Below are 132,718 nucleotides of genomic sequence, written 5' to 3'. Positions count from 1 at the left end.
GCTTTCCATATTGCCTGCACCAATTTGCATCCCCACCAGCAATGTATCAAGGTGCCTATTCCCCCACATCCTTGCCGACACTTATTGTTTATATGCATAAAAGCTGCAATTCTGGCTGGAGATGAAGTCTTAGCTTTGATTTGCATTTCTCTAATTGCTGTGTTGAACTTTTCATATATATTTGTTGCTCAATTGTATATCATATTCTGAGAAATGCTTGTTGAGTTCCTTGGTCCATTTATCTATTGGGTTATATGGTTGTGTGTGTGTGTGTGTGTGTGTGTTTGTTGTTGTTGTTGTTTTGTTTTGTTTTGTTTTGGTGTCAAGATTGAGTTCTTCATATACCCTAGAGATGAGGGCTGTATCTGACATGTGAGTGGTAAGAATTTGCTCACAGGATGTAGGATGTCTCTTCACCTCACTGCTTGTATATTTTGCTGAGAAGCTATTTAGTTTTGATCTGTCCACTTATTGATTCCTGGTTTTAATTCTTATGCTATAATAGTCTTATTAAGGATGTTGGGGCCTATTCCAACATGATGAAGATTTGGACCTATATTTTCTTCTCTTAGGTGTACGGTCTCTGGTTTAATTCCTAGGTCCTTGATCCACTTTGATTTGAGTTTTGTGCATGATAAAAGAGAGGGTATTAAGTTCATTTTGCTGCATATGGATTTGCACTTTCCCTAGTACCATTTGTTGAAAAGGCTATTTTTCCTCCAATATGTTTTGGGTACCTTTGTCTAGTATGATATGTCTGTATTTATGTGGGTTATTCTCTGTGTTCTCTATACTATACCATTGGTTTACTTGTCTATTTTGGTGCCAGTACCACACTGTTTTGTTACTATTCCTCTGAAGTATAGTTTAAGGTCTGGTATAGTGATGCCACCTGCCTTCCTCTTCTAAGGATTGCTTTGCCTCTTATGGGTCTCTTTGTTTTTCCAGGATTAATTTTTATTTATTTTTCTATTTCCATGAGGAATGTCTTGGGATTTTTAATGGAATTGCATTAAATCTGTACAGTGCTTTTGGTAGCATGGTCATTTTGACAATATTACTTCTACCTATTTAAGAACAAGGTAGAACTTTCTATCTTCTAGGTCTTCTTTAATTCTTTTTCTTTAGCATGTTGTACTTTTCATTGTACAAGGCTTTCACCTCTTTTGTTAAATTAATTTAATCCCTTTCAATTCTCATTACCTTATTTTTTCCCTTCATTATTTTCCCCCAATATTCTCCTTCATCTATTTTATTAATCTATTTATTCATTTATGTTTTATGCTTTCTCCATATACAGGAATGTGGAATTCACAGTGCTATGTGTGTATTACATTTAATATTCTCCTTTCATGTCACTCCCACCCAATCTCCTTATACTCCACTAATCTTTCCTATATCTTTATGATATCCAACTCTCCTTTCCCTTTGTTTTGCTGTAGCTGCTGCATGTGAAAGAAAATATTTGACCCTTGATCAGTCTGATTTATTTCACATAGCATGATGTTGTTAATTTCTGTCCATTTAAATTGTGACATTTGTCAATAATATTATATATGGCTGACTAAAAACTCCATTGTGTGTATCACATTTCATTACTCAATTCACTTATTGGGAACTGCGTCCATAATGGGAAGTGGTTCCATAATTTGGCTATGGTGAATTGGGATGCTGGGAAAAAATATGGCTCTACCAAAATATTGTATTAATTACAATTACAGATAGCCAATATTCATGGCTACTCGGACATGCTTTTCTGATACAAATATGTCAGGCATAAGAAAACAATCCACTGTTGATCATTATATATAGGCAGTAGCATATTCAAATAAATGTTTCTCATTATGGAAATAGTGTTATTTATTGGGCAAATATCACTTGCATTTTTGTTTGCCTTTTGAAATCTTTTATTATTTCATAATTATTATTTTTGCTATGGTTTTGACATTTTTCTTGTTCCTCTTACAAAAACTTTTTTTTTTCTTCTGGCAAAATATAATTAAAATCTAATTTACAATTTCTAAGGTTACAATCCCATAGCTTATACAGTAGTCACAATGTTGTAAAACGATCACAAGTGTTTAGTTTCTGATATTTTTATACATAAAAAATCAGTTCATTCTAACACCTATTTACATTCTCCCAAAGAATTATTTTTAATTTTTGCATCCCTTGTGATTTATAAATCTGTTTTCTTACATTTTTAGAGTTGTGTAAATTTTAATTCTGTTTTGTTCACTAGGCAACAACCTTTAGAAAGATAAAAGGCATAACAATTTGTTCCTTATGGCTTTGACTTTTAAGAATGTACTGATACATGGGCTCATCCAGGGCAGGGCTATCAGTCTAGATTCCCTAAGGGGGCAGTTTGTACATTTCAGCTACAGTTCTTGGAACCATAGTGTTTGAACAGGAGGAATAATTTGGGGACTTTATGAATTCCAAAGTAAAAAAGGCTGGGCACTAAGTAGAAACAAAGAAAAGTAAAAAATGAAAGTTTAAATAAAAATTATGCTTAAGGTACATGAGGATCATGATTGATTGTTTTAACTTAATGACATTAGAAATTAATGGGGATTGGTAAAATATTTCAAGTAGAAGTTTTCAGACATTGAAGTTTCTACTACATATAGGAGACACAGAAACCCACTAAATTCTGTGGTTTTCCAAGAAAATGACTGAAATATCTGTCAAATGTCACTATGTGATCATGGCCTTAGTGGAAACTATTGCATTTGTTTTTGTACTGCTGTAATCAAACCCAAGGTCTTGCACAAGCTGTACGAATTCTGCACCACATAACTACAACCATAACTCCATAAAATATTATTGCATAAATATCTCTAAGTGAAAACCTTACAAGTTATTCTGTATTTATGCATAAATTATATACAATGCATCATTAATGAATGAATTATAATAAAGGTTTTTTTAAGATACATGCTTAAACTATGTAATTCTGTATTTTATATATCAATAATTATAAATCTAAGTATGTACATATACAGAAGTCTGTAGAAAAACAGATGTAGATAGATAAACAAATCTTATCTCCATGGATTTGTATATATTATAGTTTCTAATTATATTATTCTTACTATTGCTCCTTATGAGTTTCTAATATCATTATATGTGATAGTGTCATTTTGAAACTCATTGTTTCCTTGCTCAATGTTTTTTTTTAAATTATTATTTAGTTATCAATGGAGCTTTATTTGTTATTAGTTTATATGTGGTGCTAAAGATCAAACCCAGTGCCTCATATATATATATAAAATTCGGCAAATACTTCATCTAGTTTCTTCTCATTCAGTTTATAGCATACTTCAAGATACAGAATAGTTTTCAACAGAATAAAAATTCATTAAGTTTCTCATTTATAAATGCTGCTTCTGGCTTTGAATGTTCATGTCAAGGACAAAGCCATATAGAATTTCTGCTATGTTGTCTGACACAAGCTACAAATTTAACATTTTCTTTAATATGAATGATTTCATTTTTTAAAAGTTGTAAGTTCTGTGTCAAATTCATTTCTTTGCATACAGATGCCAAGCTATTCATAATTAATTAAAAATATTATATCATCTCCAGTGAAGTCCTTCCATTTCTTGTATTTTTTTGAGTTTCTTTCTAGACTTTGTTCTATTCCACTAATCTGTATATTCCTTGCCACATAGCTCACCTTTTGGGTTACTTTAAGTTCATAGTACATCTCAGCATCCAATATTTCAGTCCTATAAACTTATTCTACAGAATTGTTGACCACTCTATATGCCTGCCTTCTCCATATAGCCTTTAGAAGCCAATTTTTCAATATTTATGCAAAAACTTGTTAGGATTTTATCATGGTTGTGTTTAATCATTTATTAGAGTTGTAGAGAACTAACACTTAATATTGAATGCTCCTTTCTGTGTTTGGTAGTTGTAGGGTCCACCAACTTACAGGAAGTTGATCAGCAGTGTAGATGACATTCTGGGACTTATAAGTGACATCAGACTTATAAGTGACTTATAACTGACTGCAGCTATGTGTCTGTTAAATGGTGAGAATTGTGACTCTGGAAGACTAAGCATTTCCTTTCTTTGCCAAAGGTATCTGAGGTGTGTGGACTTTCTTTTCTTAGCTGACCAGAATTACCTCACTTACTTCTTAGGAATGAGCCACAGAAGACTACAGTGTTACAGTGAGGGTGCTCCACAGTTTGGAAAATATATTTATTCTAACATGTCAGGATTTTTATTTTTTGTGTTGTGTGAACAGTGACTCTAATCATCTACTAACCTGATTTGTCTTCTTGTTGTTGTTCTTTCATAAAATCTTGATACCATACAATTCCAATTTGTTCAGTTATTTAAACATTTTGCTATTGAAGATTTTTAATTAGTTATTTGTGTAGATGGGGTGACTATGCTCTGGTGTCAAGGTAATTGTTCCAATAAAGTAGCTATGTTTAAGTAATTAGGATCCATCCACGTGCAGAAAACCCGTGTAGACACTTCTGGTGTGTCTTACTGATCTCATCTTCCTTTTGCACACACAGATGTTGACAGTCCTGTGCCTCTTATGACTAATAATTTTATTATGTATTTCTCAAAACCATCGTTTTCCTTGGTTATATTTACTTGGTTGTATGAGTCTTAAGTAACTTATTGTTACTATTATTTTTCCATTACAATTATATCAAAAGGTAGTTTTTCTTTTATTAACCATTTCTTTGCCTCAGTCTTTTGAACACATATGTGCTGTTGTCTGGACCTCTATTGTTCCAATCTTATTCACTCATTGAACTGCTTATAGAACTTGACATATTTCAAGTTTGTCTTTTCACGAGGTGGAAGTGTCACTTTACATGTCTCCAAACGTTAATATTATATGAATATTTTACACATTGGGAATGTGTCATGGATGATACTTGAAACTAATTGTTTTGGGAGCTCAATCTATCTCATGGATATAAAGCAGAGAGAATAGGAACAAGACTGTTTTCAAAAGCTTTTTTTACCACTCTTTTGTCTCCCTTGGGCACAATGTCTTTATGAGAATATCTTTGAAGAGTCTGATTTGCATCTGTAATGTCCACCAAATTTCACATTCACTGATAGCAGAAAAGTTAGGAGTTGGGCTTTATTCATTGCTTGGATTATGGTATATATCCTTCACTTCACTCTGATATGGAATACACACAAACACACATACATACACATATACACACACACACACACACACACTGTTTTGGACTTATGTATTTTCCTCTGAATTAGATAATGGAACGATAATGGAAAGTATATTTTTATATAATTAAAGTCACTCTCCTACATGACAGTCAGTTCTACTAACTCTTAATTCAAACTAAAAACTAAATAATGGTTTGGTCCATGTGCTATTGATCTACCAATTTTTATTTTAGGAGCCATTGACATTCAGGGATGTGGAGATTAATTTTTCTGAGGAGGAATGGGAATGCCTAGATCCTGCTCAGCAGCATTTATATAGAGAAGTGATGTTGGAGACCTACAGCAACCTGCTCTTTGTGGGTGAGCAAAACTTTCCTTCAAAATTCCTAATTATCATTATTTAATTTTCTTCCCTTGAAGTATATATTTTGGGACCTTCTCCACAAGAATGAATTTCACATTTATGCTATCAATAAAGAAGATTGGGTAGTTCTTGGTGCTGACAAAAAAATGTTAATGTTGTTTATTTTCATCCTTAATGTTTTCCTTTGTTGGCATGATATATATCCTTCAGTTGACATATGGTTTCCTTAGAGGTATGCATGATGTCAAATCCTGTGGCCCACATATAGCAGAGAACATAGTTGAGGTAGAGGAGGAAGCCTAAATTCATTAAGGTTGATTGAGAAGTTACCCAACAGAAAAGATATTTGAGAAGCCTTGATTTTTTTTCTCTTGTTATCATAGAAAAACCTGTCCTGTGTTTTCTGCTTTAAAATTACCTAGTTTCCTGCTTTTCCTCCAGTAATGTATCAGAACATTCAAATTAACAACAAAACACTCCCCTTGCCTTGAGTGTCAATATTATCTGACAGCACTTCCATAACTTTTTAAAATATTTTTTAGTTGTTAATGAATTTCCCATTTTTTCATATATGGTGCTGAGGATCGAACCCAGGGCTTCATACATGCTAGGCAAGCACTCTACCACTAGTCTACAACTCCAACCCTTCTTGCATTATTTGCAGGAAATTTTTGCACATTTCTCAAGACCTCTAGGTCAACCCATTGTAATACATTACTATCATAAATCAGTTTCTCTAATCTTATTTGTGCATTTTCTTCACTAAAATTTCCTTATCAGAGTTCTTTCTGAATATGTGTAATGGATTTTCTGTGAAATTATCTGCCATGGAATGAATGTCAAGATGGACAAAGATTGCTCTTCTGAGAGATGGTGTAAGTTGTAGTTGAATAAGAGGATTCGTAAAATAATACATCTGTGGATAATTACAATTTGGTTGGTTAATTTTTTTCAATATGTTTTTATTGTGTACAGAGGGTTCCATGTTATAGACGGGGTTTCCTCATATCAGTGAATTGCTTTACAAATTAAGATATGCATGACTCTTGTTTGTATTGCCAATCATATTATATATGCTTTTGCTTGTATAAATATTAAGCCTCTTTTGTCTATGACTTTTGTATTTTATGTTGATTGGCATTTCATTCTGCCCATGTACTTAGAACTTGAAGTTTTCTATATGTAAATGTAATGGGATTAATGGCAGTTATACTTGAATGTTGAACTAGACCCCAAGCTCATTAATATTTGGAGAGAGGTACTCACTATGTTATTGAGGATGTCTTGAATTTGCAATTCTTCTGCCTCAGACTTCCTAATAGCTGAGATTACATGCATGGCCATCATTTGTATATTGATTGATTTGTTCTTTTTTATACGATATAGACATTAATAAATAATAAAGACATTATTTTAAATGTAGCTTTTTGAGAAATGTTGCAATTCTCTTTTATGAAATTTTGTAATTATTATTAAAATCAAAACTACAAAATAAAACTTACTGCCTCCAAAATTTTAAATATACAGTTCAGTAACATTAATTCAAATTGTTATGCAATATATCTCTAAAAAGTTTGCATCTCAAAAAAAAAATCAATGCCTAGGAAGCAAAGGCTGATTTCTGTCTCCCCATCACAAAACCATTCTATTTTGTTCAGAAAGCTGCTTCTTTAGTTTGGAGATGTCATGTTCTAGAATTCTGCAGTATTCTTTCTGTGACATTTCAGTTAACCTAGTGTACATACATTTTGTAAAATATATAATTAGAATAAATTCCTTGACTTTAAAGTTTTATTGTTTCTATATTTCAAATGGGCTCATCCATTCTTTTCAAGGGATATTTGGTTTGCATCCCCCATGATGGCTCTGTTGAATAACATTGTAACAACACTGATGTGTAATGTTTTTAATTTGCTATTGATGTGAGGGCTTATTGCCACACTCACTAAGAACTCCATTTACCTAACTCCAAGTCTGCATTTACAATTGAATGCTGTAACTTTTAGTATATTTTTTTAGCAGGAAGAAGTCTTATTTGTATTTGGGGGGATATTCATATAATTTAAAATATAGATTTCTCTGCAAAAAAACAAAAACTTTTTGACAATGTGAGTTTGATGAATATTACCTGGAGCTTCTGGTTAACTTTAAGTAGTATATACATCTTTTAATTTTTATCTTTCAATTCTTGAACAACAGCATGCCCAAGAGTGTTCAATCAACTGACACATATTGAGTGATTTTTGAAAATCCCTACCACTTTTGACTTCAAATATTTATTCCATGTTGGTTAAAAAATAACTATCACTTAAATATTTATTAACCTTTTTTTAATACATAAAATAGGTCTATCCAGCATAATATCCCATTTGTGATTAAGAACAGGGATTCTATAAGTCTGAAAATATTTTGAAACTATTGTAAAGTCTTATGCTTTGCAATTACTATTTTGCTTCACTGTATTTCCCTTTTCAGTAAGTGAGGATTGATGTCTTTTAGTATGACAGTGATTCTTGGTTTACATTCAACTCTCTCAATGTTTTCTTTGTGTGTTTGGAAAGTAGGATGTTTGTTGTAAATGTATTTACTCTTAATTAAGAACCTAGGGAAAGCTTCCTTTTCTCAATTTTGCCTCTTTTCAAAGGTTATTTTTAAATTTAAAACGTCTTCTATGTCCTATTACTGTCTTAAACCATGTTTTCTGTACAATAATTTTGACAGCCCAGATTGTGTTTGGTCACCTTTGTATGTGTCCTTCTTATATCCTCTTGCTTTCCGTGTATGTGTGTGTTTTTAGATTTAGAGTATCCTGCGGACTACCAACAGTTGTAATTTTTAGAGTTAAATCAGATAGCTAAGGTTGTTTTGATCAGAATTTTGTAATCTTGAATTTGGCAACAAAAAAAAAAATCTTAAAACTGAATTATCTCCTTCGCATACTTTGTATGAGTTTCAACTTCACTTTATTAAAAAATTGTTATATTTATGTGTCCTTTCAAAATTATATTATTGTTACAGATATATATGCCTATTTACACTTTTGTTTTTATGCTTTTTTCTTTCAAATTCTATTGCAAAATTACATATTTTGTGAACCATCATTACAGTACAATAGAATTGTTTGTGCCAAGACATGTATAAAATTTCATATGACTTGTGTTGCTGGGCACATTAGTATGAAGGATTACCTTTTGTACTTGCAGAGAACAGCTAGTGTTGATGAGTAATGTGTGCATTTTTATATCTTTAAAGTCATTATTTTCCTTCTCTTTTGAAATATAGTAGCTGTGAATATAATGTCTTGGTTGATAATTTTATTCTTTCATTTTTTGAAAATAGCCCTGAATTCCTTTCTGTGTTGTGAAGTTTCAACTAAGGATTTCACAATTATATAGTTACACATTTCTAGGTGACCCATCTTTTTCTCTTGGATGCTATCAATATTCTGAGTTTAAAAACTTAGTTTAATACCTGCTTTGAGTCTTTACAACTTGGTGATAATTAAGTGGCTTGGATGTTTTATTTTTCCTATTTTCTGAGATGTGTTTATTAGTACTAGAAAGAAAACTTAAGGATTATTTCCCACTTTTCTTTTTTTTTCATTTTACTTTGGCTGGCCTTGAAATTTTGATCCTTCTGGCTCAACCTCCTATGTTGCTGTGTTCTCCTTGACACTTTCAGACATTTTCTAAAGAAATTATTTCAACACACATTTTCTGCTTATTACTATTAACAATTATAGACTAATTTTTATTCTGTTTTTGTGTGTTGGTTTAGTTCAGTAAACTTCATTTAAATGATAATTTACTATTCCCTTGGATTAATTCATAACTTTTATTACAGTTGACTTAGCTGGATTTTTTTTTTCTGGTGGTAAGCAGGAACCCCTTTTTTGAACAGTCCCCAAATATTTGCATGTTTCATATTTTTAATGAAGCAGAAGAAAGTTGGTAAATTTTTAAAATATATTGTGAAGGAGGAAAGGTTTGTGTAACACAATGTATTTTCCTCTACTGTATTACTCTTCACAGTAATGTACTCATCTTGGATACTGTGAAGAGTAAGATGATTTGAAAATTTCTCAAAGTATTTTTCTGTGTAGATTTTTCTTTGATTCATATATATTTCTGCCATAACAATGGACTTGGATTTAATATCCACTCCCCTGCTGATGTTACTTAATTGCTGTAGTTTCCTATGTTTCCCAAATATACTCAGCCCGGTATAGTAAGTAAATATGATTGTTTTTTATTTATTTTTTATTTATTTCAGCCATGACTTCTCATCATTCTCGAGAAATTTTACCAGAGCAGGGAATAAAAGAGAGAGAGAGAAGATATGGAAAGTGTGACCTTGACTATTTACAACTAAGGAAACAATGGGAAAATATAGGTGAGAGTAAAGTTCAAAAATCATATTATAATGGACAAAACCAATTAGTAGTCTGTATTTGTAATAAAAATTTTATAGCCAAAATACACCATAAACAATTAATATCTGAAAAATTAATGTATTCCTATTAGTATTAAGGATGGATATATATATATATGTTTAAGAATATATCCACAGCCATTTTTGATGACTATATTTCCTCTGAAAGGAAATGTGGAAAATTTGAAAAGATATCTGGTCCATGCATAAGTTCTTAACTTAGCCAATTATAAATGTAGCACTGAGTTAAACTTCCCATCAAACATTTGCACAGAGACAATATTTAAGACAAATTTCTAAAAGTGATTCTTTTGAGAGTTTCTTTACAAAATGTCCATTTTTTTCTGCAACAAATCAAATGGACAATATTAAGAATTGTAGAAAGGTTTCTACTTCCCCACCATTGCTGAATGACAATTCTGATACAGATTTCTGGAAAGTGCACTATATAGATAATGCTATAAGGAACACCATTAGCCATGTCTCTACCCTGAGTAATTACCAGGATATTTACATTGGTGAAAAAAAATTATGAATATAGAGAAACTCCTAGTAATTTTGTAAAAATAATTTACCAAGATGAAAAATGTGGGAAAGTCTTGCTTCATGCTCAAAAACTATTACTCATCCAAATATTCGTAGTCAAGACAAAACTTTCAAGTGTAAGGTATGTGAAAGGGCTCTTACTCACAGTGCAGAGCTTGCTCAATACAAGAGAATTTATAGAGAATGAGAGCCCTATACTTTTAAAGCAAATATCAAAGCATCAGCTTGCTCAACATCTTCTAAACACAGTAGATACTATGACAGAGATAACCCCTATAAATTTAAAGAATGTGGAAAAACTTTTAGTGAAACGTTACAACTTGTTAAGCATCAGAGGATTTATACTGAAGAAAAGACCTGTAAATTTAAAAAGTGTGGCAAAGCTTTAAAAATTTTTCAACTCTTACTCAACACCAAAAATTTATTCTGCAGAGAAGACCTACAAATGTGAAGAATGCAACACACTCAAAAACATTACTCAACATCACAGTGTTCATACAGGAGATATTCCATGCAAATGCAAAGAATGTGACAAAACTTTTAATAAAAGCTCCAATCTTATTTGTCAGCAGTGGACACACACTGAAGAGATGCCCCACATATGTAAACAACTTTGCAAAACTTTTAGTCAAAAACCAAGCCTTAAAACTCACCAGAGAAATAATACTGGAGAGAAGCCCTACAAATGTAAAGTGTGTGGCAAAAGTTTTAATACAAAGTCGAATCTTGATCGCCACAACAGAATTCATACTGGAGAGAAGCCCTACAAATGTGACGTGTGTTGCAAGAGTTTTAATCAAAAATCATCACTTACTCAGCACCAGCGAATTCACACTGGAGAGAAGCCCTACAGCTGTAAAGTGTGTGGCAAGAGTTTTAATAAAAAATCATCACTTACTCAGCACCAGCGAATTCATACTGGAGAGAAGCCCTACAGCTGTAAAGAATGTGGCAAAGCTTTTAATAGCATCTCTCAGCGTAATTGGCACAAAAGTATTCATACTGGAGGGAAGCCCTACAAATGTGACGTGTGTGGCAAGAGTTTTAATAAAAAATCATCACTTACTCAGCACCAGCGAATCCACACTGGAGAGAAGCCCTACAAATGTGACGTGTGTGGCAAGAGTTTTAATAAAAAATCATCACTTACTCAGCACCAGCGAATTCACACTGGACAGAAGCCCTACATCTGTAAAGAATGTGGCAAAGCTTTTAATAGCATCTCACAGCATAATTGGCACAAAAGTATTCATACTGGAGAGAAGCCCTACAAATGTAAAGTGTGTGGCAAAAGTTTTAATACAAACTCACATCTCTATTGCCACAACAGGATTCATACTGGAGAGAAGCCTTACAAATGTAAATTGTGTGGCAAGAGTTTTACTCACATATCATCACTTACTCAGCACCAGCGAATTCACACTGGAGAGAAGCCCTACAAATGTAGAGAATGTGGCAAAGCTTTTAATCAAAAATCTATACTTAATCGACACCAGAGAACCCATACTAGAGAGAAGTCCTATAAATGTGAAGAATGGCAAACCTTTTCAAATTGAAGATCATATCTTACTAAACATTACAGATTTTATACTGGAGAGAAGCTTTACAAGTGAAAACATTGCATCAGGGTCTTTAAGGATGAATCAACCCTTATTTCACAGTAGTTCAACACTATTTAACACCAGAGTCATGATAGCACAGAAATCATACAAGTGTAAAATAGGTGTCAGAGTCTCCAACAGTTGTTCACACCCTACTCAGCACCTCAGAATTCATACAAGTGAGAGGACGTGTGGAAAAAATTTTGCAAAGCTTTTGGCCATTGAGCAAACATTTTTAAAACACTGGAGGATTTATAGCATATAGAAACCCAAAGAATGTGTCCAAGACTGTATTCAAATTTCCAACATTTTTAAATTTCTGACTTCATATCTGTAGCAAATGTGGAGTAGCATTTGTCCAAAGTGTGTACCTTAGATAACAGCAAAATATTTACAAAAACACCTTGACAAATAGAAATATTGTAGTAAATTTCTTATCTATAGCCCATCCCTTGAAGTATTTGGCACCTAGGTGGAAAAAATCATTTAAATGTAGAAAATGGGTAATTGCTTTTGACAATTGCTGAAAAAATTCTTAAAATCTTTAGCTGATATTGTAGAAATAAGGAAATACAAGTATAGAATTGTGAATCCCTAAAAGGAAATAATTTTAGTATAAATCAACAATTACTAAAGAGTCTCATTTTCCACAACTGGAGAAATACTAATAACACTCAGAGTTGATTATTTCAGAAGTCTCTTAAGATTTATATGAAATTTAAAATTTAAATTTTTAAGAGCCTCTTAATATTAGGGGCACTTAATCAGTAAACCACATCCTCAGATTTTTTCTTTTTTATTTAGAGATAGGCTTTACTAAGTTGTATAGGGCCTCACTAAGTTATGGAGCCTGGCTTTGAACTTGCAAAGCTTCTCACGTCCCTAGGGTCACGGCATGGCCCACCATTCCCATTTTACAGAGCATTTTTACTTATATTTCATTAAAGATGCAATTTGTTACTAAATAAAGTGTGAATTTCTTAATGTTAACCTTGTCATGCATTTAATGATATTAGGTCACACATCTCCCACTATTCACTTTGCCAATGGATCGATGCAATAGTAAAACATTCTATTGGGTAAATAATACTATAACGTCTCCATTATTTATTTTATATGTTTAGTCAAGTATTATTTGGAGAATATTATTTATGTAAATTATATACTCTCTTGTTTGTAATTATGGGAAAATTAAGAGAGTTATAGGAAGGACCTAGGGATACTAAGATAATGCCCAGATATCCGTAGTTTGAATTATGAGTTTAACATTTCACCTTATAGAGTAGCAGTACACCCTAAGGGATCTACAACTCCAGAGAGTTATACAAGCTCCCAATCAGGGAGAGGAGAAAGACCCAAGAGACTAGGAGCCAATGTGCGTATTCAGGCAATAAAGGAGGGTTGCTGAAGGGGGAAATAGTCTTAATGTTTCCTGGGGAATCCACATTGTCCATAGGCCCATCCTGACTCTTGGACTGAAGAAACCATGCAGTTCCTCATGAATTCTATGACGTTCATCACTGAGGTGACTATACTCACCTCTAGTGTAGGAAAAAATCACAATTTGGGACCACTTCTTTAGTTTTGGATACCCAGTAGAAAAGTGTAACTAGAAACATGTAAAATGATGAGTGTAAAAAGAAAAAGACATGCTATAGGAGCATTTACGTCCCCACATTTTTTTATTTGATTATATATTTTGATTTTGTAGACCCTTTGGTTCTACTTAATGATTTACAATATAATGTTTGTTATACTTATTGGATTATACGATAGATAGCATGTGTCATGGTCTCCCAGAACCCTCTGCAACCCAGTAATTATAAGTTACTATAAACTAACCATGTCCCTCCTCAGATCTTGTAGCTCCAAGAGCCCATGACACCACAGAGAGAGAAACACAATTTTGATTGAAATAAACCTCTAGTTTCTAATCTACAAGTCCTGTTCAAAAAGTAAAAACACAATATTCTCTTCATATGTGAGTCTTTTGAGTCAACAAAACACCACCCACCAACATTCCATTTAACTTTATTTGAGAAAATAAATACTGAAATATAATGATAAGTTCTAGGAGAATAATATTCACACCATTTTTTATTCCAAAGGGTAAATATCTAGGTTTCATGCTTATCTCCACATTATTCTATGCAGAAAACTGGCTTTATTTTACATATGAGAGTTTAAACTATTTATAAGGCCAGGAGGGAAGATTCAGTCCTAGAGGTCTAAGGAAAATACTAAAGATCTTCCCTTTTCTTGATTGAATGATGTCTGCAATCCTTGATGAAACAGATAAAGAATGCGGATTTTTCAATGCATCTGGCTCAGTGGCCCACTCATTGGAATCCCAATTTATTTAGTCATTTCAAGGCTATCACTCCGTCCTCTAGTATCTGACCTGTTCTTGGGAGGACTTGGTGTTCTTCAGGGGATCACCAGGTTATGCAAGATGTTAGAATGAAGTTTTCTTTGTTCTAACTTGTATTATTCGGCCTCACTTTCAATACAAGGTAGAACAAGACTTCAGACTCTCACCTGTGGAGAGGATGCTCTGTCCAGCACTTCCCAGTCAGGACCCTGAAAAGCTCTTTGGGACTCCCCAGTACATAGGTTCAGTGGTTGGGTTTTCCTAGTCTGGCAATACAGTTGCCTGTGTCTTTCACTTTTGCTTTCTCTCTTGCTTTCATAGTATTACTCAAGGAAACACTGTCTTGTGTGAAGAGAGAGTTTTCCTTATCTATTGGATCTGACCTGCCAAGTTGAGCAGCTGCCCACATACTGAATGTCACAAACACATGCATGTGTTATCTAATCAGTAACTAGTGTATCTTTCAACTGCATGATTTTTTTATTGCATGGGGGAGGAAATTGAGAATGCTTTCTTTGAGTGCTCACAGCACTAGTCATAGTATTCATAACACTGCTGTGTAATGTTTCCTCTCTGCTCAACTTGTTAGTATTGTTCTTGTGCTGCTTTGTAAAACAAATAGAAAAGAGGTGTAAACCAAAAATGTTGTGATTATAGCTAGTTGCGCAGACTGACTTGGGCAACTCTATTTACCATTGTTGTTTTGTATGGGCTCAAGGTACTCTTTTATACTTTTATTTAACCTTAATGTCGTTACCATTCATTGAAGAGTTTTTAACTCACAAACCTTCTCGGTATACAAATTTTCCCTTGTCATTTTTAAAATTTCTTACTCTCTTTAGGTATACATGACAGTAGAGCAAATTTTGACATATTATACATGGAGTAAAACTCATTTTAGTTAGCATTCCATTCTTGAGGTGTACATGGTGTGGACCTTCCCTGGTGGTGTATTTATATATAAACATTGAAAAGGTGTGTCTGATTCATTCTACTGTCATTTGTACTCCTATTTCTCTTTTCTTTTCTTCAGTCCAACTTTGTCTAATCCACTGAATTTCTACTCTCTCCCCTGTCTTTGTTGAGTGCTTTAGCATCTATATATATTATGTATTATATGTAATGTCTGTTTCATTCTACTATCATTTCTATCCCCATATTCCCTCCCCTCCCTGCAATCCTCTCTACTTAATCTAAATAACTATTCTTCCCAACCCCCATTGAGAATTAGCATACACTTATTGGAGGGAAAATTTGGCCTTTGTGTTTGTGTGTGTGGGAGGGCTTATTTCACTTAGCATAATATTCTTCAACTCTATCCTTTTAGCACCAAATGCATAGTTTCATTCATCTTTAAAGCTAAGTAATATTCCATTGGTGGGGGAAATTATATATATATATATACACACACACACACATATATCACATTTTATTTATCCATTCATCTGTTGAAGGAAACATAGGTTGGTTCTATGGTTTAACTGTTGTGAATTGTGCTGCTATAAACATAGGTGCAGCTGTTTCCCTGTAGTATGCTGTTTTTAAGTCCTTTGGGTATAGTCCAAAGAGAGGGATAGCTGGGTCAAATGATGTTTCCATTCTGGTTTTTCAAGGCGTCTCCATACTGCTTTCCATGGTGGTTGCACCAATTTGGAGTCAATCTCATGAGCAATGTGTGAGTGTTCCTTTTTCCCCACACCCTAACCAACATTTATTGTTGCCTGTATTCTTAATGATTGCCATTCTTACTGAAGTTAGATAAAATCTTAAAGTAATTTTGATTTACATTTTCCTAATTGCTAGATAGGTGGAATGTTTTTTCATGTATTTGTTAATGGATCATATTTCTTCTGTGAAGTTGTCTGTTCAGTTACTGAGTCCATTTGTTAATTGGTCTTTGTTGTTGTTTGTGTTAATTTTGAGTTCTTTATAAGCCCTAGACATTAGTGCTTTTTCTGAATTAAGTGTGGTAAAGATTTGTATAAAATCTGTAGGTTCTTTCTTCACATTATTGTTTCTTTTGCTGAGAAGCAGCTTTTTAGTTTGAATCTATCCCCTTTATTTATTCTTGATTTTTAATATTTGTGCTGTAAGGGTCTTGTTATGGAAGTCAGATTGTGAACCAACATTCACCTCAGATTTTAAATGATATCCCAAGTTCATGAATGTTTCAGTTTTATTGTTTCTCTCACTATCTTGCCTTATAGATCTACATGTTCTAAAGAATCATGAAATGATCTAGCTTCACATACATGATTTTCTGATGTCTATTATTTTTCAATATGTAGCTGCAGATTATATAAAATATATATCTACTATTTTAGACTTTAATTAAAGCAAATACATGCCTTGTGTAGGAAATATTCCATCAGTAGATCAACATCAAATCTATAATATATATAAACATATATAAAATCCTGGATTCAAATGCATGCACATCCAACCCAGAGCTTGGCCCATAACACTTATTCTATACTAGTTCTATACTTTAGAAGTCCATGAAAGTTGTTATAAATCCAAAGCCTGAGACTCACTCCCCAGACATTCTCTTTTGGGGGGGGTACGATGAGGAAGATTGAACTCAGGGGCACTCAACCCCTGAGCCACATCCCTATCCATATTTCATGAAGAGTTAGGATCTCACTGATCTGCTTAGTGAATTTTTTTCACTGAGGCTGGCTCTGAACTCATGACCCTCCTTACTCAGCCTTCCAAGCTGCTGAGATTAGAGGCAAATACCACCATGCCCAGCTCCACAGAAAGCCTTCTTTAACTGGTTGGAACCCACTTGTTCAGTATGTTTTGGCCTAATCCTCACAATTAGAGATGAAATTAGTTTCCTCTCTATGAAAAATCAGGGCTACAAAGAGATTGGAATCAACAACTAATTACACAGCATGTCCACATTACAACAAATGTGTGGTATGCAATTCTCCACCCCTCCAAAGAGATCTTCTTGGCTCCACAAAGTTGGGAGTACTTGCCAACTCTGTGCCATGGCTCATTCAGAAGCCTCCAAGGAAGTGAGTGTATATGAGGGACAGTATTCCAGGTGGCACATTGGTGATTAATGGGCTATGCCATGGAGTAAGGCAGAGCCCAAATCACCAAAGGCACAAAACTTTCATGTGGCTGGTACAGGATGGGAGCTGCATGAGGGGATTCTTTTCCTCCACCCTTGATATGTCTTTCCTAACTGTTCATATGCTGAAATACTTGTTCAATGACTTGCACTCTTTCCCTGATTTATGTTTCCCTCTCTTGTGGCTTTGGAGGTCTCATGCTTTGGTAATTATTGTGACTTTCTTCTACAGTTTTCCAACCTCCCTCATCCCATCCATGTGGAATTTCTGTCTGTGTATATGAGTTTTTATTTTATATATTTCCATTTAGTCCAGGTTTGAAATTACCTCTAGAAAAAACAAATGTTAAATTCATTATCATGCCTGTACTTACCCTGCACATGTTGATAATGGCAGTGTTCAAGAACTATCTTCTGATTTCTACAACTGGAACATAAATGAGTCTGCTTGAAATGACTGTCCTTTCTTTTGACTCCAGATAACAGGGATCCATTTTAATATAGTGCTTTAATGCTTTTATGTATATTTATATACAGTACCCAGGAGACTGAGCCTGCTTTTTACATGGTTTTCTCTCAGAGAAGGTGGAGTTGATCATGTAGGTTTCTTAGAATGGACTCCAGCTCAGACTCCGCCTCAGCTCTGACTACATTCCATCTGCCTGTGATTTCTACAACATGTGACCTATAGGTCTTCCTCTTCTTTTTTTTAATTTTAACATTTCACTTAGAGCTTGAGCCATAGAACTGTTACTTTGGAAAGGATGACTTACCAAACCATCACTAACCACAAGAAGGTGTGCTCCATGTTCAAACTAGGAAAGAGGGGCCCATCACACATTTCAGGGTTTCAGGGAAATTATGGGGGTGCCAGGAGTCCCTCACATCAAAGTAGAGGCATTGTAAGTTGTGGGACAGGTTTGGACTAATTTGATTTTAGGACCAGAATTAGAGTAATTTAAATTTCCTTATCAACATCAGAAAATGATCTCAATCAAGATCCTTTTCCAGATCTGTCCAGGAAACTTTAAGGGTTTGAAGCCCAGATCTCTTGGATTGCTGTTATCCATCAGAGAAGACAATAAAATTAAGAGAGATGACATGTCCCACTGAGGAAGCCACAGTTCTGTGTTCTCCAGTGGGAACTTCTTGCCTTTCTATAGACATTAAAATTACAAATCTGCAGAGACAGAACTTAAACACATTCTTTCCATAAAACTTACAAGTGTTTGTGCTCTGCTCAGCTTATTCAGGTGACAAAGCACTTCTGTGTCCTCAGATTCAGAGTTAGTGTGGATTCTAAAAAGAGCATTGGAGGAAGAAATTCAGTCTACTAGTGAGTTTTCCCAGTAGCTTCTTTGCTTCTCAAAGAAGCAAACATCTTTAGAATACAATATGCTCACTGCACCATACTGAACATGGTCCTCTGGGCTTATTAGAACAGTTGGAGCCCAGAGGACCATGTTCTGTATGGTGTAATGAGGATATTGTCTTCTAAAGATGTTTTCTTCTTTGAGATCCTGCTAAAATGAGTCAATTTTTCTTATAGGGAATGTCAGTTTTACTTCTTCATTTTTCAATTTAATAACTTCATGGGACATAACTTACATATGGTATGTCATGTAGAGATTTTAAACTCTACAGTTTGTATACTTATTACCAGGAAATTAATGTTTTAATATTTGGATTGATAATCTTGCTTTGGTCATCATCATAACTCATAGAACAATTATTGTTTGAGTAATTGTACATTTCAAAATCTTTAGAGGGAAATGAGGTTCTATGTTCAAAACCTCATATTATAGAATGGAATCTCACATGGTTAAGAACTTTCAGTTGGTAAATGTCAACAAGGGACCGTGATGAGAAGGAAGTACATTAAATATTTTAGAAAATCAAATAAATGTGCTGGTAAGTTCCAATTCATGGTGCCAAATTATAGGCTTATGAATATAATTCACAAGAATTTGGATGAATATTTTTATGTATTAGTCCATTCTGTTTTAATCACTAAAATCCTTTTGTAATATCTAATAATGGAAATGTGTAAATTCAATTTTGCTTAGAGGAACATTCAGGACACTTTAAATCCATCCTGTCGTGGTCACTTTCAAATTTTTTTCCAACATTCAATTTCTCATGTCATTAGCATGCACAGATAAATTCTGAGGGCCATTTCCAAGTAGGAATGACGCATCAAAATTTCCTTGCCAGTGTACCCCATGTTAAATGGACTTGCCTTGGAAATTCGCTGTGACATTGCATATTTGTTTGAGAAAGGTGACCCTGCTCAAGGACGAGGGTGGATCCAGGTTTAGGGTGTATCCTGCAGGTTTTAGGAAGTATCCCGGTTTAGGATAATTTGGGTTTAAGGCGTTCCCAGTTTAAGACAATCTGGGTTTAGGGAAGTTCCTGGTTTAAGGTGTACCCTGCAGGGGAATAGGGCGTAACCTGCTGCCTCAGGCACGCCGGATTTTTGAATTCCCGTTGAGTTTTCGTGAGATTGAAAAAGTATTGGAAAAGAAAGCCTCGTGGAGTAGGTGAATTGGGCGGCGGCAGAACAGGGATTTCCCTAGAACATGTGTGTAGAGGCCAGTGTGAGTTTGGGAATAAAGAATTGCTGTTTGAATCTACAAAGCTGTGAGTGGCTCATGATCTTGTGTCTAGCCAAGACTGCGGCAGATAAATGTAACCCTAAGACACACAGAACAAGATAAAGCAGAAAAGGTGAAAGGAGAACTTCACTCTTCCATCACAACATCAGTCAGGGAAAACAGACCCTCCTGCAGGAGCCTGTGGGTTTCCCAGTAATGAGAGATTGGGGTCTACAGAGAAGTGCATGGGCTCTCTCATCCCTGAGGAGCTCCACAGAACAGAGTAGAGGAGAGTGTGGCTGTGGAGTCTCTAATCAAGACCTCCAGAGACCAATCAGGAAGCTGGCCTGATTTTATTGTGCAGTTACCATGTATATGTACTCAGGCAGTGTCTAAGCAAAATATAGACAGCCACCAATGTAATGTCTGCTAGCTGTCCTCGCAGTGAACAATCAAAGAGTGGGACTGCAACACATGGCCTGGTGCCCAGAGCTGTGCCGATGGGTTAAGCAGTTTGCCACTCACATGCCTAGCATGGGGAGTGGCCTGCCATACAGACAGCCTTAACCTATGCCCTGTATTAAGTACTCCATGCACTTGTCCCCACAGAGCAGCACCTCTGGGGCTTCTTCTTTCTTGACTTTAAAGAACAATTTCTCTTCTAGTTGCTTTTCTCAGGACAAATTTAAAATAATAGTAATATAAATATCATAGCTGTAAGTGTTAACCCTGAGCTGTATTTTCAAATGCTGACAATTTACAAAAGCAAGCCATGGTTCTCATATCTACTTCTCAGAAAAAGCTGCCATTCATTCAGTCAAGTATTGCCCAGGGTTTCATCAAATGAAAAGAAGCCAAGGCATAAAAAAGCATATTCTTTAAGTTTGTTAATACAAAGTTAATATAAAGTTAATAAGCTCTCTCTTTGAATATTGAATATTGAATGCAATATTTGGGGAGCATTCACTAGGTTATATTACATGAAAAACTGCTCTTGTGCAAATAATGAAATAAAACCTTAGTCAGCTGTGGTGGTGCATGACTGTAATCCCAATGTCTCTGGAGGCTGATACAAAGCCAGCCTCAACAACTTAGGAAAGGACTAAGCAATTCATTGAAACCCTGTCTCTAACTAAATTACAAAAAAAAAAAAAAAAAGATCAGGAATGAGAGGTTGAGTGCCCCTGGGCTCAATCCACAGCATTAAAAAACAAAAACAAAGATAAAAAAAAGATATAAGACATTAGGCTGCTGAACATTTTTATTTTCAGTGTTCCAAATATTTGGCCCAATACCCCAAAGTTCACTTCATCTATCAATTTATATTTGAAATCTCTAGATATTTGTTTGTGAGAGAAAAGAGACAGAGATGTTCCTGAACTCTGCCATTCCTTTGCTAGTTTCTGCCATAAGCTAGGCAAAGATCTGCACATTGTGACCCCCAAGGTACTGTGGCTCAGTCCTTTCTCTTCATGCAAGGATGCACCTTGAGGAGTGGGTGTTGACTTGACTGCTAAAGAGGGGAAGAGGTAAAAGGGAAGTAATGTGTGTGGGCGTGTGGGTGGGGTGTGATAATGATGACTTCTGACCAAGTCCTACCAATGATCATCTTTTTAAAATGTACCCAGTAAATGGTTTATTTTCTTATATATCTTCTGTGATCCTACAGTTAAATGTGAGGGACCCCATTCTCCATACCCAGGTATCTTAGCATTGTATTTCTCAGTCTGATGCCTCACAATTTGAAATACCTAGTCCCTCTCCCTCAGAGCCTTGACCTCATGTCTCTTTTGCTTATATTTGTAATATCTGGGAAATCCTCAAATACTAAGTTGCAGGTGAATCAACAGTTAATGTTTCTCTTCCAAGGATAATGATAGACATTTTCTCTCATTGTGGCCTCTACCTTCTTGTCACAAAATGGGGACACTATTCACATTTGCAAACCGAGATATGATCCTGAGCCAACCTGTTATATGAATGTCAAGAATTTAATCCCTGGGGTTGGGGCTCAGGGTGAGAGCACCTGCCTAGCACATGTGAGGCATTGGGTTCAATCCTCAGCACTACATAAAAATCAATATATAAACTAAAGGTACTCTGTCCACTACAACTAAAGAAAACAAAAAAGACAAATCCATACCAGGGTGTGATGGCACATACATGTAACCCGAGCTGCCCTGGAAGTCGAGCCTTGAGGGTCACAACTTTGAGTCTAGCCTCACTAACTTGGCAAGGCCATATCTCAAAGAAAAAGAAAAATGGGATGATGCTAGAGCTCACTGGTAGACCATACCTAAGTCCTGTCCTCAGGATCACAGGGGGAAGTTTTTAATTCCTATCTTTTTTCTATGAGTTAAGGTCACCACAAAAAAAGACAGTGGCTTAGGGATAATGGTACATTTTCTAAAAACAAGCCATGTTAAATGTTCAAGTGTTCACATTTCTTGAAAAATTCCCAAGTATTTTGCTTTTGATATTATGGTCATTAGAACTTTCTTTAATTTTATGTTTGCTACTTATTTTCCTATGCACATAAATAACTGATGATATTAAATTGTATTACTGTTCTGAGCTCACCTGTTGCATCTAATAGTAATTAGTGAACTCCTACATTAAAAATATCCACTTAAAATCCACTTCTACCTCATACCTCATATTTGAAAACCACAAAAGTTAGACAGCAAGAAACAGAAGTAAGTTGCAATACCCCTTTGACAAAGGCTAAGATACTGGTGAGAATCTCAGAAAAACTGTATTCCCTACAAGTCAGAAACCAAGAGAACAAGACCATAATCTCCCACACACACATGATTTTATTCTTTTATTGCTGAATAAAATTCCATTGTGTATATATAATGCATATTTTTTTTATCCATTTATCCACTGAAGGGCGTCTAGGTTGGCTCCACAGGATAGCTGTGTAAAATGGTGGTTCTATTCTCAGATTTCCAAGGAATCTTCGTACTGCTTTCCATATTGGCTGCACCAATTTGTAGTCCCACCAGCAGTGTATGAGTGTACCATTTTCCCCACATCCTCGCCAACACTTGTTGTTGTTTGTCTTCAAAATAGCTGCCATAATAAAATTTTGATTATAGTAAAATTCACAAAGACACACACACACACACACACACACACACACACACACACACACACCCAGGTTTTGCTTTGGTGTCTCTGGACAAGACCATGTGGAGTAGGAACCTACAAACATGATGTCATCCTACTGCCAGTTAAGAGTAGGAATTGGTCCATGGGCAGGCCTCTGGAATCACCCACAGCATCTCCCATAAACCTGAGGATCGAAGGGGTGTGAGGCCTAGAGATGTCAGAGAAGACTCACTCTTTTTCTCCCCCTTTCTTGATAGTGATTTCGGGGCCAATAAACTTTGCTCTACTTTGATTACATTTTATGAATTATCTAAAATTCACTCTTGCAAGAACACAAGATCCAAGAATCACAACATAACATTTGTATCTCTGGGATCACAACCAGCAACAATGTCAGATTTTTTATTGCTTTACTTATTTACTCACTTCATTTGATCTATTTATTAATACAGGTGGACACCAGCAACAGCTCTAGGTCCTGTTGGAAGGTAACAGTCACATACCTACACACAGTATCCTAAGGAGAGACTGTTGAAACAGGAATTCTGACCCTTCATTGTTCATGAAGACTCACCAGTGTCAGAACTTTGAATATTTTATTTTGAGGCAGGGTCTTGCTAAGAGGCCAACTATGGCCTCTGACTTGAGATCCTCCTGAAGCAGCCTTCCAAATTCCTGGCCTTAACGACATGTGCTACCAAACCTTGTCCTTTGCTTATTAAAAAACTGCATGGCTGCTAGTTACCTCCCTCCAGTGATATATGTGATATCAGACCCCAAACAATAAAAAACCCCACACAATTACAAAGCTCAAGTCTGACTTTTGCTGTGTGAGGTTGTGTAATGGGAAGGGATTTCAGGGAGAGTGAGGGACATCAGCTATGAAAAAGTAGGTTCCTTGGTTTTCAAAGCAGAAAACAACTTCATCATTGTCAGGTGCGTGAACAGACCTATTTAGAAAACAGATGCACATTCAGGAAAGAACGTGAGGGGCCAGGGATTCAGTGAGGTTGGTAGTGTGCTTGCCCTGCATGCACAAGGTCCTAGGTTCAATCCCCAGCACCACAAGAAGAAAGAAAGGGAAAATGTGAGTAAGCTCTAAAGGGAGATACAGCAAATACATGGTCTGATGTGTTGCTATTTGGAGAGGGACATTTAAGTGGGGCTGGACTAGAGATGGGGCCAGAGCAGAGTTCTGTAATTTCTCACCCATTTTTCTAAGCTTGCTCATATCATGCTAGTATATGGGGGTCCAGGAAGCTGGTCTAGGAGAAATGCTCCATTGCAGGGAGTTGCTTTTCTTTTTTCTTTTAAATCTGATCTTTATTTTTTAAAATAGTTTTTATTTGGACAGGATATCTTTATTTTATATATTTCTTTTTTATGTGGTGCCAAGGATCAAACTCAGTGCCTCACTAGTGCTAGGCAGGTGCTCTGTCACTGAGCCACAACCCCAGTCCCTTGTTTTTCATTTCAAGTTTTGTGGGCATTCCTGCATTCTGGTTATTTACGAACCTTCTCCTTTGAGGTTCAGTGAAACTTTCTTGTTGGTATCCCAACATTTCTGTCCCAACCAGAAATGTTCCACAGTTCTTTATGGAACTCAAGTGTTGATAGAGGAACTATTAAATGATCATTTAGTTATCAAAGCAAATAGGGCAGTGTTTTCAGGACGAAAGTCTTAAGAGAATGCTCATTATTAGATTTCTATTTTTACTTATGTATTTAGCCATGGACTCATATGGATTTGCAGTGATCCACAAACCAGTAGATTTCAGACACTTTTCATGTTGACAACTCTTTTCAAATGGTTTCATTCGGATTGAGGCACATTTGACTGAGGGTAAACATTAAGATGCTTTTAAAGTGCTTATGAATTTTCCTGGCTAGAATATTGCGGAGGGTTTTGCCAGTGTTCTCCCCACTTTGTTTATCTCATTGGTGTTGAAAAACCTCCCAGATGCAAGGAATGCACCCAGAGGCAAGCTTCTGCAGCTGGCCACCCACAGGCCCCACACCCACCGATCCAATACTCTGTCCTCCATTAATTGGGTGTTGGGTGCTGTTGGATTGTTAATTATTGGGTGAAACCCAGTGTTTTGCCCCCAAGTAGCCCAAGGTCTAGCTTGTTGGTTATTGTAACCCCTGGGTTGGTTATTCACTTTTCTTTGCCTCTGAGCTCCATCTAGGGACGTATATTTAGTGGCACTGGTAGCTTAGGAAAATCTCTCATTTGGGTTAAGAAAACTAAAAGCAAGAATAATTTCCCTCATGAGGGAAGGAGAGGTTCTGGCCCAAAGGTGACCCCAGCTCTTTCCCTCTTTTCACCCACATAATCTTCTCCTCATCATGGGCAAGACAACCATGTACTTCTCATCCTTGGTATCCTGGGCATGTGCCTTGACCTTCTCAGTCTTTCTTCAAGAGAAATGTTCCCAATTCACAAATGCAGCAAAACTGGTTCCCCAAGGACGTGGTCGGCTATTACTGAGAAACAAAAGTAAAAAATACTGAAAATGGGGGCTGGGCCTGTGGCTCAGCCATAGAGTGCTCACCTACCACGTGCAAGGTACTGGGTTCCTTCCTCAGCACCACAGAAAAATAAATGGATAGATTAAAGGTATTGGGTCCAACTCCAACTAGAAAATATATTAAAAAAATAAATACTGAAAAGGCAATGTATCTAGCAATTAGGGAAATGCAAGTTAAAACTGCACTGAGATTCCTTTTCACTCAAGTCAAAATGGCATTTATCCAGAATACAGTAACAATCATGCTCACCCACATGAATGGGGTCCTAAGGGGAATAAGGTTTATTTTATGTTTGGATAATTTTACCAAAATGGACTCTATGGTCATGTATAACTAAGACGAACCAATAAAATAGAAAAAAAAAAAACATAAAACATACTAAACAGGACCATAGGACCAAATTGATAGAATCACACTCGGATGAGGCAATGTCTTTAGGTACATTACAGAATTTTCTAAATCGCTCCCCCATTGGATGCTGCCAAAGGTGTTGGAGTCTGAAGGGAAGGTGGAGGTTCAGGGTGCTGCATGAAGAACAAAGGACCCCCCCCCCCGCTTTCATCTGCAGGAGCTGGGGTCCCAGGGGGCAGGTAACCTCGAGGCCTCTATGATTAATTAAGGCAGAGAGGAGCAGGGTGCATTCGAATCTATGGAGTTATTTATCAAATTAGGAAACCCTGGAATTGGCTTTCCTGGACTCCCAATCAAACCCAAATTGTTTTTCATTAATAGACAGACCCTGGAGCCCCCCTTAACGAGAACTCTTCTCTGTATTATGTGAGTTTTTGCACCACTGAATTGGGGGGACAAGACCAGAGCTCGCTTTGGAAACACATTGGCTTTGTTTGCATCAAGACAAGCAGGTAGGGTCTGTCTTTTTTCTTTTCTTTATTTCTTTTTTTTTGTCAAGTGCAGAGTATTCAGCTGATATAAGGATGCACACCTGGGCAGGGGGTCTCTGGTTTTTGGAGGAGGCAGGATTCCATTGCCTGGGATCCAGGGGACTGGTGGGAACCAGGGAGAGCACCCAGGGTGGCCTTGATCTGTGCAAGGCTGTTATTCTGTGGCAACCGCAGGCATTTCTCTCAAAAAGAAAGAAGGAAAAAAAAGTGTCACACGTCTGTCATTGCAGCGTCTAGGGAGGCTGAGGCAGGAGGATGGCGAATTGAAAGCCAGCTTCAGCAAAAGCAAGGTGCTAAGCAACTTAGTGAGACCATGTCTCTAAACTTCAAGCTAGGGCTGGGGAAGGGGCTCAGAGGTCGAGTCTTCTGAATTCAACCCCCAGTGGCCAGAGGGAGAGGGAGCCCTGGTGCAGCTGGGGTTTACCCAGTTCTGCGTTCTGGGGTCTCTTCTGTGCTGATCTCCTTATTCTGCCTCCAGCTCAATGTGGGCTCCAGATACAGATTCAACTCAGCTGGAGTAACATCAGCTCTCATACTGCCAACCTGGTGGGAACCTCCTCCAGGGGGCCTGCCAGCCTCCCCCCGCCCACCCCCCCCCCCCCCGTGAGCCTCCACCAGTGATTACCTTGATGCACTGGACAGTTCCCAGATGAACAGAGGACAAGTCAGCCTCTGGAAGACACTCTGGGAGGTCTTATTATAGGAGGAGGCCCAGGTGGTGAAACTTTCAATAAATGACTTCAATTTCCTAACATCAAAACCCAACAAAACTTAGAATTCTGGTCACCCTAATGCTAACCCAATGCCCAGACCCCAAAAGGAAAGGAAAAAAAGCTGCACTCAAACCCTGCCATTCTGGCCTCCTTCTTGCCTGAAGTGTATATCACCCGCTGTCACTCAAAAAGAAGGCTTGCTGGGCTCAGGCTGGGGAGAGTGGAGACTGACTGACGCCCTGTCCATTCATGAGCAAGCGTGCTGAGCGCTGTCCAATTCTGAGCGCAGCCAGCGAGCAGGGGGCGGGCCTCCGCGCTTGGGGTGGGATTTATTTCTCAGTGGTCAGTGCTTCTAGGATTCCTGCAGTTGGACTCCAGGCTTCACTCTGTGCCAGGGATCCCGCATGGGCCTGCCATGCAGGGACTGAAGCTCCCCAGGGCAGGGTTGGCTGCTGGGCACCAGGATTTGGTGAGTGTGCAGTGGCACCTGGTGCCTGGACAGGGAAGCTCCGGAGGGAACCGGGGCAGGGAGGCCATCAGGTGGGACCCACTGTGGCAGGAACCCGAGTTGGCCAACTGACTCCGGGGGCTCTCTGCGTCCACAGGCCCGAGCCCATTGGGGACAGCGCCCCTCAGTCCCCATGGCCAGCCGGGTGGAGAGCGTTGACAGTGGCGGAGACCCCTCCAGCCTCCCCATCCCATGGGGCAGCCTCAGCCCCTGCTCCAGTCCTAAGTGGCAGGTGAGCTTGGCTGCCTGGCGTCTTCCTGGGCTGTGGTGATTGACAGGTGGAACCAGAGAATAATCAACTCCAAGCCAGGGGATGGCGCACACCTGTCATCCCAGTGGCTGGTGGTAGGGGGATGATGCGGGAGGACTGCGAGGTCAAGGCCAGCATTGGCAAGTGGGTGAGGCACTTAGACACTCAGGGAGACCCTGCCTCTAAATAAAATGCAAAATAGGGCTGGGGATGGGGCTCAGTGGTCGAGGGCCCCTGAGTTCAATGCCAGGTACCAAAAGAAAAAAAAAAATTCCAATCTCCAAACACCGTTTTCCTGCAGGAGGGGAGCTTCAGTGAACAGGGATCTCGCTTATTCCTGAGCTAGTTTTGTGGAGTTTGTTTTTTTGTTTTGTAGTTAACAGAAGGGTGCCTTACCACTCAGCCATGTCCCTGGTAGTTTTTAGTTTTTATTCTGACCGCGGGTCTAGCTACATTGCTGACATTGGCCTGGTTAGGGTTTGATTGATAATGACTTTTCTGTTGCAATTAAGTATAGGATTTTCACATCCACGTGGGTTCGCGGGTGGACTTTATTGAGGTCGTATTCCTTAAAGATAATTGTAACAGTACAGCTTCACAATGTACATGTTAGGTAATAACTTTTTTCCCTTATAATTAAAAAGTTTCTTGGTTAAGTTTACAAATATTTAACTTTGTGGATGAATTTTAGGACTGGATGCTTCCATTAAGAGTAAAGCATGCTGGATTGTTTATTAGTGCATCAGAGTTATACATAATACCACATGCATATGGCACCGTGTAAAACTGACCCATGGTATTTTATACTATTTTTAAGCTGAATATCCCATGACTATGAATGTATTATCCTGGTCATATGAACTGATTGCAGCAAGTCCCTGCGGCGGGGGTCTATCATGTGTCTTTAATAGCAAAACAGTTTCCACAAATAGTTAAGAAGCACTTAAACTCCTTGAGTTTATTATAATTCTTTTGTTTACTATCTTCATTGATACTATTACATTTTCTCTCTGGTAGGGTTTTATTTCACATTTCTTGGGTTTCTAAAGATGTTGGATTCTTTTTATTATTATGGAACACATGGGTATCTCCTGTACAAATTGGCAGCTCAAGTCTCCTCCCTGAATTTCTTCTGTGCTGGATTTCAGAGTGTCATGACCGTTAGAATCACCAGTCTGTGGGCCCTTTTCCTACCCAAGGGGGCTGAGATCTGCATGGGTCTCAGGGTTTTCTTCCCCCCTGAGCTTTTCTTTCTTTTGGGGGGGGCAGGGGGCATAGTGTATTGAACAAAGAGGTCCTTTCCCACTGAGCTACATTCCTCCTACTTTTTATCATTTATCTTGAGACAGAGGCTGACACTGGCCTTGAACTTGGGGCTCAGCCTCTTGACTTGCTGGGATTACAGGGGTGTGCCCTTTTGCCTGGTTCCCCCTGAATGTTCTAAATGTAAGGGAAGCAAAATGTAAGATCCAGAACCCGTCTCCCAGATTAAACCTGTACACATGTATCAATGAATTCCTCAAATTCAAGTCCCCTGTCCCCATTTCCAGTAAAAATATGTGTGCACATGTGTGTGTGCATGTGTATTCTCCCTTTATTTCCCAGGCCAGACACTTTGTCAGAATATCTTTGGGCTGAGTGTCCCCGCTGTGGACTGCATGTCCTAGGGGTTCTCATGCCCTCTGAGATTTTCCTGGTCCTTTTTTGGCTCTGCCTGACATGAGCATCCCACACCTGGCTCATCTGAGGTCTCTTGAGCGTCTGGTAAATATCAGCCACCTGTTGACCTATGAGCAGGTGTATTTTGGGGAAGTAGATTCTCAGGGGAGTAGGTGACTTCCCTGCAGCTGGGAAGAGTCTCCTTATCCAGAAGCCACTTCAGATGTTCCCTCGTCCTGGCTGCTGTGGATCCTGGAACAGCGATGGGCATGCAGCCATTTATGAACACACTGGTTCAAGTTCCTTTGGAAATGCGTCCAGAGTGGTCGTTACTCTGTTAGCTTTTAAAGAACTCCATGCTATTTTTTAAAATGGCTGCACTAAGCTTATATTCTAGCCCCATGTGAGCGGGTCTTTCTCCATATCCATGTCATTGGAGGACTGGTTCCTTCACCTGTTTGGTAGGAGCCTTTCCCACAGCTGGGCTCAGGCTGAAGAAGGTCTCCTACTTAGCTGGTGACTGAATTCCTGACGCAATTGGTTAGAACCCAGGCTGCCTGTGCTCACTGCAAGAAGGTGATGTGAGCCTATTCTAGAAAGAATCAGGGAGCTGTAGTTTTGACCCCTTTTGCTTCACTCCTTGTGGGGATTGTAGCCCAGGGAAATACTTACACACCAATGTGAAGACCCTCCTTTCTGATCCAGGGAGATTTGCACATGCACAGTTGCCATTGCTCCCAAAGCTTGGTGGGTTAGGATGGAGTCCATAAGATGGGAAAAAATGTTGGACTCTGAGTGCCTGGACATACTTCTTCCAGAAAGAACTGTTCAGGCCTGGAGTTATTACTGAGGTAGGGGGGAGAGGGCTCAGGCAGGGCTGCTGGATGGACTGCATTTGTCCTGTCTACCCTCAGGGACTGGCTAGAGAGGAGCTCAACTGCTAGCAACCACAGTTTGCAGATCATGCTGGAAAATCCATTCTAGGGATAAACTGGGACTCTTGATCTGACTCCCCTTCTACCATGGTAAATTTTCAAACTGTTTTCTTTGGTCCCTTCTTCAATGAAAAGGAAATCATGGTGAAATTTTGATGGGGTGTTATCATAGATGAACCTGAGAAAAGAGGCCATCTTTATAAGGAGGAATTTTATCATTCAGTCTCTTATGTGCTGATCTGTATTTGCCTTTTTTTTTTTTTTCAAATTCTGCAGGTGTCCTTTTAAAAATATGATTATATGTGAAATGTGACATTTATGTGAAATCAATATAAAACTGACAAGGTGTTTCTTAGTATTTGTCAAACTGTATGCAATATGGCAAACAAAAAGTGGCTGATTGCCATAAATGGAATTTCCAGGGTGTCCTATTACTGAACTATATTCTCAGCCCTTTTTAAAATTTTACTTTAAAAAAATTTAAAAATTTAAAATTTTTTCTTAATTTAATTTTTTAAAATTACTATTGCCTACTTTTTTTTAAAATTTAGGCAGGGTTTCACTCAGTTGCTGGGGTCAGCTTCACAATTGTGATCCCCCTGCCTCAGTCTCTAGACCACTGGATATATGAGTTGTGTAGCACCACATGCATCCTATCTCACAATTTCTTTCTTTTAGATGTTTTTATGTCATGATTTAATTTATGTGTGTGTGTGTATATATATATATATATATATATATATATATATAGTATTATTTTTAAATACACAATAACAGTGGAATGCATTACACTCCTTATTAAACACATAGAGCACAATGTTTCATATCTCTGTGTATAAAGTATGTTCACATCAATTTATGCCATTATACATGTACTCATTTCTTTCTGCATTACAATTCTTAATGCACATATATACCACAATTTTTCATCTCTTTGTATATAAGGTATGTTGACACCAAATTCAAGTCTTCATACATGTATTTTGAATAATGATGTTGACCATATCATTGTATAATAATAACCATCACATTCCACCATCCTTGCTAATCTCCTTCGCCCTCCATTTTCCTCCCACCACTCTTCCCTATCTAGAATTAATTGAATCCTTCCATGATCTTCCTCCCTACACAACTGTGAGTCACCCCCATATATCAGAGAAAATATTTGGCATTTGTTTTTTGGGGATTGGCTAACTTCACTTAACATAATATTTTCCAACTCCATCCATTTACTGGCAAATGCCATGTTTTTATTCTCTTTTAATGCTGAGTAATATTCCATTGTGTATATGTGCCACATTTTTTTATCCATTCATCTACTGAAGGGAATCTAGGTTGGCTCCATAGTTTAGCTATTGGGTATTGTGGTGCTGTAAAAATTGATGTGGATGTGTCCCTGTAGTGTGCTGTTTTTAGGTCCTTTGGGTAAAGTCAAACAAGAGGAATAGCTGGGTCAAATGGTGGTTCCATTCCCAGATTTCCAAGGAAACTCCATACTGCTTTCCATATGGCTGCACCAATTTGCAGTCCCACCAGCAATTTATGAGTGTGCCTTTTCCCCTACATCCTCGCCACCATTGCTGTTGTTTGTCTTCATAATAGCTGCAATTCTGACTGGAGTGACATGATATCTTAGTTTTTATTTGCATTTCTCTGATTGCTAGAGATGATGAACATTTTTTTTCATATATTTGTTGATTAATTGTATATCCTCTTCTGAGAAGTGTTTGTTTAGGTCCTTGGCCCATTTGTTGATTATTTGTTTTTTTTGGTGTTAAGATTTTTGAGTTCTTTATATGCCCCAGAGATTAGTGCTCTATTTGATGTGTGAGGAGTCAAGATTTGCTCCCAGGATGTAGGCTCTCTAATGTGTTTTTTTTTTTTTTTGATAAAAATCTTTTTAGTTTTAATTTCTTTCATGTGTTGATTCTTGGTTTTAACTCTTGTGCTAAAGGAGTCTTATTAAGGAAGTTGGGGCCTAATCACACATGATGAAGATTAGGGCCTATCTTTGATTCTGTTAGATGCACAGTCTCTGGCTTAATTTCTAGGTCCTTGATTCATTTTGAGTTAACTTTTGTGCATGGTGAGAGATAGGGGTTCAGTTTCATTTTGTTGCATATGGATTTCCAGTTCTCCCAGAACCATTTGTTGAAGATGCTATCCTTTCTCCAGTGCATGTTTTTGGCACCTTTGTCTAATATAAGGTAGTTGTAATTTTGTGGGTTGGTCTCTGTGTCCTCTGTTCTGTACCATTGGTCTACCAGCCTGTTTGGGTGCCAATACCATGCTGTTTTTGTTACTCTTGCTCTTTAGTATAGTTTAAGGTCTGGTGTAGCAATACTACCTGCTTCACTATTCCTGCTAAGGATTGCTTTGGCTCTTCTGAATCTCTTATTTTTCCAGATGAATTTCATAATTGCTTTTTCTATTTTCATGAGGAATGCCATTGGGATTTTGATCAGAATTGCATTAAATCTGTATAGTGCTTTAGGTAGTAAGGTCATTTTGATAATATTAGTTCTGCCTATGCAAGAGTAAGGTAGATCTTTCCATTTTTTAAGGTCTTTGATTTCTCTTTAGGGTTCTGTAGTTTTCATTGTATGGATACTTCACCTCTTTTTTTGATTCCCAGGTATCTTTTTCTTGAGGATATTATGAATGGGGTAGTTTTCCTCATGTCCCTCTCAGAGGATTTGTCACTGATATAAAGAAATGCCTTTGATTTATGGGTGTTGATTTTATATTCTGCTACTTTGCTGAATTCTAGTTCTAGAAGTTTTCTCATGGAGTTTTTTTGGGTCTTGTAAGTACAGAATCATATCATCAGCAAATAGTGCTAGTATAAGTTCTTCTTTTCCTGTACTTATTCGTTCAATTTCTTTCATTTAATTGCTCTGGCCAGTTATTTTAAGAACTGGGTTAAATAGAAGTGGTGAGAGAGGGTATCCCTCTCTTGTTCAGATTTTAGAGGGAATGCCTTCAATTTTTCTCCAATTAGAATGATGTTGGCCTGGAGCTTAGATTAGAGAGCCTTTACAATGTTGAGGTAAGTTCCTGTTATCCCCAGTTTTTCCAGTGTTTTTAACATGAAGGGGTGCTGTATTTTGTCAAATGCTTTTCTGCATCTATGGAGATGACCATATGATTTTTATCTTTAAATCTACTGATGTGACGAATTACATTTATTGATTTCTCTATGTTGAACCAACCTTGCATCATGGGGATGAATCCCACTTGATTATGGTGCACGACCTTTTTGATATGTTTTTGTAATTGATTTGCCAGAATTTTATTCAGAATTTTTGTAGCTGTTTTTTAGAGATATTGGTCTGAAGTTTTCTTTCTTTGATGTGTCTTTGTCTGATTTTAAAATCAAGGTGATTTTAGCTTCATACAATGAGTTTGGAAGTGCTCCCTTGTTTTCTATTTTACAAAATAATTTCATGAGTATTGGTGTTAGTTCTTCTTTAATGATCTTGTGTCCATTGAGTCATGGGCTTTTTTTCTTTTTTGTTTTGGTTTTGGTTGGTACACTTTTGGTGGTGTCTTCTATTTCATTGCTTTAAAATGATCAGTTTAACTTGTGTATGTCATCCTCACTCAGTTTGGTTAAATTATATGATTGTAGACATTTGTTGATGTCTTCAGTATTTTCTGTTTTATTGGAGTACAAATTTTCAAAATAATTTCTAATTATCTTCTGTATTTCTCTAGTGTTAATGGTGATATTTCCTTTCTCATCATGTAATTTGAGTTTTTCTCTTTCTCTACGTTAGTATGGATAAGGGTTTATCAAGTGTATTTATTTTTTTCAAAGATCCAACTTTTCATTTTGAAAATTTAAAAAAATTAATGTATAAAAATATATGGCAGCAAAATGTATTATAATTCTTACTACACATCTACAGCACAATTTTTCATATCTCTGTAAAGTAGGTTGACACCAATTCATATCTTCATGCATGTACGATGGATAATGATGTCCATCATATTCCATCATCCTTGCTAATCCCCGCCCCCTCCCTTCCCATCCCTCTGACCAAAATATAATTCATCTATTCCTCCCAAGCTCCCCCTCCCTACCCCAGTATAGTCAGCCTTCTTATATCAGAGAAAACATTCAGCAATTGATTTTGGGGGTTTGACTAACTTCATTTAGCATTATATTCTTCAACACCATACATTTACCTGCAGATGCCATGATTTTATTCTGTTTTTTTGCTGAGTAATATTCCATTGTGTACAGATGCCACATTTTCTTCATCCATTCATCCACTGAAGGGCATCTAGGTTTTTCAACAGTTTGGCTATTGTGAATTGTGCTGCTAAAATTATTGTGGCTGTGTCCCTGTAGTGTGCTGTTTTTAAGTCCTTTGGGTATAGACTGGGGAGTGGGATAGTTCGGTCAAATGGCAGTTCAATTCCCAGTCACTTTGTCAATTTTTAATTGCTTCTTTTGTTTCAATTTCTTTGATTTTAGCTCTGATTTTAATTATTTCTGTCCTTGATTGCTTTTGGTGTTGATTCATTTTTTTCCTAGGGCTTTGAGATGTAATTTTAGGTCATTTATTTGACTTTTACTTTTTTTTAAGGAATGAACTCCATGCAATGAACTTTCCTCTTAGTAATGTCTTCATGGTGTCCTTGAGATTTTGACATGTTGTATTTGTGTCCTCATTCACCTCTAAGAATTTTTAAATCTCCTTTTGGATGTTTTCTGCAACCCATTGTTCATTTACTAGCATATTATTTAGTCTCCAGGTGTTGGAGTAGCTTCTATTTTTATCATTGATTTCTAATTTCATTCCATTATGATCTGATGGAATGCAGGGTAGTGTCTTTACTTTTCTGTATTTGCATAGAGTTGCTTTTTGGCATGACATATGGTATATTTTACAGAAGGATCCATTTGCTGCTGAGAAGAAAGTGTCTTCACCTGTTAAAGGATAAAATAGTCTATGTATGTCAGTTAAATCTAAGATATTGATTGTATTATTGAGTTCTGTATTTTCTCTTTGGCTTTTGTTAGGAAGATCTATCCAGTGGTAAAAGAGGTGTGTGAAAGTCACCCAGAATTATGGTATTGTGGTCTACTTGGCCCTTGAACTTGAGAAGAGTCTGTCTGAACATAGATGATCCACTGTCTGGGGCATAAATATTTATAATTGTTCTGTCTTGTTGGTGTATATTTCCCTTAAGCAGTATGAAAGGTCCTCCTTTATCCCTTCTGATTGACTTTCACTTGAAGTCCACACTATTTGATATAAGGATGGAAACCCCTGCTTGCTTCCACAGTCCATGTGAGTGGTATGTTTTTTTAAAATATTTTTTTGTAGATTGAAACAATACATTTATTTTATTTATTGATTTTTATGTGGTGCTGAGGATCAAACACAGGTCCTCACAGGTGCTAGGTGAGCACTCCACCACTGAGCCCCAGCCCCAGCCCAAGAGATATATTTTTTCCAACCTGTCACCTTCAGTCTGTGGGTGCCGCGTCCGGCGAATGGGACCGAGTCCGGCGGGAGACGTCGGGATTAACAAAATTCACAGGAGTCCGAGGTCCTTCATCCAGGGGGAATCTGGCTTTATTATCTCAGCTCATACTTATATATTTCTTTCAGGCCGAATGGAAAGTTACTGGTAGGCGGAAGCAAGGGCGGAGGGGGGCAGGTGGTCCTTGTCGACTCATACTAAGCCTTCAACCAGGAACCTTATCAGACCCAAGCAGGTCAGGACGTTCCCACATGACTGTTATAGGCTGAATAATATGGAAACAGACACCACAAATCTTTCAAGGCCTTGAGAGCTGGCCTCTTTGGCGTGCACACAAGAAACCAGGGCTGGGCCCAAGCCCCGGGGGCCAGGGGGAATCTGAGCCAGCAGTTCCCCCTCTTTTGTTTGTTGCACGTCAAAGGGAATCAAGTAGCCCCTGTCTTAGGTCGTTCACTGCCCTTACAGTGCTTACCCGTCTCTGGGGAGGCCCCATTCCCCTGTCTTAGGTTGCAGTGCAAGCGTGAAAGTTGCCCGTCTCTGGGTACTACAAGATCAGCTCGTTATTACCAAGGCATTTAGTGGTAGAGATCCAGCCAGTCATTATTGGGTCTCTAATTGGTTCCGGTTCGACAAGGCATAGAGTCAGAGGAGAGGAATAACAAAAATAAAGAAGGAAAAGGGGGTAAAAGGAGGAAGGCATGAAGCAGGGATCATTGTAGAAAAGTCATCTTTGGATTGGTCGGAGACAAACTTCAGCAAAATCATCCTTGGTTTGTAGGCGTTGATAATGGACCTGTATTGGCTTAGAAGTCAGAATGTTAATTTGGTCTTTAATAAATTGTGTCATTCTCTTGACAAGGCAGGGGCCTACAGCAACTATAAGGAGGAGACCGAAAAGCGGTCCCATATTGTGAGTGGCGGCATCTGCTTTAGCATTGTCTTCCGCCAGAGGCCCAGGAAGCTCTGAATGTCCTCGGATATGTCCAATGAATAAAGGATCTCGTCTAGCCCAAACAAGAAGCTGAACCTTTTGTAATTGTTCCATGATAGTAGATTGCCTGTCAATATAAGGGGCTGTTTCAATAACTAAGGCTAAATTGGCAACATAGAGACTATCAGTATACACATTAAGTGGGGTGGAATTGTAAAGTTTAAGAGCCATAATTAGAGCCTCAACTTCTGATCTTTGGGCAGACAGTTTAGGAACAGAGTGTCGAATTACTTGAGATCCATCAAACACAACAGCAAACCCCCCTTTAGCTCCGTCTGTATAAACAGTCTGAGCCCCCGGGATAGGTTCCCCTTTAATAATTTTAGGAAAAATAATAGAACATTTTTTTTTAAATATTTATTTTTTAGTTATCAGCGGACACAACATCTTTGTTGGTATGTGGTGCTGAGGATGGAACCTGGGCCGCACGCATGCCAGGCGAGCGCGCCACCGCTTGAGCCACATCCCCAGCCCTAATAGAACATTTTTTAAGGCCTTCTAGAAGTTTATGTCGGGGGAAGTGATTATCAATTTGACCTTTGAAATTACAGAGAAAAAGACACCAAAGATCATGTTCTTGTTGTAATTATAAAGTCATATCCTGGGTATAAGGCTGAATGAGAATGTCAAAAGTTTTTCCAAACAGTGCATCACCCAAATATTTGGCTTTCCAGATCAGATTTATCACTAGTTCATAAAAGGGAGTTATTACCCGAGAGTTAGAAGCGGGTAGATGGACCCAATAGATGGGACCTGTTTGCCAAAACACTCCAGTAGGAGTTAATTTTGATGGCAGGATTATAAATGATAGGGGTATAGAATAATCTATCTGGGTAACCTGCATCTTTTGTGGGGCTGTTTTTATTAACCTGAGTGCCTTCAAGGCTTTTGGAGTAGGTTTTTGCTGGGAGGTGGGTGAGGGGTCTTTTCTCAAAAGGTCATACAGGGGTTTAAGTTAGTAGTTCAATATACTTAATATTTAATCAACAATGTGAATTTATTTACCAAAATTAATCTTTATCTTAAACAATAAGAATTATTAGGCAATAAGGATCTTTCTTTAAAAAATAAACTTACATTTTAATAGGTGTTTATCATATCAAAATATGGACAAAATTTTTGTTCACATTAGTATAGTTAAATTAGGAAAATAACCTGAAATACCCTTAAATTAATTATAGTCAGTTTAGTATATATAAATCTCTTTTTTAATTGTTCTAACTTTTTACATCATCTGTTTAGATACCAATATAAACCCCCCCCTTTTTTTTTTTTTTTTTTTTTTTTTTTAGGAAAATGAATATAAAGACCTTGTTTTACCCAAAGATGATTTCTTTCTTCTTTTTAGGATCCATGTGTGCTTTTTCTTTGTTGAAGCATCTTTTTCTTAAAAAAAAATATACTTTGGAACAATTTCTGAAAACCTTAGAATCTATAAACAAATTATTATACTTTGATAAGGAATATCAATGAAAGTATGGTTAAAACCTTTAGATATTTTGTAGAAATAATTATAATAATTTATCATCTTATGAGTTTAAACAGTAACTTTGAGAATTAGAAATTACTTGGTTGTATTTTCACTTAAAAGCAAATTTACAGTAAACACATTTATCTCAAATATCTGTAACTGAAAAGGCAGAGTATCTTGATAAATGTAAATATAAAACATAAATTATGGGCTTCCTGTTGAAGAAAAACAATTAGGCAAATATATATTAACTAATCAATTAGGCATGTGCTAATTAATTTATAGATTAACAAATATAGGTTATTTAAATATCTAAAAAATATATATTAAGAATAAGAACTTAACTTATAATTGTATTAACTTTATGTAACCACGTGGTCTTAAAATATTTGGATCCATTTTAATTTATTTTTAACTAGGAGTGCACTCTTTTATGTGACGTCACTTGATGTAACTGAAATAAGATCCTTGAGTATACATTTTTATTTTTATAGTTAGCAATGAGAATAAGGATTTTTTGGTCATCACAGGAACTTTGTCGGTTTGTTCCTGTGGTGAGTAAATGCATCCTCATGACCTCTAAAATTAAAGGTAAAATATAAAGAAACATATTTGATATCTCTCATCAATAGAACATTATTTAGTAACACAACTATAAAGAAAAAGGTTATTTAACTTAGAACTAGCTTAAATTTAGGACTGTAACATAGAAACCTGTAGAATTAAATTTTGTCTGAAAAAAGATATCTTTCGTTAGCATTTACAGGTAGGCATCTTTTAAAAATACAGGCTCTGAGCAGCTCCGGTAGAAATCTGAAACACAGCAGTACAGGTTAGTGGCTGGAAGGCGGGACTAGAAGTCCTGTCTGAGTGACTGTGGAAGAACCAATCGGTAGCCCGCAAAAGTGTGGGAGGTGGGACCAGGAAGCCGCTCTCCCGGCCAGGCACCCCATGGTTACCATGGTGATGCAAACAACATGGAGTCCGCTGCCCATTTTCGGGGCAAAAGTTCCCTAAGTTTTCCTAGCCGATTACATTTTGTTTGATTTTGTCTGCATTTTTCCCCGCCTGGCTAAGATCTTACTGCGGTAGCAGCTTGTTCTGTCTCTGTATCGCCCCGTACACTCTGACTTCCGGGCCCGGGGCGGGCCCTTGTTCCCATTTCCCGACGATATGGGGTTTCCATCAATGTCCCATCTGGACTGGCATTTATTACCCCAGTGTCTGCCTTTACGGCAGCGGGGACAAAGTCCAGGTTTATCTCCGCCAGGATTGTTATGAAATTCCGGGCAATCTCTTTGTAGGTGACCCCTTTTGCCACATTTAAAGCATTTCCTCAGGTTAACCCCTTGATTGTTAGATTTTTGAAAACCAGTCTTAAGGGCCGCGGCCAGAACTTGACCAGTGATATGGGGCCCATCTATATCCTTGCATGCTCTAATCATATCATCAACACTTTTGGCTCGTGAGGACTTTATGGCATTTTGGCAGTAGGTATTAGCATTTTCATAAGCCAATTGCTTAATCAAAGGCATGGCCTGTTCCAGGTTTGGGAATATTTTTCCCGCTGCCTGCATTAGGCGGGCTGTAAAGTCTGAATATGGCTCGGAAGGTCCTTGAGAGATTTTTGAAATTTTAGCCTCTGTTTTGGAGACGGGTAAGGCCTTCCAGGCATGCACGGCAGCTGCGGCAATCTGAGCGTAAACGCCTGGGTCAAAATTTATCTGTTGGTCAATGGTGGCATATTGCCCAGTCCCCGTCAACATTTCTGCATTCCTCTGTGGATGACCTGCATTCTGATTAATTTGGGCCAACTCACGGCATCTCTCATGATATTCACTTTTCCATAACAAAAAATCTCCTCCTGATAAGACAGCCCTACAGAGTTGTTGCCAATCACTAGGAGCCAACTGATTAGCTGAGAAAGACTCAAAGAGGGTTAATGTAAAGGGAGCATGAGGCCCATAATTTATAATTGCCTCCTTAAGTTGTTTGATATCTTTAAAGGCTAAAGGAAATGCACTCTGGCTGGCTGTCCATCGGCATCCAGGTTTTCAATTACTGGAAAAGTTTGGGCCGTCTTAGGCTGCCACTGAACCTCTCCCCCCCCCCCACCTTCTGGGGTTGTCCTCGTCCCAATTGGGGTTATAAGGAGGGAGCACAACAGGGATTGGGGCCGTAGGTGCTTTAAATCTTGACTTCTTCATTCGACCCTCTAGTTCCTCTATCTCCCTTTCCAGTTCCTCCTCCTGCCAGCTGTTACCATGGAGCCCAGCTAGTAACTCCCTTATCTTAGAAATGTACTCAGCACTGTGAAGCCCAGCTCAAGGCTAGAGGCCTTGTTTACATATTTTTGTGAAAAACTAGTAAGGGAGTGTCTAACGCCTGCCTGGAGTGCTGATCTTTTCAGACAGTAGCCAAATAAAACAGGGCAATATGAAAATAGGAAATTTATCCACATTGAACTTTTTTGTAGAGATTCTTTTGTTGAAAATCCTAAAATAAGCCATGGTGAATATTTTGGAGAAGGTCAGTTAAGACTTTTCTGTGGGCCTATTAGGGAGGGGGAAGATGAGAAGGCAGGGTTGAGAGCAGCTAGGGCGGATCTAAGAATGAAGAAGGAGATGTGGAAGAATAATGGGAAAGGGATAAGGACTCTGCCATTTGCTCTTCCTGGACCTGATCAAGGGCCTGTTCGCATTCAGCAAGCTGCTCCTTAATCTTCACTTTATCAGTTAAAAAAGCATCCTTAACCAGTCTCCATAAAGAGAAAGTGGCGATTGGAATACTTTCCGGACCTTGATCCCTCAACAATCTTTGTAAATCACATCTGACCTGATCCCAATCACTGTTATTAAGAAATCCCCCTGTCAGAAACCAAGGACATGCCTGGGCAATAACTTCAACGAATTCTGTTACAGTTTTTGTTTTTATTCCTGTTCCTTGTGTGTTCAGCAGCTCCCTGAGTTCGTTGGCCAGACGAACTTTAGCTGCTGAATTACCCATGGTGCGCACTTCTTTTCCCCTTCTCTTATGGAAGGTCTCTTTTCCCCTTCTCTTATGGAAGGTCTCCAATTCTCCCCCTTCTCTTATGGAAGGTGAGTCCCGTAGTCCCGTCCGCTTACCTCCGCTTTCCGGTCTCGGTGTGGACCTCCAAATGCCGCGTCCGGCGAATGGGACCGAGTCCGGCGGGAGACGTCGGGATTAACAAAATTCACAGGAGTCCGAGGTCCTTCATCCAGGGGGAATCTGGCTTTATTATCTCAGCTCATACTTATATATTTCTTTCAGGCTGAATGGAAAGTTACTGGTAGGCGGAAGCAAGGGCGGAGGGGGGCAGGTGGTCCTTGTCGACTCATACTAAGCCTTCAACCAGGAACCTTATCAGACCCAAGCAGGTCAGGACGTTCCCACATGACTGTTATAGGCTGAATAATATGGAAACAGACACCACAAATCTTTCAAGGCCTTGAGAGCTGGCCTCTTTGGCGTGCACACAAGAAACCAGGGCTGGGCCCAAGCCCCGGGGGCCAGGGGGAATCTGAGCCAGCATGTGGGTGTCTTTTCCTATGAGATGAGTCTCTTGGAGGCAGCATTTTGTTGGATCTTGTTTTTAAATCCAATCTGCCAGTCTTTTGATGGTGAGTTTTGGAAATTAACATTCAGGGTTATTATTGAGACATGATTTGTATTCCTAGTTATTTTTGGTATTTAACTTGATTTGGTTTCTCTTTGATGGGTTTTTCCTTTAGAGTGATATTTCCCTTTTCTAATTTTCATTGTTTTCATTTCCTCCTCATGGAATATTTTACTAAGGATGTGCTGTAGTTCAGGCCTTCTAGTTGTAAATTCTTTTAACTTTTGTGTATCATGGAAGGTTTTTATTTTATCATAAAAATAGCATCTAAATCGAAATTCAATTGCTAATCAAAATTTAATTTTGCTGGGTATGATTCTTGGTTGGCATCTGTTTCTTTCAGAGCTTGGTATATGTTGTTGTAGGATCTTGTAGCTTTCAGGGTCTCGGTTGAGAAATCAGAGATTCTGATTTGTTTCCCCCATATATAATCTGATTCCTTTCTCTTGTGGCTTTTAAAATACTCTGTTCCTTCTGTATGCTACGTGTTTTTCATTATGATGTGAATTGGTGTGGATCTGTTGTGATTTTGTTCATTTGTTGTCCTGTACACTCCTTGTATTTGATTTTCCAATTCACTCTACATGTTTGGAAATTTTTATGATATTATTTCATTGAATAGATTTTCCATTTGTGTAGTTTGAACCTCTATGCCTTACTCTATCCCAATAGTTGTTAAATTTGCTCTTTTCATGTTATCTCATAATTCGTGAATCTTCTGCTCATGGTTTGTTACCATCTTCACTGGGGTCAACTTTATTTTTTCAAGATTATATATTTTGCCTTGAATGTCAGAGGTTCAGTCTTCCAAGTGATCTATTCTGTTGTAGATGCTTCCTATTGAGTTCTTAATTTGGTTTACTGTTTCCTTCATTTCAAGGATCTCTGTTTTTTTTTTTTTTCAGAATCTCTATCTCCTTATTGAAGGAATCTTTTGCTTTCTGTATTTGCTTATGTAGCTCTTTATCAAAATGATCCCATGTTGCCTGTATTTGCTCTTATTTCTTTCTTTAATTCACAGAAAATTATGTACCTCCTCCACTCCTTCTCTGTTATTTCTCCTGCCGTTCTGACCATGGATTATAATAATGCAGCATCTTTGTTTACGGTACATTCTTGTTGGTTTTTCATGAATCTTCCCTTCCATCTCTCTGTTTTCAAGGTGTTACAATTTTTATCCTGTAGGCTTATAGTGTCCCCAACGGTTCCAATAACTTTCTATTTAAAAAATTTATTTATCTTTTAAATACATGACAACAGTGGAATGCATTACAGTCCTTATTACACACATTGCACAATTTTTCATTCCTCTATATATAAAGTATATTCATGCTAATTTATGCCATTCTACATGTACTCATTCCTTTCTGCATTACAACTCTTATCGAACACAATTTTCATATCTGTTTGTATATAAGGTATGTTGGCACCAAATTCAAATCTTCATACATGTGTTTTTGAATAATGATGTTGATCATATTCCACCATCCTTGCTAATCCCCTTCCCCCTCCATTTTCCTCTCTCCCCTCTTCCCTATCTAGAATTAATCTAATTCTCCCATGCTCTCCCTCCCTACCCCACTGTGAGTCACTCCACATATATCAGAGAAAAGACTTGGCATTTGTTTTATTGGGTATTGGCTAACTTCATTTAACATAATATTCTCCAACTCCATCCATTTACTAGCAAGCACAATGTTTTTATTCTCTTTTAGTGCTGAGTAATATTCCATTGGGTATATATATCCCATTTTCTTTATCCATTCATCCACTGAAGGGCATCTATGTTGGCTCCACAGTTAGCTATAGTGCATTGTGCTGCTGTAAACATTGATGTGGCTGTGTCCCTGTAGTATGCTGTTTTTAATCCCTTTGGAGATAGACTGAGGAGTGGGATAGCTGGGTCAAATGGTGGTTTCATTCCCAGATTTCCAAGCAATCTCCATACTGCTTTCCATATTGGCTGCACCAATTTGTATCCCCACCAGCAATGTATGATTGTGCCTTTTCTCCCACATCCTTGCCAACACTCATTGTTTATATGCATAATAGCTTCCATTCTGGCTTGAGTAAGATAAAATCTTAGTTTTGATTTGCATTTCTATAATTACTATGTTGAACTTTTTATATATATTTGTTGCTCCATTGTATATCATATTCTGAGAAGTGCTTGTTCAGTTCCTTGGTCCATGTATCGATTGAGTTATTTGTTTTTTGTTGTTGTTTTTGTTGTTGTTTTTTTTTTTTTTTTTGGGAGTGTGTGTATGTGTGTCAAGATTGAGTTCTTCATATACCCTAGAGATGAGGGCTGTATGTGATGTGTGAGTGGTAAGAGTTTGCTCCCAGGATGTTGGCTGTCTCTTCACCTCATTGATTGTTTCTTTTGCTGAGAAGCTGTTCAGTTTTGATCCGTCTACTTATTGATTCTTGGTTTTAATTCTTATGCTATAAGAGTCTTATTAAGGATGTTGGGGCCTAATCCAACATGAAGATTTGGACCTATATTTTCCTCTCTTAGGTGCAGGGTCTCTGATTTAATTCCTAGGTCCTTGATCCACTTTGAGTTTAGTTGTGTGCTTGATGAAAGAGAGGGTCTTAATTTTATTTTGCTGCATATGGATTTGCAGTTTTCCTAGCACCATTTGTTGAAAAGGCTATTTTTTCTCCAATATGTTTTTGGTACCTTTGTCTAGTATGAGATAACTGTATTTATGTGTGTTATTCTCTGTGTTCTCTTTTCTATACAGTTGGTCTACTTGTCTATTTTGGTGCCAGTACCACGCTGTTTTTGTTACTATTCCTCTGAAGAATAGTTTAACGTCTGGTATAGTGATGCCACCTGCCTTCCTCTTCTAAGGATTGCTTTGCCTCTTCTGGTTCTCTTTGTTTTTCCAGGATTAATTTTTATTTCTTTTTCTATTTCCATGAGGAATGCCATTCGGATATTGATTGGAGTTGTATTAAATCTGTATAGTGCTTTTGGTAGCATGGTAATTTTGACATATTAATTCTACCTATTCAAGAAGAAGGTAGAAATTTCCATCTTCTAGGTCTTCTTTAATTCTTTTTATTTAGCATGTTGTAGTTTCCATTGTACAAGGCTTTTACCTCTTTTGTTAAATTAATTTAATCCCTTTCAATTCTCATTACCTTATTTTTTTCCCTTCATTATTTTCCCCCATTATTCTCCTTCATCTATTTTATTAATCTTGTTATTCATATACGTTTGATGCTTTCTACATATACAGGAAGGTGGAATTCACAGTGGTATATTTTTATATACCCATGTTTTTTTAAATTCATTTGATATTCTTCTTTCCTGTCACTCCCACCCTGTCTCCTTATACTCCGCTAATCTTCTCTATATCTTTATGATATCTAATTCTCCTTTCCCTTTTTGTTTTGCTGTAGCTGTCGCATGTGAAAGAAAACATTTGACCCTTGATCAGTCTGATTAATTTCGCTTAGCATGATGTTGTTAATTTCTGTTCATTTACTGACAAATGTCACAATTTACATCTTCTTTATCGCTGACTAAAAACATATTGTGTGTATCACATTTTATTAATCAATTCATCTATTAACCGGCATGGGAACTGCTTTCATAATTTGGCTATGGTGAATTAGGATGCTAGGAACAAAAATGTGGCTCTATCAAAATATAAAATTAATTACAATTACAGATAGCCAATATTCATGGCTACTCAGACATGCTTTTCTGATACAAATATAAGTCAGGCATAAGAAAACAATCAACTGTTGATCATTATATATAGGCAGTAGCATATTCAAATAAATGTTTCTCATTATGGAAGTAGTGTTACTTATTGGGCAAATATCACTTGCATTTTTATTTGTTTTTTTAATCTTTTTAAATATACTTATTATTATTTTTGCTGTGGTTTTGACTATATTCTTGTGCCTGTTACAAATACGTTTTTTCTTCTTGCAAAATATAAGTAAAATCTAATTTACCATTTTTAAGTTTATAATCTCATAGCTTATACAGTAGCCATAATGTTGCAAAACGATCACCAGTGTTTAATTTCTGATATTTTTATACATAAAAAATCAGGTCCTTCTAACACTCATTTACATTCTCCCAAAAATTAATTTTTGCATCCCTTGTCATTTTTAATGTTTTCTCATTTTTAGATTTTGTGTAAATTTTAATTCTGTTTTGTTCACTAGACAACGTATTTTAGAAAGATAAAAGGCATAACAATTTGTTCCTTATGACTTTGACTTTTAAGAGCAGACTGATACATGGGCTCATCCAGGGCAGGGCTATCAGTGTAGATTCCCTAAGTGGGCAGTTTGTACATTTCAGCTACAATTCTTGGAACCATGGTGATTGAACTGGAGGAATAATTTGGAGACTTTATGAACTCCAAAGTAAATAAGGCTGGGAACTAAGCAGAAACATAAGAAAAGTAAAAATTAAAGTTTAAACAAATATTATTCTTAAGATACACTAGGGTCATGATTGATTGTTTTAACTTAATGACATTAGAAATTGATGGGGATTGGTAAAAAAATATTTCAAGTAGAACTTTTCAGACATTGAAGTTTCTATTACAGATAGGAGACACAGAAACCCACTGAATTCTGTGGTTTTCCAAGAAAATGACAGAGTAGATTTATGAAATATCTGTCAAATCTCACTGTTATCAAGGCCTTAGTGGAAACTATTGCATTTGTTTTTGTGCTGCTGGTAATAAAACCCAAGGTCTTACACATGCAGAACAATTTCTGCACCACTTAACTACAACCATAGCTCCATAAAATATTATTATGTAAATGTCTCTGTAGGTGAAAACCTTACAGGTTATTTTGTATTTATGCATAAATTACATATAATTAATGAAATATAATTCATAATGTCACATAATTATTCATTAATATGACTCATTATAATAAATGATTTTAAAGATATATGCTTAAACTATGTAACTCTGCAGTATTTTATATATCTATAATTATAAATCTATGTACATATACAGACATCTATAGAAAAACAGATGTACATACACAAATCTTATCTCCATGGATCTGTATAGTTTCTTATAGTTTCAGATTATATCATTCTTATTATTGCTTCTTATAAGTTTCTAATACCATTATATGTGATAGTGCCCATTTTTAAATTGCTTGTTATCTCGCTCAGTATTTTAAAAATATATTTAGTTATCAATGGACCTTTATTTGTTATTAATTTATATGTGGTGCTGAAGATCAAACCCAGTGCCTCATACAAGGTAGAAAATTGCTCTAACACTGAGCCAAAACTGCATCTCTTTTGCCGAGTTTTAAGAGCTCAATGTATTTTCTTTTTATTCCAGACCTTCATCATACATATATTTGGCAAATATTTCATCCAGCTTCTTCTCATTCAGTTAATAGCATACTTCAAAATACAGAATGGTTTTCAACACAGGAAAAGTTTATTAACTTTCTCATTTATAGATCTTGCTTCTGGCTTTGTTCATGTCAAGGACAAAGCCATATAGAATTTCTGCTATGTTGTCTGACACAAGCTACAAATTTAACATTTTCTTTCAGATGAATTATTTCATTTTTCAAAAGTTGTAAGTTCTGTGTCTAATTCATTTCTTTGCATACAGATGCCAGGGTGTTCATAATTCATTAAAAAGATTATATCATCTCCAGGGAAATCCTGCCATCTCTTGTGTGTTTTTTGAGTTTATTTCTAGGTTTTCAGTTCTATTCCACTAATCTGTTTGTATACTCTTTGCCACATATCTCACCTTTTGGGGTACTGTAAGTTCATAGTAAATCTCAGTGTCAGATATTTCAGTCCCATAAACTTATTCTATGGAATTGTTGACCATTCTATATGCCTGCATTCTCCATATAGCCTTTAGAAGCCATTTTTTTTATATTTGTGCAACAGGTTGTTACGATTTTATCATGGTTGTGTTTAATTCATTTACTAGAGTTGTATATAGCTGATATCTTAATATTGAATGCTTCTTTGTATGTTTGGTAGTTGTAGGGTCGCCCAATTTACAGGAAGTAGATCAGCAGTGTAGATGACATTCTGGGACTTATAAGTGACATCAGAATTAGGTGAAAGACTGCAATTTTGAGACCCGAAGTAGTGACACTTGTGCCAACCAGTGTCAAAAACAGTTGATTCATTGTATATCCTCTTCTGAGAAGTGTCTGTTCGGGTCCTTGGCCAATTTATTGATTGGATTATTATTATTATTATTTTTTGGTGTTAAGACGTTTGAGTTCTTTATATACTCTAGAGATTAGTGCTCTATCTGATGTATGAGGGGTAAAAAATTGCTCCCATAAAGTAGGCTCACTATTCTTTTGAGTTTTTTTTATAAAAAATCTTTAGTTTCAATCCATCCCGTGTGTTGATACTTGGTTTTAATTCCTGTGCTATAGGAGTGTTATTAATGAAGTTGTAGTCTAATCCCACATGATGGAGATTAGGGCCTACTCTTTCTTCTATTTGGAGAGTCTCTGGTTTAATTCCTAGATCCATGATCCATTTTGAGTTAACCTTTATGCTTGGTGAGAGAGAGGGATTCAATTTTATTTTGCTGCATATGGATTTACAGTTTTCCCAGCACCATTTGTTGAAGATGCTATCTTTTTTCCAGTGCATATTTTTAGCACCTTTGTCTAATATAAGATAATTGTGGTTTTGTGGGTCGGTCTCTGTGTCCTCTATTCTGGGCATCCACTGAAGGGCATCTAGGTTGACTCCATAGTTTAGCTATTCTGAATTGTGCTGCTATAAACAATGACCTGGCTGTGTCCCTGTAGTGTGCTGTTTTTAAGTTTTTTGGTATAGTCTGAGAAGAGAAAGAGTTGGGCCAAATGGTGGTTCCATTCCCAGATTTCCAAGGAATCTCCATACTGATTTCCAAATTGGCTGCACCAATTTGCAGTCCCACCAGCAGTGTATGAGTGTGCCTTTCACCCTCATCCTTGCCAACACTTCCTGTTATTTGTCTTCATAATAGCTGCCCTTCTGACTGGAGTGAGATGGTATCTTAGAGTGGTTTTAATTTGAATTTCTACCAGCCTGTTTTGATGCCAGTACCATGCTGTTTTTGTTGCTGTGGCTGTGTAGTATATTTTAAGGTCCGGTATAGCAATGCTGCCTGCCTCCCTTTTCCTGCTAAGGATGACTTTAGCTATTCTGGTTCTCTTATTTTTCCATATAAAGTTTATGATTGCTTTTTCTATTCCTATGAGGAATGCCATTGGGATTTTCATCAGAATTGCATTAAATCTGTAGAGTGCTTTTGGTAGTAGGGCCATTTTGATAATATTAGGTCTACCTATTCAAGATCAAGTTAAATCTTTCCATCTTCTAAGGTGTTTAATTTCTCTTTAGTGTCTCCTAGTTTTCATTGTATAGATCCTTCACCTCTTGTTGATTCCCAAGTTTCTTTTTATTATTTGAGGACATTGTGAATGGGGTAGTATTTCTCATTTCTCTCTCAGAGGATTTGTCACTGATATACACAAATGCCTTTGATTTGTGGGTGTTGATTTTATATCCTGCTACTTTGCTGAATTCTAGTTATAGAAGTTTTCTAGTGGAGTTTTTTGAGTCTTCTAGGTACAGAATCATATTATCAGAAAATAGTGCTAGTTTAAATTCTTCTTTTCCTATACATATTCTTTTAATTTCTTTCATCTGTTTAATTGCTCTGGCCAGTGTTTCAAGAACTATATTGAATAGAAGGGGTGAGAGAGGGCATCCCTGTCTTTTTTCCGATGTTAGAGGGAATGCCTTCAGTTTTTCTCCATTTAGAATGATGTTGGCCTGAGACTTAGCATAGATAGCCTATAAAATGTTGAGATAAATTCTTGTTATCCCTAGTTTTTCTAGTGTTTTGAACATGAAGGGGTGCTGTATTTTGTCAAATGATTTTTCTGCATTTGTTGAGATGATCATAAGTTTCTTATCTTTAAATCTACTGATGTGATGAATTACATTTATTGATTTCTGTATGTTGAACCAACCTTGCATCCCTGGGATGAATCCCACTTGATCATAATGAACCATCTTTTTGATATGTTTTTGTATTTGATTTGCCAGAATTTTACTCAGAATTTTTGCTTCTGCTTTTTAGAGGTATTAGTCTGAAGTACACTTTCTTTTCTGTGTTTGTCTGATTTTAGAATGAAGGAGATATTGGCCTTATAGAGTGAGTTTGGAAGTGCTCCCTCTTTTTATATTTCATGGAATAATTTGAGGAGTATTAGCATTAGTTCTTCTTTGAAGGTCTTGTATCCATTGAGTCCTGGGATTTATTTATTTATTTATTTTTGGTTGGTAGTCTTTGATGGTGTCTTCTATTTCATTGCATGAAAATGATCTGTTTAACTTACTCAGTTTGTGTAAGTCACATGATTCTAGACATTTGTTGATGACTTCAATATTTTCTGTTTTATTGCAGTACAAATTTTCAAAATAATTTCTAATTATCTTCTGTATTTCTCTAGTGTTCATGGTGATATTTCCTTTTTCATCATGGATTTTAGTAATTGGAGTATTTCTCTCCTTCTCTACAGTAGCATGGATAAGGTTTTATCAAATGTATTTGATTTTCAAAGAGCCAACATTTCATTTTGAAAATTTTTTAAAAAATTAAAAATATATGGCAGCGGAATATATTACAATTCTTATTACACATAAGCACAATTTTTCAAATCTCTGTTTATAAAGTAGGTTGACATCAATTCGTGTGTTCATATGTGTACTTTGGATAATGATGTCTATTGTATTCCACCATCCTTGCTAATCCCTTTCCCCTCCCTATTCCTCCCACCACACTGCCCTAAATAGAATTCATCTATTCCTCCCATGCTCCCCCTCCCTACCCCAGTATGAGTTAGCCTCCTTATATCAGAGAAAACATTCAGCATTTGTTATTTCGGGTTTGGCTAATTTCACTTAGCATTATCTTCTCCAATGCCATCCATTTACCTGCAAATGCCATGATTTTATTTTCTTTTATTGCTGAGTAATATTCTATTGTGTCAAATGCCAGGTTTTCTTTATCCATTCATCCACTGAAGGGCATCTATGTTGGCTCCACAGTTTAACTCTTGTGAATTGTGCTGCTAAAAACATTGTGACTGTGTCACTGTAGTATGCTGTTTTTAAATCCTTTGGTTATAGACCAGGAAGTGGGATAGCTGGGTCAAATGGTGGTTCCATTACCAGTCACTTTGTCAATTTTTATTTGCTTCTTTTGTTCCAATTTCATTGATTTCAGCTCTTATTTTAAATATTTTTTGTCCTCTACTGCTTTTGGTGTTGATCAATTGTTTTTCCTAGGGCTTTGAGATGTAATTTTAGGTCATTTATTGACTTTCTCTTTTTTTTAAGGAATGAACTCCATGCAATGATCTTTCCTCTTAGTAATGCCTTCATAGTGTCCCAGATATTTTGATATGTTGTATCTCTGTCCTCATTCACCTCTAAGAATTTTTAAATCTCCTCTTTGATGTTTTCTGCAACCCATTGTTCATTCACTAGCATATTATTTAGTCTCCAGGTATAGGAGTAGCTTCTATTTTTATCATTGATTTCTAATGTCATTTCATTATGATCTGATAGAATGCAGGGTAGAATCTTTACTTTTCTGTATTGCTTAGAGTTCCTTTTTGGCATGACATATGGTCTATTTTAGAGAAGGATCCATTTGATGCTGAGAAGAAAGTGTCTTCGCCTGTTGAAGGATGAAATAGTCTATGTATGTCAGTTAAATCTAAGTTGTTGATTGCATTATTGAGTTCTATAGTTTCTGTCTGGAAGATCAATCCAGTGGTAAAAGAAGATCAATCCAGTGGTAAAAGAGGTGTGTTAAAGTCACCCAGAATTATTGTCTTGTGGTCTACTTGGCCCTTAAACTTGAGAAAAGTCTGTTTGAACATAGATGCTCCATTGTGTTGGGGGTGTGTATATTTATAATTGTTCTGTCTTGTTGGTGTATGGTTCCTTTAAGTAGTATGTAGTGTCCTTCTTTATCCCTTTTGATTAACTTTCACTTGAAGTCCACATTATTTGATATAAGAATATATATATCAAATAATATAAGAATGGAAACCCCTGCTTGCCTCCACAGTATATGTGAGTGGTAGGTTTTTTAATATTTATTTTTTGTATATGGACACAATACCTTTACTATTATTTTTATGTGGTGCTGCGGATCGAATACAGGGTCCCTCATGTGCTAGGCTAGTGCTCTACCACTGAGCCCCAGCCCCAGCCTAAGTGATATATTTTTTTCCAACCTGTCACCTTTAGTCTCTGGGTATCTTTTCCTATGATATGAGTCTCTTGGAGGCAGCATATTGTTGGTCTTTTTTAAATCCAATCTGCCTGTCTTTTGATTGCTGAGTTGGAACTAAACTTTCAGGGTTATTATTATTTTTTAACCCCCTCAGGATTGTTATTGAGACAAGATTTGTATTCCCAGTTATTTTTGTTTATTTTTGGTATTTAACTAAGTCAGTTTCTCTTTGATAGGTTTTTTTCCTTTAGAGTGATACTACCCTTTTCTGATTTTTTATTGTTGTTCATTTTCTCCTCATGCAATATTTTGCTAAGGATGTTCTTTAGTGCAGGTTTCTGGTTGTAAATTCTTTTAAATTGGTGTATGATGGAAGGTTTTTATTTTCTCAAAAAATAACATCTGAATTGAAATCTAATTGCTAATCAAAATTTAATTTTGATGGGTATGATTCTTGGTTGGCATCCATTTCTTTCAGAGCTTGGTTTATATTGTTTCAGGATCTTGTAGATTTCAGGGTCTCAGTTCAGAAATCAGAGATCCTGATTGGTTTTCCCCTAATGTAATTTGATTCCTTTCTCTTGTGGCTTTTGAAATGCTCTGCTCCTCCTGTATACTAGGTATTTTCATTATGATGTGCGTTGGTGTGGACCTGTAGTTATCTTGTTCATTTGGTGTCCTATTTGATCCTTGTATTTGATTTCCCAATTCACTCTACATGTTTGGAAATTTTTCTGGTATTATTTCACTGAACAGATTGTCCATTTCTGTTGTTTAGACCTCTATGCCTTCATCTATCCCAATAGTTGTTAAATTTGGTCTTTTCATATTATCTCACAATTCTTGAATCTTATGCTCATGGTTTCTTACCATCTTCACTGGGGTCAACTTTATTTTTTCAAGATTATATATTTTGCCTTCAATGTCAGAGGTTCTGTCTTCCAAGTGATCTATTCTGTTGGAGATACTGCCTATTGAGTTCTTAATTTGGTTTACTGTTTCCTTCATTTCAAGGATCTCTGTTTTTTTTCTTTTTTTCAAAATCTCTATCTCCTTATTGAAGGAATCTTTTGCTTTCTCTATTTGCTTATGTAGCTCTTTATCAAAATGATCCTTTGCTGCCTGTATTTGCTCTCATATCATACTTTAATTCACAAAAATATTATGTACTTTCTCCCATTTATCCTGCTATTCTGAAGATGGATTCTAATAATGTTGCATCTTTGTTTGGGGCACATTCTTTCTTGGTTTCTCATGTTGTTCATGCATCTTCCCTTCTAGCTCTGTGTTTTTAAGATATATAGCCATGTAGGCTTAGAGATTCCCCAATGGGTTTTAGTACCTTTCTTTTAAAAAAAATTATTTATTTTTTAAAATATAGAACAACAGTGGAATGCATTACAATTCTTATTACACACATAGAGCACAATTTTTCGTATCTCTGTACAGAAAGTATATTCATGCTAATTTATGCCATTATATATGTACTCATTTCTTTCTGCAATACAACTCTTAATACACATATATATCAAAAATTTTTCATATCTCTGGTTGTATATAAGGTATGTTGGCACCAATTTGTGTCTTCATACATGTACTTTGGATAATGGTGTCATCACATTCCACAATCACTGCTAATCCCCTGCCTCCTCCCCTCCCCTCCAACCCCTCTGCCCTATGTAGAATTCATCTATTCCTCCCATGCTATCCCTCCCTATCCCACTATGCTCAGCCTCCTTATATCAGAGAAACCATTCAACATTTATTTTTTGGGTTTGCCTAACTTCATTTCTCCAATACCATCCATTTACTTGCAATTGCCATGATTTTATTATTGCTGAGTAAAATTGCATTGTGTATATATGCCCCATATTTTTATCCATGCATCCACTGAAGGGCATCTGGGTTGGCTCCACAGTTTGCTATTCTGCATGTGCTGCCATAAACATTGACATGGCTGTGACCTTGTAGTATGCTGTTTTCAAGTCCTTTGAGAATAGTCCGAGAAGAGGAATAGCTGGGCCAAATGGTGTTTTCATTCCCAGATTTTGAGGAATCTCTATACAGTTTTCCATGTTGTTTGCACCAATTTGCAGTCCCACCAGCAGTGTATGAGTGTGCCTTTTCCCCCACATCCTTGCCAACACTTATTGTTTGTCTTTATGGTAGCTGTCATTCTGACTGGAGTGAGATGATATCTTAGATTGGTTTTGATTTGCATTTCTCTAATTGCAAGAGATGATGAACTTTTTAAAAAATATTTGTTGATTGATACAACATCATTTTCTGAAAAGTGTGTGTTCAGGTCCTTAGCCAATTTGTTGATTGGATTATTGGGTTTTTTTTTTTTTTGGTGCTTAGCATTTTGAGTTCTTTATATACTAGATATTCTTTATCTAATGTGTGAGGGGTAAAAATCTACTCCCAGGATGTAGGCTCTTGGTTCACCTCAGATTTTTTTTTTCTGAGAATAAACTTTTTAATTTGAATCCATCCCATTTGTTGATTCTTGGTTTTAATTCTTGTGCTATAGGCATCTTATTAAGGAAGTTGGGGCGGCCTAGCCCCATGTGATGAAGATTATGGCCTACTCTTTCATCTATTAGATGCAGAGTCTCTGGTTAAAATCCTAGGTCCTTGATCCACTTTGAGTTGAGTTTTGTGCATGGTGAGAGATAGGGTTTTCATTTTATTTTTTGAAAATGTATTTTCAGTTTTCCCAGCACCGTTTGTTGAAGAGGCTATCTTTTCTCCAATCCATGTTCTTGGCACCTTTGTCTAATGTAAGATAATTGTAATTTTGTGAGTTAGTCTGTGTGTCCTCTATTCAGTACCATTGGTCTACTGGCCTGTTTCAGTGCCAATACCATGCTGTTTATGTTACTATTGCTCTATAGTATAGTTTAAGGTCTGGTATAGTCATACCACCTGCTTTGCTCTTCCTGCTTATAATTGATTTAGCTATTCTGGGATTCTTATTTTTCCAGATGAATTTCATGATTGCTTTTTCTATTTCTATGAGAAATGTCATTGGGATTTTGAACAGAATTGCATTAAATCAGTATAGTGCTTTTGGTTGTATGGTAGTGTTGATAATATTAATTATGCCTATGCAAGAGTAAGGTAGATCTTTCCATCTTCTAAGGTCTTCTTTGATTTCTTTCTTTAGGGTTCTGTAGGTTTCCTTGTATAGATCTTTCACCTCTTTCGTTAAGTTGATTCCCAAGTATCTTATGTTTTCTTTTTTTGATGTTACTGAAAATGGGGTAGATTTTCTTATTTCCTTCTTGAGGCTTTGTCACTGATGTACAGAAATGCCTTTTTTAATGTGTGTTAATTTTATATCCTGCTGCTTTGCTGAATTCATTTTTAGTTCTAGAAGTTTTCTGGTGGTGCTTTTGGGGTCTTCTAGGTATAGAATCGTATTTTCAGCAAATAGTGCTAATTTAGGTTCTTTTCCTGTAGTTATTTTTTAAATTTCTTTCATCTGTCTAAATGCTCTGGCCGGTGTTTCAAGAAATATGTTGAATAGAAATGGTGAGAGAGAACACCCCCTGTCTTGTTCCAGTTTTTAGAAGGAATGCCTTTAGTTTTTCTCCCTTTAGAATGATGTTGGTCTTAGGCTTAATGTAGAGAGCTAATATGATGTTGAGGTATGTTCCTGTTGTCTCAAGTTTTTCTAATATTTTGAACATGAAAGGGTGCTATATTTTGTCAAATGTTTTTTTCAGTGTCTCTCGAGATGATCATATGATTCTTATTTTTAAGTCTATTGATGTGATGAATTACCTTTTTTGATTTACATATGTTGAACCAACCCTGTATTCCTGGACAAACCCCACTTGATCTGGGTGCATGACTTTTTTAATATGTTTTTGTATTTAATTTGCCAGAATTTTATTCAGATTTTTTGCATCTATGTTCATTAGAGATATTGGCCTGAAGTTCTCTTTCTTTCATTTGTCCCTGCCTGGTTTGGGGATCAGGGTGATATTGGCCTCATTGAATGAGTTTGGACGTGCTCCTTCTTTCTCTATTTTCTGAAATAAATTTAAGAATATTTGTATTTTGAATTTCTTCTTTAAAGGTCTTGTTTAACTCAGCAGTGTGTCTATCTGGGCCTGGGCATTTCTTGGTTGATAAGCTTCTGATGGCATCTTGTATTTCATCATTTAATATTGGTCTGTTTAAATTGTGTATGTTTCCTGATTCAATCTGGGCATATCATATGACTTAAGAAATTTGTTGATGCCTTCAATGTCTTCTATTTTATTGGGGTATACATTTTCAAGATAATTTCTAAATATCCTCTCTATTTCTGTAGTGTCTGTTGGGATATTGCCTTTTTCATCATGTATGCTGGTAATTTGAATTTTCTCTCTCCTTCTATTCATTAACATAGCTAGGGATCTGTCAGAGAACCAACTTTTTGTCAAGGTTTAATTGTTTCTCTTAATTCAACTTCAGTTCTGATTTCAATTATTTCTTACCTTCTACTACTTTTGTTTTGATTTGTTCTTCTACGGCTTTGAGATGAAGTATGAGATCAATTATTGACTTTTTATTCTTTTAAGGAATGAACTCCATGCAATGAAATTTCCTCCTAGTACTGTTTTCATAGTGTCCAAGAGATTTTGATATGTTGTGTCTATGTTCTTGTTTACCTCTAAGAATTTTTTAATCTCCTCCTTGAAGTCTTCTGTAACCCATTGTTCATTCTAATGTACTAAATTTATTCACTCATTTAACTGCTTATAGAACTTGAAATAATTCAAGTTTGTCTTTTCACGAGGTGGAAGTGTCACTTCACATGTCTCCAAACATTAATATTTTATGAATATTTTATACATTGAGAATGTGTCATGGATGATACTTGAAACTAATTGTATTGGGGAGTTCAATCTATCTCATGGATAGAAAGCAGAGAGAATAGGAACTAGACTGTTTTCAAAAGCTTTTTTACCAGTCTTTTTGTCTCCCTTGTGCACAATCTCCTTATGACAATATCTTTGACAACTCTGATTTGCATCTGGAATTTCTGCCAAATTTCAGATTCACTGATGGCAGAAAAGTTAGGAGTTGGGCTTTTATTCATTGCTTGGATTATGATATATATCCTTCACTTCACTCTGATATGGAATATATATACTGTTTTTAGACTTATGTATTTTCCTCTGAATTAGATAATGAAAAATATAGTAATACATAATTAAAGTCACTCTCCTACATGACAGTCAGTTCTACTAACTCTAAATTCATATTTAAAACTGAATAATGGTTTGGTCCATGTTCTATTGATCTAAGAATTTTTGTTTCAGGAACCATTGACATTTGGGGATGTGGCTATTGATTTCTCTAAGGAGGAATGGGAATGCCTGGATCCTGCTCAGCAGAATTTATATAGAGAAGTAATGTTGGAGACCTACAGCAACCTAGTCTTTGTGGGTGAGCATAACTTTCCTTCAAAATTCCTAATTATCATTATTTAGTTTTCTTCCTTTGAAGTATATCTTTTGGGAACTTCTCCACAAGAATGTGTTGCAGATTTTTGCTTTCAATAAAGAAGATGGGATAGTTCTTGGTGCTGACAAGACAATGTTAATGATGTTTATTTTCATCCTTAATGTTTTCCTTTGATGGCATGATATATATCTTTCACTTGACACATGGTTGACTTAGAGGAATGCAGTGATGTCAAATCCTGTGGCCCACATATAGTAGAGGACATAGTTGAGGTAGAGGAGGAAGTCTAAATTCAAAAAGGTTCATTGAGACATTATCCAGCAGAAAACATTTTTTAGAAGCTTTGAATTTTTTCTCTTGTTATCATAGAAAAACCTGTCCTGTGTTTTGTGCTTTAAAATTATGTAGTATCCTGCTTTACCTCCAGTAATATTTCCATACATTCAAATTAACAACAAAACACTCCCCTTGCCTTGTGAGTGTCAATATTATCTGACAGCTCTTCCATAATTTAAAAAAATATTTTTAGTTGTTAATGAATTTCCTATTTATCCATATATGATACTGAGAATTGAACCCAGGGCCTCACATATGCTAGACAAGCTCTCTAACACTACTCTACAACTCCAGCCCTTCTTCCATTATTTGCAGGAAAGTATGGAGACCTCTAGGTCCACACATTGTAATACATTACTATCATAAGTCAGTTTCTCTAATCTTATTTGTACATTTTTTCACTAAAATTTCCTTATCACTGTTCTTTCTGATATGTGTAATAGATTTTCTGTGAAATTATCTGCCATGGAATGAATGTCAAGTTGGACAAAGACTGCTGTTTTGAGAGATGGTGTAAGTTTTATTTGAGTTAGAGGATTTGTAAAATAATACATCTGTGGATATTTACAATTTGGTTGTTTTTTTCTCTTTTTTTAATGGTGTACAGTAGGTTCCATGTTATAGACTGGGTTTCCTCATGTAAGTTAATTGCTTCACAAACTAAGATATGTATGATTCTTGTTTGCATTGCCAAAATATTATATGTGCTTTTGCTTGTATAAATATTAAGCCTCTTTTGTCCATGACTTTTGTATTTTATCTTTATTGGCTTTTCATTCTGCCCATGTATGTAGAAATTGAAGTTTTCTATCTGTAATTGTATTGGGGATTGATGGCTGTGATACTCTCATGATGAACTACACCCCAAGCTCCTTTTCACTCATATTTGGAGAGAGGTTCTCACTAAGTTATTGAGGATGTCTTGAATTTGCAATTCGCATGCCTTAGACTTCCTTGTAGTTGAGATTACATGTATGCTCATCATTTGTATATTGATGAGCTTGTTCTTATTTCAAGGATAAAGACCACATTATTTTAAATGTAGCTTTGAGAAATGTTGCAATTGTCTTTATCTATTAATTTTCAGTGTAATCAAAACCACAAAGTAAAACTTACTGTCTCCAAAATTGTAAATATACAGTTAAGTAACATTAATTCAAATTGTTATGCAATATATCTCTACAAAGTTTACATCTCAAAACAACAACAACAACAAGAAAAAAAAAAAAAACACAATGCCTAGGAAGCAAGGGCTCATTTCTGTCTCCTCATCACAAAACTATTCCCTTTTGTTCAGAAAGCTTCTTTTTTAGTTTAGAGATGTCATGTTCGTAGAATTCTGCAGTATTCTTTCTGTGACATTTTAGTTAACCTAGTGTACATACATTTTGTAAAATATATAATTGAATAAATTCTTTGACTTCAAAGTTCTGTAGTTTTATATTCCAATATGGCTCATCGTTCTTTTCAAGGGATATTTGGTTTGTGTCCCCCATGATGGCTCTGTTGAATAACAATGTAACAACACTGGTGTGCAATGTTTTTAATTTGCTATTGATGTGAGGGCTTATTGCCACACTCACTAAGAAGTCCATCTACAGACTCCATGTTTGCATTTACCATTAAATGCTATAATTTTAGTATTTTTTTTTAGCAGGGAAATAATCTTATTTGTATTTTGGGGGATATTCATACAATTTAAAGGATAGATTTCTCTGCAAAATATTTCTTTAACAATGGGAGGTTGACGAATACTACATGGAGCCTCTAGTTCACTTTAAGAAGTATAAACATCTTTAAATTTAATCTTTCAATTTTGAACAACAGCATGCAAAAGAGTGTTTAATCAACTGACACATATTTAGGGATTTTTGATAATCCCTACCACTTTTGACTTCAAATATTTATTCCATGTTTGTTACAAAATAACTATCACTTAAATATTTATTAACCTTTTTTTAATATATAAAATTGATCTAACCAGCATAATATCCCACTTGTGATTAAGAGCAGGGATTCTATGTCTATAGTAGTTTCAAAATATTTTCAAAGTCTTATGGTTTGCAATTACCATTTTGCTTCACTGTATTTCCCTTTTCAGTAAGTGGGGATTGATGTCTCTTAGTATGACAGTGATTCTTTGTTTTCATTCAACCCTCTCAGTGTTTTCTTTGTGTGTTTGGGAAGTATGAAGTACATAGCAAATGTATTTACTCTTAATTCAGAACCTAGGGAAAGGGTCCTTTTCTCTCTTTTGCCTCTTTTCAAAGTTTTTTTTTTTAATTTAAAACATCTTCTATGTCTTATAACTGTCTTCAACTATGTTTTGTGTACTATAATTTAGACAGCCCAGGTTTTGTTCGATCACTTTTGTATGTGTCATTATTATATCCTTTTGCTTTAAGTATGTGTGTGTTCTTAGATTTAGAGTATCCTGTAGACTACCTACAGTTGCAATATTTAGAGTTAATTCAGATATCCAAGTTTTGTTTTGATCAGAATTTTGTAATCTTTTAGTTGCCAACAAAAAACTCTAAAAATGAAGAATCTCCTACTCATAATTTGTATGAGTATCAACTTGACTTCACTTTATTAAAAAACTGAATATATTTATGTGTCCTTTTAAAATTATATTATTGTTACAGGTATATATGCCTATTAACAGTATTGTTGTTATGCTTTTTTCTTTCAAATTCTATTGCAAAATTACATGTTTGGAGACCCATCATTACATTAAAATAGAATTGTTTTTGCCAAGAAATAGTTAAAATTTCGTATGACTTATGATGCTGTGCACTTACATTTTATTATGGAGGATTACTTTTAGTACTTTTTGGAGAACAGATCCAGTGATGATGAATAGTGTGTGTATTTTTATATGTTTAAAGTCTTCATTTTCCTTCTCTTTTGAAAGGTAGTAGCTGTGAATATAATGTCTTGGTTGATAATTTTATTCTTTCATCCCTTGAATATAGATAGACTCAAATTCCTTCCTGTGTTGTGAGGATTCGACTAAGGATTTCACAATTATATAGTTACACATTTCTAGGTGACCCATCTTTTTCTCTTGGATGCTCTCAGTATTCTGAGTTTTTAAACTTGGATTAAAACCTACTTTGAGTCTTTACAACTTGGAGAAAACTGAGATGCTTGGATGTTTCATTTTTCCTATTTTCTGAGATGTGTTTATTAGTACTGGAAAGATAACTTAAGGGCGATTTAGCACTTTGCATTTTTTACTTTGTCTGGCCTTCAAATTTTGATCCTCTAGCTCAACCTCCTATGTTGCTATGTACAACCACTCCTGACTCTTTCAGACGTTTTCTAAAGAAAGTCTTTAAACATACACTTTCTGCTTATTACTATTAACAAATCTTGACTAATTTTTATTCTGGTTTTTGTGTGTTGGTTTAGTTCAGTAAACTTCTTTTAAATGGTAATTGACTATTCCCTTTGAGTAATTCATAACTTTCCTTACAGTTGATTTAGCCATGTTTTCTCCTATTGGTAAGCAGGAAGCCCTTTTTGAACAGTCCCCAAATATTCCCATGTTTCATATTTTTATATTTTAATAAAACAAAAGAAAGTTGGTAGATTTAAAAAAATATATTCTGAAGGAGGAAAATCTTTGTGTAACACAATGTATTTTTCTCTACTATATTACTCTCCATAGTAATGTACTCATCTTGGATACTGTGAACACAAAGAGGATTAGGAAAATTTTCAAAGTAATTTTCTGTGTGTATTTTTATTTGATTTATATATTTCTACAGTAATGATAGACTTGGATTTAAAAATCCACTCCCCTGTTGATGTTATTTTTTGCTGTAATTTCTTAGGTTTTCAAAATATACTCAGCCCAGTACAGTAAGTAAACATGATTGTTATTTTTATTCATTACAGCCATGACTTCTCATCATCCTCAAGAAATTTTACCAGAGCAGGGAATAAAAGAGAGAGAGGGAAGATATGGAAAGTGTGACTTTGACTATTTACAACCAAGAAAACAATGGGAAAATATAGGTGAGAGTAAAGTTCAAAAATTGTATTGTAATAGACAAAATCAATCATTAGTCCCTATTTATGATAAAAATTTTATGGTCAAAAGACACCAGAGAAAATTAATATCTGAAACAAAAATTCAAAGTATTCCAATTATTTTGAGGAGTTTTATATGTATTTTAAGAATAAATCCATAGCCATTTTTGAACTGAAAGGCAAAGTGGAAAATTTGAAATCTAGTCCATGCATCAGTTTTTAACTTGGCCAATTATAAAAGTAGCACTGAGTTAAAATTCCAGTCAAACATTTGCACAGAAAAGATATTTCTAAAAATGAACCTTTTGGGAGTTTCTTTATAAAATGTCCATTTTTCTGAAACAAAAGATGAATTTCTCCTTGTGCCCAAATGGACAATATATTAAAATTTGTAGAAAAATTTCTACTTCCCCACTATTGCTCAATGACAATTCTGATACAGATTTCTGGAAAGTGCACTATATAGATAATGCTATAAGTAACACAATAAGCCATGTCTCTACCTTGAGTAATGACCAGTATATTTACATTGGTGATAAAAATTATGACTATAGAGAAATCCTAATTCTTTTCTAAAGGAAATTTACCAAGATGAAAAATGTAGGAAAGTCTTGCTTCAGTGATCAAAAACTAGTATTTATTAAAATATTCATAGCGAAGACAAAACTTGCAAGTGTAAGATATGTGAAAGGGCTCTTAACCACAGTGCAGAGCTTGCTTAATACAAGAGAATTTACAGAGAAAGAGAGCCCGATAAGTATAGAAGGTATTGAGCAGGCAAATGCTTTGATATATTTTTTAAACACAGCAGATACTATGACAGTGATAAATTCTACAAATTTAAAGAATGTGAAAAAACTTTTAGTGAAAAGTTACAACTTGTTAAGTATCAGAGTATTTATACTGAAGGAAAGACCTGTAAATATAAAAAGTGTGGGAAAGCCTTAAAAAGTTTTTCAACCCTTAATCAACATTAAAAATTTATTCTGCAGAGAAGACCTACCAATGTGAAGAATGCAATGCACTCAAGAACTTTACTCAACATCACAGTGTTCATACAGAAGATATGCCATGCAAATGCAAAGAATGTGACAAAACTTCTAATGAAAGCTCCAATCTTATTTGTCACCAGTGGACACACCCTGGAATGATGCCCTACATATGTAAAAAATTTTGCAAATGTTTCAGTCAAAAACCAAGCCTTAAAAATTACCACAGAATTCATACTGGAGAGAAGTTCTTCAAATGTAAAGTATGTGGCAAAAGTTTTAATAGAAATTCACATCTTGATTGCCATAACAGGATTCATACTGGAGAAAAGCCCTACAAATGTAAAGTGTGTGGCAAAAGTTTTAATACAAACTCGCATCTTGATTGCCACAACAGGATTCATACTGGAGAGAAGCCCTACAAATGTAAATTGTGTGGCAAAAGTTTCAGTCAAAAATCATCACTTACTCATCACCATCGAATCCACAGTGGAGAGAAGCCCTACAGGTGTAAAGAGTGTGGCAAAGCTTTTAATAGCATCTCACATCTCTATTGCCACAACAGGATTCATACTGGAGAGAAGCCCTACAAATGTAAAATGTGTGGCAAGAGTTTTACTCACATATCATCACTTACTCAGCACCAGCGAATTCACACTGGAGAGAAGCCCTACAGCTGTGAAGAATGTGGCAAAGCTTTTAATAGCATCTCACAGCGTAAGTGGCACAAAAATATTCATACTGGAGAGAAGCCCTACAAATGTAAAGTGTGTGGCAAAAGTTTTTATACAAACTCACATCTCTATTACCACAACAGGATTCATACTGGGGAGAAGCCCTACAAATGTACAGTGTGTGGCAAGAGTTTCAGTCAAAAATCATCACTTACTCAGCACCAGCGAATCCACACTGGAGAGAAGTCCTACAAATGTCAAGAATGTGGCAAAAGTTTTAATCAAAAAATAGTACTTACTCAGCACCTGAGAATCCACACTGGAGAGAAGCCCTACAAATGTAGAGAATGTGGCAAAGATTTTAATCAAAAATCATCACTTACTCGACACCAGAGAACCCATTCTAGAGAGAAGTCCTATAAATGTGAAGAATGGCAAAGCTTTTAATATTGAAGATCACATCTTACTAAACATTATAGATTTTATACTGGAGAGAAGTTTTACAATGAAAACATTGCATCAGTGTCTTTAAGGATGAATCAACCCTTATTTCACAGTAGTTCAACACTATTTCACACCAGCGATATGATAGCACAGAAATTATATAAATGTAAAATAGGTGACAGAATCTCCAATAGTTGTTCACACCCTACTCAACACCTCAGAATTCATACGAGTGAGAGGACGTGTGGAAAAATTTTTGCAAAGCTTTTGGCCATTGATCAAACATTTTTAAAACACTGGAGGATTTATAGCATATAGAAACCCAAGAATGTATCCAAGTCTGTATTCAAATTTCTGACATTTTTTAATTTATGACCTTATATCTTAGCTATTGTGAATTGTGCTGTTATAAGTCTTAATGTCGCTGTGTCCCTGTAGTATGCTGTTTTTAAGTCCTTTGGGTATAGTCCCAGGAGAGGGATCGCTGGGTCAAATGGTGGTTCCATTCTGGTTTTGCAAGGCATCTCCATACTTATTGACATCATGACCTTCAGCAAATGTGGCATTCAGAATACAGACATCATATACTTCTGCAGAATGAGCAGAAATTTAAGCTTTCATTTGGGCTTTAATTCATTTTGCAAACGAGTCAATCCATATTTATTCTGATAGTTTATATTGCAGTTGGAGTCACAAAAGATATTGAAACATCAACTACTGGGAACACAACTTTGCAAGAGTTATTTAATTTGTTTCAGACCTTACAAAAGACAATTCAAATGTGTCACCATCCATGTTTCATTAGCCATATAAGGGCACATTCTAATCTTAAGGCCCTTTAGAATGAGGTAATGATAAGATTGATCAACTTGTTGCCATTTGTGAATAAATATTTTTATATGATTCTGCATAAGCCTCACATTCTTTACATAATCAGAATGCTTCTCCTTTACATAAAAAAAAATTAATATTCCTGGGGAAAAACTTGTCAAATTGTTCATCAAATCTCACAATGTTTTATACGTATTTTATCTTCCCCAATGGGGGTGAATCTCATGTTTTATGACCAAATCAGTTATAGCAAATGGATGTAACTCACATTGGTCAATTTGGCAAAAGGTGTTAAGTTCATGTTATTTTTGATACTTACTCTAGATTTATTTTTTGACATTGCCTGTGTAAAAGAAAATACTCAGCATGTTATTTCTCACTGTCTAGCTACTCGTGCAGCATTAGGATGTCCTTTACAGATTGAAATTGATAATCAGCTTATACTAATTTTTCTTTTCAGCAGTTTTACCATCAATTTTGTATTGATGGGCTGGGGATGTGGCTCAAGCGGTAGCGCGCTCGCCTGGCATGCGTGCGGCCCGGGTTCGATCCTCAGCACCACATACCAACAAAGATGTTGTGTCCGCAGAGAACTAAAAAAAAAATAAATATTAAAAATTCTCTCTCTCTCTCTCTCTCTCTCTCTCTCTCTCTCCTCTCTCACTCTCTCTTTAAAAAAAAAAATTTTGTATTGATCATAAAGCAGGTATTCCCCATAAGCCTCAAGGTCCAGCCATTGGTAGAATGAGCTCATTTATCTCTTAAGCTACAGTTACAAAAAAGGGGGGGGATAAGGCCCCACAAAATAACCTTAATCATGCTTTGTTTTAATTTTTTTTAAAATTCTGACTCTGATAGTCACACTGCAGCTGAAAGACACATCTTCCACAGCAACAGGTTCCTTGGTCCAAGTTTGGTGGAATGATTTAGAAACATAACAACAGAAAGGATCAGATTAATTGATAACATGGGGTAGAAGTCATGCTTGTGTTTTCCCAGAAGGTGCCTCTCATCCTGTTGGGGTACCTGAACATGCTATCAGACATGGAGGACCTAGAACCGAGGTTCATATGACTGAAGATTGATCCAGAGATGTCAGCCCTGACCCCCAGCAGAAAGTGAAAGCTACAAAGGAGGAAGAGGACCCTGTGACTCTAAGCAGTATGTCCAAACAGTTATTAAAATGGGACTTTCTCATAGCAAGCCAGTCATTGCCACAGAATGTCTGCCAATACCTTATTGTCATAATCATTCTGCAATAGAATTTGGCACCATTCCTAAATGGATAGACTGCAGATGTCTTGCCAGTACAACAAAAATGTTCTAGAAATAGTAGATATATTTTAGACTGGTCTCCAAGAATTGACAAAAGACAATCACATAAGGATGCCATGATCCCTGGAGGTTTTGTTGGTAATATCCTAACCTTCAGTGAAGGCGGTATCCAGAAGGTGTTTGGAGCTTAATTGCAGCCTCAGATTTCCTATATTACACTGACAGCCCTATGCCTGACTTTGTAGGCAGGGGGTGTAAAGAGGGTTCCTGGTATGGCTGCAGGCATGGTTCAATCTCCCTATGCTTTAATTACTGGAAATGTGAGAGTTAAGAGAAAGGATGATAAATATCTTGTAGCCTGTAAAAAGTGCAATTTACCTAATTGTGTCTCTAGATATAACAAGGGAAAAGAGCAGTAATCCTTCACCAGTCTTCCTTTGTCTTACTAGCAGTCAAAATTTCAGAGCCATGGTATGCTGATGCTGGTGTTCATGTTTTACAACAAACGTATGCTCAGGTTACTAGACTTAAGTGAGCTCTTGGACTCATAATTCTTGGTTATAATTTTTAAAATTTCATTTAATTTTATTCATCACTTCTACAGTTACAGCCTCAGTGGCTATATCTCAGAATATTCAACATGCAAAATTTCGTAATATTTTGGTTCAATATACTTCCCAAACCCTCAATAGTCATAAATATTGATGAAAATATTGAAAAAAATTGAATGCTTTAGAAACTTCTGTCATAAATATTGGTAATAATCTTTCTACTCTCAAATTTAAGGAAAGGTTTAAATGCCATCTCACTATGAATGTCTGTGTTTCTGCAGCCAAATATAATGCTTCACAATGGGTTTGAGAAAAGGTTAAATCAGCTAATGGGTATTTGGTATAGCAATTAATAGTAGCCCTGATATTATGGAGTTACATCACAACATCCAGGATATTCAAAAAAACAAAATCGATCTTATGGATCCTACCTCTCTAACTGAAAATAATTCCAGAATGAAAAGGCTTTAACGAAACACACTGAAACACTCTGCATGGTATATGATTGGAATGAGATGTTTGCTACTAGTTCATTTTTGTATTGTGATAATAGGCTGTCACACACTCAGAATAAGAATCTGGGAATTTGAAATAAGAGTTCATCATTTTCTTTTGCAAAGAAAAAAGGGGGAGTAATTAGGGTGCAACCTGTGAATTTCTTCAGGGTCTTCTCTGGGTATGGAGCCATGGAGATTTAGGTCTCACCTTGGGAACTATCCGCAGCTCCCCAGAGTGCACTAGATTGCCCAAGGCACATGACCCTATCTCTGCTCTACTAGGAAGAACCTTCTTCTAGTTCTGAAATTGGGGATAACCCATTGGAAACTGCAAAGCCCACCTTCTACCTTATTTGGCAAAGAACATTCCATGGAAAACCTTTGATATTCCCTAATATAAATAAAGCAAACATGGGATCCATTTTGCTCTTTTGAGTATAGAAGCTTCATCCCTAAGATAGGCTAGTCCATCCCACCTCCACTTTTAAAATTACTTCCTGTGTCCCGTGGGTTTTTTTCCCCTGCTTTACCTTTTTAGCTTTTATTTTGCACCAGAACATTCCACCAAAAGGAACTGTTATTGGAGAACATGTCTCCAATTACTCATGCACCACATTCTGTTTGTGTCCATGTTGCATTGTTAGTACCTTGGAGCCTAAGAATAGAAGACACACCTTGAACCTCTCCTTATGGAAAACATGATTTCCCATGAGACTATGACCCAAGAAGTTGAGATGTGTTTTGATAAAGGGGCTAAAAGCATGCAATGGAGGAAGGATAGCATCTTCAACAAATGGTGTTGGGAAAACTGGAAATCCATATGCAACAAAATGAAACTGAATCCCCTCCTCTCACCATGCACAAAAGTTACCTCAAAATGGATCAAGGACCTTGATATCAAATCAGAGACTCTGCATCTGATAGAAGAAAAAGTTGGCTTTGATCTACATATTGTGGGGTTGGGCTACAAGTTCCTTAATAGGACACCCATAGCACAAGAGTTAATAACAAGAATCAACAAATGGGACTTTCTTAAACTGAAAAGTTTTTTCTCAGCAAGAGAAACAATAAGAGAGGTAAATAGGGAGCCTACATCCTGGGAACAAATTTTTAATCCTCACACTTCAGATAGAGCCCTAATATCCAGAGTATACAAAGAACTCAAAAAATTAGACAAGAAGATAACAAATAACACAATCAACAAATGGGCCAAGGACCTGAACAGACCCTTCTCAGAGGAGGACATACAATCAATCAACAAGTACATGAAAAAATGCTCACCATCTCTAGCAGTCAGAGAAATGCAAATCAAAACCACCCTAAGATACCATCTCACTCCAGTAAGATTGGCAGCCATTCTGAAGTCAAACAATAACAAGTGCTGGTGAGGATGTGGGGAAAAGGGTACTCTTGTACATTGCCAGTGGGACTGCAAATTGGTGCAGCCAATTTGGAAAGCAGTATGGAGATTTCTTGGAAAGCTGGGAATGGAACCACCATTTGACCCAGCTATTGCCCTTCTCAGACTATTCCCTGAACTCCTTAAAAGAGCGTACTAGCGGAATACTGCCACATCGATGTTCATAGCAGCACAATTCACAATAGCTAGACTGTGGAACCAACCCAGATGCCCTTCAATAGATGAATAGATTTAAAAAAATGTGGCATTTATACACCATGGAGTATTACGCAGCACTAAAAAATGACAAAATCATGGAATTTGCAGGGAAATGGATGGCACTATAGCAGATTATGCTAAGTGAAGCTAGCCAATCCCTAAAACACAAATGCCAAATGTCTTCTTTGATATAATGAGAGCAACTAAGAACAGAGCAGGGAGGAAGAGCAGGAGCAAAAGATTAACATTAAACAGAGACATGAGGTGGGAGGGAAAGGGAGAGAAAAAGGAAATTGCATGGAAATGGAAGGAGACCCTCATTGTTATACAAAATTACATATAAGAGGATGTGAGGGGAATGGGAAAATAAACAAGGAGAGAAATGAATTACAGTAGATGGGGTTGAGAGAGAAGATGGGAGGGAAGGGGAGGGGGGAGAGTAGAGGATAGGAAAGGTAGCAGAATACAACAGTTATTAATATGGCATTATGTAAAAATGTGGATGTGTAACCAATTTGATTCTGCAATCTGTGTTTGGGGTAAAAATGGGAGTTCATAACCCACTTGAATCTAATGTAGGAAATATGATATGTCAAGAGCTTTGTAATGTTTTGAACAACCAATAATAATAAAAATAATGAATCTCTTTCACAAAAAAAACCTTAAGATAAAGTACCAGTGACTAGGAAGTCAATTCTACTTCGTTGTAATGCTAAAATGTCCACCAGGAAGGAAGTTGAACCTCGTTTCCATAGTATATGGTTGTATGCCAAAATGTCCTTAAGAATGGCTTGTGTGTAAACAAGGCAGTCTGGTGCATGCTTATCTCCCAGGATGGAACCTGATTTCATCTGACAATGCAAGGTACTCCCCCCCCCGTATGCCACAATGATCTGAGGGATGAGGTATCAGTCCCTGGGCATAATGAAGAGCCACTGGAGCCCCTTATTCTCTCCAATAGGAAAATGCTATAGTCATCACCCATGGAAGAATTCTTCATCATTTATCAGGCACATGGAAAGATCTATTTAGAAAAGCAGACACACATTCACGAAAGAAAGTGAGGGGCTCGGGATACAGTGAGGGCAGTAGCATACATGCCTTGCATGCACAAGGTCCCAGGTTCAATCCCCAGCATCACAAGAAGATAAAAAGGAAAAAAAATGTGAGAAACTCTAAAGGGAGAGACAGCAAATACAAGGTTGGAGGTGTTGCTATTTCCAGAGGGCATTTAAGTGGGGCTGGACTAGAGATGGGGCGAGAGCAGACTTCTGTAATTTCTCACCCATTTTTCAAAGCTTGCTCATACCATGCTAGTATTTAGGGGTCCAGGAAGCTGGTCTAGGAGAAATGCTGCATTGCAGGGAGTTGCTTTTTTTTTTAAATCTGATCTTTATTTTTAAAAATAGTTTTTAGTTGGACAGTATACCTTTATTTTATATATTTCTTTTTAATGTGGTGCTGAGGATGGAACCGTATGCCTCACAGGTGCTAGGCAGTTGCTCTCTCACTGAGCCACAACCCCAGTTTCTTGTTTTTCATTTCAATTTTTTTTGTGGGCATTTCTGCATTCTGGTGCTTTATGAACCTTCTACTTTGAGGTTCAGTGTAACTTTCTTCTTGGTATCCCAGCATTTCTGCTCCAACCAGATGTGTTCCACAGTTCTTTATGGACATCAAGTGTTGCTAGAGGAAAGATTAAATGATTATTTAGTTATCAAAGTACATAGGGCAGTGTTTTCAGAAAGGAAGTCTTAAGAGAATGCTCATTATTAGATTTCTATTTTTACTTATGTATTTAGCCATGGGCTCATATGTTTTTTGCAGTCATCCACAAATGTGGTCCACAAACCAGCCAATTTCAGAAACTTTTCATGTTGACAATTTTTTCAAATGGTTGAATTCTTATTGAGGCACATTTGACCAAGGGTAAACATTAAGATGCGTTTAAAGTGCTAATGAATTTTTCTGGCTAGAATATTGCAGAAGGTTTGCCAGTTTTCTTACCACTCTGCTTATCTCATTGGTGTTGAAAAACCTCTCAGATGCAAGGAATGCACCCTAGAGGCAAGCTCCTGCAACTGGCCATCCATAGACCCCCACACCCACTGATCCAATTCTCCATCCCCCATTAATTGGGTGTCAAGTGCTGTTGGATTGTTAATTATTGGGTAAAACCCAGTGCTTTGCCCCCAAGGAGCCCAAGGTCTAGCTTGTTGGTTATTGGAACCACTGGGTTGGTTATTCACTTTTCCTTGCCTCTCAAGACAAATCTGAGCTCCATCTAGGGATGTATATTTAGTGGCACTGGTAGTTTAGGAAAATTTCTCATTTTGGTTAAGAAAAGTAACAGCAAGAATAATTAATCATTTCCCTCATGGGGGAAGGAAGGGTTTTGGCCTCAGGGTGTCCCCAGCTCTTTCCCTCTTCTCAGCCACATAATATTCTCCTCGTCCTGGGCAAGACTACTGTGTACTTCTCATCCCTGAAATCCTGGGCATGTGCCTTGACCTTCTCAGTCTTCCTTCAAAAGAAATGTTCCCATTTCACAAATGCAGCAAAACTGGTACCCCAAAATACCTGGGCTGCTGTTACGGACAAGCAAAAGTAAAAAAAATACTGAAAATGAGGGCTGGGGCTGGGGCTCAGCTATAGAGTGCTCGCCTAGCATGTGCAGGCACTGGGTTCCATCCTCAGCACCACAGAAAAATAAATGGATAGAATAAATGTATTGTGTCCAACTCCAATAGAAAACATTTTTTAAAAATACTGAAAAGGCAACATATTCTAGCAATTAGAGGTATGAAAATTAAAACTACACTGAGATTCTCTTTCACTCCAGTCAGAATGGCAATTATCAAGAATACAGTAACAATAGATTGGTGAGGATGTGGGGGATAGGGAATGCTCACACCTTGTTGGAGAAACTGCACATTGGGGCAACCCCTCTGGAAAGCAGGATGGAGATTCCTCAAGAAACTAGGACTGGAACCACCCTCTGACTCAGTTATAAGACTCCACAGAATATATCCAGAGGATTTAAAATCAGCATACTACAGGGACACAGCCACATCAATGTTCATGATAGTACAACTCACACTAGCTAAGCTGTGGAGCCAGCCTAAATGCCCACCAACAGATGAATAGATAAAGAAATTGTGGTGTGTATACACAGTGGAATATTACTCGGCTTTAAAAAAGGATGACTTCATAACTTTGGCCAGTAAGTGAATGATCTGGAGATTATCATGCTAAAGTAAAATAACGCGATCCCCCCCAAACAAAAGGTCACATGTTTTCCCTGACATATGTTATCTACATCACGAGGAAGGTGGGGGGCAAGAAGAGAAATTCAGTAGATTAGAAAAAGGGGAGCAAAAGGAACAGGGGGAGATAACAACAGAAAAAATTGTAGCATGACTAGACCATTAAGTTCCTATTTAAATATATGAAAGTACCTAAGTGAATCCACCCATCATGCCACCCACAGGAATGGGGTCCTAAGGAGAATAAGGTATATTTTATCTTTGGATAATTTTACCACAATGGACTCTATGGACATGTATATCTAAGACGAACAAATAAAACAGAAAAAAAAAAGTACTGAAAAGGACCATGGGACCAAATTGATAGCATCTTAGCCTGATGAGGAAATGTCTTTAGGTACATTCCAGAATTTTCTAAACCACTCCCCCATTGGGTGCTGCCAAAGGTGTTGGAGCCTGTGGGAAGGTGGAGGTACAGGGCACTGCAGGGAGAAGAAAGGACCCCCTACCCCCACATTCATCTGCAGGTGCAGGGCACCCAGGGCGGAGGTAATCTCGAGGCCTCCACTGTTAACTAAGGCAGAGAAAAGCAGGGTGCATTGGAGTCTATAGAGTTATTTACCAAATTAGGAAAACCTGGAATTGGCCTTCCTGGACTCCCAATCAAAGGCAAATTATTTTTCCTTAAAGAGAGACCCTTGATCCCCTCTTAACAAGGAGTCTTCTCTGTATTATGTCACTTTTTGCACCACAGAATTGGGGGGACAAGACCAGAGCTCTCTTTGGAAACACATCGGCTTTGTTTGCATCAAGACAAGCAGGTAGGGTCTGTCTTTCTTTTTCTTTTTTCTTGTCAAGTGCAGAGTATTCAACTGATGTAAGGATGCACACCTGGGCAGGGTATCTCTGGTTTCTGGAGGAGGCAGGATCCCATTGCCTGGGATCCAGGGGGACTGGCGGGAACCAGGGAGAGCACCCAGGGTGGCCTTGATCTCTGCAAGGCTGTTATCCTGCAGGTATTTCTCTCAAAAAGAAAGAAAGGAAAAAAAGTGTCACACGCCTGTCATTTCAGTGGCTGTGGAGGCTGAGGCAGGAGGATGGTGAAATCAAAGCCAGCCTCAGCAAAAGCAAGGTGCTAAGCAACTCAGTGAGACCCTGTCTCTAAACTTCAAGCTAGGGCTGGGGAAGGGGCTCAGAGGTCGAGTCCTCTGAATTCAACCCCCAGTGGCCAGAGAGTGAGGGAGCCCAGGTGCAGCAGGGGTTTACTCAGGTCTGTGCCCCTAGGGTCTCTTCTGTGCTGATCTCCTTATTCTGCCTCCAGCTCAATGTGGGCTCCAGATACAGTGTCAGCTCACGTGCAGGAAAATCAGCTCTCATGCTGCCAAGCGGGTGGGAGCCTTCCAGACCCCTCGTGAGCCTCCACCAGTGCAAGCCATGACTCACTGGGCAGTTCCCACGGGTGAAAGGCCAGTTCTGCTTGTAGAATTTTGCACGGATAAACAGAGGACAAGTCAGCCTCCCAAAGATGCTCTGGGAGGTCTTATTATAGGAGGAGGCCCAGGTGGTGAAACTTTCAAGAAATGCCTTCAATTTCCTAAAATCAAAACCCAACAGAACTTAGAATTCTGGTCACCCAGACCCTAACCCAATGCCCAGACCTCAAAAGGAAAAGAAAAAAGAAAAAAAGCTGTACCCAACCCTGCCATTCTGGCCTCCTCCTTACCTGGAGCATATATCACCCCACTGTCACTCAATAAGAAGGCACCCTGTGCTCAGGTTGGGGGGGGGAGCAGAAACTGACTGACGCCCTGTCCAATCAGAATCCCCCGTGCTGAGCGCTCTCCAATCCTGACCGCAGCCAGCGAGCAGGGGGCGGGCCTCCGCGCTTGGGATGGGATTTATTTCTCCTAGGTCTTCTAGGATTCCTGCAGTTGGAATCCAGGCATTGCTCTGTGCGCGGGATCCCGCGTGGGCCTGCCATGCACGGGCTGAAGCTCCCCAGGGAAAGCTTGGCTGCTGGGCACCAGGAAATGGTGAGTGTGCAGTGGCACCTGGTGCCTGGACAGGGAGGCTCAGGAGGGAGGCGGGGCAGGGAGGCCCTCTGGCAGGACCGGCTGTGGGGGGAACCTGAGTTGGCCGACCCTGACTCCGGGGGCTCTCTGCGTCCACAGGCCTGAGTCCATTGGGGACAGCGCCCCTCAGTGTCCATGGCCAGCCGGGTGGAAAGCGTGACAGTGGCGGAGACCCCTCACAGCCTCCCCATCCCCCAGGTCAGCCTCAGCCCCTGCTCAAGTCCTAAGTGGCAGGTGAGCGAGGTTGCCTGGAGTCTTCCTGGGCTGTGGTGATTGACAGATGGGACCAATAGAAGAATCCAATCTCCTAGCCCAGCGATGACACGCACCTGTCACCCCAGAGGCTGGGGAGTGGGGGAGAGGCTGATGCAGGAAGATTGTGAGGTCAAGGCCAGCCTTGGCAACTTGGCGAGGCACTTAGAGACCAGCTAGATGAGACCCTGCCTCTAAATAAAATGCAAAATCCTTCAAACACTTTTTTCCTGTAGGAGGGGAGGTGCTGTGTACAGGGACCCTGCTTATTCCTGAGCTAGTTTTGTGGAGTTTATTTGTTTTGTGTTTTAGTAATTAACAGAAGGATGCTTTACCACTCATCTCTGACCCCGGAAGTTTTCAGTTTTTATTCTGACCGCGTGTCTAGCTACATTGCTGAGGATGGCCTGGTTAGGGTTGGATTGAAAATGACTTTTCCATTGCAATTAAGTGTATGATTATTACATCCACATGGGTCCGTGGGTGGACTCTGTTGACGTCATGATTCCTTGATGATAATTTTAACAGTTATTCCAAATTATATCAGGAACCTCCTATTCTGGTATAATTTTGAAACATAATCCTACTCAGTATGTGCTTCTTTGGGGTGCTGGAGTATAATCCAGTACCACGCACGTGCTGCCCCCAAGCCCTACCAGAGCTCTGCGCCTCCAGTTCCCACACCTCCCTTCACGTTGGGTTGTCTTGTTCATTCACATCAAATCCTCTGCTGGAGATGGTTGCATTTATCTAGGCCTTTTCATTGCACTTCATAATAAAAATGACATTTACATACATGCGGAGTCATCTATGAAATTGCTGCATTGTGATTTTCTTGGACCTCAAATCACTGCATTATGGTAATTTTATAACATGCATTAGTGCCTGGTAATGATAGCTCCTGCTTTTCCTCTTAGAGTTCAGAATTCTTGTCTAATTTCATATCAGTTTAGCCTTCCAGAAGAATTTTCAAACTTTTTGGTTTGTTCCCTTCTTCAATTAAAAGGGAATCATGGTGAAATTTTGATGGGGTGTTATCATAGATGAACCTAAGGGAAGCAGTCCTCTTTAAAATGAGGAGTCCTATCATCTATTCCCAGGGTGTGTAATTCAATCTGTTTTGTGGTGATCTGTATTTGTATTTTTTTCAAATTCTGCAGGTGTCCTTTTAAAATATGCTTATGTGATATTTATGTGACATCAATATAAAACTGACACAGTGTTTCATAGTATTTGTCCAACTGTATGTAATATAGCAAACAAAATGTGGATGATTGCCAGAAATGGTTATTCCTGGATGGAATTTCCAGGGTATCCTATTACTGAACTATATCCTCAGCCCTTTTTAAATTTTTATTTTAAAAAATTAAATATTTAAATGTTTTTGAATTTAATTTTAAAAATTTTTTTTAAATTAAAAAATTTAAAAAAAAATTAAAATTAAAAAATTTAAAAAAAAATTTAAAATTAAAAAATTTCTTTCTGCATTGCAATTATTAATACACAAATATATCACAATTTTCATGTCTTTGTATATAAGATATGTTGACACCCAAATCAAGTCTTCATACACGTATCTTTAATAATGATGTTGATCATATCATTGTATAATGAAAACCATCACATTCCACCATCCTTGCTAATCCCCTTCCCCCTCCAATTCCCTCCCACTCCTCTTCCCTATCTAGAATTAATCTAATCCTCCCATGCTCTCCCTCCCTACCCCACTGTGAGTCACCCCCCATATATCAGAGAAAATATTTGGCATTTGTTTTTTGGGGATTGGCTAACTTCACTTAACATAATATTTTTCCAACTCCATTCATTTACTGGTAAATGCCATGATTTTATTCTCTTTTAGTGCTGAGTAATATTCCATTGTGTATATATGCCACATTTCTTTATGCATTCATCAACTGAAGGGCAAACAGGTTGGCTCCACAGTGTAGCTATTGTGAATTATGCTGCTATAAACATTGCTGTGGCTGTGTCCCTGTAGTATGTTGTTTTTAAATTTTGGGGTATATTTGAGAAGAGGAATAGCTGGGTCAAATGGTGGTTCCATTTCCAGATTTCCAAGGAGTCTCCATACTTCTTTCTGTATTGGTTGCACCAAATTCCAGTTCCACCAGCAGTGTATGAGTGTATCTTTACCCCCACATCCTGGCCAATGCTTATTGTTGTTTGTCTTCATAAGAGCTGCCATTCTGACTAGAGTGAGATGGTATCTTAGAGTGGTTTTGATTTGCAATTTTCTGATTGCTAGAGATGATGATTATTTTTTCATATATTTGTTGATTGATTGTATATCCTCTTCTGAGAAATGTCTGTTCAGGTCCTTGGCCTATTTATTTATTGATTGGATTATTATATTTTTTTGGTGTTAAATTTTTGGGTTCTTTATATACCCTAGAGATTAGTGCTCTATCTGATGTATGAGGGGTAAAAATTTGCTCCCAGGAAGTAAACTCTCTATTCTGTTTTTTTTTTTTTTGATAAAAAAACATTTTAGTTTGAATCCATCCCATTTGTTGATTCTTGGTTTTAATTCTTGTGCTATAGGAGTCTTATTAGGAAAGTTGTGGCCTAATCCCACATGATGAAGTTTAGAGCCTACTTTTGCTTCTGTTAGATGCAGTGTCTCTGGTTTAATATTTAGGTCCTTGATCCATTTTGAGTTAACTTTTGTTCATGGTGAGAGATAGGGCTTCAATTTCATTGTGTTGCATATGGATTTCCTGTTTCCCCAGCACTATTTTTTGAAGATGCTATCCTTTCTCCAGTGCATGTTTTTGGCACCTTTGTCTAACATAAGATAGTTGTAATTTTATGGGTTAGTTGATGTGTCCTCTATTCTGTACCATTGGTCTACCAGCCTGTGTTGGTGCCAATACCATGCTGTTTTTGTTACTATGGCTCTGTAGAATAATTTAAGGTCTGATATAGCAATATCACCTGCTTCACTCTTCCTGCTTAGAATTGCTCTAGCCATTCTGCATCTCCTATTTTTCCAGATGAATTTCATGATTTCTTTTTCTATTTCCATGAGGAATGCCATTGGGATTTTGATCAGAATTGCATTAAATCTGTATAGTGCTTAGGTATTGTGGGCATTTTGATAATATTAATTCTGCCTATTCAAGATCGAATTAAATCTTTCCATCTTTTAAGGTCTTTGATTTCTCTTTAGTGTTCCGTAGTTTTCATTGTATAGATCCTTCACCTCTTTTGATGATTCCCAAGTATCTTTTTTTGAGGATATTGTTAATGGGGTAGTTTTTCCTCATCTCCTTCTCGGGGGATTTGTCACTGATATACAGAAATGCCTTTGATTTATGGGTGTTGATTTTATATCCTACTACGATGCTGAATTCTTGTTATAGACGTTTTCTAGTTGAATTTTTTAGGTCTTCTAGGTACAGAATTATATCATCAGCAAATAGTGCTAATTTAATTTCTTCTTTTCCTATACTTATTCCTTTAATTTCTTTCCTCTGTCTAATTGCTCTGGCCAGTGTTTCAAGAACCATGTTGAATAGAAATGGTGAGAGAGGGCATCACTGTATTGTTCCAGATTTCAGAGGGAATTCCTTCAGTTGTTCTCCATTTAGAATGATGTTGGCCTGGGGCTTAGTGTAGACAGCCTTTACAATGTTGAGGTAAGTTCCTGTTATCCCTAGTTTTTCTCGTGTTTTGAACATGAAGAGGTGCTGTATTTTGTCAAATGCTTTTTCTGCATTTATTAAGATGATCATGGGGCTGGGGATGTGGCTCAAGTGGTAGCGCGCTCGCCTGGCATGCGTGCGGCCCGGGTTCAATCCTCAGCACCACATACCAACAAAGATGTTGTGTCCGCCGAGAACTAAAAAATAAATATTAAAAATTCTCTCTCTCTCTCCTCTCTCACTCTCTCTTTAAAAAAAAAAAGATGATCGTATGATTCTTATGTTTAAATCTACTGATGCCATGAGTTACATTTATTGATTTCTGTATGTTTAACCAAACTTGCATCCCTGCGGTGAATTCCACTTGATCATGATGCACCATCTTTTTGATAGGTTTTTGTATTTTATTTGCCAGAATTTCATTGAGAATTTTTGCATCTGTTTTTTAGAGAGGTTTGTCTGAAGTTTTCTTTCTTGATGTGTCTTTGTCTGACTTTAGAAAAAAGGTGATATTGGCCTCATAGAGTGAGTTCGGAAGTGTTCTCTCTTTTTCAATTACATGGAATAATTTGAGGATTGTTGGTGTTAGTTTTTCTTTGAAGGTCTTGTATCCATTAAGTCCTGGGCTTTCTTTTTTTTGGTTGGTAGGCTTTTGAAGGTGTCTTCTAATTAACTGCTTGAAAATGATCTGTTTAACTTGTATATATCATCCTCACTCACAGACTGGATTCCAGAATTCAAGGAGATAGGATGATTTAACCTAACCATCAAATATGTAAGAACCGTTCCAGACCAGCATGGGCCAAAGCAACCTAGAGTTGTCCTGTTTTTTGGCATGTGAGCTTCCTGTTCCTGTCACTACTGTGCATGTCCTAACTACTATTTCTATCAGGTATCATTTTATTTAAAGACATAAGGAAGATAAAGAGGGACACTCTCAAGAGGGAGTGTCCTCTCTGATAGTATGTTGTGCCCCTATTTCCTACAGGTCCCAGAGTGAATTAAGAGTTGCATTTATATATTTAGAATAACATGTTAAAATTTTCATAATAAGTTAAAAAAAAACTAAATGACAGCAGAATGCATTGTGATTCTTATTACACATATAAAGCACAATTTTTCATATATCTGTATATAACATATTCTGACACCCAATTCAAGTCTTCATACATGTATTTTGGAAGATGATGTCCATCACATTCCACCATCCTTACTAATTTCCTGCCTCCTCCCTTTCCCGCCCACCCCTTTTCCCTATGTAGAATTCATCTAATCCTCCCATGTCCCCCCTGCCTACCCCACTATGAGTCACACCCCTTATATCACAGAAAACATTCAGCATTTGTTTTGGGGGGATTGGCTAACCTCGCTTGGCATTATCTTCTCCAACACCATCCATTTACCTGCAAATGCCATGATTTTATTCTCTTTTTTTGTTGCTGATTAAAATTCCATTATGTATATATAATGCATATTTTTTCATCCTTGCATTCACTCAAGGCCATCTAGGTTGGCTCCACCGTTTAGCTATAGTGAATTGTGTTGCTATAAACATTGATGTGGCTGTGTCCCTGTAGTATGCTGTTTTTTTAAGTCCTTTGGGTTTCGACTGAAGAGATGGATAGCTTGGTCAAATGGTAGTTCCATTCCAAGATTTCCAAGGAATCTCCATACTGCTTTCCATATTGGCTGCAGCAATTTTCAGTCCCACCAGCAGTGTATGAGTGTGCTTTTTCCTCACATCCTCACCAACACTTATTGTTTTTTGTCTTCATAGTAGCTGCCATAATAAGTTTTATTATAGTAAAATTCACACACACACACACACACACACACACGCAGACACACACACACAATCAGGTTTTGCTTTGATGACTCTGGAAAACACCATGTGGAGTAGGAAGCTACAAATGTGATGTCATCCTACTGCCAGTTAAAAACTATGAATTGGTCCATGGGTAGGCCTCTGGTATCACTCACAGAATCTCCCATAAACTTGAGAATCAAAGGGGTGTGAGTTCTAGAGATGTCAGAGAAGCCTCACTGTTTTCCTCCCACTTTCTTAATAGTGATTTCTGGGCCAATAAACTTTGCTCTACTTTGATTACATTTTATGTATTATCTAAAAATCCTCTCTTGCAAGAACACAAGAGCCAAGAAACACAACCTAACCTCCATATCCCTGGGATCACAACCAGCAACAATGTCAGATCTTTTATTGCTTTTACTTATTTACTCATTTCATTTGATCTATTTATTAATACAGGGGGGCAACATCCACTGCTCTAGGTCCTGTTGGAAGATAACAGTCACATACCTACACACAGCATCCTAAGGGGAGACTGTTGAAACAGGAACTCTGACCCTTCATTGTTCAGGAAGACTCACCCAGTGTCAGAACTGTGAATATTTTATTCTGAGGCAGGGTCTTGCTATGAGGCCAACTGTGGCCTCAGACTTGAGATCCTCCTGAAGCAGCCTTACAAATCCCTGGCCTTAATGACATGTGCTACCAAACCTTGTCCTTTGCTTATTAAAAAAAAATGCATAGCTGCTGGTTACCTCCCTCCAGTGATATATGTGATATCACACCCCAAACAATAAAAAACCCCACACAATTAAGTCTGACTCTGGATTGTGAGGTTGTGTAATGGGAAGGGATTTCAGGGAGAGAGAGGGACATCAGCTAAGAAAAAGTAGGTTCCTTGTTTTTCAAGGCAGAAAAGATCTTCATCATTGTCAGGCACATCAACAGATCTATTTAGAAAACAGATGCACATTCAGGAAAGAATGTGAGGGTCTGGGGATTCAGTGAGGTCGGTAGTGTGCTTGCCTTGCATGCACAAGTTCATAGGTTCAATACCCAGCACCACACAAAGAAAGAGAAAAAAATGTGAGAAAGCTCTAAAGGGAGAGACAGGAAATACATGGTCTGAGGTGTTGCTATTTGGAGAGGGACATTTAAGTGGGGCTGGACTAGAGATGGGGCCAGAGCAGAGTTCTGTAATTTCTCACCTGTTTTTCTAAGCTTGCTCATATCATGCTAGTATTTGGGGATCCAGGAAGCTGGTCTAGGAGAAATGCTGCATTGCAGGGAGTTGCTTTTTTTAATTTTAAATCTGATCTTTATTTTTAAAAATAGATTTTAGTTTGTTAGTATACCTTTATTTTATATATTTCTTTGCAATGTGGTGCTGTGGATAGAACCCAGTGCCTCACAGGTGCTAGGCAGGTGCTCTGTCACTGAGCCACAACCACAGTCCCTTGTTTTTAATTTCAAGTTTTTGTGGGCATTCCTGCAATCTGGTGATTTACGAACCTTCTCCTTTGAGGTTCAGTGAAACTTTCTTCTTGGTATCCCAACATTTCTGCCCCAACCAGACATGTTCCACAGTTCTTTATGGACCTAAAGTGTTGCTAGAGGAATGATTAAATGATCATTTAGTTATCAAAGCAAATAGGGCATGTTTTCAGGATGGAAGTCTTAAGAGATTGCTCATTATTAGATTTCTATTTTTACTTATGTATTTAGCCATGGACTCATATGGTTTTTGCAGTCATCCACAAATGTGGTACAGAAACCAGCAGATTTCAGAAACTTTTCATGTTGACAGCTCGTTTCAAATGCTTGCATTCTGATTGAGGCACATTTGACTGAGTGTAAACATTTAGATGCTTTTAAACTGCTTGTGAATTTTCCTGGCTAGAATATTGCAGAGGGTTTTGCCAGTTTTCTTGCCTCTTTGTTTATCTCATTGGTGTTGAAAAACTTCTCAAATCAAGGAATGCTCCTCAGAGGCAATCTCCTGCAGCTGGCCACCCACAGACCCCCACACCCACCCATCCAATTCTCCATCCCCCTTTAATTGGGTGTCAGGTGCTGTTGGATTGTTAATTATTGGGTTAAACCCAGTGTTTTATCCCTAAGAAGCCCAAGGTCTAGCTTGTTGGTTTTGACTTTTTGTCACAACAAGACAAAAACCATTTTTTGGTTTTTACTTTTCCTTGCCTGTCAAGACAAATCTGAGCTCCATCCAGGGACCTATATCTAATGGCACTGGTAGCTTAGGAAAATTTCTCATTTTGTTTAAGAAAACTAACAGCAAGAATAATTTCCCTCATGGGGGACGGAGGGGTTCTGGCCCCAAGGTGTCCCCAGCTCTTTCCTTCTTCTCACCCACATAATCTTCTCATCATGGGCCAGACAACTGTGTACTGCTCATCCCTGGGATCCTGGGCATGTGCTTTGACCTTCTAAGTCTTCCTTCAAGAGAAATGTTCCCATTTCACAAATGCAGGAAAACTGGTTCCCCAAATACCTGGATTGCTGTTACTGAGAAGCAAAAGAAAAAAATACTCAAGATGGGGACTGGGGCTGGTGCTCAGTCGTAGAGCGCTCACCTTGCACGTTTGAGGCCCTGGGTTCCATCCTCAGCACCACATAAAAATAAATGGATAGAATAAAGGTATTCAGTCCAACTCCAACTAGAAAAAATATTTAAAAAAATAAATTCTGAAAAGGCAATATATCTAGCAATTAGGGAAATGCAAATTAAAACTGCACTGAGCTTCTCTTTCACTCCAGTCAGAATGGCAATTATCAAGAATACAGTAACAATAAATTGGTGAGGATTGGGGGGACAGGGAATGTTCACACCTTGTTGGAGGCACTGCACATTGGTGCAACCCCTCTGGAAAGCAGGATGGAGATTCCTCAAGAAACTAGGACTGGAACCATCATTTGACCCAGTTATCCAACTCCTCAGAATATATCCAGAGGATTTAAAATCAGCATACTACAGGGACACAGCCACATAAATGTTCATGATAGCACAACTCACAATACCTAAGCTACAGATACAGGCTAAATGTCCATCAACAGATGAATAGATAAAGAAATTGTGGTATGTATACATGGTGGAATATTACTCAGCTTTAAAAAAGGATTACTTCATAACACTGGCCAGTAAATGAATGGATCTGGAGATTATCATGCTAATGTAAAATAAGGCAATCCCCCCAAAATAAACAGATAAACAGAGGACAAGTCAGCACCCCGTAGACGCTTTATGTGGTCTTATTATAGGAGGAGGTCCAGGTGATGAAACTTTCAAAAAATGAATTCAATTTCCTAACACCAAAACCCAACAGAACTTAGAATTCTGGTCACCCTGAGGCTAACACAATGCCCAGACCTCAAAAGAAAAGAAAAAAGAAAAAAGCTGCACCCAAACCCTGCCATTCTTGTTTCCTTCTTGCCTGGAGCAGATATCCCCCCCCCTCACTCAAAAAGAAGGCTCCCTGGGATCAGACTGGGAGAGCAGAGACTGACTGACGCCCTATCCAATCAGAAGTCCCTATGCTGAGCGCTGTCCAATCCTGTGCACAGCCAGCGAGCAGGGGGCGGGCCTCCCCGCTTGGGATGGGATTTACTTCTCTGAGGTCTGCGGTTCCAGGATTCCTGCTGTTGGACTCCAGGCTTTCTCCGTGCCGTGCATCTCAGGTGGCCCTGCCATGCAGGGGCTGAAGCTCTCCAGGGCAGGCTTGGCTGCTGGGCACCAGGAAATGGTGAGTGTGCAGTGGCACCTGGTGCCTGGACACGAAGGCTCAGGAGGGAGGGGAGGCCATTTGGCGGGACTGGCTGTGGCGGGAACCACCAGAGCTGGCCTACCAGACTCCGGGCGCTCTCTGCATCTGCAGGCCTGAGCCTCTGGGAGACAGCGCCCCTCAGTCCCCCTGGCCAGCCGGTTGGGGAGCGTGACAGTGGCAGAGACTCCAGCAACCTCTCCATCCCCTGGGGCAGCCTGAGCCCCTGCTCAAGTCCTATCTGGCCAGTGAGGCAGCAGCCTGCTGTTTCCCCAGGCTGTGGTGATTGACAGGTGGAACCACTGGAAGACTCCAATCTCCAAGCCTGGCAATCCTGCACACCTTTCATCCCAGCCACTAGAACCTGGGGCTTATGCAGGAGGATTGCGAGTTCAAGGCCAGCCTCAACAAGTTGGCGAGGCACTTAGAAACTCAGCAAGACACTGCCTCTAAATAAAATACAAAATAAGGCTGGAGATGGGGCTCAGTGGTCGAGTGCTCCTGAGTTCAATGCAAGGTACAAAAAAAAAAAAAAAAGAAATCAAATCTCCAAATACCATTTTCCTGCAGGAGGGGTGTTGCGGTGAACAGGGATCTCGCTTATTCCTGAGATACTTTTGTGGAGTTTATTTATTTTTTTTTAATTTTTATTTTTGGTCATTAACAGAAGGGTGCTTTACCACTTAGCTCTCTCCCTGGTAGATTTAGCTTTTGTTCTGACTGTGGGTCTAGCTAAGTTGCTGAGATTGGCCTTGTTAGGGTTTGATTGATAATGGCTTTTCCATTGCAATTAAGTATATGACTTTTACATCCACGTGGGTTCGTGGGTGGACTCTGTTGACACCGTGATTCCTCGATGATAATTGTAACAGTACAGCTTCCCAATGCACATGTTGGGTAATAACTTCTTTTTTTTTTGTTGTTCTTATAATTCAAAAGTTTCTTGGTTAAGTTTATATATATTTAACTTTGTGGATGAATTTTAGGATTGGATGCTTCCATTAAGAGTAAAGCATGCTGTATTGTTTTTTAGTGCATCATATTTACACATAATACCACATGCATATGGCACCCGTGTAAAACTTACCCATGGTATTTTATACTATTTTTAAGCTCAATGTACCATGACTATTAATGTATTATCCTGGTCATATGAACAGATTTTAGCAAGTCCCTGTGGTGGGGGGTCATCATGTGTCTTTAATGGCAAAACAGTTTCCACAAATAGTTAAGAGGCACTTAAACTCACGTTTACTTTTTACTTTTCAGTGACCAGTTCTTTTGTTAATACTTTCATTTAGATTATTTTTCCTATATTTGTGAATAGATTGTGACTCGATTTTAATACTGCTCATTGCTACTGTGTATAATTTAAATGATTTAATGTTGACCATTTAACCCATGACATTATTGAACAAATTCTTATGTTTCATTAGTTCATGGAAATTGCTTAGAAACATTATAGAAATAATAGTATCATCTGCATATGCTGTTTGATTTTTTATGAAAATCCCATTTAATATTCTCAATCAATATTTAGAAGTCAGAAAAGCATACATTTTTTCTTTCTCTAAAACTAAATTGTGAAACACTTCATTTCACCTCATTAAATATGAAAACAGTTCATAGCTGCCCTTAAGTGGATTGAAAAATAATTTTCCTCTGGTCGTAATTGGCCATAGGTTTTACCATAATTTGGTAAGTGATTTGCCAAAAGCTTTGCTCTATCAAAATGATTTTTGGAAACTTCCCATATGACAATGTCCCTCTTGGTCATGAAGTCCAATCATTCTTTTTGTTGTTGTTTTCAGTTTGCTAGAGGATTTGAATATCTGGGTCAACATCTATAATAAGATGGTCTGCAATTTCCATTCTTAAGCTGTGTTATCTGGTATTTCTGGCCTTACAGAAAGAATTAGTCAATTTTCTTCTTCTACATTTAGACGTGATCATGAATTATTGTTACTGATTCCTTATTACATGTTTCATAGAAATCACCTGTGAAGGCACCTTTTTTAAAAAATGTGATTACTGTTTGGTTTTTTGGTGGGTCAATTTTTAGAGTTGGGTTTTTGCCAGGTTGGCCTCAAATTCCTTAGCCTAAATCCTCCTCTTGCTGTGGCCTCAAGATAGTTAAGACTAATGGCATGTGCCACCATTTCAGCTTAACTGCAAGTATTTTTATGAGGAGCTGTAAAGTTAAATGTTGATTTGTCGGTCTATTTTATATTTCTTCACATCTGGGTCTACTAATGTATTCTATTGATTTCTGAAGTAATTTTCAAAGTTGATGATTATCTAGCAATTTATCTATATTTTGATGTTTTTCAGGCTTGACACTTTCTTGGCAATTAAGATGGAATAATGAGGAAGCATAATGTGGGAAAATGAGAACCTGGTATTTTGCTAATTGATCTCAAGATGCCCTGTGAAGGATGGAGAGTATGCACCCATAATCCTGTGAGACACATAAAGCAGAAAAGCTAATTTATCATTTTATGTAGCTTAATAGTGATCTTGAGTAACTTTCATATGTCTTTACATACTTGTTTATTTTTTAGGGCAGAATCTAAGTATTTTACCATATTTAAATTAGGTTATGAGGGATTTATATTAAATTTTGGTGAGTTGTATAAGTTTCTTATATTTTGGATGTTGAGCTTTTATCAGACATGGAGCTAAAAATGGTTTTCTTTAACCAAGTCTACTTTTACATTTCATTGATTTATTCCTTTGCTCTATAGAATAAGTTTTTAGCTTTATATAGTCTCAGCTGTTTCTCCTTGTACAGTCTCAGCATATTCTATCTAAAACCATTGCCAACACCAATGGCAAAAAAAAAAATCTCCTTTTCTTCTGGAACTTTTATGATTTCAGTTTATATCACAATGAGATATAATTACATGCTTGTGGGCTCAATCCTCAAAATGTTGGTAGGTAACACATACTGCAGAGGATATGCAGGAAAGGAAACACTTAGACATCCTTGCCAGGAATATAAATTTGAATAGACCTTAAAAAATCTATAAGGGTTTTTTTCAAAAAATTAGAACCCAGACATTGAGAATATGCCTGTATTTTTAGGATTCTTCAGAAAAATAGAATACATAAAAAATGTACATGTGTATGCAGAAGGGAGCTCATTATATTTGCTCACATAATCATGGGAGGAATAGTCACCAAATGTTTGCCTGCAGGATGGCAACACTGGGAAACTGGTAACAGCTCAGTCCCAGAAGCTGGAAGCTTCACAATATGAGCAAGCAAATGAAGCAGCTGTGGTCCAGGATAGAGGACTTATATGATCCCGATAGATGAAAAAAATAAATAAATAATCTGATCAACAAGTGGGCTAAGGACCTGAACAGATACTCCTCAGGAGAGGATATACAATCAATAAATATATGAAAATATGCTCATCATCTCTAGGAATCAGAGAAATGCAAATCAAAACTACTCTAAGATATCATCTCACTCCAGTCAGAATGACAGCTATTATGAAGACAAACAACAATAAGTGTTGGTGAAGATGTGGGGAAAGGGTACACTCATACACTGCTGGTGGGACTGCAAATTGGTGCAGCCAATTTGGAAAGTAGTATGGAGATTTCTTGGAAATATGAGAATGGAATCTCCATTTGACCCACCTATCCCTCTCCTCAGTCTAAGCACAAAGGGTTAAAAACATCATACTACAGGGACAGAGCCCCATCATTGTTTATGGCACCACAACTCACAATAGCTAAACTATGGAGCCATCATAGATGCCCTTCAGTGGATGAATAGATAAAAAATGTGGCATATATACAGAATGGAATTTTACTCGAAATAAAATAATAAAATCGTGACATTTGCATGTAAATGAATGGAGTTGGAGAAGATAATGGTAAATGGAGTTAGCCAATGATACCCCTCTAAAAACAAAAAAAAACAAATGCCAAATATTTCCCTGACATAAGGGGGCTGACTTATAGTGGAGTACGCAGGAGGAGCATAGGAGGAATAGATGAATTCTAGAGGGGTGGGAAGAAAAGGGAGGGGCGGGGATTAGAAAGGATGGTAGAATGTGTCATACATCCAAAATACATGTATGAAGACTTGATTGGGTGTCAACATACATTACATTAAAAAAGATACAAAAAATGTGGTATATATATTAAGAGTTGTAATGCAAAAGAAAAAAAGAATAGCATTAACTTACATTAGGTAGAGGAAAGTGAAAGGAGGGAAGGCAGGGGATGTGGGAATAAGAAAGAATGAAACAGACATTATTACTTTATGTATGTATGTGACTGTATGACCCATGTGATTCTACAATATGTATACTCAGAAAAATGAGAAATTATATCCCATCTATGTATGATATATCAAAGTATATAAATGCATTCTACTATCATGAATAACTAATTAAAACAAATAAAAAAATAAAAAGACTCAGGTACAGCCAATGGTGCAAGACCATAAAGGGGACTTCAAGAAGCTTGGAGCATAAGTGAGTGACTGCTTCTCTTGCTTTTTTTCCAAATCAAACCTATTGAACACCAATATATATGTTCATTACAGGTATTCCCCATGCTTTCTGACTCAGCCTTCTGGAAGCACACTCACAGACACCTGCAGAGATCGTCCACACCAATTCTCTGGGTATCTCAATCCACTCAAATGGACAGCTGACATTAACCACTTCAACAATTGAAGGAAATAAAATCCATCTTTAGGAATATCTACCCTCCCAAATTATCCAACATACTATCCACAACCTAAATTTCCAAAGAGTAACTCAGGAAGAAGAACCTATGGTATATTACAGATAATAGATAAAGAGAGATTCATTATTGTGTTTACACACAAATGTATCAACATACATATATAACTTTTTCAGTTTTTTGCAAGTATTTTGAGACAAGGTCTTTTAAGGTGCAGAGGGTGTCACCAAGATGCGAGGCTGGCTATAAGATAGTGATCCTCCTCCCTCAGTCTATCGAGTCCCTAGCATGACAAAAGAAATGTGTCTCCACACCTCACTTATTACTCAACTTTAAAATAAGGATGATGTATATGGCAGTGTTTCCAAAATTTGAAGGCCAGCCTTAGTAGTTTAGTAACATTCTGTCTTAAAACTGAAAAATAAATGATGGTGGATCTCTCTCACTGGTAAGGCAACCCAGGGCCAAACCGCAGAAACAAAAGAATATTCTCCAATAACAAAGACAAGCTGGAGGACTTTAGGCTAAGTGAGATGATCCAGATGCAGAAATACATTGCATACTCTATGTTCAGAGCCTGGAAGAAAATAGAGTGGATGTGTAGGGAGAGCCTGGTGGTTATCAGGGAGCATCATCAATAATATTGCATCATATCCTGGAAATTCCAAAAGACAACAGGATTCTATTCTTAGTGCATAATTTGATAATTATGAGAGATGATGGGTTTTATCATCACATAGCAATTGCACAGACTTATGGGATTCAGTGTGATGTTTATATATATGCATATACATGTATTCATAATATCCAAACATCATCTTCTGCCCTTGATGTACCCACACACTCCTCAGCCATACTAATCACTATTGTACTTGCATATGATATTATATTAGTTAACATGAGATGTGACAGTATTGTGTATTTCTTCACTTAGCATGACATCATCCAATTTCATCTATTTTGCTGACCATTAGAGGAGTTTGTATTGATGGCTGAGTAATAAACCATGGTGAATATAACATACTTTCTGGTGGATATGTTCAATTGCTTACCTACATCACTGGCTTTTATCTATATCTGTATTGTTAAACATACTGTTATTCAATTTGAATTTATGTAAAAAAGAAAGCAACAACTACAAAAGAATGAAGAAACTGGGAGTAGGGGCACATACCTGCAATCCCAATGGCTTGGGAGGCTGAGGCAGGAAATTAATGAGTTCAAAGACAGCCTCAGCAAATATATAGGGACCTATACAACTCAGTGAGACCCTGTTTCTAAAAAAAGTAAATAAATAAACATGACTGGGGAAGTGGCTTTGTGGTTGAGTGATACTGGGACCTATCCCTAGTATACCCCCCCAAAAAAAAAAGAATAAAGAAAATAGAAAACTATGTCCTAACCTGATTTTATCAATTGAAAAGAAGCCAAGGAATAAGAAAAATCACATTCTTTGTTTGTTAATATAAAGGTAATAAGCTATCTCTTTGAATTTTTCTCAAAGTGCGATATTTTGAGAGCATTCAGTAGGTTATATTACATGAAAAACAGCTCTTGTGCAAATAATGAAATAAAACATTAGCAAGGTGTAGTGGTGCATGACTGTAATCCCAGTGTCTCTGGAGGCTGACACAAAGCCAGCCTCAGCAACTTAGGAAATAACTCAGCAATTCATTAAAACCCTGTCTCTAACTAAATTACAAAAAATGATCAGAAATGTTGCTGAGAGGTTTAGTGCCCCTGGGCTCAATCCACAGCATTAAAAACAAAAACAAAGATAAAAAAGAAATAAGACATTAGACTGCTGAACATTTATATTTTCAGTGTTCCAAATATTTGGCCCAATACTCCCAAGTTCACTTCATCCATCAATTTATAATTTAAATCTCTAGTTATTTGTTTGTGAGAAAAAAGAGACAGAGATGTTCCTGAACTCTGCCATTCCTTTGCTAGTTTCTGTCATAAGCTAGGCAAAGATCTGCCAATTGTGATCCCCAAGGTACTGTGGCTCAGTCCTTTCTCTTCATGCAAGGATGCACCTTGAGGAGTGGATGTTGACTTGACTGCTAAAGTGGGGAAGAGGTAAAAGGGAAGTAATATGTGTGGGTGTGTGCGTGGGGTGTGATAATGATGACTTCTGACCAAGTCCTACCCATGATCATCTTTTTAAAATGTACCCAGTAAATGGTTTATTTTCTTATATATCTTCTGTGATCCTACAGTTAAATGCAAGGGACCCTCTTCTCAATATCCAGATAGCTACCTTAGCATTGTTTTTCTCAGCCTGATGCCTCACAATTTGAAATACCTAGTCCCCTTTCCTCAGAGCCTTGAACTCATGTCTCTTTTGCTTATATTTTTAATATCTGGGAAATCCTCAAATACTAAGTTGCAGGTAAATCGACATTTGATGTTCCACTTCCAAGGATAAAGATAGACATTTTCTCTCATTGTGGCCTCTACCTTCTACTCACAAAATGGGGACATTATACACGTTTGCAAACCTAGATATTATCCTGAGCCAACCTGTAATATGAAAGCAAGAATTTAATCCCTGGGCCTTGGGCTCAGGGTTAGAGCACCTGCCTAGCACATGTGAGGCACTGGGTTCAATCCTCAGCACCACCTAAAAATAAATATATAAAATAAAGGTACTCTGTCAACTACAATTAGGAAAACAAAAAAGACTAATCCCTGCCAGGGTTGTGATGGCACATGCATGCAACCCCAGTGCCCTGGAAGCTGAGCCTTGAGGGTCACAACTTTGAGTCTAGCCTCACTAATGTGGCAAGACCATCTCTCAAAGAAAAATAAAAATGGGATGAAGATAGAGCTCAATGGTAGACCATACCTAAGTCCTGTCCTCAGGATCACAGGGGGAAGTTTTTAATTTCTATCTTTTTTTCCTGAGTTAAGGTCACCAACAAAAAGAAGGTGGCTTAGGGATAATGTTATATTTTTCTAAAAACAAGCCATGTTAAAAGTTCAAGTGTTCACATTTCTTGAAAAATTTCCAAGTATTTTGCTGTTGATATTATGGTCATTAGAACTGTCTTTAATTTTATGTTTGCTACTTATTTTCTTATGCCAATAAATAACTGATGATATTAAATTTTGTCACTGTTCTGATCTCATCTGTTGCTTCTAATAGTAATTAGTGTACTCCTACATTAATAATATCCACTTAAAATCCACTTCTACCTCATACCTCATTTTGGAAAACAACAAAAGTCAGACAGCAAGAAACACAAGTAAGTTGTAATACCCCTTTAACAATGGCAAAGATACTGGTGAGAATCTCAGAAAAATTCCATTCCCTAAAAGAAACCAAGAGAAAAATATTGGGGTTTGAGTGTGCAGAGTTTAGCTCCCTCAGGCATGACATTTTGAAAGAGCTGTGGTTTTGATTTAGGTCAGCTGAGGCAAACCTCAGTTAGGAGGAAGAAAAGTTCTCTTCCCCTTATCGCAAGTCACAAGTTCTGCATGGATTGGCTAGGAGGAGGAAGCTTCCTGCATACTTGTCCTGGGAACAGTACATTCTAAAGAAACAAATGCATCCTCAGAGGATTAGATAATGTCTACAAAGAAGTTTGGGAGGGTACTTATCAAATGAACAGGAATGATCTGAATTTAGCTCTGTGTACCCACTGAGGCATGATATTTGGGCAATGTGGGTAAAGTGTTATTTGAAGAATTGCTTTCTTTGTTAGAAGAAGAATATAAAAGGAACTTGCAAATAAATCTCAGCATGCAGTCGCAACTGCTGCCTTTGCTCTACATCCCCTGTGTCCTGGTTATTTCGAGACCATTACCCAGGGACCCGAACGCTCTAGACATTCACAAAAAATACCATAATCTCCCCCACACACATAATTTTATTCTTTTATTGCTGAATATAATTCCATTGTGTATATATAACACATATTTTTTTTTTATCCATTCATCCACTAAAGGGCATCTAGGTTGGCTCCACAGGATATCTGGGTAAAATCGTGGTTCCATTTTCAGATTTCCAAGGAATCTTCCTACTGCTTTCCATATTGGCTGCACCAATTTGCAGTCCCACCAGCAGTGTATGAGTGTACCATATCCCCCACATCCTCGCCAACACTTGTTGTTGTGTGTCTTCATAATAGCTGCCATAATACAAGTTTTATTATAGTAAAATTCACAAACACACACACACACACAAACACACACACACACACTCACACACACGGGTTTTGCTTTGATGTCTTCGGACAAGACCATGTTGAGTAGGAACCTACAAATACGATGTCATCCTATTGCCAGTTAAGAGTAGGAATTTGTCCATGGGCAGAATTCTGGAATCACCCATAGCATCGCCCATAAACTTGAGGAGCAAAGTGGGTGCAAGGTCTAGAGATGTCAGAAAAGCCTCACTTTTTTCCTGCCCCCATCTTGAGAGTGATTTTTGGGCCAATAAGCTTTGCTCTACTTTGATTACATTTTATGAATTATCTAAAATCCTGTCTTGCAAGAACACAAGAGCCAAGAAACACAACATAACCCCCATATCCCTGGGATCACAACCAGCTACAGTGTCAGATCTTTTATTGCTTTACTTATTTTTTCACTTCATTTGATCTATTTATTAATACAGGTGGACACCAGCAACCGCTCTAGGTCCTGTTGGAAGGTAACAGTCACAGACCTACACACAGCATCCTAAGGGGAGACAGTTGAAACAGGAATTCTGACCCTTCATTGTTCATAAAGACTCCCCCAATATCAGAACTGTGAATACTTTATTTTGAGGCAGGGTCTTGCTAAGAGATGAACTGTGGCCCCAGATTTGAGATCCTCCTGAAGCAGCCACCCAAATGCCTGGCCTTACAGACATGTGCTACCAAACCTTTTTCTTTGCTTATTAAAAAAATGCATAGCTGCTGGTTATCTCCATCCAGTGATGTATGTGATATCAGACCCCAAACAATAAAAATTCCACACAATTCCAAAGCTCAAGTCTGACTCTGGCTGTGAGAGGTTATGTGATAAGAAGAAATTCCAGGGAGAGAGAAGGACATCAGCTCAGAAAAAGTAGGTTTCTTGGTTTTCATGGCAGAAAAGAACTTCATTTGTCAGGTGCATGGACAGACCTATTTAGAAAATAGATCCACATTCAGGAAAGAACATGAAGAGCCAGGAATTCAGTGAGGCCTGTAGCGTGCTTGCCCTACATGTACAAGGTCCAAGGTTCAATCCCCAGCTCCACAAGAAGAAAGAAAGGAAAAAAAATGTGAGAAATCCCTAAAAGGAGAGACAGCAAATACAGCTATTTGTAGAGGGAAATTTAAGTCTGGCTGGACTAGAGATGGGGCCAGATCAGACTTCTGTAATTTCTCACATATTTTTCTAAGCTTGCTCATATCGTGCAGGTATCTGGGGGTCCAGGAAGCTGGTCTAGATGAAATGCTGCATTGCAGGGAGTTGCTTTTTTTAAAAAAAATCTGATCTTTATTTTTAAAAATACTTTTTAGTTGGACAGTATAGCTTTATTTTATATACTTCTATTTAATGTGGTGCTGAGGATTGAACCCAGTGCCTCGCAGGTGCTAGGCAGGTGCTCTGTCACTGAGCAAAACTCCAGTACCTTGTTTGTAATTTCAAATATTTTGTGGGCATTCCTGCATTCTGGTGATTTATGAACCTTCTCCTTTGAGGTTCAGAGTAACTTTCTTCTTGGTATCCCAAAATTTCTGTCCCAACCAGACATGTTTCACAGTTCTTTATGGACTTCAGGTGTTGCTAGAGGAATGATAAACTGATCATTTAGTTATCAAAGCACATAGGGCAGTGTTTTCAGGACAGAAGACTTAAGAGAATGCTTATTATTAGATTTCTATTTTTACTTATGTATTTAGCCATGGACTCATATGGTTTTTGCACTGATACACAAGTGTGGTCCACAAACCAGCAGATTTCAGAAACTTTTCATGTTAACAACTCTTTTCAAATGGTGTCATTCTTATTGAGGCACATTTGACCGAGGGTAAACATTAAGATGCTTTTAAAGTGCTTGTGAATTTTCCTGGCTAGAATATTGCAGAGGGTTTTGCCAGTTTTCTCGCCACTTTCTTTATCTCATTGGGGTTGAAAAACCTCTGAGATGCAAGAAATGCACCCAGAGGTAAACTCCTGCAGCTGGCCACCCACAGACCCCCACACCAACTGAACGAGTTTTCCATCCCCCATTAATTGGGTGTCATGTGCTGGTGGATTGTTAATTATTGGGTAAAACCCAGTGTTTGCCCCTAGTGAGCCCAAGGTCTAGCTTGTTGGTTATTGGAACCGCTGGGTTGGTTATTCACTTTCCCTTGTCTCTCAAGACAAATCTGAGCTCCATCCAGGGACCTATAATTAGTGGCACTGGTAGCTTAGGAAAATTTCTCATTTTGGTTAAGAAAACTAACAGCAATAATAATTAATTATTTCCCTCATGGGGGAAAGAGTGGTTCTGTTCCCAGGGTGTCCCCGGCTCTTTCCCTCCTCTTAGCCACATAATACTTTTCTAATCTTGGGCAAAACAACTGTATGCTACTCATCCCTGGAATCCTGGGCATGTGGCTTGACCTCCTCAGTCTTCCTTCAAGAGAAATGTTCCCATTTCACAAATGCAGCAATAATGGTCCCCAAATAACTGGGCTGCTGTTACTGACAAGCAAAAGTAAAAAAATACTGAAAATCAGGGCAGAGGATGGGGCTCAGCTGTAGAGAGCTTGCTTAGTACGTGCTGGCACTGGGTTCCATACCCAGCACCACAGAAAAATAAATGGATAGAATAAAGGTATTGTGTCCAACTCCAATAGAAAAAAATATTTTAAAAAATGAATACTGAAAAGGCAATGTATCTAGCAACTAGGGAAATGGAAATTAAAACTACACTGAGATTCTCTTTCACTCCACTCACAATAGCAATGATCAATAATACTGTAACAATAAATTAGTGAGGATGTGGGGGACAGGGAATGCTCACACCTTGTTGGAGAAACTGCACATTATTGCAACCCCTCTGGAAAGCAGAATGGAGATTCTTCAAGAATCTAGGACTGGAACCACCCTCTGACTCAGTTATACCACTCCTCAGCATAAATCCAGAGGATAAAACAAGTATACTACAGGGGCACAACCACTTCAATGTTTATGATAGCACAACTCACAATAGCTAAGCTATGGAGCCAGCCTAAATGCCCATCAACAGATGAATAGATAAAGAAATTGTGGTGTGTATACACTGTGGAATATTACTCAGCTTTAAAAAAGGATGACTTTATGACATTGGCCAGTAAATGTCTGGATGGATCTGGAGATTATCATGCTAAAGTAAAATAAGGCAATTTCCCAAAACCACAGGTCACATGTTTTCCCTGATATTTGTTATCTGCATCACAAGGAAGGTGGGGGTTAGACAAAAGGGAACAACAGGACGGGAGGGGGGGGTAAGAACAGGAAAGACAGTAGCATGAATTGACCATAATGTTCCTATTTAAATATATGAAAATACCTAAGTGAATCCACCCATGATGCCCACCCAAATGCATGGGGTCCGAATAAGAATAAGGTATATTGTATGTTTGAATAATTTTATCAAAATGGATTCTATGGTCATGTATATCTAAAAAGAACCAATAAAACAGAAAAAAAAATTAAAAAGTACTGAAAAGGACCATGGGACCAAATTGATAGCATCATAGCCGGATGAAGAAATGGCTTTAGGGACATTACAGAATTTTCTAAACCACTCCCCCATTGGATGCTGCCAAAGGTGTTGAAGCCTGAAGGGAAGGTGGAGGTTTAGGGTGCTGCATGGAGAAGTAAGGACCTCCTACAAACATTCATCTGCAGGAGCAGGGGTCCCAGGGGGCAGGTAACCTGGAGGCCTCCATGGTTAATTAAGGTAGAGAGGAGCAGGGTACATTGAGTCAATTAAGTTATTTAACAAATTAGGAAAACCTGGATTTGGCTTTCCTGGACTCCCAATTAAACCCAAATTGTTTTTCCTTAAAGAGAGAGTCCCTTGATCCCCTCTTAAGGAGAAGTCTTCTCTGTATTATGTGACTTTTTGCACCACTGAATTGGGGGGACAAGACCAGAGCTCGCTTTGGGAACACATTGGATTTGTCTGCATCAAGACAAGCAGGTAGGGTCTGTCATTTTTCTTTCTTTTTTCTTGCCAAGTTCAGAGTATTCAGCTGATACTAAGGATGCACACCTGGGCAGGGTGTCTCTGGTTTTTGGAGGAGGCAGGATCCCACTGCCTGGGATCCAGGGGACTGGCAAGAACCAGGAAGAGTACCCCAGGTGGCCTTGATCTGTGCAAGGCTGTTATCCTGTGGCCACTGCAGGTATTTCTCTCAAAAACAAAGAAAGAAAGAAAGAAAGTGGCACATGTCTGTCATTCCAGCAGCTGGGGAGGCTGAGGCAGGAGGATGGCGAATTCAAAGCCAGCCTCAGCAAAAGCAAGGTGCTAAGCAACTCAGTGAGACACTGTCTCTAAATAAAATTCAAAATAGGGCTGGGGAAGGGGCTCAGAGGTCGAGTTCTGAATTCAACCCCCATGGCCAGAGAGTGAGAGAGCCCAGTGCTGATGGGGTTTACCCAGGTCTGTGCTCTCCTGGGTCTCTTCTGTGCTGATCTCCTTATTCTGCCTCCAGCTCAATGTGGACTCAAGATACAGATTCAACTCAGCTGGAGGAAAATCAGCTCTCATGCTGCCAACCCGGTGGGAGTCTCCTCCAAGGCGCCTCCCAGGCCCCCTGTGAGCCTCTACCAGCAGTTCCCAAGGGGCGAAAGGCCAGCTCTGCTTGGAGAATTTTGCACAGATAAACAGAGGACAAGTCAGCATCCTGAAGATGCTCTGGGAGGTCTTATTGTAGGAGGAGGCCCAGGTGATGAAACTTTCAAAAATTGACTTCAATTTCCTAACATCAAAACCCAACAGATCTTAGAATTCTGGTCTTCCTAACCCTGAACGAATGCTCAGACCTCAAAAGGAAAAGAAAAAAAAACCCTGCCATTCTGGTTTCCTCCTTGCCTGGAACAGATATCACCCCCCTGTCACTCAAAAAGAAGGCTCCCAGGGCTCAGGCTGGGCAGAGCAGAGACTGACTGATGCCCTGTCCAATCAGAAGCCCCTGTGTTGAGCGTTATCCAATCCTGAGCACAGGCAGCGAGCAGGGGGCGGGCTTCTGTGCTCGGGATGGGATTTATTTCTCCTGCATTCCTGGTTTCATGATCCCTGCAGTTGGACTCCAGGCTTCGCTCCATGCCCAGGATCCCGGGTGGCCCTGCCATGCAGCGGCCAAAGCTTTCCAGGGCAGGCTTGGCTCCTGGGCACCAGGGAATGGTGAGTGTGTAGTGACACCTAGTGCCTGGACAGGGAGGCTTGAGAGGGAGGCCAGGCAGGGAGGCCGTCTGGCGGGATTGGCTGTGGGGGGAACCTTAGCTGGCCGACCCCAACCCCATCTCCTGGCGCTCTCTGCGTCCACAGGCCTTAGCCCCTCGGGGAGAGAGCCCCTCAGTCCCCCTGGCCAGCCAGGTGGGGAGCATGACAGTGGTGGAGACCCCTCGCAGCCTCCCCATCCCCTGGGGCAGCCTCAGCCCCTGTCCCAGTCCTGTCTGGCAGGTGAGCGCGACTACCCAGCATCTTCCCGGGCTGTGGTGATTGACAGGTGGGACCACTAAAAATCCAATCTCCAAGTCGGGCTATAGCGCTCACCTGTCATCCCAGTGGCTCGGGAGGGGGCCTGATGCAGAAGGATTGCAAGGTCAAGGCCAGCCTGGGCAAGTTTGCGAGGCACTTACAGACTCAGGGAGACCCTGCCTCGAAATAAAATGCAAAATAGGGCTGGGGATGGAGCTCAATAGTCGAGTGCCTCTGCGTTAAATACCAAAAAACTAATTAATTAATTAATAAGAATAATCAAACCTCCAAACATGGTTTTCCTGCAGGAGGGGAGCTGAGGTTTACAGGGACCTCGCTTATTCCTCTGGACTTTATTTGTGTTTTGTTTGTTTGTTTATTTTGGTAGTTAACAGAAGGGTGCTTTACCACTCAGCTATGAGCCTGGTAGTTTTTAGTTTTTATTCTGACCGAGGGTCTAGCTAAGTTGCTGAGATTGACCTGATAATGACTTTTGCATTGCAATTAAGTGTATGATTTTTACATCCTCCTCGGTTCCTGGGTGGACTTTGTTGACATCATGATTCCTTGATGACAATTGTAATAGTACAGCTTCACAATGCACATGTTAGGTAATAAATCCTTTTTTTTTCCTCTTATAATTTTTTGCTCTTATAATTCAAAAGTTTCTTGGTTAAGTTTACATATATTTAACTTTGTGGATGAATTTTAGGACTGGATCTTCCATTAAGAGTAAAGCATGCTGGATTGTTTCTTAGTGCATCATATTTATACATAATACCACATGCATATGGCACCCATGTAAAACTTACCCATGGTATTTTATACTATTTTTAATCTGAATATCCCATGACTATTAATGTATTATCCTGGTCCTATGAACTGATTGCAGCAAGTCCCTGTGGTGGGGGACTATCATGTGTCTTTAACAGCAAAACAGTTTCCAGAAATAGTTAAGAAGCAGTTAAAATCCTTGAGTTTGTTAGAATTCTTTTGTTTCCTATCTTCATTGATACTATTTAATTTTCTCTCTGATAGGGTTTTAGTTTACATTTCTTAGGTTTCTAAAGATGTTGGATTCTTTTTATTCTTATTCTTGAACACATGGTTATCTCCTGTACAAATTGGCAGCTCAAATCTCCTCCCTGAATTTCTTCTGTGGTGGATTTCAGAGTGTTGGGACCCTGAGAATCACCACTCAGTGGGCCTTTTTCATACCTAAGGGGGCTGAGATCTGCAGGGGTCTCAGGTTTTTCTTCCTCCTGAGCTTTTGTTTCTTTTTGGGTGGCACGGGGGCATAGTGGATTGAATGCAGAGCTCCTTTACCACGGAGCTACATCCCTCACACTTTTTATCATTTAGCTTGAGACAGAGGCTGAGTCTGGCCTTGAACTTGTGCCTCAGCTTCCCGAATGGATGGGATTACAAGTGTGGGCCTCCTGCCTGGGTCCCCCTGAATGTTCTAAATGTAAGGGAAGCAAAATATCAGATCCAGAACCCGGTCTCCCAGATGAAACCTTTACGTGTGTATAAATGAATTCCTAAAATTCAAGTCCCCTGTCCCCATTTCCAGTGACAATTTTCCTCCCCAGTGTAATAAAATAAGAAGCAAAAGTTTTGTTTTCTGTTTGAGCATTTCACATGAGAGAAAAGTACACTAAAAACCACTAGACATTTGTAAAAATGTGTGTGTGTGTGTGTGTGTGTGTGTGTGTGTGCGAGCGCGCGTGCGCATTTTCCCTTCCTCTCCCAGGCCAGACACCTTGTCAGAATGTCTTTGGGCTGAGTGTCCCCACTGTGGACTGCATGTCCTAGGGGTCTCAAGCCTTCTCTGAGATTTTCCTGGTCCTGTTTTTTCTCTGCCTGAAACAGGGATCCCACACCTGGCACATCTGAGGTCTCTTGAGCATCTGGTAAATATCAGCCACCTATTGACCTATGAGCAGGTGCATTTAGGTTAAGTAGTTTTTCAGGGGAGTCGGTGATGTCCCTGTGACTGGGAGGAGTCTCCTTATCCAGAAGGCACTTCGGATGTTCCCTCCTCCTGGCTCCTGTGGATGCTGGAACAGCGATGGGCATGCAGCCATTTATTAACACACCTGTTCAAGTTGCTTTGGAAATGCGTCCAGAGTGTTTGTTACTCTGTTAGCCTTTAAAGAACTCCATGCTATTTTTAAAAATTGTCTGCACTAAGCTTATATTCTAGCCCCATGTCATCAGCATGTCTCTTGCTCCATATCTATGTCATTGGAGGACTAGTTCCTTCACCTTTTTGATAGGAGCCTTTCCCATAGCTGTGCTGAGGCTGCAGAAACTCTCCTACTTGGCTGGGGACTGAATTACTGATGCAGTTGTTTAGAACCCAGGCTGCCTGTTCTCACTGCAAGAAGGTGGTGTGAGCCTATTCTAGAAAGAAACGGGGAGCTGTGGTTTTCATCCTTTTCCTTCACTCCAGGGTGTGTGTGTGGGGGGGTGATAGTAGTCCCTGGAAGTGCTTGCACATCAACGTGAAGCCACTTTTTTTTTTTTTTGATCCAGGGAGATTTGCACATGCACAGTTGCTGTTGCTCTCAAAGCTTGGTGGGTTAGGATGGAGTCCATGGAATAGAAAAAAAAATATTGGGACCCTGAGTGCCTGGACATCCTTCTTCCAGAAAGAACTGGTCAGGACTGGAGTTATTACTGAGGTAGGGGGGAGAGGGCTTAGGCACGGCTGCTGGGTGGACTGCATTTGTCCTGTCTACCTTCAGGGACTGGCTAGAGAGGAGCTTGACTGTTAGCAACCACAGTTTGCAGATCATGTGGGCAAATCCCTTCTAGGGATAAACTGGGACCCTTGATCTCACTCCCCTTCTGCACTGGTCCCATGGATAAAGCTCATGACCTTCCACAGCAATAGAAAACCACCCCTTTTCCACTCCTGATACTTGTGTATATCTAGTTCATTCTTTTATGAGCACCAGACAAATTGTGTTTCCAGTAACAAGTCATTTAGTGTCCAGTGTTTTCCATTTGTGACCCCCATACGTTTTTATCTACTCTGGGTGACACTGGATTGGGGTATTCTGTCCAAATTATGTAGCACATCGCTCAAGGCAGGACTAATGCCCAAGTGTCCCCCAACTTTGCCTGCCCTTCAGATGGTAGAGATTTTCTCAGTGGTCCAATGCATAGGTTTCTCAACCCATGTATAACTTTATTTATAGGGACTCAAAACAGAAGTAGGTGTTTATTTGGTGTATCCATGTGTGAAGAGAATCCAGGAGCCTCCTATTCTGGTATAATTTTGAAACATAATTCTACTCCATATGTGCTTCTTCAGGGTGTTGGAATATAATCCAGTACCACGCACGTCCTGCACACAAGCCCTACCAGTGCTCTGCGCATCCAGTTCCCACACCTACCTTCACGTGGGTTGTCTTGTTCATTCACATCAAATCCTCCACTGGAGATGGTTGCAATTAGCTAGGCCTTTTCATTCCACTTCATAATAATATTGACATTTACGTACATATGGAGTCATCTATGAAATTTCTGCATTGTGATTTTTTTTGGTCCTCAAATTACTGCAATATGACAATTTTATAACATGCATTAGTGCCTGGTAATGAAAGCTCCTGCTTTTACTCTTAGAGTTCAGAATTCCTGGCTAATTTCATATCAATTCAACCTTCCAGGAGAATTTTCAAACTGTTTTCTTTGGTCCCTTCTTCAATGAAAAGGAAATCATGGTGAAATTTTGATGGGGTGTTATCATAGATGAACCTGAGGGCAGCTGTCCTCTTTATAATGAAAAGTCCTATCATCTATACCCAGGATGTGTAATTAAGTCTTTTATGTGCTTATCTGTATTTGTATTTTTTCAAATTCTGCAGATGTACTATTTAAGTATGCTTATATATGAAATATGACATTTATGTGACAGCTATATAAAACTGACATGGTGTTTCATAGTATTTGTCAAACTGTATGCAATATGGCAAACAAAATGTGGCTGATTGCCAGAAATGGTTATTTTCCATAGTTTATATTTATTCCCAAATGGACATCCTCTTTCACCAGACCCCGGGTCTCGGCTCTGGAGGAGTGTGCTGTGTCCCCATATGAACGGGTGCTGTAGGGTCCACATCTGTTTCTGTGGACCTTCATGATAACCCCACATGTCCTTCAACACTGTCTCAATTTGTCTTCAATGTGACTTTACTGTACAGTCTCTCCTTTCTAAAGACGTTAATTGCTTTGTGATGAAGAGACATTTAGATACTTGCTATTTGAAGGGGCTGTTCACGGCTCTTGCCTGCTTTTCTCTTGTAGTCTCTGTTCTCCTTTCTTAGAAGAGTTTGGTTAAAGGTGAGGCAATTTGTTTCTTTCATCTGTCACTTCTCCTTGTTCACTTTAATGGAGTCATTTGAGGAATAGAATTTTTGTTTTCATATATATAATTTATAAATTTAAAAATATGTTTTCTGTAACTTTGAAAAGAACTTTTTTCATTCTTTTTTTTTCCTTTTGTGAAACTAGGGATTGGAACCAGGGTGTCCTATTACTGAACAATATCCTCAGTCCTTTTAAAATTTTTATTTAAAAATTTAATTTTTTCTTAATTTTTTAAAATTACTACTGCCTATTTATTTTTAAATTTAGGCAGGGTTTCACTCAGTTGCTAGGGTAAGCTTCACAATAGTGATCCCCCTGCCTCAGCCTCCAGACCACAGGATATATCAGGTATGTAGCACCAAATGCATCCTATCTCAATTAGTTAGTTAGTTAGTTTGTTTGTTTCTTTTTTTCTAGATGATTTTTTATGGTTTTATTATTTATTTAAATACACGACAACAGTGGAATGCATTATAATCCTTATTTCACATAGAACACAATTTTTCATATTTCTGTATATAAAGTATGTTCACATCAATTTATGCCATTATAAATGTACTTTTTTGCATTACAACTCAATACACATATATATCACAATTTTTCATCTCTCTTTGTATATAAGGTATGTTGACACCCAATTCAAGTCTTCATACATGAATTTTGTATAAAGATGTTGATCACATTCCATCATCCTTGCTAATCCCCTGTGCCATCCCTTTCCCTTCCACCCCTCTGCCCTATTTAGAATTCATCTACTCCTCCCATACTCTCCCTCCCTAACCCACTATGAGTCAGCCTCCTTATATCAGAGAAAACATTCGGCATTTTTTTGGGGGGGGATTGGCTGACTTCACTTAGCATTATCTTCTCCAACTCCTGCATTTACATGCAAGTGCCATGATTTTGTTCTTTTATAATGATGAGGAATATTCAATTGTGTATATAAGCCACATTTTTTTTATCCAGTCATCCACTGAAGGGCATCTAGGTTGACTCCATAGTTTAGCTATTGTGAATTGTGCTGCTATAAACAATGACCTGTCTGTGTCCCTGTAGTGTGCTGTTTTTAAGTTTTTTGGTACAGTCCGAGAAGAGAAATAGTTGGGTCAAATGGTGGTTCCATTCCCAGATTTACAAGGAATCTCCATACTGATTTCCAAATTGGCTGCACCAATTTGCAGTCCCACCAGCAGTGTATGAGTGTACCTTTCCCCCACATCCTTGCCAACACTTATTGTTGTTTGTCTTCATAATAGCTGCCCTTCTTACTGGAGTGAGATGGTATCTTAGAGTGGTTTTAATTTGAATTTCTCTGACTGCTAGAGATGATGAGCATTTTTTCATATAATTGTTGATTGATTGTATATCCTCTTCTGAGAAGTGTTTTTTTCGGGTCCTTGGCCCATTTATTGATTGGATTATTATTATTATTATTTTTTGGTGTTAAGACGTTTGAGTTCTTTATATACCCTAGAGATTAGTGCTCTATCTGAAGTATGAGGGGTAAAAATTTCTCCCAGAAAGTAGACTCTCTATTCTATTTTTTTTTTTTTTGATAAAAATCTTTAGTTTCACTCCATCCCATGTGTTGATACTTGGTTTTAATTCCTGTGTTATAGGAGTGTTATTAAGGAAGTTGTAACCTAATCCCACATGATGGAGATTAGGGCCTACTAATTCTTCTATTTGGAGAGTCTCTGGTTTAATTGCTAGATCCTTGATCCATTTTGAGTTAACCTTTATGCATAGTGAGCGAGAGAGATTCAATTTTATTTTGCTGCCTATGGATTTCCAGTTTTCCCAGCACCATGTGTTGAAGATGCTATCTTTTTTCCAGTGCATATTTTTAGCACCTTTTTCTAATATAAGATAATTGTGGTTTTGTGGGTTGGTCTCTGTGTCCTCTATTCTGTACTATTGGTCTACCAGCCTGTTTTGATGCCAGTACCATGCTGTTTTTGTTACTGTGGCTCTGTAGTATAGTTTAAGGTCTGGTATAGCAATGCCACCTGCCTCCCTTTTCCTGCTAAGGATTGCTTTAGCTATTCTGGGTCTCTTATTTTTCCAGATAAATTTCATGATTGCTTTTTCTATTTCTATGAGGAATGCCATTGGGATTTTGATCAGAATTGCATTAAATCTGTAGAGTGCTTTTAGTAGTAGGGCCATTTTGATAATATTAGTTCTGCCTATTCAAGATCAAGTTAAATCTTTCCATCTTCTAAGGTCTTTGATTTCTCTTTAGTGTCTCATAGTTTTCATTGCATAGATCCTTCACCTTTTGTTGATTCCCAAGTTTCTTTTTGTTTTTGAAGGATATTGTGAATGGGGTAGTTTTTCTCATTTCTCTCTCAGAGGATTTGTCACTGATATATAGAAATGCCTTTGATTTGTGGGTGTTGATTTTATATCCTGCTACGTTGCTGAATTCTAGTTCTAGAAGTTTTCTAGTGGAGTTATTTGGGTCTTCTATGTACAGAATCATATTATCAGCAAATAGTGCTAGTTTATGTTCTTATTTTCCTATACATATTCTTTTAATTTCTTTCATCTGTCTAATTGATCTGGCCAATGTTTCAAGAACTATATTGAATAGAAGGGGTGAGAGAGGGCATCCCTGTCTTGTTTCCAATGTTAGAGGGAATGCCTTCAGTTTTTCTCCATTTAGAATGATGTTGGCCTGAGACTTAGCAGAGATAGCCTTTAAAATGTTGTGGGAAGTTCTTGTTATCCCTAGTTTTTGTAGTGTTTTGAACATGAAGGGGTGCTGTATTTTGTCAAATGCTTTTTCAGCATTTGTTGAGGTGATCATAAGGTTCTTATCTTTAAATCTACTGATGTGATGAATTACATTTATTGATTTATGTATATTGAACCAACCTTGCATCCCTGGGATGAATCCCACTTGATCATGATGAACCATCTTTTTGATATGTTTTTGTATTTGATTTGCCAGAATTTTATTCAGAATTTTTGCTTCTGCTTTTTAGTGGTATTGGTCTGAAGTACACTTTATTTTCAGTGTTTGTCTGATTTTAGAATCAAGGAGATATTGGCCTTATACAGTGAGTTTGGAAGTTCTCTCTCTTCTTATATTTCATGGAATAATTTGAGGAGTGTTGGTGTTAGTTCTTTTTTGAAGGTCTTGTATCCATTGGGTCATGGGCTTTATTTATTTATTTTTTTGGTTGATAGGCTTTTGATGGTGTCTTCTATTTCATTGCTTGAAAATGATCGGCTTAACTTACTCAGTTTGTGTAAGTCACATGATTCTAGACATTTGTTGATGACTTCAATATTTTCTGTTTTATTGCGATACAAATTTTCAAAATAATTTCTAATTATCTTTTGTATTTTTCTAGTGGTCATGGTGATATTTCCTTTTTCATCATGGATTTTAGTAACTGGAGTATTTCTCTCCTTCTCTATAGTAGCATGGATAAGGTTTTATCAAAGGTATTTGTTTTTCAAAGAGCCAAATTTTCATTTTGAAAATTAAAAAAATATATATATGGCAGTGGAATATATTACAGTTCTTATTACACATATACAGACAAAGTTTCACATCTCAGTATATAGAGTAGGTTGACATCAATTTGTGTGTTCATACGTGTAATTTGGTGGAATATAATAGACATCATTATCCATCCTTGCTAATCCCTTTTCCCTACCTATTCTTCCCACCACTCTTCCCTAAATAGAATTCATCTATTCCTCCCATGCTCCCCCTTCCTACCCCACTATGAGTCAGCCTCATTATATCAGAGAAAACATTCAGCATTTGTTATTTTGGGTTTGGCTAACTTCACTTAGCATTATCTTCTCCAATGCCATCCATTTACCGGCAAATGCCATGGTTTTATTTTCTTTTATTGCTGAGTAATATTCCATTGTGTACAAATGCCACGTTTTATTTATCCATTCATCCACTGAAGGACATCTATGTTGGCTCCATAGTTCAACTCTTGTGAATTGTGCTGCTAAAAACATTGTGACTATGTACTGTAGTATGCTGTTTTTAAGTCCTTTTGGGTATAGACCAGGGAGTGGGATAGCTGGGTCAAATGGTGGTTCCATTCCCCGTCACTCTGTCAATTTTTATTTGCTTCTTTTGTTCCAACTTCATTGATCTCAGCTCTGATTTTAATTATTTTCTGTCCTTTACTGCTTTTGGTGTTGATTAATTGTTTTTCCTAGGGCTTTGAGATGTAATTTTAGGTCATTTATTTGACTTTTTCTTTTTTTAAGGAATGAACTCCATGCAATAAACTTTCCTCTTAGTAATGCCTTCATAGTGTCCCAGAGATTTTGATATGTTGTATCTGTGTCCTCATTCAACTCTAATAATTTTTAAATCTCCTCTTTGATGTTTTCTTCAACCTGTTGTTCATTCACTAACATATTATTTAGTCTCCTGGTATAGGAGTAGCTTCTATTTTTATCATAGATTTCTAATTTCGTTACATTATGGTCTGATAGAATGCAGGGTAGTATCTTTACTTTTCTGTATTGCTTAGAGTTCCTTTTTGGCATGGCATATGGTCTATTTTAGAGAAGGGTCCATTTGCTGCTGAAAAGAAAGTGTCTTCGCTTGTTTAAGGATGAAATAGTCTATGCATGTCAGTTAAATCTAAGTTATTGACTGTATTATTGAGTTCTATAGTTTCTGTCTGGATATCGTTTGGAAGATCAATCCAGTGGTAAAAAAGGTGTCTTAAAGTCACCCAGAATTATTGTCTTGTGGTCTACTTGGCCCTTAAACTTGAGAAGAGTCTGTTTGAACATAGATGCTCCATTGTTTTGGGGGTGTGTATATTTATAATTGTTCTGTCTTGTGGGTGTATGGTTCCTTTAAGCAGTATGTAGTGTCCTTCTTTATCCCTTTTGATTATCTTTCACTTGAAGTCCACATTATTTGATATAAGAATGGAAACCCCTGCTTGCCTCCACATTTCATGTGAGTGGTATGTGTTTTAATATTTATTTTTTCTATATGGACACAATACCTTTATTTTTTAGTTTTATGTGGTTCTGAGGATTGAATACTGGGTCTCACATGTGCTAGGCGAGTGTTCTACCACTGAGCCCCAGCCCCAGCCTGAGTGATATATTTTTTTCCAACCTGTCACCTTCAGTCTGTGGGTGTATTTTCCTATGATACGAGTCTCTTGGAGGCAGCATATTGTTGGTCTTTTTTTTTTTATCTAATCTGCCTGTCTTTTGATTGCTGAGTTGGAACTAAACTTTCAGGGTTATTATTGAGACAAGATTTGTATTCCCAGTTATTTTTGTTTATTTTTGGTATTTAACTAAGTCAGATTCTCTTTGATAGGTTTTTCCTTTAGAGTGATACTACCCTTTTCTGATTTTTATTGTTGTTCATTTCCTCCCCATGGAATATTTTGTCAAGGATGTTCTGTAGTGCAGGTTTCTGGTTGTAAATTCTTTTAAATTTGTGTATGATGGAAGGTTTTTATTTTGTCATAAAATAACATCTGAATCAAAAACTAATTGCTAATCAAAATTTAATTTTGCTGGGTATGATTCTTGGTTGGCATCCATTTCTTTCAGAGCTTGGTTTATATTGTTGCAGGATCTTGTAGATTTCAGGGTCTCAGTTTAGAAGTCAGAAATCAGAGATGGTGATTGGTTTTCCCCATATGTAATTTGATTCCTTTCTCTTGTGGCTTTTGAAATGCTCTGTTCCTCCTGTATGCTTGGTGTTTTCATTATGAGGTGCATTGTTGTAGACCTGTAGTGTTCTTGTTCATTTGATGTCCTATAGGATCCTTGTATTTGATTTCCCAATTCACTCTACATGTTTGGAAATTTTTCTGGTATTTTTTCATTGAATAGTTTGTCCATTTCTGTAGTTTAGACCTCTACTCCTTCATCTATCCCAATAGTTGTTAAATTTGGTCTTTTCATATTATCTCACAATTCTTGGATCTTCTGCTCATAGTTTCTTACCATCTTCACTGGGGTCAACTTTATTTTTTCAAGATTATATATTTTGTCTTCAATGTCAGAGGTTCTGTCTGCCAAGTGATCTATTCTGTTGGAGATGCTTCCTATTAAGTTCTTAATTTGGTTTACTGTTTCCTTCATTTCAAGGATCTCTCTTTTTTTTTCGAAAAATTTTAATTTTTCAAAAAATAATTCCTTATTGAAGGAATATTTTGCTTTCTGTATTTGCTTATGTAGCTCTTTATCAAAATGATCCTTTGCTGCCTGTATTTGCTCTCATATCATCTTTTAATTCACAGAAAATTATGTACCTTCTCCCATTTATCCTGTTTTTCTGACCATGGATTCTAATAATGTAGCATCTTTGTTTGGGGCACATTCTTTCTTGGTTTCTCATGTTGTTCATGTATCTTCCCTTCCAGCTCTGTGTTTTTAAGATATATAGCCATGTAGGCTTATAGTGTCCCCAATGGGTTTCAATACCTTCCTTTTTTAAAAATTTATTTATTTTTAAAATACATGACAACAGTGGAATGCATTACAATTCTTATTACACACATAGAACACAATTTTTCGTATCTTTGTATAGAAAGTATATTCATGCTAATTTATGCCATTATATATGTACTCATTTCTTTTTGCAATACAACTCTTAATACACATATATATATATCACAATTTTTCATATCTCTGGTTGTATATAAGGTATGTTGGCACCAATTTGTGTCTTCATACATGTACTTTGGATAATGGTGTCATCACATTCCACAATCACTGCTAATGCCCTGCCTCTTCCCCTCCCCTCCAACCCCTCTGCACTATGTAGAACTCATCTATTCCTCCCATGCTCCCCCTCCCTACCCCACTATAGTCAGCCTCCTTATATCAGAGAAACCATTCAAGATTTAATTTTTGGGTTTGCCTAACTTCACTTCTCCAATACCACCTATTTACCTGCAATTGCCATGATTTTATTATTGCTGAGTAAAATTGCATTGTGTATATATGCCCCATATTTTTATCCATTCATCCACTGAAGGGCATCTGTGTTGGCTCCACAGTTTGCTATTGTGCATTGTGCTGCTATAAACATTGACATGGCTGTAACCCTGTAGTATGCTGTTTTCAAGTCCTTTGAGAATAGTCCGAGAAGAGGAATAGCTGGGCCAAATGGTGTTTTCATTCCCAGATTTCGATGGAATCTCTATACAGTTTTCCATGTTGTTTGCACCAATTTGCACACCCACCAGCAGTGTATGAGTGTGTCTTTTCCCCCACATCCTTGCCAACACTTGTTGTTTGTCTTTGTGACAGCTGCCATTCTGACTGGAGTGAGATGATATCTTAGAGTGGTTTTGATTTGCATTTCTCTAATTGCAAGAGATGATGAACATTTTTTAAAATATTTGTTGACTGATTCTACATCCTTTTCTGAGAAGTGTCTGTTCAGGTTCTTGGCCAATTTGTTGATTGGATTATTTGGTTTTTTGTTGCTTAGCATTTTGAGTTCTTTATATACTAGATATTAGTTCTCTATCTGATATGTGAGGGGTAAAAATCTACTCCCAGGATGTAGGCTCTCTGTTCACCTCAGATTTTTTTCTGAGAAGAAACTTTTTAGTTTGAATCCATCCCATTTGTTGATTCTTGGTTTTAATTCTTGTGCTATAGGCATCTTATTAAGGAAGTTGGGGCGGCCTAGCCCCATGTGATGAAGATTATGGCCTACTTTTTCTTCTGTTAGATGCAGAGTCTCTGGTTTAAATCCTAGGTCCTTGATCCACTTTGAGTTTTGTGCATGGTGAGAGATAGGGTTTTAATTTCATTTTTTTAAAAAATGGATTTCCAGTTTTCACAGCACCGTTTGTTGAAGAGGCTATCTTTTCTCCAATGCATGTTCTTGGCACCTTTGTCTACTGTAAGATAATTGTAATTTTGTGGGTTAGTCTATGTGTCCTCTATTCTATACCATTGGTCTACTGGTCTGTTTTAGTGCCAATACCATGCTGTTTATGTTACTATTGCTCTGTAGTATTGTTTAAGGTCTGGTATAGTCATACCACTTGCTTTGCTCTTCCTGCTTATAATTGCTTTAGCTATTCTGGGATTCTTATTTCTCCAGATGAATTTCATGATTGCTTTTTCTATTTCTATAAGAAATGTTATTGGGATTTTGATCACAATTGCATTAAATAAGTATAGTGCTTTTGGTTGTATGGTCATTTTGATAATATTAATTCTGCCTATGCAAGAGTAAGGTAGATCTTTTCATCTTCTAAGGTCTTCTTTGATTTCTTTCTTTAGGGCTCTTTCACCTCTTTCGTTAAGTTGATTCCCAAGTATCTTAAGTTTTCTTTTTTTGAAGTTACTGTAAATGGGGTAGTTTTTCTCATTTCCATTTCTTGGCTTTGTCACTGATATACAGAAATGCCTTTTTTTAATGTGTATTAATTTTATATCCAGCTGCTTTGCTGAATTCATTTTTTAGTTCTAGAAGTTTTCTGGTGGTGCTTTTGTGGTCTTCTAGGTATAGAAAAGTATTGTCAGCAAATAGTGCTAATTTAATTTCTTTTCCTGTAGTTATTCCTTTAATTTCTTTCATCTGTCTAATTGCTCTGGCCAGTATTTCAAGAAATATGTTGAATAGAAATGGTGAGAGAGAGCACCCCTGTCTTCTTCCAGTTTTTAGAGGGAATGCCTTTAGTTTTTCTCCCTTTAGAATGATGTTGGCTTTAGCCTTAATGTAGAGAGCCAGTATGATGTTGAGGTATGTTCCTGTTATCTCTAGGTTTCTAATGTTTTGTACATGAAAGGGTGCTGTATTTTTTCAAATGTTTTTTCTGCATCTATTGAGATGATTGTATTATTCTTATTTTAAAGTCTATTGATGTGATGAATTACATTTGTTGATTTCCATATATTGAACCAACCCTGCATCCTTGGGACAAACACCACTTGATCTTGGTGCACGACCTTTTTAATGTTTTTTGTATTCAATTTGCCAGAATTTTATTCAGAATTTTTGCATCTATGTTCATTAGAGATATTATCCTGAAGTTTTCTTTCTTTGATTTGTCCCTATCTGGTTTGGGGATCAGGGTGATATTGGCCTCATAGAAGGAGTTTGGGAGTGCTGCTGCATTCTCTATTTCCTGAAATAAATTTAAGAGTATTGGTATTTTTGTAGTTCTTCTTTAAAGGTCTTGTAGAACTTGGCTGTGTATCCATCTGGTCCTGGGCTTTTCTTGATTGGTGAGCTTCTGATGGCATCTTCTATGTCATCATTTAATATTGGTCTGTTTAAATTGTGTATGTCTTCATGATTCAATCTGGGCAAATTAGGACTTAAGAAATTTGTTGATGCCTACAGCGTCTTCTATTTTATTGGGGTATACGTTTTCAAGATGATTTCTAATTATTCTCTGTATTTCTGTAGTGTCTATTGTGATATTGCCTTTTTTATCACCTATGCTGGTAATTTGAGTTTTCTCTATCCTTCTCTTCATTAGCTTAGCTAAGGGTCTGTCATTTTTTTTTCTTTCAGAGAACCAACTTTTATCAAATTTTGTTTCTTTTGATTCAAATCACTTCTAATTTTAATTATTTCTTGAATTCTACTGCTTTTGCTGTTGATTTTTTCTTCTAGGGCTTTGAGATAAAGTATGAGATCAATTATTGACTTTTTCTTCTTTTAAGGAATTAACTCCATGCAATGAACTTTCCTTTTAGTACTGCTTTCATAGTGTCCAAGAGATTTTGATATGTTGTGTCTACATTCTTATTTACCTCTAAGAATTTTTTAATCTCCTCCATGAAGTCTTCTGTAACCCATTGTTCATTCTATTTTACCAAATTTATTACTCTTTGAACTGCTTATAGAACTTAAAATATTTCAAGTTTGTCTTTTCACTAGGTGGAAGTGTCACTTTACATGTCTCCAAACATTAATATTTTATGAATATTTTACACATGGGGAATGTGTTATGGATGATACTTGAAACTAAGTGTATTGGGGAACTAAATCTATCTCATGGATGCAAAGCAGAAAGAATAACTACCAGATTGTTTTCAAAAGCTTTTTTTTACCACTCTTTTTGTCTCCCTTTGGCACAATCACCTTACGAGAATGTCTTTGACAAGTCTGATTTGCATCTGGAATATCCGCCAAATTTCACATTCATTCATGGCAGAGAAGTTACGAGTTGGGCTTTTATTCAGTGCTTGTATTATGGTATATATCATTCACTTCACTCTGATATGGAATGTATATGCTGTTTTTAGACTTATCTATTTTCCTCTAAATTAGATAATGGAAAGTATCTTATTACATAATTAGAGTAACTCTCCTACATGACAGTCAGTTCTACTAACTGTTAATTCAAATTAAAAGCTGAATAAAGGTTTGGTCCATGTTCTATTAATCTAACATTTTTTATTTCAGGAGCCACTGACATTCGGGGATGTGGCCATTGATTTTTCTCAGGAGGAATGGGAATGCCTGGATCCTGCTCAGCAGAATTTATATAGAGAAGTGATGTTGGAAACCTACAGCAACCTGCTCTTTGTGGGTGAGCATAACTTTTCTTCAAAATTCCTAATTATCATTATTTAGTTTTCTTCCCTTGAAGTATATCTTTTGGGAACTTCACCATAAGAATGAGTTTCAGATTTATGCTTTCAATAAAAAAGATGTGGTAGTTCTTAGTGCTGACAAGAAAATGTTAATGATGTTTTTTTTTTCATCCTTAATGTTTTCCTTTGTTGGCATGATATATATCGTTCACTTGACATATGGTTGACTTAGAGAAATGCAGTCATGTCAAATACTGTGGCCCACATATAGCAGAGGACATAGTTGAGGTAGAGGAGGAAGCCTAAATTCAAAAAGGTTGATTGAGACGTTATCCAGCAGAAAAGATTTTTGAGAAGCTTTGATTTCTTTCTCTTGTTATCATAGAAAAACCTGTCCTGTGTTTTGTGCTTTAAAATTATCTAGTCTCCTGCTTTTCCTCCAGTAATGTCTCCGTACATTCAAATTAACAACAAAACACTCCCTTTGCATTGTGAGTGTCAATATTATCTGACGGCTCTTACTTAATTTTTTAAAATATTTTTTAGTTCTTAATGAATTTCCTATTTATTTTTTATGTGGTGCTGAGGATCGAACCCAGGGCTTCATACATGCTAGGCAAGCTCTCTACCACTAGTCTACAACTCCAGCCCCTCTTCCATTATTTACAGGAAATTTTTGCCCATTTCTGGAGACTTCTAGGTCCACACATTGTAATACATTACTATCATAAGTCAGTTTTTGTAATCTTATTTGTACATTTTTTTTCACTAAAATTTCCTTATCAATGTTCTTTCTGAATATGTGTAATGGATTTTCTGTGAAATTATCTGCCATGGAATGAATGTCAAGATGGACAAAGACTGCTCTTTTGAGAGATGGTGTAAGTTGTAGTTGAATAAGAGGATATGTAAAATAATAAATCTGTGGATATTTACAATTTGGTTGGTTAATTTTTTTTTTAATTTTTTCATTGTATATAGTAGGTTCCATGCTATAGACTGGGTTTCCTCATATCAGTTAATTGCTTCACAAATTAAGATATGCATGACTTTTGTTTATATTGCCAATAATGTTATATGTGCTTTTGCTTGTATAAATATTAAGCCTCTTTTGTCTATGACTTTTGTATTTTATCTTGATTGGCTTTGCATTCTGCCCATGTATGTAGAAATTGAAATTTCCTATATGTAAATGTAATGGGGATTGATGGCTGAGATACTCTAATGCTGAACTACAACCCAAGCTCCTTTTCACTCATAGTTGGAGCGAGATTCTCATTAAGTTATTGAGGATGTTTTGAAATTGCAATTCTCCTGCCTCAGACTTCCTAGTAGCTGAGATTTCACGCATGCCTATCATTTGTATATTGATGAGTCTGTTCTTATTTATAGGATGAAGACCACATTATTTTAAATGTAGCTTGAGAAATGTTGCAAATCTCTTTATCTTTTAATTTTCATTGTAATCAAAACCACAAAATAAAACTTACTGTCTCCAAAATTTTAAATATTCAGTAACATTGATTCAAATTGTTATTCTATATATCTCTAAAAAGTTTACATCTCAAAAAACAAACAAACAAACAAACAAACAATGCCTAGGAAGCAAGGGCTCATTTCTTTCTCCCCATCACAAAACCATTCTCTTTTGTTCAGAAAGCTGTTTTTTAGTTTAGAGATGTCATGTTCTATGATTCTGAAATATTCTTTCTGTGACATATTTCAGTTAACCTAGTGTATATGTATTTTGTCAAATACATAATTTGAATAAATTAGTTGACTTCAAAGTTCTAGTTTCTATATTCCAAATTGGCTCATCTGTTGTTTTCAAGGGATATTTGATTTGCATCCCCCATGATGGCTCTGTTGAATAACAAGTTAGAACACTGTGTGAAATGTTTTTAATTTGCTATTGATGTTAGGGCTTATTACCACACTCACTCAGAAATCCATCTACCTAATGCCATGTCTGCATTTACAATTGAATGCTGTAACTTATAGTATACTTTTTAGCAGGGAAATATTGTAATGTAATTTCTAGTTTGTGGGATATTCATACAATTTAAAGGATGGATTTCTCTCAAAAAAATTTAACAACAGGAGTTTGATGATTATTACCTGGAGCCTATAGTTAAATTTAAGTAACATAAACAACTTTTTCTTTTAATTCTATCTCTCAATTCTTGAACAACAGCATGCTCAAGAGTGTTCAATCTTTGAGCACTCTTTGAACATCCCTATCACTTTTGACTTCAAATTTTTATTCCATGTTGGTTACAAAATAACTATCACTTAAATAATTATTAACCTTTGTTTAATACATAAAATTGGTCTATCCAATATAATATCCCACTTGCAATTAAGAACAGAGATTCTATATGTCTATAATGGTTTCAAAATATTTTCAAAATCTTATGCTTTGCAATTACCATTTTGCTTCACTGTATTTCCCTTTTCAGTAAATGGGGATTGATGTCTCCTAGTATGACAGTGATTCTTTGTTTTCATTCAACTTTCTAAATGTTTTCTTTGTGTTTTGGGAAGTAGGATGTACGTTGCAAATGTATGTACTCTTAATTCAGAACTTAGGGAAAGGTTCTTTTTCTCTATTTTGCCTCTTTTCAAAGTTTTTTTTTTTTTTTTTAATTTAAAACATCTTCTATGTCCATTAACTGTCTTAAACTATGTTTGGTGTACTATAAATTAGACAGCCCAGGTTTTGTTGAGTCACTTTTTTATTGGTTGTTCACAACATTACATAGCTCTTGACATATCATATTTCATACATTTGATTCAAGTGGGCTATGAACTCCCATTTTTACCCCGTATACAGATTGCAGAATCACATTGGTTACACATCCACATTTTTACATATTGCCATACTAGTGACTGTTGTATTCTGCTATCTTTCCTATCCTCTACTATCCTCCTCCCCTGCCCTCCCATCTTCTCTTTCTACCCCATCTACTGTAATTCATTTCTCTCTCTTGATTTTTTTCCCTTTCCCCTCACATCCTCTTATATGTAATTTTGTATAACAATGAGGGTCTCCTTCCATTTCCATGCAATTTCCCTTCTCTCTCCCTTTCCCTCCCACCTCTCATCCCTGTTTAATGTTAATCTTTTTCTCATGCTCTTCCTCCCGGCTCTGATTTTAGTTGCTCTCCTTATATCAAAGAATACATTTGGCATTTGTTTTTTAGGGATTGGCTAGCTTCACTTAGCATAATTTTCCCTAATGCCATCCATTTCCCTGCAAATTCCATGTTTTTGTCATTTTATAGTGCTGAGTAATACTCCATTGTTAATCCATTCATCTATTGAAGGGCATCTAATTTGGTTCCACAGTCTAGCTTTTGGGAATTGTGCTGCTATGAACATCGATGTAGCAGTATCCCTATAGTACGCTCTTTTAAGGTCTTCAGGGAATAGTCTGAGAAGAGCAATAGCTGGATCAAATGGTGGCTCCATTCCCATCTTTCCCAGGAATCTCCATACTGCTTTCCAAATTGGCCGCTCCAATTTGCAGTCCCACCAGCAATGTACAATTGTACCCTTTTCCCCACATCCTCGCCAGCACTTGTTGTTGTTTGTCTTCATAATGGCTGCCAATCTTACTGGAGTGAGGTGGTATCTTAGGGTGGTTTTGATTTGCATTTCTCTGACTGCTAGAGATGGTGAGCATTTTTTCATGTACTTGTTGATTGATTGTATATCCTCCTCTGAAAAGTGTCTGTTCAGGTCCTTGGCCCATTTGTTGATTGGGTTATTTGTTTTCTTATTGCTTAATTTTTTGAGTTCTTTGTATACTCTGGATATTAGAGCTCTATCTGAAGTACGAGGAGTAAAAATTTGTTCCCAGGATGTAGGCTCCCTATTTACCTCTCTTATTGTTTCTCTTTCTGAAAAAAAAAAAACTTTTTAATTTGAGTAAGTCCCATTTGTTGATTCCTGTTTTTAACTCTTGTGCTATGGGTGTCCTATTAAGGAATTTGGAGCCCAACCCCACAATATATAGATAGGAGCCAACTTTTTATTCTATCAGACACAGAGTCTCTGATTTGATATCAAGGTCCTTGATCCATTTTGAGTTAACTTTTGTGCATGGTGAGAGAAAGGGATTCAGTTTCAGTTTGTTGCATATGGATTTCCAGTTTTCCCAGCACCATTTGTTGAAGATGCTATCCTTCCTCTATTGTATACTTTTAGCCCCTTTATCGAATATAAGATAATTGTAATTTTGTGGATTGGTTTCTGTGTCCTCTATTCTGTACCATTGGTCCATCCGTCTGTTTTGGTACCAGTACCATGCTGTTTTTGTTACTATTACTCTGTAGTACAGTTTGAAATCTGGTATTGCTATACCTCCTGACTCACACTTCCTGCTTAGAATTTATTTTGCTATTCTGCGTCTTTTATTTTTCCATATGAATTTCATGATTGCTTTATCTATTTCTACAAGAAATGCCGTTGGGATTTTGATTGGCATCGCATTAAACCTGTAGAGAACTTTTGGTAATATCACCATTTTGATGATGTTAGTTCTGCCTATCCAAGAACAGGGTATATTTTTCCATCTTCTAAGATCTTCTTCTATTTCTCTCTTTAAGGTTCTGTAGTTTTCATTGTATAAATCTTTCACCTCTTTTGTTAGGTTGATTCCCAAGTATTTTATTTTTTTTGAGGATATTGTGAATGGAGTGGTTTTCCTCATTTCCAATTCAGAAGATTTGTTGCTGATATACAGGAATGCCGTTGATTTATGTGTGTTGATTGTGTATCCTGCTAATTTGCTGAATTCATTTATTAGCTCTAATAGTTTCTTTGTAGACTCTCTTTTGTCTCTAGGTATAGGATCATATCATCCACAAATAGTGATAATTTAAGTTCTTCTTTTCCTGTCTTACTGCCTTTAATTTCTTTTGTTTGTCTAATTGCTCTGGCCAGTATTTTGAGAACTATATTGAATAGAATTGGAGAGAGAGAGCATCCCTGTCTTGTTCCAGATTTTAGAGGGAATGCCTTCAGTTTTTCTCCATTTAGAATGATGCTAGCCTGAGGCTTAGCATATATAGCTTTTACAATGTTGAGGTAAGTTCCTGTTATCCCTAGTTTTTCTAGTGTTTTGAACATAAAGGGATGCTGTACTTTGTCGAATGCTTTCTCTGCGTCTATTGAGATGATCATATGGTTCTTCTCTTTAAGTCTATTGATGTGGTGAATAACATTTATTGATTTCCGTATATTGAACCAGCCTTGCATCCCACGGATAAAACCTACTTGATCATGGTGCATGATCTTTTTGATATGTTTTTTATCCGATTTGCCAGAATTTTATTGAGGATTTTTGCATCTAAATTCATTAGGGATATTGGTCTATAGTTTTCTTTCTTTGAGGTGTCTTTATCTGGTTTGGGAATCAGGGTGATATTGGCCTCATAGAATAAATTTGGAAGTTCTCCCTCTTTTTCTATCTCCTGAAATAGATTGTAGAGTATTGGTATTAGTTCTTCTTTAAAGTTCTTGTAAATCTCTGCTGTATATCCATCTGGTCCTGGGCTTTTCTTGGTTGGTAATCTTTTGATGGCTTCTTCTATTTCCTCACTTGAAATTGGTCTGTTTATGTTGTTTATATCATCCTGAATCAATCTGGGTAGTTCATATGTCTTAAGGAATTTATTGATGCCTTCACTATCTTCTATTTTATTAGAGTATAGTGTTTCAAAATAATTTCTAATTATCTTCTGTATTTCTGAATTGTCTGTTGTGATGTTGCCTTTTTCATCTCATAAGCTAGTAATTTAGGTTCTCTCTCTTCTGGTCCTGGGCTTTTCTTGGTTGGTAATCTTTTGATGGCTTCTTCTATTTCCTCACTTGAAATTGGTCTGTTTATGTTGTTTATATCATCCTGAATCAATCTGGGTAGTTCATATGTCTTAAGGAATTTATTGATGCCTTCACTATCTTCTATTTTATTAGAGTATAGTGTTTCAAAATAATTTCTAATTATCTTCTGTATTTCTGAATTGTCTGTTGTGATGTTGCCTTTTTCATCTCATAAGCTAGTAATTTAGGTTCTCTCTCTTCTTCTCTTTGTTAGCATGGCTAGTGGTCTATCAATTTTATTTATTTTTTCAAAGAACCAACTTTTGTCAATTTTTTGATTGTTTCTTTTGTTTCAATTTCATTGATTTCAGCTCTGATTTTAATTATTTCTTGCCTTCTACTGTATTTGCTGCTGATTTGTTCTTCTTTTTCTAAGGCTCCGAGGTGTAGTGTGAGGTCATTTATTTGTTGGTTTTTCCTTCTTTTAAAGAATGAACTCCATGAAATGAATTTTCCTCTTAGTACTGCTTTCATAGTGTCCCAGAGATTTCAATGTGTTGTGTCTGATTTTTCATTTACCCCTAAGAATTTTTAAATTTCCTCTTTGATGTCTTCTGTAACCCTTTGTTCATTCAGTAGCATATTGTTTAATCTCCATGTGATGTAGGATTTTTCCTTTCTCATTTTATTGTTGATTTCCAATTTCATTCCATTATGATCAGATAAAATGCATGGTAGTATCTCTACTCCTTTGTAATTGCTAAGATTTGCCCTGTGACATAATATATGGTCTATTTTTGAGAAGGATCCATGTGCTGCTGAGAAGAAAGTGTATCCACTTGATGTTGGGTGGTATATTCTATATATCAATTAAGTCTAAATTATTAATTGTATTATTGAGCTCTATGGTTTATTTAATCAACTTTTGTTTGGAAGATATGTCTAGTGGTGAGAGAGGTGTGTTAAAATCTCTCATGATTATTGTGTTGTGGTCTATTTGACTCTTGAACTTGAGAAGAGTTTGATGAACATAGCTGCACCATTGTTTGGGGCATATATATTAATGATCGTCAAGTCTTGTTGGTGTATGGTTCCCTTGAGCAGTATGTAGTGTCCTTGTTTATCCCTTTTGATTAACTTTGGCTTCAAGTCTATTTTATTTGATACAAGTATGGACAACCCTGCTTGCTTCCTGGGTCCGTATGAGTGATATGATTTTTCCCAACCTTTCACCTTCAGTCTGTGTATGTCTTTTCCTATCAGATGAGTCTCCTGTAGGCAGCATATTGTTGGATCTTTTTTTTAAATCCATTCTACTAGCCTATGTCTTTTGATTGATGCATTTAAGCCATTAACACTTAAGGTTACTATTGAGATATGGTTTGTATTTCCAGCCATATTTGATTATGTATGTTACTTAACTTGATTTGTTTTTCCTCTATGATTAGTTTTTCCTTTACTATACTACCTCCTGCTGTTGGTTTTCATTGTTATTTTTCATTTCCTCTTCCTGTAATGTTTTGCCAACGGTGTTTTGAAGAGCTGGTTTTCTAGCTGCAAATTCTTTTAACTTTTGTTTATCATGGAAGATTTTTATTTCATCTTCAATCCTGAAGCTTAATTTCACTGGATACATGATTCTTGGTTGGAACCCTTTTTCTTTCAGTGTTTGAAATATGTTGTTCCAGGATTTTCTAGCTTTCAGAGTCTGTGTTGAAAGATCAGCAGTTATCCTGATTGGTTTACCCCTAAATGTAATCTGCTTCCTCTCTCTTGTGGCTTTTAAGATTCTCTCCTTATTCTGTATGTTGGGCATCTTCATTATTATGTGTTTTGGTGTGGATCTCTTATGATTTTGTACATTCAGTGTCCTGTAGGCTTCTAGTATTTGGATTTCTTTTTCATTCTTTAAGTCTGGGAAGTTTTCTAGTATTATTTCATTAAATAGATTGCTCATTCCCTTGGTTTGGATTTCTATACCCTCTTGTATCCCAATAACTCTTACATTTGGTTTCTTGATGTTATCCCATAATTCTTGGATGTTCTGCTCATGATTTCTTAACATTCTTGCTGAGCTTTCTATGTTCTTTTCAAGTTGCAAAACTTTGTCTTTGTTGTCTGAAGTTCTATCTTCTAAGTGTTCTACTCTGCTGGTATTACTCTCATTTGAGTTTTTAATTTGGTTTATTGTTTCCTGCATTTCCAGGATTTCTGTTTGTTTGTTTTTTATATCCTCTATCTCCCTATAGAGTTGATCTTTTGCTTCTTGGATTTGTTTATGTAATTCATTGTCAAAATGATCCTTCATTGTCTGAATTTGCTGTATAATGTCTTCCTTGAGACTCCAGATCAGCTGAAGCATGTATATCCTGAACTCTTTGTCTGACATTCCGTCAGCTGCAGATATTACCTCGTCTAATGTTGAATTGACCTGTATTGTTTGTGGTCCTTTCTTTCCTTGTCTTTTCATACTGCTCATGATTCTTTCTGGCTTTGTGAAACTGTTGTGTTAATGTTTTCCCCTTATATATTTGTATTGTTCTTGTATAGCTCCAAAATCCCTCTTTTGCGGAGAAAGACAATGTTAACAGGTCCCAATATCAACAGTACATTATCTAAGTACAAGTTTTCATTATTAATACATTTGTAGTTAGATTCTAAGTCTATAGATATTGGTTTTAATTATTACTTAAGAATATATTCATTAGTTTCATAAAAGGCATACCATATCTTGTGGCATATAGAAAACTTAATTTCAGACGAAGGATGTTATACTTAGAGGGAAATGAGTGAGGGTATGAGGTTAAACTAACTTAGCACCTTTGGAGAACTCTTACCAACAGACTGGTAATTTATGCAAGAATGTATAGACTCAACCTCCTATCTGTATTTAGATAGTTAACCTATGTATAGATAGCAAAAGTTAGGAGATTGAAAGTGGGATAGAGAGAATACGAATAAAAAAAAAAGAAAAAATAACAAGGAAAAAAAAGATAAATAAGATAAGGAAAAGGAAAGTAAGATAGAAATAAAGAAAAAAATGGGGGAAGGTGGGGTATATGCAATTCCTCTATCTTATATTACTTTGGTAATTCGGTTGTTCATGCACAGTTCTTGGTTTCACATATGTTGAAGTTGTGGAAGAGAGAGAAGAAAAGAGAGAAAGAAAGAGGAAAATAAAAGTCTCTCAGAACACTGTTTTCCTTGCTTCCAGTAGGTGGCATTGTCTATTCTTAGCTTGAGCCTCTGTATTCAGGATGATGTGTATAGCCAGTGTGAAAGGAAATGACCTTCCACCTGTATCTTCCCTATTCTAGTCTCTGAGGTAGAAACCAGGTGCCTGTACAGTTGTTGTTTTGTTTTGGTAGCTATAACCCCCAAAATCTTGTGGGAAATATTTTGAGTTATCACAGCTAAGGGTGGGGGAGTTGGAAACCCGGTACCTGGATCAGCCGCAGAACCATGCTGGTAGCCTCACCCCCTTTGATGGGTTTTAAGGGTTGATGGGCATCCTCCAGACTAGCACATGGGATGGGGCCGGACTTCCTCCTCCGGTCTGGCTTGGCCCCAGGCGGCTTCCTCCTCTGGTCTGGCTTGGCCCCAGGCGGCTTCCTCCTCCGGTCTGGCTTGGCGCGTGCTGGGCGGCTTCCTCCTCTGGTCACATTCAGTCACTTTTGTATGTGTCACTTTTTTATCACTTTGCTTTCAGTATGTGTATGTCCTTAGATTTAGAGTATCTTGTGGACCACCTATAGTTGTAATATTTAGAGTTAATTCATATAGCCAAGGTTTGTTTTGATCAGACATTTGTAATGTTGCATTTGCCTACAAAAAATATCTAACAATTAAGACTCTCCTACTCATACATTGTATGGGTATCAACTTGACTTCACTTTATTAAAAATTGAATCATATTTATGTGTCCTTTCAAAATTATATTATTGTTATAGGTATATATACCTACTGACAGTTTTGTTTTTATGCTTCTGTCTTTCAAATTCTATTGCAAAATTACATGTTTTGAGACCCATAATTACAATAAAATAGAATTGTTTGTGCCAAGAAATGTTTAAAATTTTGTATGACTTGTGTTGATTTGCACACTTACATTTTAGTATGAAGGATTTCCTTTAGTACTTTTTGGAGAACAGATCTAGTGTTGATGAATAGTGTGTGCATTTTATCTTTAAAGTCTTAATTTTTATTCTCTTTTGAAAGATAGTAGCTGTGAATATAATGTCTTGGTTGATACTTTTATTCTTTCATCCCAGAAAATAGTCCCAAATCCCTTTCTGTGTTGTGAAATTTCGACTAAGGATTTCACAATTATATAGTTACACATTTCTAGGTGACCCATCTTTTTATTTGGATGCTCTGAATATTCTCTGTAAGTTTTAAAACTTGGATTAAAATCTGCTTTGAGTCTTTACAACTTGGAGATTATTGGGCTACTTGGATGTTTTATTTTTCTTATTTTCTGAGATGCATTTATTAGTACTGGAAAGAGAACTACTAGTTTGCATTTTTTTTTTTTTATTTTGGCTGGCCTTGAAAATTTGATCCTTCTGGCTCAACCTCCTATATTGCTATGTACAACCACCCCTGACTCTTTCAGACATTTTCTAAAGAAAGTCTTTAAACACATTTTCTGCTTATTACTATTAACAATTCTTGACTACATTTTATTCTATTTTTGTGTGTGGGTTAAGTTCAGTAAACTTCTTTTAAATGATAATTTACTATTCCCTTTGAGTAATTCATAACTTACTTTTCTTACAGTAGATTTAGCCATATTTTTTTCTGTTGGTAACCAGGAATCCCTTTTTGAAAAGTCCCCAAATATTCATGTTTCACATTTATTTTTTAATGAAACAGAAGAAAGTTGGTAGATTTTAAAAATATATTGTGAAGGAGGAAAGGCTTTGTGTATCACAATGTATTATCTTATACTATATTACTCTCCATAGAAATGTACTCATCTTGGATACTGTGAACACTAAGATGATTTGGAAATTTCTCGAAGTAATTTTCTGTATACAGTTTTATTTGATTTATATATTTCTGCAGTAACAATGGGCTTAGATTTAATAATCTACTCCCCTGCTTATGTTCCTTTATTGCTGTAATTTCCCATGTTTACAAAATATATTCAGCCAAGTACAGTAAGTAAACATGATTGTTATTTTTATTTCAGCCATAAATTCTCATCATCCTCGAGAAATTTTACCAGAGCAGGGAATGAGAGAGAAAGAGGGAAGATATGGAAAGTGTGACCCTGACTATTTACAACTAAGAAAAAATGGGAAAATATAGGTGAGAGTAAAGTTCAAAAATCATATTACAGTGGTCAAAAAAAATTTGTAGTCCCTATTTATGATAAAAATTTTATGGTCAAAAGACTGTAGGAAAAATTAATATCTGAAAAATATTCATTTTATTCAACTTACTTTTGAGGAGCTGTATATGTCTTTGAAAATATATCCACAGCCATTTTTAAGTGAAAGGAAATGTGGAAAATCTGGTCTATGCATCAGTTTTTAACTTGGCCAAGTATAAATGTAGCACTGAGTTAAACTTCCAGTCAAACATTTGCACAGAGAAGATATTTCTAAAAGTGATACTTAAGAGAGTTTCTTTACAAAATGTCCATTTTTCTGCAACAAAACAGTAATTTCTTTTTGTGCCCAAATAGACGATATTAAGAAGTTTAGAAAGTTTTCTACTTCCCCAGTATTGCTCAATGACAGTTCTGATACAGATTTATGGAAAGTGCACTATATACATAATGCTATAAGTAACACCATTAGCCATGTCTCTACCCTGAGTAATTACCAGTATATTTATATTGGTGATAAAAATTATGAATATAGAGAAACTCCTAGTTATTTTCTAAAGGAAATTGGCAAGATGAAAAATGTGGGAAAGTCTTGCTTCAGTGCTCAAAAACTATTACTCATCCAAATATTCACAGTCAAGGCAAAACTTGCAAGTGTAAGGTATTTTAAAGGGTTTTAATCACAGTGCAGAGCTTGCTCAATACAAGAGAATTTATAGAGAAAGAGCCCTATAAGTTTAAAGAATATATAAAACCATCAGCTTGCTCAACATCTTTTAAATACAGTAGATACTATGACAGTGATAAATCCTACAAACTTAAAGAATGCGGAAAAACTTTTAGTGAAAGGTTACAACTTGTGAAACATCAGAGTATTTATACTGAAGACAAGACCTGTAAATGTAAAAGTTGTGGCAAAGCCTTAAAAATGTTTTCAACACTTACTCAACACAAAAAAATTTACTCTGCAGATAAGACCTACCAATGTGAAGAATGCAAGACACTCAAGGACTTTACTCAACATCACAGTGTTCATACAGGAGATATGCCATGCAAATGCAAAGAATGTGACAAAAATTCTAATAAAAGCTTCAATCTTATTTGTCACCAGGGGACACACCCTGGAGAGATGCCCCACATATGTAAACAATTTTGCGAAGCTTTTAGTCAAAAACCAAGCCTTAAAAATCACCAGAGAATTCATATTGGAGAGAAGCCCTACAAATGTAAAGTGTGTGGCAAAATTTTTAATAGAAACTCATATCTTGAACGCCACAACAGGATTCATACTGGAGAGAAGCCCTACAAATGTAAAGTGTGTGGCAAAAGTTTTAATAGAAACTCAACTCTTTATTGCCACAACAGGCTTCATACCGGAGAAAAGCTTTTCAAATGTAAAGTGTGTGGCAATAGTTTTAATACAAACTCAAATCTTGATCGTCACAACAGGATTCATACTGGAGAGAAGCCCTACAAATGTAAAGTGTGTGGCAAAAGTTTTAATAGAAACTGGCATCTTGAGCGCCACAACAGGATTCATACTGGAGAGAAGCCCTACAAATGTAAAGTGTGTGGGAAAAGTTTTAATAGAAACTCAACTCTTTATTGCCACAACAGGCTTCATACTGGAGAAAAGCTTTTCAAATGTAAAGTGTGTGGCAATAGTTTTAATACAAACTCAAATCTTGATCGTCACAACAGGATTCATACCGGAGAGAAGCCCTACAAATGTAAAGTGTGTGGCAAAAGTTTTAATAGAAACTGGCATCTTGAGCGCCACAACAGGATTCATACTGGAGAGAAGCCCTACAAATGTAAATTATGTGGCAAGAGTTTTAATATAAAATCATCACTTACTGAGCACCAGCGAATCCACACTGGAGAGAAGCCCTACAAATGTATAGATTGTGACAAAGCTTTTAATCGAATCTCACAGCTTAATTGTCACAAAATGATTCATTCTGGAGAGAAGCCCTACAGATGTAAAGATTGTGGCAAAGCTTTTAATACAAAATCATCACTTACTCAACACCAGAGAACCCATACTAGAGAGAAGTCCTATAAATGTGAAGAATGGCAAACCTTTTAAAATTGAAGATCACATCTTACTAAACAGTACAGATTTTATACTGGAGAGAAGGTTTACAAGTGAAAACATTGCATCAGTGTCTTTAAGGATGAATCAACCCTTATTTCACAGTAGTTCAACACTATTTCACACCAGAGTTATGATAGCACAGAAATTATACAAGTGTAAAATAGGTGTCAGAGTCTCCAACAGTTCTTCACACCCTACTCAGCACCTCAGAATTCATACGAGTGAGAGCACATGTAGAAAATTTTTTGCAAAGTTTTGGCCATTAATCAAACATTTTTGAAATACTGGAGGATTCATAGCATATAGAAACCCGAAGAATGTGTCCAAGACTGTATTCAAATTTCAGACATTTTTTAATTACTTACCTCATACCTGTACCAAGGGTGGAGCAACATTTGTCCAAAGTATGTACCTTGGATAACAGCAAAGTATTTACAATAAAAAATCACCTTGAAAATATAAAAATTGTAGTATTTTTTTAATCTATAGCCCATCCCTTGAAGCATTTGGGACCTAGGAGGAAAAAAATCATTTAGATATAGAAAATGGATAATTTCTTTTCACATTTGCTAAAAATTTTTGTAACAACTTCATCTGATAATGTAGAAATAAGGATATACAAATATATAATAGTGCATCCCTAAAAGGATATAATTTTACTATAAATCAACAATTGCTAAATATTCTCATTTTTCACAACTGGAGACAATATAATTCCCATAGTTGATTATTACAGAAGTCTCTTAAGATTTATATGAAATTTTAAATTTTTTAGTTTTTATTCTTTTACATAACTAAGGGAACTTAATCAGTAAACTGCATCCCCAGAATTTTTTTTTTATTTTTATTTAGAGATAGGGTTTGCTAAGTTGTATAGGGCCTCACTAAGTTATGAAGCCTGGCTTTTACCTTGCAAAGCTTCTCTCATCCCTAGGGTCACAGGCATGGACCACCATGCCCATTTTACAGAGCATTTTTACTTATATTTCATTACGGATGCAATTTGTTTCTAAATAAAATGTGAATTTCTTAATGTTAACCTTGTCATGCATTTAATGATGTTATTAGGTCACACATCTCCCACTAGTCACATTGCTAATGGATTGATGCAATAGTAAAACATTCTATTGGGTAAATAATGCTATATCATCTCCATTAATTATTTCATATGTTTAATTAAGTTTTATTTGGAGAATATTATTTATGTAAATTATATACTCTTTTGTTTGTAATTATGGAAAAATTAAGTTATAGGAAGGACCCAGGAATACTAAAATAATGCCCAGATATCCCTAGTTTGAATTATGAATTTAAAATTTCACCTTATAGTGTTGCAGTACTCCCTAAGGGATCTATAACTCTGGAGAGTTATACAAGCTCCCAATCAGGGAGATGACAAAGACCCAAGAGACTAGGTGTCAACGTGCATATTCAGGTAAAAGAGGAGGGTTGCTGAAAGGGGAATTAGTCTCAATGTTTCCTGGTTAATCCTCATTATCCACAGGCTCATCCTGACTCTTGGACTGAAGAAATCATGCAGTTCCTCATGAATTCCATGACTTTCATCACTGAGGAGACTAGACTCACCTTAAGTGTAGGAAAAACATCCCAATTTGGGACCACCTCTTTAGTCTTGGATACCTAGTAGAAAAGTGTAACCAGAAACATGTAAAATGATGACTGTAAAAAGAAAAAGACATACTATAGGAGCATTTATGCCCCCACAGTTTTTTATTTCATTATATATTGTGATTTTGTAGACCTTTTTTGTTCTAGTTAATAACTTACAATACAATGTTTGTTATACTTCTTGATTATACTTTAGATAGCATGTGTCATGGTCTCTCAGTCCCCTCTGTATCCAGTAATTATAAGATACTATCAACTATCCCTGTCCCTTTTCAGATCTTAAAGCTCCAAGACATGACATCACAGAGAGAGAAACACAATTTTGTTTGAAATAAACCTCTAGACTCTCATCTACAAGTCCTGTTCAAAAAAGTAAAAACACAATATTCTCTTTATATGTGAGCTTTTGGGGTCAACAAAACACCACCCACAAACATTGCATTTAACTTTATTTGGAAAAATAAATATTGAAATATAATGATAAGTTCTAGGAGAATAATATTCATAGTGTTTTTTATACCCAAGGGTAAATCTCTATGTTTCATGTTCATCTCCACATTATTTTATGCAGAAAACTGGCTTAATTTTGCATATGAGTGTTTTTAACTATTTATAAAGGAAAGAATCAGTACTAGAGGTCTAAGGAAAGTCCTAAAGATCTTCCCTTTTCATGTGACTGCACGATGTCTGCATATCCTTGATGAAACAGCTAAAGAATGCCAATTTCTCAATGCATCTGGCTTGGTCACTCACTCATTGGAACCCCAATTTATTGAGTCATCTCAAGGCTATCACTCCCTCCTCTAGGATCTGACCTGGCTGGGGAGGATGTAGTGTTCTTCACGGGATCACTAGGTCATCCAAGATGTTAGAATGAAGTTTTCTTTGTTCTAACTCGTATTTATTCAGCCTCACTTTCAATACAAGTTAGAACACGACTTCAGATTATCACCTGTAGAGAGGATGCTTTGCCCAAGACTTCCCAGTCAGGACCAGGAAAACTGTTTCGGACTTTCTAGTACATAGGTTCAGTGTGTGGGTTTTCCTAGTCTGGCAATACAGTTTCCTGTGTCTGTTACTTTGCTTTCTCTCTTGCTTTCATAGTATTAGTCAAAAAAACACTGTCTTGTGTGAAGAGAGTGTCTTCCTTATCTATTGGACCTGACCTGCCAAGTTGAGCAGCTGCCCACATGCTTAATGTCAAAAACACATGTATGTGTTATCTAATCAGTAACTAACGTATCTTTCAACTGCATGATTTTTTATTGCATGGGGAAGGAAATTGAGAATGCTTTCTTTGAGTGCACACAGCACTATTAATAGTATACATAGCTCTGCTATGTAATGTTTCCTCTCTACTCAACCTGTAAGTATTTCTCTTGTGCTGCCTTGTAAAACAAATAGAAAGAGTTGTAAATCAAAATTTTGTGATAATTTACAAAAACAGCATGGTACTGGTACCAAAACAGGCGGGTGGACCAATGGTATAGAATAGAGGACACAGAGACTAATCCACAAAGTTACAACTGTCTTATATTTGATAAAGGGGCTAAAAGCATGCAATGGAGGAAGGATAGCATCTTCAACAAATGGTGTTGGGAAAACTGGAAATCCATATGCAACAAAATGAAACTGAATCCCTTTCTCTCGCCATGCACAAAAGTTAACTCAAAATGGATCAAGGAGCTTGATATCAAATCAGAGACTCTGCATCTGATAGAAGAAAAAGTTGGCTCCTATCTACATATTGTGGGGTCGGGCTCCAAATTCCTTAATAGGACACCCATAGCACAAGAGTTAATAACAAGAATCAACAAATGGGACTTACTTAAACTAAACAGATTTTTTTTTTTCTCAGCAAGAGAAACAATAAGAGAGGTAAATAGGGAGCCTACGTCCTGGGAACAAATTTTTACTCCTCACACTTCAGATAGAGCCCTAATATCCAGAGTATACAAAGAACTCAAAAAATTAGACAATAAGAAAACAAATAACCCAATCAACAAATGGGCCAAGGACCTGAACAGACACTTCTCAGAGGAGGATATACAATCAATCAACAAGTACATGAAAAAATGCTCACCATCTCCTGCAGTCAGAGAAATGCAAATCAAAACCACCCTAAGATACCACCTCACTCCAGTAAGATTGGCAGCCACTATGAAGTCAAACAACAACAAGTGCTGGCGAGGATGTGGAGAAAAGGGTACACTTGTACATTGCTGGTGGGACTGCAAATTGGTGCGGCCAATTTGGAAAGCAGTTTGGAGATTCCTGGGAAAGATGGGAATGGATCCACCATTTGACCCTGATATTGCCCTTCTCGGATTATTCCCTGAAGACCTTAAAAGAGCATGCCACAGGGATACTGCCACATTGATGTTCATAGCAGCACAAATCACAATAGCTAGACTGTGGAACCAACCCAGATGCCCTTCAATAGATGAATGGATAAAAAAAACGTGGCATCTATACACAATGGAGTACTATGCAGCAATAAAAAATGACAAAATCATAGAATTTGCAGGGAAATGGATGGCACTAGAGCAGATTATGCTTAGTGAAGCTAGCCAATCCCTAAAAAACAAATACCAAATGTCTTCTTTGATATAATGAGAGCAACTATGAACAGAGCAGGGAGGAAGAGTAGGAAGAAAAGATTAACATTAAACAGAGACATGAGATGGGAGGGAAAGGGAGAGAAAAGGGAAATTGCCTGGAAATGAAGGGAGACCCTCATTGCTATACAAAATTACATATAAGAGGTTGTGAGGGGAATGGGAAAATAAACAAGGAGAGAATTGAATTACAGTAGATGAGGTAGAGAGAGAAGATGGGAGGGGAGGGGGGATAGTAGGGGATAGGAAAGGTAGCGGAATACAACAATTACTAATAGGGCATTATGTAAAATTGTGGATGTGTAACTGACGTGATTCTGCAATCTGCATTTGGGGTAAAAATTGGGGGTTCATAACCCCACTTCAATCTATTGTATGAAATATGATATGTCAAGAGCTTTGCAATGTTGTGAACAACCAATAAAAAAATTTAAAAAATAATAATAATAGTAATAATAATAATCTTGATTAATCATCTCATAATTTATATATATACATTATATATATAAAATTTTTACTTGTCACTTAAAATTAACTCATTAAATTTAGAATAGAATACTGCTATTTTGCTCATCTCTCCTCCTCATCAACATCATCACCTCTATTCCATTCCCTCCTCCTCCTCCTCCTCCTCTTCCTCCTCCTCTTCCTCCTGCTCCTTCTCCTCTTCCTCTTCCTCCTCCTCCTCCTCTTCCTCCTCCTGCTCCTTCTCCTCCTCCTGCTCATCTCTCTCCCTCCTCCTACTCCTCCATATCCTCTTCCTTCTTCCCCATCTCCTCTTCCTCCGGCTCCTTCTTCTCCTCCTGCTCATCTCTCTCCTCCTCCTACTCCTCCATCTCCTATTCTTCTTCTTTCTTCCCCATCTCCTCTTCCTCCTCCTCCCTCTCCTCCTCCATTTCCTCCTCCTCCTTTTCCTCCTTCATCTCCTCCTCCTCCTCTTATATCCTCCTCCTTCTCCACCTCAATCTTCCTCCCCCATCTCATCTTGCTTCTCCCTCTCTTGCTCCTCCTTCTCCTCTTCCTCCTCCTTCCACTCCTTCTCCTCCACCTCCTCCCTCTCCTCCTCCTCATCCTTCTCATCTCCTCCTCCTCATCAACATCATCATCTCTTTTCTATCTCCTCCTCCTTTTTCCTCCAACTCCTTCTTCTCATCCTACTCCTTCTTATATTCCTCCTGCTCATCTCTATCCTCCTCCTCCATCTCCTACTCTTCCTCCTCTCCTCCTCTTCCTGCTCCTTCTCCCTCTCCTCCTCCTTCCCTCCTCCATCTTCTCCTTTATCTCCTCCTCCTTCTCTTCCTTCATCTTTTTCTCCTCCTCCTCCATATCCTTCTCCTCCTTCTCCACCTCCATGTCCTCGTCCTGCATCTCCTCCTATTTCTCCTCCCTCTTCTCCTTCTCATCCTCCACTCATCTTCCTCCTTCTCCTCCATCTCATTCTCCCTCCTCGATCTCCTCCTCCTCTTCCTCTGGCTCCTTCTCCTCCTCATCCTCATCTCTATCCTCCTCCATCTCTTCCTCCTCCTCCTCCATCTCTTTCTCCTCCTCCATCTCTTCCTCCATATCTTTCTCACTCTCCTCCTGCTGTTCATCATCATTTTTTTCTCCTCCTCTTTCCCCTCCTTCTCTTCCTCCTCCTCCATCTCCTACTCTTCCATCTCCTCCCTCTACTCCTCCTCATCCCTCCTCCTCTCCTCCT

The 132,718-nt window shown here is 37.3% G+C and overlaps 1 protein-coding gene across 1 annotated transcript; it reads left to right on the top strand.

Annotated features, from left to right (window-relative positions):
* Window positions 1-28,289: 28,289 nt before the first annotated feature.
* On the top strand, window positions 28,290-98,638 carry LOC308640299 (uncharacterized protein; the record flags this gene model as incomplete). The annotated part of the gene is made up of 7 exons (XM_081312248.1): window positions 28,290-28,331; window positions 57,989-58,115; window positions 62,373-62,492; window positions 63,500-64,438; window positions 73,974-74,162; window positions 97,609-97,842; window positions 98,121-98,638. 7 exons carry the CDS (start codon window positions 28,290-28,292, stop codon window positions 98,636-98,638), a joined length of 2,169 nt encoding a protein of 722 aa, XP_081168374.1.
* Between the last annotated feature and the right edge of the window lie 34,080 nt (window positions 98,639-132,718).

The sequence above is a fragment of the Spermophilus citellus genome (genome assembly GCF_964194105.1).
Source record: "Spermophilus citellus genome assembly, contig: SCAFFOLD_450, whole genome shotgun sequence".
Taxonomy (NCBI): Eukaryota; Metazoa; Chordata; class Mammalia; order Rodentia; family Sciuridae; genus Spermophilus; species Spermophilus citellus.
Note: the sequence above shows the minus strand (reverse complement) of the source record. Positions and strands in the feature narration are given on the sequence as shown.